The sequence below is a fragment of the Carcharodon carcharias genome, chromosome 17, assembly GCF_017639515.1.
Source record: "Carcharodon carcharias isolate sCarCar2 chromosome 17, sCarCar2.pri, whole genome shotgun sequence".
NCBI lineage: Eukaryota > Metazoa > Chordata > Chondrichthyes > Lamniformes > Lamnidae > Carcharodon > Carcharodon carcharias.
Window position 1 is genome coordinate 25,013,919 of NC_054483.1, and position 141,312 is coordinate 25,155,230.

Sequence of the window (141,312 nt, forward strand, 5' to 3'; positions counted from 1 at the left end):
CTGAAACTCAGCCCGCAGTGCAGTGCAGTGCGAGGGCAGCGCTGAAACTCAGCCTGCTGTGCGAGGGCAGTGCTGAAATTCAGCCCGGAGTGCAAGGAATGTGCAGGAACTCAGCCCACGGTGCGAGGGCAGTGCTGAAACCAATCTGCCATGCAAGAGCATCACAGTGCGAGGTCAGTGCTGAAACCCATCTTCAATGCGGTGCGAGGGCTGTGCTGAATCTCAGCCCGGAGTGCGAGGGCAGTGCTGAACCTCAGCCCGGAGTGCGAGAGCTGTGCTGAACCTCAGCCCGCGGTGCGAAGGCAGTGCTGAAACTCAGCCCCCAGTGCAAGTGCAGTGCTGAAACTCAGTCCGCAGTTTAGAGCAGTGCAAGGGCAGTGCTGAAACTCAGCCCACAGTGCGAGGGCAGTGCTGAAACTCAGCCCACGGAGCAAGGGCAGTGCTGAACTGCAGCACGCAGTGCGAGGACATTGATGAGACTCAGCCCGCAGTGCGAGGGCTGTGCTGAATCTCAGCCCGCGGTGCGAGAGCCATGTTGAACCTCAGCTCGCAGTGCGATGGCAGTGCTGAAACTCTGCCTGGAATGAAAGGAAAGTGCAGGAACTCAGCCCACGGTGTGAGAGCAGTGCTGAAACCAACCTGCCAGGCAACAGCATCACAGTGTGAGGGCAGTGCTGAATCTCAGCCCACGGTGCGAGGGCAGTGATGAGACTCAGCCCGCAGTGCGAGGGCAGTGCAGAAGCTCAGCCCACAGCGCGAGGGCAGTGCTGAAACTCGGCCCATGGTCCGAGGAAAGTGCAGGATCTCAGCCCACGGTGCAAGGTCAGTGCTGAAACTCATTTTCAGAGCAGTGTCAGGGCAGTGCTGAAACTCAGCCGCAGTGCAGTGCAGAGAATTGCTGAATTTCAGCATGCATTGCAGTGCAGCATGATGGCAGTGCAGTGCGAGAGCAGTGTTGAAACTCAGCCCCCAGTGCAAGGGCAGTGTTGAAACTCAGCCCACAGTGTGAGGGCAGTGCTGAAACTCAGCCTGCAGTGCAGTGCAGAGAATTGCTGAATTTCAGCATGCATTGCAGTGCAGCATGACGGCAGTGCAGTGCGAGAGCAGTGTTGAAACTCAGCCCCCAGTGCAAGGGCAGTGTTGAAACTCAGCCCACAGTGTGAGGGCAGTGCTGAAACTCAGCCTGCAGTGCAAGGGCAGTGCTGAACCTCAGCCCCCGGAGCGAGGGCAGTGCTGAATCTCAGCCCGCAGTACAAGGGCAGTGCTGAGACCTAGCACCATGTGCCAGGGCAGTGCTGAAACCCAGCACCCCATGCCAGGGCAGTGCTGCCCCTCAGCCCCCAGTGCCAGGGTATTTCTGACCCTCAGTCCCCAGTGCGAAGGCAGTTTTGAATCTCAGTCCGCAATGCGAGGGCTGTGCTGAAACTCATCCCGCAGAGTGAGGACAGTGTCGAAACTCATCTTCAGTGCAGTGCAAGGGCAGCGCTGAAACTCAGCCTGTGGTGCAGTGCAGAGCGAGGGCAGTGCTGAAACTCAGCCCGAGGTCCGAAGGCAGTGCTCAAACTCAGCCCGCAGTTCAGTGCAATGCAAGGGCAGCGCTGAATCTCAACCCACAGTGCGAGGGCAGTGCTGAATCTCAACCCGCAGTGCGAGGGCAATGCTGAAACTCAGCCCGCAGTATGAGGGCAGTGCTGAAACTCAGCCCGCAGTTTTGTGCAATGCAAGGGCGGTGTTGAAACTCAGCACACGGTGCGAAGGCAGTGCTCAAACTCAGCCAGCATTTTCGTGCAGTGCGAGGGCCATGCTGAATCTCAACCCACAGTGCGAGGGCAGTGCTGAAACTCAGCCCCTAGTGCAAGGGCAGTGCTGAAACTCAGCCCGCAATTCAGAGCAGTGCACGGGCAGTGTTGAAACTCAGCCCACAGTGTGAGGGCAGTGCTGAAACTCAGCCCACGGTGCGAGGGCATTGCTGAAACTCAGCCGACAGTGCGAGGGCATTGCTGAAACTCAGCCCACGGTGCGAGGGATTTGCAGTAACTCAGCCCACGGTGTGAGGGCAGTGTTGAAACTCGTCTTCAGTGCAGTGCGATGGCAGTACTGAAACTCAGCCCACAGTGCAAGGGCATTGCTGAAGCTCCACCCGCGGTGCGAGGGCAGTGCTGAAACTCAGCCCACAGTGCAAGGGCAGTGCTGAAGCTCCGCCCGCAATGCGAGGGCATTGCTGAAACTCAGCCACAGTGCAGTCTAGAAAATTGCTGACTTTCAGCATGCATTGCAGTGCAGCCCAATGGCAGTGCAGTGCGAGGTCAGTGCTGAATCTCAGCCCACGGAGCGAGGGCAGTGCTGAATCTCAACCTGCAGTGCAGTGCAGAGCGAGGGCAGTGGTGCTTTATTGATGTTCTCATTCGTTCAATGTGACATGTTTACCAGGTCCCAATCAACAGCAATTCCTCTTTAACCAACTCCACCAAAACTGGACTCTCATTGCATCACGTGTGGTGCTGAGTATCTCCAGCTCTTTCTGCTTTTCTCCCAGATTTGCTGCGTCCATAGTGTTTTACTTCATCTCCCTGCTGCTTGAGTTGGAGAGTGCAGGTCACCATGGAAACGATTGCAGGATATCATTGTCTAATAAAATACACCTCTCTGTATTTTGTACACCTCTTCTCAATCTTATTCTTGATCGTTTTTCATTTTTATTTTCCCTCTCCCTTTCTCACTGGCCTCTTCCCTCTTGTTCTTTCTTTCCCCCTTGAGCTCTCTCTCTTTCCCTCCAACTCTCTCTCCCTCCCTCTATCTCTCCCCACTTTCCTATCCCTTCTTTCTTCTTTTTTCTTTCTGTGTTTTCAAATGCCATACATTAAGCTGCCACAGTAATTACCGGATACTTGCCTTCATTAACTGAAGCTTAGAATTTAAGAGCAGGGAGGTTATGCTGGAACTGTATAAAATGCTGGTTAGGTTACAGCTGGAGTACTGCGTGCAGTTCTGGTCACCACAATATAGGAAGAATGTGATTACACTGGAGAGGGTGCAGAAGAGATTTACCAGGACGCTGCCTGGGCTAGAGGGTCTGAGCTATGAGGGAAGATTGTTTTCCTTGGAGCAGCGAAGGTTGAGAGGGGACCTGATTGAGGTGTATAAGATTATGAGGGGCATAGATAGGGTGGATAGGAAGGTACTTTTTCCATTAGTAGATGGGTCAGTAGCCAGGGGGCATAGATTTAAGGTCAGGGGTAAAAGACTAAGAGGGGAGTTGAGGAGAATTTCTTTCACCCAGAGGGTGGTGGGAGTCTGGAACTCACTGCCTGAAAAGGTGATTCAGTCAGAACTTCTCATAACCTTTAAGAACTATTTAGATATTCACTTGTGTTGCCATAGCCTCCAGGGCTATGAGCCAAGCGCTGGAAAATGGGGTTAGTGTAGTCAGATATTTGTTGACTGGCACAGACACGATGGGCCAAATGGCCTCCTTCTGTGCTGTAAATGTCTGAGTCTATGAGGGCTGAACAGTCTGGCTGCAGGGATGATGTTTCCTCTGGCTGGGGGGGGTCTAGAACAAGGGGTCACAATCTCAGGATACGGGGTAGACCATTTAGGACTGAGATGAGGAGAAACTTCTTCACTCAGAGGGTGGTGAACCTGTGGAATTCTCTACCACAGAAGCTGTGGAGGCCAAGTGTTGGATCCAGTGTTTGTTGGGGCTAAAGAATCCGGGTTGCACACTTTGTTCTGGGTGACCGAGTTGGGACAGAGACAGAGAACATCCGGAGATAGTTGTTAGAATAAACAAATGGTGTTTATTTACTAACTAACTCTACAACTATACTTATTCGCTCACAACCTAAAACTCTACCTTCACTCATCAGTGACTAACTCGAAACTGTCTTACATAGAGGTAGCCCGTGCTCCTCTGCTATTGGACAATAAGATCATGTGACCTTACATTACAATACTTGTCTTAAAGATAAATCACATCTCAAGTTCCCACACCAAGTCACTGAATATATTTAAGAAGGAAATAGATTTCTCGACTCCAAAGGCTACAAGGAGCATGGAGAGAGAGAACGGGAGTATGGTGTTGAGATAGAGGATCAGCCATGATCATATTGAATGGCAGAGCAGGCTTGAAGGGCCGAATGGCCTCCTCCTGCTCCTATGTTCTATGTTTCTAACCTCACCAGGAAGGTATGAGAATGCGAAAAGCCCAGGTCCTCCTGCACGTCCACAATTGCTTCTGCTGAGCTTGTTAACCTCTTGGAGTTGATCAGAAATTACAAATCCCAGACAAGGCGTTGAATTATAGATGGATTGAGTTACACCCTGTCCTCACCCAGTGCTTCTTTAATCTTGCTGCAAAGCGCAAAGCTTTTGTGAAGGTGCGGAAACCCAGTATTTACTGGCAGGTAAACAGCTGAAGAGTCTGTATCTGGGGATTGATGTCCCTGATTTCTTGTCCATTGTATTTGATTTTGACAAGGCAGCAATACTGCATTTTTATCTATACTGTATACAGTTCTCTTTTCATTGTGAGACCATTGCAGGGACCAGCTCAGCTCCTCTATCTTCTCATTCAAAGTCCTCTCATTTTTACAGATTAACACAAGGATTTAAAAGAATCTTGGGCCAAGGTGGGTCGATTGAGTGAAGATACACATCAGCCATGCCTGTTGGGGAATGGTGGTGGAACAGACTTGAGGGGCTGAATGGCCTCCTTCTGTTCCCATGTTCCTACCCTTGCAAAGGCAGGAAATTGTAAGAGGCTAAGTGGGAGCTTGTTGTAGGGTGTTGGTTATGGTTCAGTAGCTCTGATGAAGTCTTCATAGTCATACGTAGGTTAACTGTAAGTTTTTATTGACGCTTAGAACTATTTACGAATATACAGTGAAGGGTACAAACTAGGAGCTGTCTCCATGCTTGCTGGTACACACGGCTCTGTCCTTGCCTGAATACAGTACCAGTAGACTTACCTAGTGGTACTGTACTCAGTCCCACATTAACCTTATATGTGCCAGACCCTTATCCTACAGGAGCCAAACATACCATAGCCTAAAGAAAGCTCTTCAATCACCTCGAAGGTTGGCTCTGTAGGAAAGAGGAGTGGAAATCTGGAACAATCTCCACCACCCCACCCCCCCAAAAAAAAGCTCTTGAGACTGGGAGGGGGGGTCAATTGAAGATTTCAGAAGTGAGATTATTAGATTTTTTTTGGGTAAGGTGATTCAGGATCACTAAACCAAAGCGGGATGGATGGAGTTAAGACACAAATCAGCCCTGATCTCACTGTATCTCACAACAGGCCTGAAGGGCTGAATGGCCTCCTCCTGTTCCCATTATCCCTTTCTCGGGCAATGGGAGACACGAAACATTTCAGTTCACAAACAGGAAGCGATGAAGCCATTCTTCACATTGAGAACACAGGAACTGAACACATCTTGTCAGCTTTAACCTCAACCACAGAGCAAATTGTTTCTGTGTATTTACCCTATTAAATATATTAAGCAGCTCGATTTGGTCACCCCGCAATGGTTTTTTTCCACTCGGATCTCTCTTTTCCCCCTCCCTCCCTCACCCCTTCTCTCCTACTCCCTCTCCCTCCATCCCCCTCCCTCTACTCTCTAACCTGATCTCCAGCCTTGACCCCTCTCTTCACCCCTCTTTTCACCTCCTTGCCTCTCTCTCTCCACCTCCCTCCCTCTTTCTCTTCCCCTCCCTCCCTCTTTCTCTTCACCTCCCTCCCTCTTCAGATCATGCGTAACCCATTGTGTGTGTTGTGTGTATTAATGTGTCCAAGGTACAAGTATTTCTCTTTAAATTAGAGTTGCAGTGTTGGCAGTTTGACTTTTGAACTGGAGTACCAGGGAGTGCTCACTAGGTGGCAGCAAAACACCACAAACAAAGCATGAAAGACCAACAGAAACTGGCCATCTTTTTACCTGAGGAACAAGGTGAACCTTAAGTATAGGGGGCAGTCCTAAGTCAATTCTCAGGAGTGAAATCGGACACAAATCAAGAAGATTAAAAGGAGAACTGTTAGCAATGTTTGAAATTCTGGCAGGATAAATGGTAAGATAATCCACTCCGAACACTCGCTTATTATTCCAGGAGGTGGGGGAGCTCTCTCTCAAATTGTCTGAGGGGACTTGAAGTGGTTTGGTATTTCTATTGGTCCCAAGAGAGCTTGTGTTGCTCTGAATGCAGAATGACAAGGGAGTCAAAGGTTACCAGGGGTAGTCAGAAATGTGGAGTTGAGGCCACAATCAGGTCAGCCATGATCTTGTTGAATGACGGAGCAGTTTTGAAGGGCCAAATGGCCTACTCCTGCTCCTGATTCATATGTTTGTATGAATAACACCCACCACCCCCCCCTCCACTTCTTAGGAATGGTGCTATGACATCTTTAACAAACATCTGAGATGGTTTAACATCTCACCTGAAAAAGGGCACCTCTGACAGTGCAGCACCACCTCAGTCCTGCACTGGAAATGTCAGCCTGGATTTGGTGCTCAAGTCTCTGGAGTGGGAGTTGAAGGCGCCACCTCCTGACTCAGTGCTGCTGCCGTGCTCCGGGTAACCAGTGTGCTCACGGATGCTGCCAAAGAGAAGATTCAGATGTGAAGTATTGCACCTTCTCCTGGTTTGCCGCTCTCAGTGAATGGATCACAGGGCAAGCTGAGCGAGGCAGAGACGACTTTCATTTCCCCTGGACGGTTATCCCCTCTGCCACACTCTCAGAAACAAGCAGTCCGCATGCATTCAGTCTCACCACAATACCATGTTGATTTGCCACCTCGACCCTGCAATTCCACCTGTAACCAGCAGGGAGAGCACTGGAGCTCGGCTGAGGTGTTCGAGTGGACAGATTCATCATTGGAGGTCAATCTGCAAATGGCCCTTGTGGAATTGCTGCATCTTTTTTATTTATTCGTTCACAGGGGACATGGACATTGCTGGCAAGGCCATGATTTCCTAGTTGCCCCTTGAGAAGGTGGGGGTGAGCTGCCTTCTTGAGCCGCTGCAGTCCATGTGGTGTAGGTACACCCACAGCGCTGTTAGCGAGGGAGTTCCAGGATTTTGACCCAGTGACAGTGAAGCAACAGCCGATATATTTCCAAGTCAGGATGGTGAGTGGCTTGGAAGGAAACTTCCAGGTGGTGGTGTTCCCATGTGGAGTATCATTGGAAATGATTCCAGAGTGTGTTTAATAGAGATTCCAGAGTGTGTTTAATAGAGATTCCAGAGTGTGTTTAATAGAGACTACTGGAGACAAGGCACCCAGGAACTCCCAACCATGTTATTAACCATGTCCAGGGGTAGGTAAGCATGAGGATCCTTCCAGAACCATCTCTCTCTCAGCTCTAGCGACACGTGATCTGACATCACTGATGATGGATATTAGCTATGACCAGAATGTTTTTGTTTTATACCTTGTAACTACTGCCCTTGTCATTCGAGATGATAGTGGTCGTGGGTTTGGAAGGTGCTGTCGAAGGAGCCTTGGTGAATTCCTACAGTGCATCTTGTAGTTGGTGCACACTGCTGCTACTGTGTGTCAGTGGTGGAGGGAGTGAATGTTTGTGGATGGGGTGCCAATCAAGCGGGGCTGCTTTGTCCTGGACAGTGTCAAGCTTCTTGAGTGTTTTGGGAGCTGCACTCATCCAAGCAGGTGGAGAGTGTTCCATCACACTCCTGACTTGTGCCTTGTAGGTGGTGGACAGACTTTGGGCAGTCAGCAGGTGAGTTACCCGTCACAGGATTCCTAGCCTCTGACCTGCTCTTGTAGCCACGGTATTTCTCTGGTTGAACCAGTTCAGTTCCTGGTCAATGGTAAACCCCAGGATGTTGATGGTGGGGGATTCAGTGATGGTAACGCCATTGAATGTCAAGGGGGCGATAGTTAGATTCTCTCTTGTTGAAGATGGTCATTGCCTGGCACTTTTGTGGGTTCTGGTCATTGATATGCTGAGGGTATGTTTGGAAGCATGGCGTATTACAGAGAATATGAAAACATCAGAAAGTGGAGACCATTCAGCCCCTCGAGTCTGCACTACCATTCAGTCTGATCAGAACTGATCTCCAACATCAGCTCTTCTGTGCTGCACTGTCCCCTTATCCTGAAGATATGGATTTGTTTCTCTCTCTCCGGGCAAAGTGGCATTCGTTGTAAATTCCCTTTGTTTCAATCCCCATTTCCCTCATTCCAAGGGGGATTTCCTTCATCCCTGTTCCAAATCTGACCTACCGCAGCCCCACCAACACCCCCTTCCACCACTCCCAGCGTCGCCTCCCCTCCCCCTCCCTCACTCCCAGCGTCGCCTCCCCTCCCCCTCCCTCACTCCCGGCGTCTCTTCCCCCTCCCCCTCCTCCACTCCCAGCGTTGCATCCCCTTCCCCCACTCCCGGCATCGCCTCCCCCACTCCCAGCGTCGTCTCCTCCCCCTTCCCCCTCACCCCTCCCCCCTCCCCCGGCATCTCCTCTCCCTCCCTTGGCGTCACTTCCCCCTCCCCCTCCCCCGGCGTCGCCTACCCCTCCCCCCCCCACCCCTCCCCTGGTGTCACCTCCCCCTCCCCCTCCCCCGGCATCACCTCCCCCTCCCCCTCCCCCGGCGTCACCTCCCCTCCCCCTCCCCCAGCATTGCCTCCCCTTCCCCCGGCATCTCTTCCATTCTTGACTCCCTCCCTCCCAAGCGCAAATGCCCTCTCAGCATCCACCCTGTCATGTCTCCTCAGATATGTTTAACTAAGATCCTTATTCTGATAAGCTGCCGTGGATACAGCCCCACCCCCACCCCCCCCACCTCCCCATCCCCTCACCCCCAACCCCAGGTATTGGTGGGGTCATCTTTCCCAGGGCTGCTTCCAACGCGTTTATTTCCCTTCTTCATTGAGGGCTTCAGCGATCCAACATCATCATGAAGGTCAGCATTCGCTGTTTAATTCCACGTTCCTTCAATTACCCTCCCATTCAGTGCCCTCTTTCTGATCTGTCCATCATGTCATGCCTCCGAAACCTGGCCATGGTCCCAACCAGTTAAACCATTCAGCACACCCAAACCATCCCTCCTTATCGTGAGGAGCTTTTTAATCAAGCACTCCCCTGCTGAATAGAAACAGCTACTTGTTTCTCAGAAATGTGGAGTATTTTATCCTTGAATCATTCTCCCTCAAACAATGTGATCACGTATATTTATGCATCACCAGTGTGCAGTGTGTGGGAGCTGCTGCGTGTACTCAATGTTATAAATAGTTTCTGTTTGTTTGAAACTATGTGACTTTTGCAATTCTTGAGAACCAACTCACTCCACTTTTATAAAAAAAAAAGAGCAAGAGAGAAATTCAACATGTGATGTGTTTCACCCCCGCTAAGAGAGTGAGAATTGGAAACTTGATATATTTCTGTCCGGGTGGAACAACACCCCGGGGTTTATCCGTCTTTCTGGATCTGTCCGTCGGGAGCAGCGGCGCTGGATTTCTCTGCCTGTTTAGCTCACCCGTTTTGGCTGCTCTCCTCACAGGTGTTTGTGCAAACACACCACACACAAGTATGTGCTCACACTCACGCACGCACACACAAACACATCGACACTCATATGCATGCACGTTCAACACATGCAGAGTCAGGCAGACAGGGACGCGATGGAGTTATGGTAACGTCACTGGACCAGCAATCCAGGGGCCCAGGTGAACGCCTTGTGGGTAAAAGCAAAAAACTGCGGATGCTGGAAATCCAAAACAAAAACGAAAATAAAAATACCTGGAAAAACTCAGCAGGTCTGACAGCATCTGCAAAGAGAGGGACACAGTTAACGTTTCGAGTCCTTTTGACTCTTCAATAGAACTAAGGGAAAATAGAAGAGAGGTGAAATATAAGCTGGTTTAAGGGGGGGTGGGGCAGGTAGAGCTGAATAGAGGGCCAGTGGTAGGTGGAGATTGCCAAAAGATGTCACAGACAAAAGGACAAAGGGGTGTTGACGGTGGTGATATTATCTAAGGAATGTGCTAATAGGTGACATTAAGGGTAGAAAGCAGGACGAGCAAGGTACAGACAGCCCTAGTGGGGGTGGGGTAGGGGGGGAAGGGATTGAAATAGGCTAAAAGGTAGAGATAAAACAATGGATGGAAATACATTAAAAAATAATGGATATAGGTGGGAAAAGAAAAATCTATATAAATTATTGAGAAAAAAAGGGGGATCGGAAAGGGGGGGGTGCTGTTGGAGGAGAAAGTTCATGATCTAAAATTGTTGAACTCAATATTCAGTCCAGAAGGCTGTAAAGTGCTGAGTCAGAAGATGAGGTGCTGTTCCTCCAGTTTGCGTTGAGCTTCACTGGAACAATGCAGCAGGCCAAGGACGGACATGTGGGCATGAGAGCAGGGTGGAGTGTTGAAATGTCAAGCGACAGGGAGATCTGGGTTTTAGTAGTCTACTGCATTCGCTGCTCCCAATGCGGTTTCCTCTACATTGGAGAGACCAAACGCAGACTGGGTGACCGCTTTGTGGAACACCTTCGGTCTGTCCGCAAGCATGACCCAGACCTCCCTGTCGCTTGACATTTCAACACTCCACCCTGCTCTCATGCCCACATGTCCATCCTTGGCCTGCTGCATTGTTCCAGTGAAGCTCAACACAAACTAGAGGAACAGCCCCTCATCTTCCGACTAGGCATTTTACAGCCTTCCGGACTGAATATTGAGTTCAACAATTTTAGATCATAAACTCTCTCCTCCATTCCCACCCCCTTTCCGATCCCCCCCTTTTTTCCAATAATTTATATAGATTTTTCTTTTCCCACCTGTTTCCATTATTTTTAAATGTATTTTCATCCATTTTTTTATCTCTATCTTTTAGCCTATTTCGATTCCTTCACCCCACCCCACCCCCACTAGGGCTATCTGTCCCTTGCTCATCCTGCTTTCTACCCTTAATGTCACCATTGGCACATTTCTTAGATAATATCACCACCGTCAACACCTCTTTGTCCTTTTGTCTATGACATCTTTTGGTTATCTCCACCTATCACTGGTCCTCTATCCAGCTCTACCTGTCCCAGCCCCCCCTCTTAAACCAGTTTATATTTCACCTCTGTTCTACTTTTCCTTAGTTCTGTTGAAGAGTCATACGGACTCGAAACGTTAACTGTGTTCCTCTCTGCAGATGCTGTCAGACCTGCTGAGTTTTTCCAGCTATTTTTATTTTCGTTTTTGTTTTGAATGCCCTGTGGGCAGGGGTTCAAATCCCACCTGGTTGGGATTTGAATAAATCTGGAATATAAAGCTAGATACAGTAATAGTGACTATGAAACCGTTGTCAATTGTCATAAAAACCCATCTGGTTCACTGAAGTCCTTTAGGGAAGTAAATCTGCTGTCATTACCTAGTCTGGCTGACATGTGACCCTAGACCCACAGCAATATGGTAGACTCTGGACTACCCTCTGAAATGGCCAAGCGAGGCACTGAGTTCAAGGGCAATTAGGGATGGGCAAGAAATGCTGGCCTTGCCAGCGATGCCCACATTCTGTGAAAGAATATTTTTAAAAATGCTCAGTGTTACGATCCTTGGTCAGACCTCAGGACACGGGGGGAGCGGGAGGGAGATCTGTTTAGGGACCAGATTTGTTTCAAGATTGAGATTTAAGACACCTGCTTTTGGAATAAAGTCACAACGTTCCACTGGCTTTGCACAAGCAAAATCAAAATTTACTGTACAAGATCAGAAAGATGAAACAATTTACCATGTGTATCTTATACTCTAGCATTCAGGCTAACTGAGGTACATGTGAATTAACAGACCAACTGTGGTCGGACACAGCACACTACAGAATAAATGACAGACGCAACCAAGAAGGAGTCCATGGCTTTCTCAAGAACCCACCCAGACATCTTGAAAACACAGTCAAACCATCTTATTGAAACTTTGTTTCACAAGGGGTTCCCATCTTAACCTTTGAAGGTCTCTCCCTGGAATTCTCTCCACAAGTTGCTCCCAATCAAACAGCTTTAACAATGGCCCATCTAACAGCAAGTTTGGACTCTTCTGTCTGAGTGGATCAGGAGGAGCCCCCATCTGCACTGTCTGTGATGGAACACTCCCCACTTGCCTGGATGAATGCAGCTCCAAAAACACTGGAAGCTCAACACCATCCAGGACAAAGCAGCCCGCTTGATTGGCACCACATCCGCAAACATTCACTCCCTCCACCACTGATGCATAGCAGCAGCAGTGTGTACCATCTACAAAATGCACTGCAAGAATTCACCAAGGCTCCTTCGACAGCACCTTCCAAACCCACAACCACTACCATCTAGAAGGACAAGGGCAGCAGATTCATGGGAGCACCACCACCTGGAAGTTATTCACCATCTTGACTTGGAAATATATCGCCGTTCCTTCACTGTCGCTGGGTCAAAATCCTGGAACTCCCTTCCTGACAGCACTGTGGGTGCACCTACACCACATGGACTGCAGCGGTTCAAGAAGGCAGCTCACCCCCACCTTCTCAAGGGGCAACCAGGGATGGGCAGTAAATTGAGGTCTAGCCAGCGACGCCCACATCCTATGAAGGAATAAGTTAAAAGTTAACGAAGCGAATATCATAAGCTTTGCTCTCTTTCCAACGACATGCTCCCTAGCTAGGAAACAGTACAAAGTTGAATTGTGAAAGACAGGAATGACAGACTGGTCTGAAATATTTCTGCCCCTATTCTTTTATATCACAAGGAAAATGGCTTTGAACACAGAGAGAGAGCTTGCATTCCTATCACACCTTTCACAGCCTTAGCACATCCCAAAGCTCTTAAGAGCCAATCGAGTGGTTTCTAAAGACTTGTCACTGTTGTAAGATTGGGAAATGCAGTAGCCAACTTGTGTCGAGCAAGATTCCACAATCAGCAGCAGGATAACCTGCTTTAATGAGGGATCAAGAGTTGACCACGATCGTGAGTAGTACTCTCCTGCTGTTTGTATGGTGCTATGGGATCCTTTACATCCAGACAAGAGGACAGATGGAGCCTCAGTTTAACGTCTGACCCAAAATGCTGGGCCTCTGACGGTGCAGCACTCCTGCAGTCATAAACTATAATTTTAAGTGTTATGTTTGAGATGCGACTCCAGATTCAGGAATCAGACCACCAGTTCTCAAGGTTTTACATTAAACTAAATGAAACATTTTATTAATTTACACAGGTTAAAATATATATACACATGGGTACAAATTCCCAAACTAATCTCCATTATGGCAACAGCAACCCATAGACATCCAGACACCAGGCAAAGCATTTTCACCTTAGGTGTTCAAAATTAGGTTCTTTTTACTTGGGTTCCTGTGGAGACAGTTGGAAGCTTACAGCTGCTGTTGATATCACATTGCCTCTGCCCTATACACACCACAAAAATGCTTTGCCTGGTGTCTGGAAGTTATACCTAGCAAGATCTATTGAATGTAAATTCTCATTGTATCACTAACCTCTGATCTAACCCTTTCTAACAATAAAACCCCTTTCATAGCACCAATTTTATTAGTAATATAAACATATTGCTTGGTATCTGCTAGATAGGTGTCAGTTTTCACCCCACTTATTGAATGTTCTATTCAAAAACTAGTACACATCAAAGCACCCAGACTAGCTGGCTTTAATCCAATTAAGACACACCCACAGACTAAACCTCTATTTTAAAAGAAAAATGTTTTCCGATAATATTATACACATTAATAGCTTCATGACATCCCCCCCTTATCAGAAAATGAACCATTATAATTCTAAAAGACGGCTTCAATTTAATACCCCATCTCACACTATCTCCTATACTCATTACACTATTACATCACCAGATACGTGCATTAACATAACAATATATATATATATATATATACACACACACAAGTCCTTGGTTTCAACCGAAATCACTCCAATTCAGTGTCCATGCTTTTTTTTAAATGTCCTATTTTCTATTAGGCTTCAAACTTTTGGGGCAGGATTTTGCATTCGGAATGCAGGGGTGGGCCTAGCATGCCAGAACGTAAAATGCTGCGTGATGACATCAGTCGTGCCTTGCGATGTCATCGCACAGTCTCGTGATGTTTCGTCTGGTGGACGCACGCTGGAGTCAGCTGCACACCTGCCGATAACTGAAAGGCCTGTCAAGGCCTTTAAATGGGTAATTAACGTGAACGTTATGCTGTCCATCCAACCTAACGGCCAAGTGGCCTTTACGTTCTTTAAGAAACCTCATCCATGAGCGGGATGAGGTTTCCTAAAGCTAATAATGATTATACGAAAACTTTTTCTGAAAAATAAAAACATGCCCCATCTCATGTGACTGTTTCATTAAATTTTTATTGCTTCTAATTATCTTTTTAAAAAGCGCTTCAATCTCCCCCGAGGTATGGAGAGTACTCTTTGGTGCGCGCGCACATGCGCAAAGGAGGGCTGGACCCGAATCTCCCTCCTCCCCACCTCCCCCCCCCCGCCCACCCACCACCACCACCCGCCTGCACAGGTAGTGCTCAGCGCTTGTGTATTGCGCTGGGCAGGCCTTAATTGGCCCGCCCGCCTAAAATGGCGTCGCGGAGCCGATTGCGCGCGGTGGTTATGTTCCCGACTGCTCCCGCCGAATCCACCCGACACAAGAAAAATTCAGGCCTTGATAACACATCTGCAAACAGAGTTTCTCTTCCAGCAGTATGTACAATACATAGATTAAATGGTTGTAATAATAGACTCCACCTGAAGCAGCTTGCACTTTTGTCTTGAAATTTGTCCAAAGCCTCAAGGGACTTTGGTCCTGTATAAACAATTGTTTCTGATGAATTGTTTGCAAAGTAGATTTCAAAATGCTGCAACGCTAACACCAAACTCAAAGTCTCTTTTTCAAAGTTAAATACCTTCTCTGTTTTGCATTCAGCTTCCTTGAAAAATACCCGATAGGTTTTTCAATTCCAGTGTTATCTTCTTGTAATAGTACAGCCCCAATGCTTATATCACTCGCTTCAACAGCCAACTTAAATTCCTTGTCATAATTGGGTCCTGCCAATACTGGTGTCATTGTTAATACAGTTTTCAAACTTTCAAATGACTTCTGACACTCCAGCACCCATTGAAACTTCTAGTTCTTTTTAATAGTTCAGTCAGTGGAGCAACTACTTGGCTAAACTTCAGTACAAAGTTCCAATAAAACCCACTTATGCCCAAAAATCTCAAAACTTCTCTTTTTGTTGTAGGCACTGGGAAATCAACGACAGCCTTGACTTTCGCATCTCTTGGAGCCACCTCACCATGTCCAATGGTATGGCCTAGATATGTAACTTGTGCTCTTGCAAATTCACTTTTAGCCAAGCTCATCACCCAATTAGCTTCCTGGAATCAAGTAAATAATTCTTCCAGGTGCTGTAAACGCTCCTCCCACGTCTGACTGAAAACAATTAGATCATCAGTATAAACCGCACAATTTCTGAGAGCTGTAATTACTTTGTTTGTCAGTCTTTGAAATGTCGCAATGGTATGACTTTAAACTAATATAGTCCACTTGGCATCACAAAAGCCAATATCTCCTTTGCTCTCTCCAATAACAGCACCTGCCAATACCCTTTTAGAAAGTCAATCTTTGTGATAAATTTCAATTGCCCCATTTTCTCAATGCAATCCTCCAAATGTGGTATGGAGTATGAATCCACTTTTGTCACCACATTCACCTTTCAATAGCCCACACACAGTCTTTGTGTTCCATCCGGTTTCGATATCAATATAATAGGCGAACTCCAGTTATTGCAACTAGACTCAATGGCATCATTTTGAAGCATGAAATCAATTTCTTTTTGTACTTGTGATAACTTTACCAGATTTAATCTATAAGGTTGTTGCCTTATTGAAGATGATATTCCTATACATACATCATGTATAGCTAAATTTATCTTTCCCAACTCATTTCCACAAATGGGTTTGTGTGACTGCAATAGCTTTTCCAAATCACTTTGACACTTGTTTGGAAGGTAACTCAACATTTCATTTAAATTTTAAAGCACTCCCTCATTGTCCAATTTGATTAGAGGTAAATCAAGTTCAGAGTCCTGTACTTCTACCTCTTTCTCATCATCCACCATCATTAATACCTCTTTTTGTTCCTCTTCCCTGTCAAAGTACGTTTTAAGCATATTTACATGACACACCCTCTGCTCCTTTCTTCTATCTGGAGTATTTATTAAATAACTGACTTCACTCAATTTCTTTTCAATCCTGTAAGACCACTAAGTCTTGCATTTAATGAATCACCTAATACAGGTAAAACTAATACTTTCCAGAAACAAAACTGTGAACTTTAGCCTTCTTATCTGCTTTCATTACTTGCTGCGATACCTTTAAATGTTCACTAACCAGCTCACATGATCTGTTCAATCTTACCCTGAAATTTGATACATAATCTAGGAGAGTAGTTTCTGAATTTTGACCCACCAATTTCTCATGAATCAATTTCAGTGGTCTCCTTACCTCATGACCATAAACTATTTCAAAAGGACTAAAACAAGTCGATGTATTCAGAACATCTCGAAAAGCAAATAACAAAAATGGAACTCCTGAATCCCAATCCTGTGGATAATCCTGACAGTGTGCTCTCATCATAGTTTTTAAAGTTTGATGCCATCTTTCTAAAGCTCCTTGTGACTCCGAGTGATAAGCTGTTGACTTAAACTGTTTTATCCCCAAACTGTTCATTATTTCCTTAAACAGCTGTGACATGAAATTTGATCCCTGACCTGATTGTATTTCTTTAGGTAAACAATATCTTGTAAAAAAAATGTAATTAACTCCTCCATAATCTTCTTAGTTGTAATATTTCTTAAAGTTATAGCTTCAGGAAACTAGTAGACACATCCATTATTGTCAATAAATATGGATTGCCACTTTTAGTCTTAGGGAGGGGTCCTACACAATCAATCATGACCTTGGTAAAAGGTTCTTCAAATGCTGGTATTGGGATTAACGGCGCCGGCTTAATCACTGCTCATGGTTTTCCTGTCAGTTGACAGAATTTCTACAGAATTTGACTACATCCGTATGCAATTCTGGCCAAAAAAAACCTTTACCTTTTCCTGCTTCTTCCTAATTTCAAATGTCCCCCCATTGGAATTTCATGGGCAATCGTCAGAATCTCATTTCTATACCACAATGGGATAACAATCTGATGCATCTCTCTCCAGCTTTCATTTGCTGAGATGTGGTCCAACCAGCATTTTCTCATCAAAATATCCCCTCAAAGATAACATACTGGAACACATTTTGCTTCGGTTTCTTAATAAGCTTTCTGATATAACTGTTTTAATTGCAATTCATTTTTCTGTAGCTCTGCTAACCTCTTTGAGTTAAACACTTCAACTGAACTATCCTGCATTCCTTCCCCTTGAACAATGTTATCAAATGCAGTAAATTGGATTTCAACACCATCTTCTTGCCTTTGAACTGCCTGCTTATCTTGTTTATTTTGTTCTTCCCGATAAGCCTTTGATCTCATTATGACACAATCAGGAAACAATCCAGGATGTTCCTTCTGTAACACCTCTGTTGAAAGCACTTCTACAGGCTGCTCAGCTACCACAGGCATCACCCACATTTGTGATCCAGCTATATCATTACCCAGAACAAATTGAACCCCTGCAATAGGAAATTTTTCCACCACTCCAACTATAGCTTCATCTGTCTTCCATTTGCTCTTTAAATTTACCTTCCACATCGGAAGAGATTTATCATCTCCATAAACCCCACTTATTATTACCTTCTCCTGCAATACTCCCTTTGAACAACAAATATCACTATCTCACAACATTAAGGATTGACTAGCCCCTGTGTCTCTTAAAATGTTAATATCTTTACCTACTCCACCCTGTACACATGGAAAGACTTTCCCTTCACATGCAAAGTCTTTAAACATTTCTGCAACCTGCTCCTCAGAATTCTCTTGAGTAAATTGTGAACACATTCCCACTTCTTTACCTTTCACTGATTCTCCCTGTTTCGCCTGTACACAAACCATTGGTTTCTCCTGTGCCGGAACTTCAGAAAGCCAGTACTTTTACTTCAAGAGCTTTTCTGTACCCCTACAATTCTTACAGATTTTCCCAGCAATCTCCAACACACTGACTTCGTGTGCCCCACTTTATTACAATGAAAACACCTAAATTTTCAAATATCACTTCAACCTTCAACACCTTCCTTTTTATTCTGAGAAAACGCTTCCTGGGAACTTCCAACTATTCCTTCTCTTCCCTGACTACCTTCCTTCCTTTCAATTTCCCACTGTTTATCCTTTTCCAATTTGAAAGGGTGACAGAAAAAAGGTTTAGCTCTATGAACTAACTCATAATCATCAGCTATCTCTGCTGCTTGTCTTACAGAATCAACCCTCTGTTCCTCCACATGAATTCTCACTACTGAAGGGATTGAATTTTTAAATTCTTCCAAAAGAATTACTTCCCTAAGAGCTGCATGGGTTGTCTCTATTTTTAATGCCTGTATCCACTGGTTAAAATTACTTTGTTTTACTCTTTCAAACTCAATATAAGTTTGCCCAGGCTGTTTTCTCATATTCCTAAATTTCTGCCTGTGTGCCTCAGGAGCCAACTCATATGCATTCAAAATAACCTTTTTTACCACATCATAGTTCACCGACACTTCTGATAGCGAAGCATACGCCTCAAGTGCCCTACCTAACAACTTAGACTGTGATAATAATGTCCAGTTTTCCTGTGGTCATTTCATCTGTTTAGCTAGCTTCTCAAATGAAATAAAGAATGTTTCAATATCTTTTTCCTCAAACTTTGGAAGAGCTTGTGCAAATTTAAACATATCCCCATTGGGTTCTACTCTAGAGATAAAGCCTACCTTACCTACTGACATTTCTTTTCTAACTGCCAACACTTTCAGTTGGAAATCTGTCTCTGTGTTTTTCTCTCTCTCTCTCTCTCTTTCTCTCTTCTCCATCTTTACAATTTCTAATTCCGTTGCTTCTAATTCGAGCTTCTTCATTTGCAACTGAAGTCTCACTACCTCCAGCTGTGACTCACTAGTGTCCGGTTTTACTTCCAACTGTAGATGCTGTGCTATACTTTTAACTATATCTGATTTCCTAGCCCCCACAAGTAACCCCAATTTTAAATTATCTGCCAACTCTGTTAACTTACTTTTGGTTATTTTCTCTGACCCAATCAGAATTATCTCTTCTACTCCCAGACAAGCCTTAGCAATTGCCAAAGTCATCTTGCAGTCTCACCACTTCTAAAATACCTCACCAACTCCTGAGTTCAAAGGCCTATCATACTCGTAAGCTTAAGATTCACCAATTCCAAACCAACCGAGGAATTAGAAATATAATTTATCCAGACACAGCCCCCAATTGTTATGACCGATGCAGTTGGTACAGTGGAGTTATTTAAAATCCCAGAGGGAAACTTGAAACAACTGTCATAAACTATAATTTTAAGTGTTATGTTTGTGATGCGACTCTAAATTCAGGAATCAGACCACCAGTTCTCAAGGTTTTACATTAAACTAAATGAAATATTTTATTAATTTACACAAGTTAAATATATACTCATGGCTACCAATTACTACTATCATAACTTTTAACAAATTCCCAAACTAATCTCCATGAAAGTAACAGTAATCCATAGACTTAACCAGTTGCCAGGCAAAGCATTTTCATCTTACAAATTCAAAATGAGGTTCTTTTCACTTTTGTTCCTGTGGAGACAGTTGGAGGCTTACAGCTGCCTTTTGCTATCACATTGCCTCTGCCCTACACACACCACACTGCTGAAGTTATACCATGCAAAACACATTGAATGTAAATTCTCATTGTATCACCAACTTCTGAACTAAACCTCTCTAACAATAAAGCACCTTTCATAGCACTAATTTTATTAGTGATATAACATATTGCTTGGTATCTGCTAGATAGGTATCAATTTTCACCCCACTTCTTGAAGGCTCTATTCAAAAAATGCAAATACACTCTATCTCTCTTGCATATCAAAACTATTACACACCAAAGCACCCAGACTAGCTGGCTTTAATCCAATTAAGACACACCCACAGACTAAACCTCTATTTTAAAAGAAAAATGTTTTCCAATAATATTATACACATTAATAGTTTCATGACATCCCCATCCTTATCAGAAAATGTACCATTATAATTCTAAAAGACGGCTTCAATTTAATACCCCATCTCACACTATCTCCTATACTCATTACACTATTTCATCACCAGATGTGTGCATTAACCTACTATATATATATATACACAAGTCCTTGGTTTCAACCGAAATCACTCCAATTCAGTGTCCATGCTTTTTTTAAATGTCCTATTTTCTTTTAAAAGGAACATATTTTCCAATATATTATATACATTAATAGCTTCATGAACCATCCTTATCTCAGCGCCCCACTCCCGAGCCCTCGCTCACATTGATCAGGTGACCAGGTTTCTTGAGTTTGCCAGGACAGCCCTGGATTTTAATTACACATTCTGATGTCCCAATAATTTCCTCAAAATGGTTCAAACATCCCAGATCTCAGCTTTCTCAGGAGCGGAACGGATTCCAGTTGAATTTTAATTTGCCCATGCGTGCTAAACCTGCTGTTTTGTCCCACAGTCAGAGTAGTTTGTGTGTCACGTTGTGTCAGTCAGAACAGTCAAGGTATATTCCATTGAAAGGAAAAGGTAGGGCAAACAAATGCAGAGCTCCTTGGATGAAAAAGAAGATATAAATTAAGATAAAGAAGAAAAAGTGTGCTTATGACAGGTGTCAGGTAGAAAATACAATTGAGAACCAAGAGGAATACAGAAGGTTCAGAAGGTAGGTGAAAAAGCATATTAGCGAAGCGAAGAGGGATTATGAGAAAAGATTGGCAGCCAACATAAAGGGGAATCCCAAAGTCTTCTATAGGCATTTAAATAGCAAAAGGGGTGTAAAAGGAGGAATGGGCCGATTAGGGACCTCAAAGAGAATTCACACATGGATGAAGGGGCCATGGCTGCAGTATTAAATGAATATTTTGCATCTGTCTTCACCAGAGGCATACATGCTAACCAGGCCATGGTGACAGATGAGGGAACTCTGTCACTAGAAGGGTTCAAAATTGATAAGGAGGAAGTGTTGAATAGACTGTCGGTACTTAAAGTTGACAAGGCACCAGGACTGGATAAGATGCATCCAAGGATATTGAAGGAAGTGAGAGTAGAAATTGTAGGGGCACTGGCCATAATCTTTCAGTCTTCCCTAGACTCAGGGGTGGTGCCAGAGGACTGCAGAACTGCAAACATTACACCCTTGTTCAAAAAAGAGTGTAAGGATAAGCCCAGCAATTACAAACCATTCAGTTTAACTTCAGTGATGGGCAAAATTCTAGAAACAATTATTGAGGGTAGAATGAGTAGTCACATAAAAAAATATGGGTTGATAATGAAGAGCCAGTTTAGCTTTCTAAAGGGAAAATCATGTTTAACTTACATGCTGGAGTTTTTTTGAAGAGGGAACAGAAAAGGTCGATGAGGGTTATGTTGTTGATGTGGTGTACAGTGCCAAACAACAGGCTTGTGAGAAAAGTTATTACTCATGGAATAAAAGGGACAGTGGCAACGAGGATACAAAATTGGCTGGAAAAATAGGAAGCAGAGAGTCAATGGATATTTTTCGGACTGGAGGAAGGTTTGTAGTGGAGTTCCCCAGGGGTCAGTATTGGGACCCTTGCTATTCCTGATATATATTATTGATCTAGATCTTGGTGGACAGGGGACAATTTCAAAGCTTGCAGATGATACGAAGATTGGGCGTGTTGTGAAATGCAAGGAAGACGGTGTGGAACTTCAAGAAGACATAGACGAGTTGGTGGAGTGGGCAGCTAAGTGGCAGATGAAGTTCAATGTGGAGAAATGTGAGGTGATGCATTTTGGGATGAAGAACATGGACAGCCAATATAAAATAAGGGGTGAAATTTTGAAGCGGGTGCAGGAGAAGAAAGACTTGGGGGTGCAGGAGCAGAAAGACTTGGGTGTATATGTGCATAGGTTATTGAAGGTGGCAGGACAGGTGGACAGAGCAGTTAATAAAGCATGTAGTGTCCTGGGCTTTATTAATAGGGGCATAGAGTACCAGGGCAGGGAGGTTATGCTGAGTTTATATAAAACACTCGTTAGACCTCAGCTGGAGTTTTGTGCACAGTTCGGGGTGCCACACTATAGGAAGGATGTGAATGCATTGGAGAGAGTGCAGAAAACATTTACAAGAATTATAGAGATGAGAAACTTCAGCTAAGACAATAGGTTGGTGAGGTTGGGACTGTTCTCCTTGGAAAGAAGAAGAGTAAGAGGAGATTTTATAGAAATGTTCAAAATCATGAGGGGGCTGGACAAAGTAGATAGGGAGAAGCTGTTCCCGCTCGTAAAAGGATCAAGAACGAGAGGGCAAAGATTTAAAGTGATTTTCAAAGAAGCATGTGTGACGTGAGAAAAAAACTTTCTCACACAACGAGTGGTTCAAGTCTGGAATGCACTGCCTGGAAGTGTGGTGGAGGCAGGTTTAAATGAGGTATCCAAGACAGCATTAGATGATTATTTGAATAGAAACAATGTGCAGGGATATGGGGAAAAGGCAGAAGAATGACACTAGGTTATGATGCTCATTTGGAGAGCGGGTTCAGACACAATGGGCTGAATGGCCTCCTTCTGTGCCGTTAAGAACCTGTGATTCTGAGTTTTGTTTGTCATTTTGTCCCACAGTCAGAGCGGATTGTGTGTCACTTTGTTCCACAGTCGGAACAATGATGTGTGTCACTTTGCCCCACAGTCGGAGCAGATTGTGTGTCACTTTACCCACAGTTGGAACAGTGTGTGTGTCACTTTGCCCCACAGTCCAGAGCAGTTTGTGTGTCACTTTGTCACACTGTTCGGAACAGTTTGTGTGTCACTTTTCCCACAGTCAGGATCAGTTTGTGTGTCACTTTGTCCCATGGTCAAAGCAGTTTGTGTGTCACTTTGTCCCACAGTCGGAACAGTGTGTGTGTCACTTTGTCCCACAGTCCGGAACAGTTTGTGTGTCACTTTGTCCCACAGTCAGAGCAGTTTGTGTGTCACTTTGTCACACAGTCCGGAACAGTTTGTATGTCACTTTGTCCCACAGTCGGAACAGCTTGTGTATCACTTTGTCCCACAGTCCGGATCAGTTTGTGTGTCACTTTGTCCCACAGTCGGAGCAGTTTGTGTGTCACTTTGTCCCACAGTCGGAGCAGTTTGTGCATCACTTTGTCCCACAGTCCAGATCAGTTTGTGTGTCACTTTGTCCCACAGTCAGAACAGTTTGTGTGTCATTTTGTCCCACAGTCCGGAGCAGTTTGTGTGTCACTTTGTCCCACAGTCGGAGCAGTTTGTGTGTCACTTTGTCCCACAATCCGGATCGGTTTGTGTGTCAATTTGTCCCACAGTCCGGAACAGTTTGTATGTCACTTTGTCCCACAGTCGGAGCAGGTTGTGTGTCACTTTGTCCCACAGCCCAGAACAATTTGTGTGTCACTTTTTCCCACAGTCGGAGCAGTTTGTGTTTCACTTTGTCCCACAGTCTGGAACAGTGTGTGTATCACTTTGTCCTACAGTCGAAGCAGTTTGTGTGTCACTTTGTCCCACTGTCCGGAACAGTTTGTGTGTCACTTTGTCCCACAGTCCGGAACAGTGTTTGTGTCACTTTGTCCCACAGTCGAAGCAGTGTGTGTGTCACTTTGTCCCACAGTCAGAACAGTGTGTGTTCACTTTGTCCCACAGTCGAAGCAGTTTGTGTGTCACTTTGTCCCACAGCATGACTTTACATTTCCGGATAAAGCCTGGAAAGAGCTTCTGTGTGAGGCAGGGCAGAAGGCAGGAGGCAGGAGGCTGTGTTCGAGCCTTTTACATCCAAAGGGTGTGGTTTCTGGAACTAGGGGTGACTGTTTAAAAATAAGGGGTCACCCATTTAAAACAGAGACGAGGCGAAACTTTTTCTCTCAGAGTCTTTTAGAACTCTTCCTGAAAAGGCGGTGGAAACAGAGTCTGAATATTTTTAAGCAGGGGTGGATGGATTCTTGGTAAGCAAGGGGGTGATAGGTTATCGGGAGTAGGTGGGATGCAGATTTCAGGTTACTGTCGGATCTTATTAAATGGCGAATGGCAAGTTGGAGGCAGCAAGCTTTGGTCTGATGGAAAGCGGAGAGGAATTCTCTCTCAGTTGCTCGGGATCAATCTGGACAAAGTTAAGAACCTTCAAATCTTTTATTTTATATATTTGTTCTTGGGACGTGGGCATCGCTGGCTAGGCCAGCATTTAGTGCCCATCCCTAATTGCCCTTGTTCAGAGGACATTGAAGAGTCAACCACATTGCTGTGGGTCTGGAGTCACATGTAGACCAGACCGGGCATGGAGGGCAGATTTCCTTCCCTGCAGGGCATTAGTGAACCAGATGGGTTTTTACAACAATCGACAATGGTTTCATGGTCACCATCAGACTTTTAATTCCAGATTTTTAAAGAGTTCAAATTCCACCATTTGCCAGGGTGGGGTTCGAACCCAGGTCCCCGGAGCATTATCCTGGGCTTCTGGATCACTAGTACAGCAACAATATTACTATGCCACTGCCTCCCCAAATCAAATATCTCAACTCCTCCCCCGACAACCCACCCCCACTCCCACAACTCCATCTGACTCTCACTGGGGTCAGAGCAAGTTAAAAGCATTAAAAAGGGGTCACAGTCAGGAAATATAGTTTGGGAAGCATTGCCTTCCAGGTTATCATGCAGGGCACTGGATCAAAATAACAAGTGATCTACTGACCTCTGGGATTGCCAAGCCAGATCTATTCCTCCTGTAATATGAACCAAATAAGATGCTGAGGGGTCTTGACAGGGTGAATGTGGAGAGGATGTTTCCTCTTGTGGGAGAATCTAGAACTAGGGGTCACTGTTTAAAAATAATGGGTCGCCCATTTAAAACAGAGATGAGGAAAATTTACTCTCTTCCTCAAAAGGTGGTGGAAGCAGAGTCTTTGAATATTTCCAAGGCAGAGGTGGATAGCTTCTTGATAAGCAAGAGGGTGGAAGGTTACCAGGGGTAGGCACGAGTGTGGAGTTGAGACTACCATCAGATCAGCCATGAATGGCGGAGCAGGCTCGAGGGGCCGAGTGGCCTACTCCTGCTCCTAGTCCGTATGTTTGTCATGTTGCCTGATTCCATTTGATTATGCCTGACCATTCCCCCACTCCATTCACACGGCGTAAGTCATGGTCTCATAATAACGGCGCTGGAAGAATGTTCTCTCATTGTTTTGAGCAAGCAAGTGTCTAAAGATGTGAATAAAGTCAGCGTAATAAGGCCGGACAATGAGGCAATTTCAATGACTTCTTTCTGTGATGTGACATGGACTGCAGCGAGCAGAAATCTCAGCAAATAAAAGTGAGAGCTAAGGTGAAAAAATGTGGAAGGAGCGGTTAGCAAGAACTCTGTAAAGTCTGCTTTGTTCCCCATGTGTAAAGCTGCATTCTCAGGAAATTTCCCACCTTCGGGGGCCTGTTCCTCTCTGATGGGCAATCAGGCTAGTTTGTGGCAAGCTTTCCACCCACTCGTGCTTTTTAAGATTCAGGATCCGGAGGGGAGTTTCTCAACATGCAGATGGATTTCCTGCCCCGTGAGCTGGAATGTTCTGATTGAAACACTGCCTGCAGCATTACTGAACTGACAATTCTGAAAGGCTTGCACATGATCGGACACAGGTTGCTTTTGAATTCAAGGATTCAAACTTGAGAATATGTTAAGGCATTCCGTACTTTCACCAGGATGGGAGGCAATTAAATGTAGCCCTGATATCCAATGGCAAAACATCAATGTAAACTGGAGATGATAGTTCACTGGGGATCAATGTACTTCTAATCTGTAACTGAGCTGTACCCACTTCTCCATCAACTTAAACTCATCTGAAACTCTGCGGCCCATGTGTAAACTCACACCAAGTCCCGTTCACCCATCACCCCCTGTGTTCGCTGACCTACAATGGCTCCTGATCCAATAGAGCCTCAATATTAAAACTCTCATCCTCTTGTTCAAATCCCCTACAAGGACCTCACTGCTGCCTATCTCTCCAAGTGCCTCCAGCTCTCTGAGATCCCTGGTTCGCTCCAACCCTGGCCTCTTGTGCATCTCCAGTTTCCTTCACCGCAGCATTGGTGGCTATGTTGCCTGCACCTGAATTCCCTCCCTAAACCTCTCCACCTCCCTACCTCTGCTTCCTTCCATCGTGAAGCTCCATAAAACTATCTCGTGGACCAAATCTGACCTAATATCTCCTTATATGGCTCGGTGTAAATTTTCATCCAATTTGCCGGATATAAATACAAGCTGTCAAGTCCAGAGTCAATCACTCTTCCTGACTGCTGTAGGTGAGCTCAGTGTCATCCTGCCATGTTTCTGTCTAACTCCATGGACATGTCACCACGCAGACTTAGACTCGAGGCAAGAACTGTTCTAACATCACTACAAAACTTAAATCCTAAACAAGGGCTTGGTCAGGGAACAAAACTGATAGTTCAGAAGCTGTTTTTCCTTCAATGATAGATGCTGAAATTATAACAGGAAGTTTTCAAGGGGTGTTTACTTCTTGAACAATATTGAGACCATCGGATGTAAACTTGTCCTTTCAACTCAGGAGGAAAGAGTTCCCTGTTGAACTTCCACATTCCAGGTGATCTCACAGTCAATGACAACGAACAAGTCACAGGGCCAGACTGTTGACAAAATTCGTATTTATCTGCCTCTGCCTGTTGTACTCATGGCCAGCTTTATATATGTTTTTCCCCAGGGTGAAAAGTTCTGATTCTGTGGTAGTCTTTGATGAAAGACTAATTAGAATTTAATTTTTTTAAAAATACTGTTGCAATAAAGATGCTAATTTGACCACAAAAGTTCCTGCCCTGTGCAAAGCAGTCACTCAATTGTAAAAGCCTTTCCAACACTTAGTAAGCATGGCCATAGTATAGTATGGCATAAACTCAAGCTGCAACTTAGGACTGATGCTCTAAACATATCAAGGTTTTGTAGAGACTCCACAAAATAAAACTTTCTCTCACTTTCTATCCTCACAACTGTTTATCATCCACTAATAGATGGGTTTCTGCAGAGCAACTTCGAAACCACAGGATGGCCTCTTGGCTCAGAGTTCAGTGGCATCTGTTGTCGAGGGTTGAGACCATGAGATGACGTGAGCCCTGTCCTACAAGTGAAGGACAGTGCTAGGCGTTGTATGTTTTATATGTCGGAGATGAGACTCGTCTCTAAATATGCAACAGGTTTATTTACAGGAATTTTAAAATATCTCTGCAATCACCAAATATCTGCCTCCATGGTTACCCCTGCTCTAGCTTCCAGCTGCTTCTGTGATGTCTGTACTTTGTTCTGAATCAACACCCAGGCTTCAACAATCAAGCACAGTGAGCGTAGATACCGGACTCTCAGAATCAAACTGAGCAATTGAACACGACAAATGGCAGTTGAATGAAGCAAGAATCTGTGAATTCCGGTCAAGGCTTGTTTCCATCCCCAGATGTAATGCTTAGACTTCTCTGGATCTGTTCTTCGAGAAGAATCATGTATGCCAATAATTCATGTCTAAAAGGCCTTGTGAGATCTGGTGAGAAATGTTGGCATTATCGTACAGGAAAACGTCTTCATAATGTACATCCAGGGCACTATCAAGATTGTCTGTTCCCCTGTGCAGTAGTCTTCTTTGTGTCTGCTTGTCACTTTGCCTAGCCCTGTCTTCCCACATTTCTATTTGTCTTCCCCATAACTATCTGTCTCTGTCTTCGTCTCCCAGCTCAGACTCTCTCTCTCTCTCTCTCTTTCTCTCACTGGCACCCAAAGCTTTGAACAACTCACTGCTCTTCTGCAGGTGAAGAATGACCTCCTGAACAGGAATGCACACAGACAATGGTTGCTCAGGATGGTGAAGAAATCTCTATTTTGATTTTTATATCAAGGTTGCTGCGAGAGAAGGAAATCCATCTCTATGGGATTCCTCTGGGATATTGCTGAGAGTCCGCCAGAAAGTGTTGGGACCTGTGTTACTCTGTCATTGGCTGAATTAGCATCAGAGACTAGGATCAAACATTGATTACTCCAGTAAAACATTAATGTACATAAATCAGAAGTTAAGTCACGTCATAGAAGTGGCAACCTCTTGGAATGCAACAGGCTTTTGACGGAGACAGTAGGACTTGTTGGTTATTCGCATGGCTTTGGCATGCAGCCAGCAGGATCATGGGCTAGCCTGAGTTTGACAAAGAGGAAGTTAAAAGGCAGTCCTGAAAAACGGAGCCAGATTATTTTGTTAGATGCCACCTGGGTATTTTTGGTTTCCTCCCTGTGTCTAAAGTTGATTAGTAATTTTCAACATTTCTTGTGAAACAATTCTTGTTTGTTGTGACACTGACATTGTGGTTAAACACTGTTCACGACTTACTTTATGACACTCCTCCTCTTACAAGTTGTAACAACCCACTGCAGTATGAGGAAACAGGAGCAGAGTTAAAGCGCTTGCAGACAAAGCAGTAGAAACACTTTCGGAGGCGGTTTAGACGTTGCTTGCCCTGCTGCCTCGAACACAGGCGAAGCCACCGGGAAGCATGTTTGGCACCCAATGTTTGCTGTGCTTTCTGCTCTTCTGTTCCGTTGTTCCTGAGTTTGGTAAGCTTTTACACCCTCTTACTAAGCTGTGTACCACTCATCAGAATTACTCCAAATAAATTCACTGTGTACTTTTAATGGTGAACATAGATTTTTAACACTCCCTTACCCAAGGGTTTGACTCTGAGGTTTGACTCCATGGGCACTGATTGTCCTCCAGTGATTTACCAAGTAGCCATTTGTCATGTAGTGAGGGCTATTTGGCTGCACAGGCATCACAACCAAGTCTGACCCTGTCTTTAAGTGACTTCCACACTTGCATGCTCACAGCAGGAGTTGACTGTGACTCTCCAATTAACCCTTTGCCAAGATTTCAGTGCCTTTCCTGTTATGGGGCTCCCTGACCTGTCAGATGTTTGATCAGTGGTGCGGAGACTGTTGGCCTATTGCCTGTGTGACCATGTCACCTGCTGCATTGCTCAGTCATCTTATCCAGTGTGTTCTCTGGCCATTTCCTGTGTTCTTACGTTGTTCCTCTGGTTTTGCTGATTGTAGTTCATGATACCTGGTTTTGGGAATTAAAACCGATCATTACAGCTTCTAAGATTCAGATGCAACCTGGAAACTGTCAACGTTGACTGACTGTATTTGCCATGTGAAATCTCGTGCTGTGCTATTCAGTATCGTCATAGCCCTGCTGAGACTTAGCATCATTCTCCTTGGAACAGAGAGCGTTAAGGAGACTATGAGAGGGGTTTAAAATCATGAATGGAGCTGTTGTCATTGGCTGAAAAGTCAGTGACCAGAGATCACAGGCAATTGGCCGAATAACCAGAAGGAAAATAAAGAAAAAGGTTTATACCTAATAAGTGCTTAGGATTCGGAGTGCACTGTCTGATCAGGCAGCAGAAAGAGACTCATTAATACCTTGTGAAAGGGAATTGGAGAAACACTTAAAGCATTAAAAATGTCCAGGATTTGGGAGAAGTGTGTAGGAGTGGGACTAACTGGAATATTCTTCAAAGGAGCCAGTACAGACTTGATGGGCCCAATGACCACCATCTCTGCTGTACTGTAATGATTCTAAGCATTACGTCTTAATGGAAGAGTCTTTGAGGTTTATTATTAGGATTAGTACTGCTAAAACTCTTTGAGGACCCTATTCCAAAATATATCATCAACCTGACTTGCCCTTAAAGCATTGTTCACTAGATTGGTCCCAGGGATGAGAGACAGAGTGAAGTGGGTCTATATTCTCTGGAGTTTGGAAAAGTGAGAGGCAATTTCATTGTAATGTTCAAGATTCTGAAGGGGTTTGACAGGGTAGACACTAAGAGGTTGTTTCCCCTGTCTGGGAACCTAGAACACAGGGGCACAGTCTCAGCGTAAGGAAGATTGGGGAGAAATTTCTTCTCTCAAAGGGTTGTGAACCTTCGGAATTCTCTACCCCAGAGGATGTGGATGTTCAGTCATTGAGTATGCTTAAGGCTGAGGTAGAAAGACCTTTCGATCTCTGAAGTTTAAGGGATTATAGGGAGCAAAATGGAGCAATGCTCAGCCATGTTGAATGGTGGAGCTGGCTCAGGGTCTACTCCTGCTCCTATTTCTGATGTTCTTACGTCCTTTAATCATTCTAAATGATCCCAGGACTCCCGGTCAGTGAGGGGCTGAGTACCCTCCCTCAGCATCAGCTTCACGACAGCCACTACCATGGTTACCATGGAGCTAGGGGGCTGCAGGCTTTGGTGGAGTGATGGCCTGTAGGCCGACTGGCTTCCATGCTGCGAAGTCCAACCAGAGTTGAAACTGCTGCCATTTTCCTCACTCAAACAAACTTTTTTCTCAGGCTTCAGGCATCTTGCGTCAACTTGGATTGGTGTGGGCGGCCAGTGGGTGGGGGTAAGACTGAATTTCACAATGCATCATATCTGGCCTTCACTCTGGAAAAGCTGCTTTTCTACCCACCTGGGGTGGGGTTGCAGAGGGGAGAGGAGAGGGTACCGTTTCCTCTTCTGTAACTCTTTCGAGTACAGACACGTTTCCATCTGTTTTCAGATGAAGTTACATTGTTTCATAGTTTGCCATTGTGAGATTTGATCTCTTGATCTTGGGGTTTATAAACCCAGTACCATAACCACTGGGCTATGGTTAATGTTCAATACATTAAGGCAATGTGCATGGCTGTCTGCTTGACACAGAGAGATGCATCAAAGTCTCACATTAAGTAAAGCAGTGGCCAAAAGCAGCCCAATCTGTATGGGCAAAAACATCTGACCCTCCATTCACCCCCCCACCCCCCCACCCCACCCCCCACCCATCCCACATCAGAGGCACTGAACAAAATCATCAAACTGTACCTGAGTCCAAGTGATGGGATGAAACACAGGCCCAGCCTTACATGCCACAGTGATTACAGGGAACCGAACTCTTTCTTTCCCCCCCAGTGTAGTTTTCAGTTCTGATATCTGGTTGCCCTTGTGTTCCCAATCACAAATTGGTTTTGGGGTACACATTCAGTCAAGCGTCGGATGTCAACAAAATAAATAAAGGCTGCAAGTAGTGGATGGAATGCAGGCCTGTTCTAGAAGAACATTCTTTTATTGGGTATATTTATTGGGTTTATTGGGTATAATTTTTAGGATGTGGGCATCGCTGGTTGGGCCAGCATTTGTTCCCCATTCCTAGTTGGGGCATTTATTAAGAGTCAATCACATTGCTGTGGGTCTGGGGTCACATGTAGACCAGGCTGGATAAGGGTGACAAGTTTCCTTCCCTAAAAGGCACTAGTGAACCAGATGGTTTATTACAACAATCGGTAATGGTTTTGTGGTCATCATCAGACTTTTAATTCCAGATTTATATTGAGTTCAAATTTAACCATCTGACGTGGTGGGATTGGAACCCGGGTCCTCGGAGTGGGATTGGAACCTTGGGGTCTCTGGATTACGAGTCCAGTGTCGATACCACTGCCTCCCCTCAGCTGGCCAATGGGGCCTGACTTATACAGTCATATTGAAATTGAGCATCACAATGTCTGTCCCCGATTCCTGTGCACCCCAGTAAATCGGGTAATTTCCTTGCCAGAGGAGGGAGAAAGACTGGGTCAGCTAAGGATAAAGGACTTGTGAGAAAGGGCTCCCCGGTCCTGCCCAGCCCATCTAATTCAAATGGTCGATCCTCTGTCTTCAACCCTTCACTTGATTCTTGCGCATCTGAAATGGGAGTTTGATGGGTGCCTGTTGTGTGTTTGCAGTGACCTCAGCGTCCAAACTGCCCGATGTGCAGAGCTATCAAGTGGTGAAACCACGGAGATTTCACGCGAAGCAGAAACGAGAGAGTGAGGTACTGTAAAAGACCCAGGAAGAGGGGTTCGCACATCTTCTCAACACAGCAGTGTTGCCAACAAATCAGACCTTCATCAGTATTAACAGGAGATGGGACCTTTATCACAACAAGCAGAATGACATGGGGGGAAATAATGAGAAGGGTTTATCGTGAGACAGGAATACAGGAGGATAAGTGACAGAGGGGTGTAGTGGAAAGGGTTAATGTTAAATATGTAAATAGACAGTTTACATCATCAGTGATGTAAGATCACATGACCAACAGAGGATGCTGAGAGGTAGTTCTATGTGAAGCTTCGTGCTAAGTCTTGTACTGTACATAGTAGAATGTTCCATAAAAGTTAAAGTTAACCAACAGCCTTGTCTCCAGAAGACTCCACCACTCTTAACCAAGGGCAACTTCATCTAAAACCCACAACAACGATAGGAGAGGGGAGGGGGGTTAATAATGAGAGGGGTTTAAAATGAGACAGGTAAACAGGAGGATAGTGACGGAGGAGCGGTTTAGTCGTGAGCGAGGTATATCATGAGATGAACAGAGTATAAGGAAAGTGACCAGCAGCAAGACAGATGCTCTTACATTGTTGGCATTTGGTTCCTGCTGTGAAAGAGAGGAAGTGGGAATGGAGACAAGGAGATTATGTAATCGAAAGAAGCTGAGAATTGATTAAAAAAAACAACAAATTTTAATGGGAGAAATGATCTGAACAAATTCCAAGTTGGTTCTGACATGAGTTTAATTTCCCCTCTATTTGGTGCCAGGGTCTTTATCCACCTGTTGTCCAGTTTGAAGTCACTGTAGAGGGTAAGACACGATTCATCCACCTTGAGAAGAACCAGTAAGTGTTGTCTTCTTTATTTAGTTACTCCAATAATTCCCATTTTGAAGCCTGCATTGCTGGGTAGAAAGTGAATGTTGTCCCTGATCCTTCCCTGTTGTATGTCAATGGAATTCACAAGCCTGCTTGTGAGGAAGACATTGTGTCATGACCAGAGAGAAGCCTTAAGCAACTGCCCTAACCATTCGCTTTAAATGTTCTGTTTGAGATGTGACTCCGAATTCAGGAGTCAGACCACCGAGAGGTTTTATATTAAGCTGAATTAAACATTTTATTAATTTACACAAGTTAAATATATACATATGGCTACAAATTACTACGATCATAACTTTTAACCAATTCCCAAACTAATCTCCATTAAAGCAACAGCAACCCATAGACTAAACCAGACACCAGGCAAAGCATTTTCACATTACGAATTCAAAATGAGGTTCTTTTCACTTTGGTTCCTGTGGAGACAGTTGGAGGCTTACAGCTGCCTTTTGATCTTATGTTGCCTCTGCTCTGCACACCCGAAAGCTGAAGTTATACCTACCACCGCCCATTGAATGTAAATTCTCATTGTATCACCAGTCACTTCTTGAATGCTGCATTAAAAAAAATGCAAATACACCCTTATCTCTCCCACTATTACACGTCAAAGCACCCAGACTAGCTGGCTTTAATCCAATTAAGACACATCCACAGACTAAACCTCTATTTTAAAAGAGATATATTTTCCAATAATATTATACACATTAATAGCTTCAAGACACACACTGAGACTAGGATGTTTTGCTGGAGGCTACTTGTTTGCTAGCCACAGAGTTTACCTCTCCACTTTAACTCTCCCCCACTCCTGCCTTCTCCCCCTCCCCCTCACTTGCCCTCCTCCTCACACCCCTCCCTGTTCTCTCCCCTGTCCCCTCCCCTCCGCCTTCCCCACCCCATCCCCTTCATCTTTCCACCTCCCTACTGCTCCCTTTCTCCCCCTCCCACTGTCCCCACCCTCCCTCCTTCCCCCCATCACCCTCCCTCTCCCCCTCCCCACTCCTCCTCCCTTTCCCCCCACCGCTCCCCCTCAACCTTCACCTCTTCCTCCCCCTCCCCTCCCCAATAACCTGTTTCCCCCTCCCCAGCTCCCCCTCCTCACTACCCCCTCGACCCTCACCACCCGCCCTTCGCCCTCGACTCTCAGTCCCCCTCTCCCTCACTCTCCCTCACACTCCCTCACTCCTCCCCTCATTCCAACCTAACCCACACTCTCCCCTCCACCTTACCCCCATTCTCTGTACCTCCCTTCCCCCTCCACCCCTCCCTCTTTCCTGCCCTCCTCCTCACTCCCCCTTACTCCCTTCCAACACCCTCCCTCTCTCCCCACACCACCCTCTCTCCCCCAACCAGCCTCCCTCCCTCACTCTCAGCCCACCACTATCCCTCCCTCTCCCCCCCACCACCCTCCCTCTCCCCCACCACCCTCACTCCCTCCTCACCCCACCACCCTCCTCTCTACCCCTCCACCACCCTCCCTCTCTACCCCCCCACCACCCTCCCTCTCTACCTCACTCACCCTCTCCCTCTCCACCCTTCCCCTCCCTCTCCACCCTCCCCCCTCCCTCTCTGCCTTCCCCTTCCCTCCCTCCCATCTCTCTCTCCCCCTCTCCACCTTCCCTCCCCTCCTCTCACCTCCTCGTTCCCCTCTACCTCCTCCCCTCTCCCTCCCCCTCCTCCCCCTCCCTCCTCCCCTCACCCTCCTCCCCTCTCCCTCCCCCTCTCCCCTTCCCTCCCTCCCACCTCCCCCCTTCCACCTCTCCCCTCGCCCTCCCCGTCCCTTCCCCCTCCCTCTTCCCCTTCCCTCTTCCACCTTCCCTCTCCCCCTCTTCCCTCTGCCCTTCCCCCTCCCCCATTCCCCCTCTCCTGCCCCCTCTACCTCCCCCCTCCAACCCCGCTCCACCTCCCCCTCCCCCGTCCATCTCCTCTCCCCCTCCCTATTCCCCCTCCCTCCCACATCCCTCCCCCCAAGATCCCTTTCCCCCTCCCACCTCACACCCCTCCCCCTATCCTCCCTTCTTCCCTTCCCCCTTCCCTTCCCTGTTTCCTCTTCCCTTCCCCCCTTCCCTCTCCCCTCTTCCCTTTTCCTTTTCCCTTTCCCTCTCCCCCTCTTCCCTTTTCCCCTTCCCTCTCTCCCTCTCCCCTCTTCTCCTCTCCCTCTCCCCATTCTCCCTCTCCCCTCCCCCTCTCCCTCTCCGCAGTCCCTCTCCCCATCCCCCTCCCCTTCCCTCTCCCCCTCTCCAGCTCCCCCTTCACTCTCCCGCTCACACCTGCAGCCTCCCCTCTCCCTCATCCCCTCTCCCCTTCCCTCCCCCCTTCCCTCCATCCCACCTCCCCCTCCCCCCTTCCACCTCCCCCCTCGCCCTCCCCCGTTCCTTCCCCTCTCCCTCTTCCCCTTCCCTCTTCCCTTCCCCCTTCCTCTTCCCTCCCGCCTTCCCTCTCCCCCCTTCCCTCTCCCCCTTCCCCCTTCCCCTCCCCCTTCCCCCCATATCCCTCTCCACATCACCCTCCCCCGTCCCCTCCCCCTCTCCCCCCTTGACCCCCCTCTCCCCACTCCTCTCCCCGCTCCTCTCCGCCCCCAGTCCTCTCCCCCTCCCCTTTTGCACCCTCCTTTTCCCCCCTCCACCCTTTCCCCCTCCCCTTCCACCCTTTCTCCCTCTCCCCTTCCCCTTCCCCCTTTCCCCCTCTCCCCTTTCCCCCTCCCCCCTTTCCCCCTCCACCTTTCCCCTCCCCTCTTCACTCTTCTGCCCCTCCCTCCTCTCCCCCTCCACCTTTCCCGCTCCCAATTCCCCCTTCCCCCCTTCCTCCTCCCCATCCCCCTCCCTCCCCTTCCCCCTCCCCCTCCCCTTCCCTCCCCCTCCCCTTCCCTCCCCTCCCCCCACTTCCCTCCTCCTTCCCCTCCCCCTTCCCCCTCCCTCTTCCCCCTTCCCCCTCCTCTCCTTCCCCCCTTCTCCCTCCTCCCCTCCCCCTCCCCTTCCCTCCTCCCCCTCTCCCCTTCCCTCCTCCCTTCCCTCCTTCACCTCCTCCCCCTCCTCTTTCCCCCTTCCCTCCTCCCCCTCCTTCCCTCCTCCCCCCTTCCTTCCTCCCCCTCTCTCACCCCCTCTCCCCTCTTCCCTTCCCCCCCTTCCTTCTTCCTTCTTCCCCTCCCCCTCTTCCCTCTTCCCTCTTCACTCTTCCTCCGCCCCCACCCCCACCCCTGGTGCTAGCTGAATCTTCCTTATATCCACATTTGGTATAATTAACTGATCATTACCCAAGACATGTTCACCTTCTTCCCTTTAACTGCTGGGTACTTAACATCCACCAGACAGAACCTCTCCGATGCGAACATCGTAATGTCACTGACACACTGTGCTGTGGAAGGTAACAACACATTTCTGTTAACTTCACAGCACGGCAACCCAGAATATCTTTTGCTCCTTTGTGCATCATTCCTCTCCTCTGAAAGGTGTACCCCTTTACTTGCCTCTCTATTCCACAGGCAGCTAATTGCAAAGAACTACTCGGAGACATACTATTTGGAGAATGGGACTGAAGTGACGAGCACTCCTCTCTATCCAGTGAGTATGGCACACTCACATTAGTTTGTGCTAGATTGAAGGTAAGAGGTGACAGAGTTGCAGAGAGCAATGATTTTCTGTACAATAAGGAGCTCATTCCATTTGTCACATGCCTTTTCCAAAGAGCCTTTCAGAACCTCACCATGTCACGAATTGCTTCACTACGCATGAAACATTTCAGAGTCTAGGCTCTGTTGTACTGTCACTCTGTCTCAACACTGTCTCAAACCTAATCTTTAATCTCTCTCCCCATACAAGATCAAGTCAGATGACTCACCTTAATGATCTGCATCAATCGAATTTGCACTTTGGTTTGTTCCCACAGACTGTGCCATTGGCCAAAACTCTGTCAGAAGTTTCAAGGCAAGGTTATGTTGAACTTTGCAACATGGAAACAAACCAATTGGGCCCAACTGGTCTCTGCTGGTGTTCATGCTGCAGCAACGTCAGCACTGTCAAATTCCCAACTATCTAACCTTTGGCCTTAAATTCATCATGACATCACAGCAATCACTGATTCACTGAATCACACCTTTCCCAGTAATTTTGATGTCCTTGTCCTCACGACCAGTATTTTCCACTCTACTTGTTCCCTCCCTATATCTCTCCACTTGTCTTTCCTCTTTTAAGAACCTCCTTGAAATCTGCCTCCTTGACCAAGCTTTGTTCATCTGCACCAACATCTCTTTTGTGGCTCGGTGTCAAATTGTGTCAGATAACCACCCTGACAAGCATCTTGGCATGTTGTTACCTCACTAAAGGCGCTATGTAAATGCAAGTCGCTGTTGTTTTTTGACAATGATGGTAAGCTTTTCGGGCATAGGTCAGGAAGTAGGTTTTCTGTTTTGTGGTCATGTCTATGGTGAGGCATTATTAAAAGGAGCACTCGCTTCCTGGAGGGGTACAGACAGAGAAGACTGGAGAAAGAAAGATGATCCATTCTTGGGATTGCGGCTGTGAAGTGAGGTGCTCTGAATCGGATACAATCTGCCATTTCCTTCTGGGCTCCTAATATCAGGGAGTGGGAAATCTTCTTGAACTAACAGCCATCAGAAGGGCCACCTTCATAGAGTTAAAAGCATAAAACACTGAAGCAAAAACATTCTTGACATGTTAGTTTCAAACGGTCCCCAGCTTGAAACGGCATATAGTAATCTCTGAGCAGATAGGGATGGCAGATACCCTTCTCGAAAGAGCATGAATGAACAAGTAGCGTTTCTAACCACAATACCACAGTTTCATGACCCTAACTTTCTATTTCCAGATGTTTGGGACCACATTCAAATTATCCTGGTGAGACTTGAAGTCATGCTCTCTGAATTATTAGTCCAAGTTTCTAGTTACAAACCCAGACACATAACCATTATATCTTCATATCCACAACCAAGGGTCCAAAACGAATAGGATAAGTGGCTTCACATTTCCACTTGATTGCCTTTTGAAGGTGCTGACTAACTCTGTTGCTTCTTTCCAGAATCTTCAATCTTTTTATTTCATTTAGCAATTCCAGAGGCAGATGGTTGTCTCTCTGTCTTGGTTCCTGATCTGTGACCGTTAGAATTGCACACTTTACACTTGTCCAAAACTAATGAAAATGTTCTATATGCGACGATCACTTGGAAATGTCAGTGTGTTTCTCCAAACGAGAGGGTCCAAGGCTGTCGTTTCACCTGTGAAAGCCGACACGTACTGAGGGATGTGAGGAAGCTCTAGCCCCAGGTTACTCCCCTGTTAAATCCTTCCAGCCAGCACCCTCACCGCGCAAGGAGAGAATTGGCATCTGTCAGTCTCTTGGTGAGGGTATGGTCTGTGGTATGATGGTCACACAGGGAGGGCGAGATAAGAAGCTCAAAACAAACCCCCCCTGAACTCCATAAATATTTAATTGCTGCTTTTACCCACTGGGAGTGTTAAAGGAGGTGGTACTGAAAACAGAAAATGCTGGAAAAACTCAGCAGGCCAGGCAGCATCTGTGGAGAGAGAAACAGAGTTAGTGCTTCGGGCCCGTGGCTCTGAGGAAGAGGCATATGGACTCGAAACATTAACTCTGTTTTTCTCTCCACTGATGCTGCCAGACCTGCTGAGCTTTTCCGGCATTTTCTGTCTTTATTTCAGATTTCCGGAATCCACGCTATTTTGCTTTTAGTAAAGGAGGTGGTGTTTGACTGAATATTCTGGGTCCTCCTTTTCTCATTACCTCCTCTTCCTCTTCTGCATTTCTATTGTGCCTTTCATCACCACCGAATGTCCCAAAGTGCTTTTCAGCCAATCAAATACTTGCCTTCACTGTTGTAGGTCACTGTGACAATGATGAGAATTGTAAATTTGAGACATTGCTTAACAGAGGAGGTCAGTGATCCCAGAGGGGATGGGTGTATTGCTCTTGCTGTGAGTCAGGACACTGCAGGCAGCAAAGTTTGGGATAGCTTTAAGTTCACAGAGGGTAGAACACAGGAGGTTCCAGATGGAATGCCTGTTGTTGACAGTGAACACAGGTACATTCCAAGACACGTTGCAACAGAGAAACTTGTTTTTAATGAGATAATCCACTCAACAAAAAGCCTTGCTTTATTTGTGGCAATCAACACACAAAAAAAACATAATCCATCATCTCAGAGATTTATAGAGGCTACACCTTGGTGAAATTTCCTGACTAGCTGGCTGATGTGTTCTTTGTCTCACATTAATTCGTACACGTCCCTGCCACAATATTAATCAGATTTTCCTCCATTCCACCCTCATCAGGCTAGCAACAACTTGAATCCCTGTGTACCATTGGGCCCCCTAAGCTATGTTTGGCATTCTTTTTACTGCCACCAGGTGCAAATCACCAGTTCATTCTTGTCCCTGTTTTTCTCACTCTGTCCTTTCTTTCAGTCACCACAATCTGTTGGACAGGTTTAACTGCTCTGATAGAAGTGAGTGCAAAATGGGGAAACTTGGTGTTTTGCATTGGTCTTTTTCCAAACAACATCATTGATAGGGGAAGTAACATGCAAGATATGATGCAACTGATGTACAAGTTCTGTCACAGTGAAATATGTTACTATTGCTTCATACAAAGAAAAAGAAAATAACTTGCATTTGTACAAGGCCTTTCATGACCTCAGAATGTCCAAAAGCACTTTACACCTAATGAAGTAGAGATGCTGTTATACTGTGGGGCACAGGGCAACCAATTTGTGCACAGTAAGCCCCCACAAACAGCAGCAAAATAGCTGAAAAGGTCATGTATTTTAGGTGTTGATTGGGGGATGAATGTTCACCCGGACACTGTCATAATCACCTTGATATTCCTCAGAAGGAAAAACAGTTTGGACCAGGACTCTTCTTTCCCAGTTTTTATTGTTTTTTTTCCTTCTGGGTCTCTGAACAGTACCGTGGGATCCTTTAATGCCACAGAGCAGATGGGGCCTTGGTTGAATGTTGCGTTTGGAAGACAGCACCTCTGACAGTGTAGCAGTCTCCCAGTCCTGCAGTGGAGTGTCAGCCTGAGTTCTGAGTTCAGGTCACCAGAGTGGGACTTGAGCCCATAATCTTCTGACTTAATGTTAACTGAACTGCTCAGGACTTGGCTGAATATGGAGGACACAACATTGGATCCAAGCATGTTGAAAATTGGATGGCATTTGCCTGCAGTGTTCTGACTGGATTGTGGCTGAAAGGCTGAGTTTTCTGAAAGGTTGTATAGATCACATGAATCTCACTGCCAAACAACTTCTGATTGCCAGGTCTTAAATAAAAGCTATCTGGGTGATGTTTATTATTGACAAGCACCTTTTTTCCCCCCCCCCCCACTTTTCACCCTCCCTCATGGGCAGGATCATTGCTACTACCATGGCCACATCGAGGGGGAAGGAGGTTCCTCGGCCAGCTTCAGCACTTGTGATGGATTCAGGTAAGATTAGGGCATCAGGGATGACATTTGCTCAGGAGACCTGAGCCAGTAACTAACACCTCCTTCCAGCTCCTCTGGAGTAATACATGCCTGGTTAACAGAAGGATTGGGTTTGGGGACATAATGGCCATTTCTGGTTTGGGATCTTATTTTTTTTTGCTGCTTGAGGCTCTTGACACAACTTGAGATGCAATATCCTCGTTGACTCTTGTCTCTTTTCCAGTGGCTATCTCCGCACTAATGGCCAAAGGTATCTGATGGAGCCTCTGAAAGATTCAGACAGCGATGAACACGCGCTGTACAAATATGAGGAGCTCAGGCTGCCCCTGAAAACTTGTGGTGTGGTAAACTCTTCGGAGGACAGTCTGGAGCCAAAAGTGGAAGAAACCTTTAGCTCCGATCGTGAGGTATTTAAACCAAGTCAGCTCTTTATCACTGAGTTTTCTGTGTGTTAACCACAAAGGAGAACAAGAGGAAAAGGTGCAGTGGGTAACATATTGACATGGATAGAAGATTGGCTAGCTAACAGGAGGCGGAGAGTAGGCATAAAGGGGTCTTTTTCTGGTTGGCAGGATGTGATGAGTGGCGTGCCACAGGGATCAATGCTGGGTCCTCAACTTTTTACAATTTATATAAATGACATGGATGAGGGGCCCGAAGGAATTGTTGCTTAACTGGTTGATGACGCAAAGATAGGTAGGAGAGTAAATTTTGAAGAGGACATAAGGAAGCTGTAAAGAGACATAGATAGGTTAAGTGAGTGAGCAAAGGTCTGGCAAATGGAGTATAATGTGGGCAAATGTGAAATTGTCCATTTTGGCAGGAAGAATAAAAAAGAAGCTGATTACCTGAATGGTGAGAGATCGCAGGGCTCTGAGACTTGGAAGGATCTGGGTGTCCTAATGCATGAATCGCAAACAGCTAGTATGCAGGTGCAGCATGTAATTAGGAAAGCTAATAGAATTTATTATTTATTGTGAGGGGAATTGAAAAGTAGGGAGGTTACGCTTCAGTTATACAGATCACTGGTGAGACTGCATCTGGAGTACTGTGTACAGTATTGGTCTCCTTATTTAAAGAAAGATGTAAATGCATTAGAAGCAGTTCAGAGAAGGTTTACTAGGCTAATACCAGGAATGGGCGGGTTGTCTTATAAGGAAAGGCTGGACAGGTTAGGCTTGTTTCCACCAGAATTTAGAAGAGTAAGAGGCGACTTTAAGAAACCTTTAAGATCCTCTGGGGTCTTGACAGGATGGATGTGGAGAGGATGTTTCCTCTTGTGAGAGAATCCAGAACTAGGGGTCACTGATTAAAAATAAGGGGTCGCCCATTTAAGACAGAGATGAGGAGAAATTTTTTCTTTGAGGGTTGCCAACCTTTGGAACTCTCTTCCTTAAAAGGCAGTGAAAGCAGAGTCTTTGAATTTTTTTTATATTCTTTCACAGGATGTGGGCATCACTTGCTAGGCCAGCATTTATTGCCCTTCCCTGGTTGCCTTTGAGAAGGTAGTGGTGAGCTGCCTTCTTGAACCGCTGCAGTCCATGTGGTGGAAGGCAGAGGTTGATAGATTTCTGATGAACAAGGAGGTGAAGGGTTATCGGGGTAGAAGGGAATGTTGGGTTGAGTTTACAATCAGATCAGCCATGATCTTATTGAATGGTGGAGCAACTTGAGGGGCCGAGTAGCCTGCTCCTAATTCGTATGTTTGTATGTTCATATGGGACTGTGCACAGTCTTTAACAGTATTTAAGCATGGAGTGATGTCAGGACAATGAAGAAATATTTTTATTCGGATATGACCTGTGAAGGCCTGTTTGCTAGGTAGCTTCACAATTGCCATTTCATAAGGAGAACGTCTGTTGATCCATCTCTTCCTCAGTTCAGACAAATGGAACAACATTGTAGCTAAATATCTATATATAAACCAGCTGAACTTGTCGATTAGATTCCAGTCTGTGACTTACTCCCAGGTATCTGTTATTCTATATATAAACCATCTGAACCCCTCGATTAGATTCCAGACTGTAACTCACTCCCAGGTATCCGTTATTCTAGATATAAGCCATCCGAACCCCTCGATTAGATTCTAGTCTGTATCTCACTCCCAGGTATCTGTTATTCTATATATAAGCCATCCAAACCCCTCGATTAGATTCCAGTCTGCAACTCACTCCCAGCATCCAACATCCTATAAGCAGCTTCTTCAGATTCAGGTTTGATCTTACAGCCACTATTTATTTGCTTGCACCAAGATTTTGTGATGAATTACAGTCAAAGTGATGATGGTGGTGAGAATTGATTGGGTTGTCTCTCATTCACTGTTCCTTTATCTTGCAGAGAAGTGATTTTCTGAAATCAAAGAAATACATTGAAATGTACGTGGTGGCAGATCACTCTGAGGTGAGTTCAGCTTTCACTACACCAGGCGACTGACGCTGCCTGACTCTCAGCTACTGGTCATTCCACTGAGTGGTGCCGGGTGTGGAAGACTGCTGTCAGATCCAGTTTGTCCTTGGCAGACTTGTGTGGGAAGTCTCATGCCAGGTTTATGCATGTCCTGATGAAAATCTTAAGCTAAAATCTGAGAATAATTAGGGCAGTAACCTAACGAGATGTTCGCATTGAGTGTACAGCACTGAAGTAGGCCTTTCAGCCCAACCGGTCCATATTGGTGTCAATACTCTACACAAGCTTCCTCCCACCTTATTGCATTTTAGCCTCTATTCTTTTCTCCCTTGTGTTTTTCCAGCTTTGCCTTAATATGCCTATACTGTTCATCCTGACCACTCCCTGTGATAGCGAGTTCCACATTCTCACCAGTCTCTGGCGACACAAGTTTCTCCTGCGTTTCCTTGGTTTGATTTGTTGGTGGCTATCTTATATTTAGGGCTCCTGGTTTTTGACCTCTCTCCAGAAATGGCAACTTGTTCTCCATACCCAGCCTACCAAACTCTTTGGTTATCTTTAAGACTATTATCAGGCCAACCCTGAACCTGCCCTTCTTTGAGAAAAGAGTCCCAGCCTTTACTGTTAAGTGCATCTGCTCCATCTTTGTGAATCTCCTTTGTGACTTCTCCAGTGCATCAGTCCTTTTTCACCTTGGAGACCAGAACTGAATACAGTACTCTAAGGGTGCTCTGTACAATATTTAGCCTCTATTTCTCAGTTAATCCATTCCTCCAGCCTTTAGGTTATGGTCTTATAAACCCACGTTATCTATCAGATTTATATACCTGTGCTCTTCAATCTCTTTTGCTCCTCAAACACATTCAGACTCTTATTTTCCAAGGCATATGTGCTCTTCCCACCAAAATGTACCGCCTCACACCTAATTAGATTGAAATCCATTTTCCAACTACATTCATGCTCATTCTGCAAGTCTTTTGAAGTCTTTGCAAGTTTTGAAATTGTACTCATGATTTTCAAGTCCAAATCATTGATGCAAGTTGTGAACAACAGTGATTCCAGCATTAGTCCCCCTGGGAAACCACTTTCCACCTTTTGCCAGTCTGAGTAATTATCCTTCAGCCATTCTCCCTGTTTTCTCTTTTGGAGCTAGCTTGCTATCCAGTCTATGACCTAACTATGTGTATGATTCGATGATACTTCCTTCTTTTAAAGAAAGCACATGCATTTCTCTGTCACCTTTCATGATGTCAGGGACCCCCAAAGCACCTCACAACCAATGAAGTGCCCTTGAAGTGTTGTCACTGTTCTCATGTGGGAAACATGCCAAGGATGGGCAATAAATGCTGGCCTTTCAAGTGTTGCTCACACCCTGTCCAGTAAATGAATATCAGACACTGCAAACTTCCTCAGACAGCAGCTGAATTGTGACCAGCTGATGTTTGTCATGACAGTGGCTAAAGGATGAATACTGGCCAGGAAATGAGGAAGAATTCCTTTGCTCTTCTTTAAAAGAGTGCTATGGGATCTTTTACATCTACCTGGGAGGTTAGACTGGGCCTCACTTTAATATCTCGCCTGAAAGACAGCAGCTCTGACAGTGCAGCACTCCCTCAGTGCTGCATTGGATGTTGATCACACTGAGGAAGTGAGATGGAGCACTCGGTGCTCAGTATACTGGACAAAGTACAATGGTTCTGATGGGTTGAAGGCATGTGACTGCATGTTCTGTGTCTAACGGCTCTGTCTTTCTGTTTGGTTTTCAGTTCCAACATCTTGGCTCGCTCGCAGAAGTGAGAAAGAGGGTGTTTGAGGCAGTGAACCACATTAATCTGGTAAGCCATTCTAACACTGTGAAACTGCCCCCACTGCTTTCTGACCGATGGATAGCAACTATTCCCATTCAAGTGGATTTTTAGCCTCCTGTTTGAAAATTCTTTTGTCACTTGTTTTTCATTGCTTTTCGCTCCTGCTTTCTACCATTCCTGGCCAAGGATTGGCCTGGTGACCTTTCTCTGGAGCAGTTGCTTCACCCAAACTCCCACCTTCCATCTGAAGCTGTCGCTGAGCAGCTGATGTTCGCAAGGGCTGGATTTCCCTTCACTTATCAGGAAGCTCCAGGTTTTTGTTTTGGATTTCCAGCATCCGCAGTTTTTTGTTTTTAGCTCCTCAGCACCTGCCTTCAAAGCTTCCACCCAAGACTGGGAGCATTCTCTTGAAGGCATTGTAGCTTCTGATCTGCACCTATCACTCTGCTTAACTCTCTGCTGCATGAGGAATTGTATGTTTTTCCAGAGATTTCTCACTGAAGAGTCGCTCAAGAGTGACCAATGAAGTTTTGATGCTGTTTGCACCATCATGTTCCTAAGCATTTTTCCTATGAAGGTCATTCCTTGGTCTTCATTGTGAGAGGACTTGAGTGCAGGAGCAAGGATGTCTTCCTGCACCTGTACAGGGCCTTGGTAAGACCACACCTGGAGTACTGTCTGCAGTTTTGGTCTCCTTACCTAAGAAAGGATATACTTGCCATAGAGGAAGTGCAGCAAAGGTTCACCAGGCTGATTCCTAGGATGGCGGGATTGTTGTATAAGAAGAGATTGGGCCGACTAAGCCTGTGTTAACTGGAGTTTAGAAGAATGAGAGTAGATCTCATTGAAAGATATAAAATTCTGACAGGGGTGGACAGACTGGATGCAGGGATGAAGTTTCCCCTCGCTTGGGGGGTCTAGAATAAGGGGTCACAATGTCAAGGTACGGGGTAGGCCATTTAGGACTGAGATGAGGAGAAATTTCTTCACTCGGGGGGTAGGGGTGAACCTGTGGAATGCTCTACCACAGAAGCTGTGGAGCCAATTCACTGAATATATTTAAGAAAGAAATAGATAGATTCGTAGACTTTTTTAAAAATTAATTCATGGGATGTGGGCATCGCTGGCTAGGCCAGCATTTATTGCCCATCCATAATTGCCCTTGTTTGGAGGGCATTTAAGAATCAACCACATTGCTGTGGGTCTGGAGTCACATATAGACCAGACCAGTCAGGACAGCAGATTTCCTTCCCTAAAGGACATTAGTGAACCAGATGGGTTTTTACAACAATCAACAATGGTTTCATGGTCATCATTATTCTCCTCATCATTTTCATTCCAGATTTTTATTGAATTCAAATTCCACCATCTGCCAGAGTGGAATTTGAGCCCAGGTCTCCAGATCACTACCCTGGGTCCCTGGATTACTAGTCCAGTGACAATACCATTACACCATCACCTTCCCACTCTAAAGGTGTCAAGGGGTATGGGAAGAGATTGGGAGTATGGCGTTGAGATGGAGGATGAACCATGATCATTTTGAATGGTGCAGCAGGCTTGAAGGTCCAGCTGACCTACCCCTGCTCCTGTTTTTTACGTTTCTGTTTGTATGCCCTTGCCAAACTGCAGTGTTTGTTGATGTTTTGTATCTGACCTCGCGGTACAGGTGGTACTGGCAGGACCATTCCTTGTCTTGAGAAGGTAGTGGTAAGCCATCTTCTTGAACCACTACAGTCCATCTGGTTGAAGGTACACCCACAGTACTGTTTGTTCCAGGACATAAACCCGGTGATGATCCAGCTCCAAATCAGGATGGTATACGGCTTGGGGGGGTCATGGCTTTCCCATTACCTTAGTACAAATGTCCCAACTACCTGTGGCTCCTCTTCACTTCATTGGCTAAGGATTTTCATTTGCCTTTAAATGCAATCTTTTGGCCTTGCCAAGACATCATACAGAGGCATTTACCCTCACACCTGAAGGATTGATCCCTGCTGGACCGAATTAACTCATTTTTCTGATGAAATTCAGCTTGAAATTGAGGTGTTCCTTATGTTTTCTTGGATTTTTACTGAAGTTTTTTGGGCCAGTCATCACAGAGAGGTTCCAGTGAGAAGCTAAATCTCGGATGATACCAATTGGGAATGTGTTGTTGAGGTGTTCCTGTAACCTCACCTGAGGTGCAAAGATCTCTCCCTTAGTTGGGTCTAAATTCGCAGGTCCATCCTGTTCAGTCACTGGAGAGTGCAGTGAGGAATGGAGAATTGTCACAGTGGAGTACAGTTGGGTATGTAACCTTCTGAGACTGTGGCCAGCATTGTCCAGCCCCTCACGCTGGTGGGATTTTTGGATCCAGCTGGTGTGAATGGAGATTTCATTGGCTGGCCAGCCCTGCCGCAGGAGAGTCCTCCGTGTTGGGACTGGGATATTCCGACCTGTGCCTCAGACACATCCTTAGGCCAGAAAGAGAAGGAACCTCATACAGCATCTATCTGTGCTGCAGCCCATGTGGAAACAGTGTGGTACTCAAATCAGGAAAATATTCCTCGACATGAATAGAATGCGCTCCATCATCCCTGTCACATTTGTAAAATCAACCTGCACGTTTCTGCAGCTATTAAGAAAGAAGAGAGAATTTGCATTGCTCTAGCGCCTTTCACAACCTCAAGACATCTCGAAGCACTGGGCAACTAATGAAGTATTTTTTGAAACGCAGTCATTGCTGTAATGTTAGCTGCCTCCAAGTGAGTGTACATGATATGGGGTAACTATTAATCTCTAACTACAGGTATACATGACACTGTTAGAAATGCAGGTCCCTTTAAGAGGAAAGCAGGACAAGCTTCAGAGCGGATTGAGAGCAGGTGATGCGCACTGAAGCCTGTATTTAAGAGTTGGGTATTTTCCCTCAGTTGTTGGGTTTGCTTCTGAACAGGGAGAGGATCCAGAAGGGAAAAGTGGAAACTGGTGTTTTGTACTGAATTGCAGTGAAACAATAAAACAGTTGTGATTCACACAATGTCTTCTGCCTGATTCAGTCAATGGATATCCACCTGGTAAACATGCGGCCGGAAAGTTGTGTTCTAATGCTGGGGAAAGGTTCACCACTCCCCATGTCGCATTGCTGGTCCTCCTTGCCTGCTTGTGACAGTCCTAAGGAAGGCTCTGTTGAGATGGTGTTGGTTACTGTTATGAACAATGCAGTGGGTAAAGTGGAGTTATTTAAAAATCACAGAGGGAAACTTTCAACAACTGTCATAACCTATATTTTTAAGTGTTATGTTTGAGATGTGACTCTAAATTCAGGAATCAGACCATCAGTTCTTGCAGTTTTACATTAAACTAAATGAAACATTTTATCAATTTATACAGGTTAAAATATATTTACACATGGCTACAAATTACTATGATCATAACTTTTAACAAATTCCCAAACTAATCTCCATGAAGGCAACAGCAACCCATTGACTTAACCAGATGCCAGGCAAAGCATTTTTACCTTACGAATTCAAAATGAAGTTCTTTTCACTTTGGTTCCTGTAGAGACAGTTGGAGGCTTGCCTCTGCTTTTTAATCTCACATTGCCTCTGCTCTGCACACCCGAAAACTGATGAAGTTATCCCTACCACCGCCCACTGAATGTAAATTCTCATTGTATCACCAGCCTCTTTGAACTCCACCTTTTACAATAAAACCCCTTTCATAGCACCAATTTTATTAGTAATGTAAACAGATTGCTTGGTATCTGCTAGATAGGTGTCAGTTTTCACCCCACTTATTAAATGGTCTATTCAAAAAATGCAAATGCACTCTATCTCTCTTGCATATCAATACTAGTACACATCAAAGCACCCAGACTAGCTGGTTTTAATCCAGTTAAGACACATCCACAGACTAAACCTCTATTTTAAAAGAAAAATATTTTCCAATAATGTAATATACATTAATAGCTTCATGACAGTTACAGAACCTGTCTGTTAAGGAAGACTTGGTAGTATTCTATATGTTAAAATCAAGTCTTTATTAACTACTTGTAACTATATACAGTAAAAGATACAGACAGGGAGCTACCTCCATCCTAGATCTCTAGCCAACACCACACTGACCCTAGGCCTGGGTCATGTGCCTTCCTCCATCGCTGTGTGGGCGGTACTGTCCTACGTTAACCCTGAATGTGCCAGACCCTCCTACTACAGGCTCTTGCCTATTACATGAACCTGCATTTTCACTTCCAGTTTCTCACTGATCAGTTGTGTTTTGTTCACACTGTCTACTTATAGCTGGGGGCCTCAAGGCTCTGGGCATCACGCTAACTGGCGAGAAACCTTGCTCTCACACGGTGCTGATGGGAAAACCACGAGCGCTGCTGCCAAAGGACAATCGTGCTGGGCAGGGCCCTATCCAAAACATTTCCACCTGCAAAGGTTTTATGCAAACCTTCTTCATGCAAAGATGGAACAAAGAGTTTATCAGTCTGACATGTTCATTGTGTAACAGTCTGGGGGAGTTTACAGGATCATCTCTGGAGCCAGTCAGAATAACCAGTGTTACATTAGCAGCATTCTCCACTTATTGCTATATTGTGGGCCAGGCAGCACTATTAACTCAAAGCATTTTAATCCAATATAGAAAATAATTATGTCTCCCACTTTTCCATAGCTTTACAAACCATTGAGGACACACGTGGCTTTGATTGGCCTGGAGATCTGGTCCAATGGAGATCAAATACTCGTCCAAAAGGAAGCCGACAAAACTCTGACGAGCATATTGAAGTGGCGCAGGACAAAGCTGCTGCCAAGGAAACAACACGACAACATCCAATTTATTACGTAAGTACCGGTGTCACCTTGAGGAACCTAGCTCCCACATGCCTCTGAGGTTTTTTTGTTGTAAAGGGGAACATGAATATTCAGGTGTGCAGTGGCAGTGTTGCTCTTACAGTGAAACGTTCGCCCCACTCAGCCTTTGCCGACCCCTGCATAAACTCATGGTAAATAAAAATAGGTGACTCTTTTTAACAATATGTTAATTATATTGTTCAGCTACACAGGTGAATAACTTTGTTGACTTAAATATTTCGAGCACTTATAAAGAGAGATCACTGGGACAATGGCTTTAGTCTTTATAACAGGCACACATATGTAATGTTGTGTTCTGTAATGAAAGGAATTATCAAGAAAATAATTTGCATCTAATTTCATATTCCACTGTCTGGCTTGGGATCCATTTATCACCTCTTGGCTAGTAGCCTGACAGGATCGATACTGGGAGACTGTTTGGAGAATCTAGAATGATGGAGCATCAGCTCAGGATAAGGGGTCAGTCACAGGGCTGAGAAGAGGAGAAATTTATTCATTCAGAGAGCCATGGATGTTCAGTCATTGAGTATGTCTACGACTGAGATGAATAGATTTTTGGTCATTAAGCGGATCAAGGGAAATGGGGAACAGGTGGAGAAATGGTTTTGAGGCCAAAGATCAGCAATAATTGTATTGAATGCAGAGAAAGGTTCGAGGGGCTCTGGGGTCTACTCCTGCTCCTATTTCTTAAGTTCACTTATTCACGTTGAGAACTGCTGGATTCAGTTTGAAGTCCTGATGTTTGTAGTCATTGCCGATTTTAGGCAGCAGCAGACAGCATCCAGGATAAAATGGCAAATCGTACATAGCCTGGTTGTCTTTGGATATTCTTCCTGTTGTTCCCCTATCTTCAAAATTGCTTTCCACTTCCCACTGATTTAAACAAAAATGCAAAACACCTCAGGATGAGCACAGGTGCCCTGAGAGGATTAAACCAAGGTTTGAATTCTTTCCACACACAGGACAGTATCTCTGTCAGAAAAAGAAAGAAAGGCAGAAAGAACTTGCATTTCTATAGCACCTTTCATGACCACCAGACATCCCAAAGTGCTTCACAGCCAACGAAGTACTGTTTGAAGTGTCGGCACTGTTGTCATACAGGCATTGCATCTAATTTGCACACAGCAAGTTCCCACAAACATCAATGCAAAGATAACTGGAGAATCTGTTTCAGTGATAATTGAGGGATCAAATATTGTCCAGGACACCAGGGATAGTGGGGGATTCAACGAAGGTAATGCCTTGGCATTTAATGGCATGACCTTCACTGAATCCCCCACTATCATGCCCTGGGGGTTACCATTGACCAGAAGCTGAACTGGACTAGCCATATAAATACTGTGGCTGAAGAGCAGGTCAGAGGCTAGGAATCCTGTGATGAGTAACTCACCTCCTAACTGCCCAAAGCCTGTTCACCATCGACAAGGTACAAATCAGAAGTGTGATGGAATACTGCCCACTTGCCTGGATGAGTGCAGCTCCAACAACACTGAAGAAGCTCAACACCATCCAGGACAAAGCAGCCCGCTTTGTTGGCACCTCATCCACCATCTGAAACATTCACTCCCTCCATCACTGACGCACAGCAGCAGCAGTGTGCACCATCTACCAGATGCACTGCAGGAGCTCACCACGGCTCTTTAGACAGCACCATCCAAACCCACAACCACTACCATCTAGAAGGACACGGGCAGCAGATAGCTGGGAATGCCATCACCTGGAAGTTCCCCTCCAAGTCACTCACCATCCTGACTTGGAAATATATCGCTGTTCCTTCACTGTCACTGGGTCAAAATCCTGGAAGTGCTTTCCTAACAGCACTGTGGGTGTACCTATGCCACACGGACTGCAGCAGTTAATGAAGGCTGTTTGCCACCACCTTCTCAAGGGCAATTAGGGATGGGCAATAAATGATGGCCTAACCAGCGATGCCCATGAATGAATAAAAAAACAGCCATGCTGTTCTTTGAAATAATGACCTGGGATCTTGGAATTCTTCCAACTGGGGTGGAGTAAGACAGACCTTAGCTAACATCTCATCTAAAACAACACCTGGGACAATGTAGCATGCCTTCATTACTGCACTGGAGTGTCAGCCTGGACTATGATGCTCAACTCATAGACTATGTCTTGTACACAGAAACTTGTGACTCAGGCGCAAATGTGCTACTGACTGAGGTACGATGACCCTCGGAGCCAATCAGGTCAATAGTGCTGAATTGAGGACAAGGTTAAGACGTATTACTGGAGCAGAGTAGAAAAGGATCACCTTGGGTTTGGTGCTGGATGTATTTGGGCTGAAAATCCTGTACAATGTTCACCACCCCAAACAGAGATGGAAAAGCACTTCATTCTCAGTGTTGTCATCTCTCCTCTTCAGGAAGCCAGACGTATCCAAAGCAAAACATTTTTGAAAAGGTGAATAACTTGTTATCTCTGAGAAAGATACTTATTGTCACAGAGGGAACAAAGAATCAGCATATTTTGTGTTACTTTTTTCTAGTTATCTGGATTTCATTGGAGACACAATTGGCTTGGCCCAAGTGAGTGCGATGTGCACAGGAGGCTCTGGAGCTATCAATCAAGTATGTTGCACACTTCACTCAATTTCTGGTGCAACTGAGTAGACCGGGAGAAACTGTTCCCACTCATGAAAGGATCGAGAACCAGAGGGCACAGGTTATCATTAGTTAAAGGAGCAAAAGTGATAGGAGGGGAAACTTTTTCACACAGCGGGTGGTTGGGGTATGGAATGCATGGCTTGAGAATTTGGTGGAAGCAGGTTCAATCGAAGCATTCAAAAGGGAATTAGGCTGTTAACTGAAAAGGAAGAATGCGCAGGTTTACGGGGAGAAGGTGGGAGAATGGAATTCGGTGAGTTGCTCATTTGGAGGGCCGGTGCAGACACGATGGGCCAAGTGGCTTCCTGCTGCACCATAATGATTCTGTGAACAGGCTCGAGGGGCTGAATGTCCTGATCCAAATCTTATGTCTGGCCCCTGCATTGTTCAAAATGAATGAAAAGTCTTAATGAATTGATTAATTGCAGGCGGTTGTCCACCTCCTATCATGATATTAATGGCTGGTGTCCAGACCTTAAACGTTAGGCTGGGTCAGAAACCAGTACATATATATATTCAGTCATCGACAGGGTGGATATGACGCATTTGGAGAGTGATCTACGAGCAATTTGGTCAACCCAGTGAGATGTTTGTAATCTCATTCTGCATCTCTGCTTCCTTATGTGTTAAGCATTGCAAATGTGCAGGGTATTTCTTAAATGGTAAGAGATTAGAAAGTGTAGATATACAAAGGGACCTGGGAGTCCTCATCAATAAGCCTATTGCTGAAAGCTAACATGCAGGTGCAGCAGGCAATTAGGAAGGCTACTGGAACGTTAGTCTTTATCACAAGAGGATTTGAGTACAGGAGTAGCAAAGTCTTGCTTCAATTGCTTCAAGAAGCTTGGTTAGATCACACCTAGAGTACTGTGTGCAGTGTTGGTCCCCTTACCTCAGAAAGGATATTGTTGCCATAGCGGGAGTGGAATGAAGGTTCACTGGACTTGTTCTGGGGATGACGGGACTGTCTTATGAAGAGAGATTGGAGAAAATGGGCCTGTATTCTCTGGAATTTTGAAGAATGAGCGGTACTCCCAGTGAAACCTACAAAATACTTAAATAGACAGGGTAGATGCAGGTAAGATGTTTCCCCTGGTTGGGGAGTCTAGAGCCAGGGGACACAATTTCGAAATAAGGGGGATGCCATTTAGGATGGTGATGAGGAGAAATTCCTCTCCTCAGAGGGTTGTAAATCTTTGGAATTCTCCACCCAAAGAGATCCATGGAAGCTCAGTCATTGAGTGTGTTTAAAGCAGAGATTGACAGTTTTCTAAATGCTAATGATGTAAAGAGATATGGCGATAGTGTGGGGAAAAAGGCATTGAAGTGGACGATCAGCCCTGATCATATTGAATGGCAGAGCAGGCTCGATGGGCTGAATGACCTACTCCTGCTTCTATTTCCTATGTTGATCAAGATCGTGGGGAGGGGAGTGATGGACACCTGCCAGTGAAGAAAATGGAGACATGCTGCCACTGTGCCAGTTCAGGAGTAGCTTGGCAGGAGCACACTGAATTCTTCAGTGTGAGTTCTGGGTGGTAGAAAGAGGATGAAGAAGACAGTGAGAACAAGTGATCTTTTTTAAAAAGAAGTTCAAAGACAGTACCCCTGATTCATGGACTGCACAATTTTTTTTTAAATGAACCTTGTTTAATAGTTCATTTAAATTGACTGACAGTTTATAACCCACCACTCACTGATAGTAATACTGTCTGACTTGGAAATACGCCAACTCTCCTTGCTGGAACTTGTCACTCACTCAGTGATGTGGAATTTATATCAATTGAACAATCAAATTATTGCAGTGTTCAACAAGAAAGTTACCTTAACATTTGTTGATGCCTCTCAGTCACACCCCAGATAACAAAAAGTTGGTCACAGTGCCTATAGGACCTGTTCACAGAGGACCTCCGCCCCACTGCTGCCCCTGCTCTACCCCTGCCCCCTTCCACCCCCGAACCCTCACCATGCGTTGGGAATTCTAGCACAGTCTGCTGCTTTTGCTCCACACAACAAAAACCTGCATTTGTACAGTACCATTAACATAGTCCACATTCCCATGGTGCTTCGCAAGAGTGTTTCAGATGCAATTTCTCACTGTCACGTGAGAAGCTATTGTGGCAGTAGACCAAAAGCATGGTCAAAGAGGTAGGTTTTAAAGAGGAAGGAGAGGCAGAAAGGAGGGAATTTCGGAGTCTAGGACCCAAACAGCTGAAGACAAGGCCACCAAAGGTGGGGAGTGATGGAAGTGATGTGAGAGGTCAGCATTGGAGTAATGCAGAGGCCTCAGTGGGATATAGGGCCAGAGGATGTTTCAGAGAGAGAGTGAGGCCATGGAGTGTTTTGAAAAAAAGAGATGAGAAATTTAAAATTGAGGCACTGCTGGGCTGTGAGGCAGCCTAGGTCAGTAAGATCAGGTTTGCTTGGTAAATAGGACCTGCATGTCAAGGTACAAGGCAACTGAGTTTGAATGAGCTGACGTTTACCGAAGCTGGAAGGTGGTCGGGCAGCCAGTAGAGGATTGGAATTGTCAAAACAAAAACAGAATTACCTGGAAAAACTCAGCAGGTCTGGCAGCATCGGCAGAAAAGAAAAGAGTTGACGTTTTGAGTCCTCATGACCCTTCCACAGAACTGTGGAAGGGTCATGAGGACTCGAAACACCAACTCTTTTCTTTTCTGCCGATGCTGCCAAACCTGCTGAGTTTTTCCAGGTAATTCTGTTTTTGATTTCCAGCATCCGCAGTTTTTTTGTTTTTATCTTGGAATTGTCAAGTCTGGATTAGGGTGTATGAGGGATTCAGCAGGTGATGAGCTAGGGCAGGGGCAGAAATGTGCCATATAACCTTTGGTGGCACTACATTTGATGAAAAATAGAAGCGCGAGGCAGAATGGCGGGTTTTCTCATGACCCAGGCTGTTCAGTCACTGTTGAATGGCAGCCAGGGTGAGACATTGCTGTCACCTGGCATTCAACTCACTTCTGATCTGTTGCACATGGAGCTGTCTACCTGTCTTAAACGATGAACTTCTTCCTAGGATCACGCAAAAAATGTTCATGGAGTTGCATCAACAATGGCACACGAGATGGGTCACAATCTTGGCATGAATCATGATGATAACACGTGCTCATGTAATTCCAATACCTGCATCATGTCTCCGGTCTTGAGGTATAATTTATTTCCTTGCCTTGAGATAAAAGATTGTTATGTGACAACATGATAAAGGCCCTGGGGGAAATACCTTTGTGCTTACACCTCTCCTACATTTAATGACTGGAGTTATTCTCTTCCACATCCACACTGCCCCGTCAATAGGAGCCTCAGTTCTTCACACACTGGTAAACAAAAGGCCGATGGAGACAATGGTTGACTTAAATGAATGTAGTCTTAATACATAACAGAGGAGCGGAAACAGCTCAGTGAGTTTTTGTTCCAACTCTGTCACAGCCAATTTTGTTTTCTTTGAAACACAACCATCGGATTTGGACAGGAAATAATTTGATCCATTGCAGAACCTGATAAATCATAGAAAAATGTTATCACATGCTGTTTTAAGGAATGTCTCACCCATTCAGTGCAGCCTTATGTCTCCTGTGTATTTGGTGGGTCCTCTGTTGTTAAACTTGAGCGTGTAATTTATTTCCCTTGGGTATCATGTAGCCACCGAGTCCTGACCGCCCAGCCCACAAAGTGCAGCCAGCTCGGCTGGATTTCTTCTTCATTGCTTTACTTTGCTGACATCCTGTTCACCCTGGAGTTCTTGGATGGCTTAAAGCACTGCTGTCTCATTGATGCAAACCAAAGGAGAGCAATGGTATAATCCAGAAAGTGCTGGAAAAAAAACTCAGCAGACCTGGCAGCATCTGTGGAGAGAGAAACAGAGTTAGAATTTCAAGTCCAATGTGACTCTCCTTCGCAAACCCATTCCAAAGCTCAGTTCCAAAGAGTCATATTGGACTGGAAACATGAACTCTGTTTCCCTCTCCACAGATGCTGCCAGATATGCTGAGGTTTTCCAGTCCTTGCTGGTTTTATTTCCAGTTTGCAGCACCTGCAGTATTTTGCTTTTTATTGCAGTGGTGTACCCCAAAGTGAAGGCGGCTAAGGTATGGTTGGCAGTGGCAGATAGGCTGGTCGAGAGATGGAGGAGGAAGCAGGAGGTCTTTCTAATGAACAGGATAATGGTGAAGTAAAAGTTGTGAATTTAAGGGTACAAACTTTATCTCAACTGCAGGACTCAACCAATTGGTGTTTATCCAGAGTGCCTTCTGTGTTAATGGTCTGACAGACCAAGAAAATGTGTTCACTGTCTAAGTTATATGACAGCAATGACAACACTCAACAAATAGTTGATTGGCTGTAAAGTAACTATGGGACATGCTGAGTAAGCTACTTTATAATACAAGTTCTTCCTGTTCTTATTACAGCTCTAAGTTACCAACCGAGTTCAGTTCCTGCAGTCACCAGCATTTTCAAAGCTTTGTGCTCAGCCACACAGCTTCATGTCTACGTGACATTCCCAAACAAGATGAGATTGTGTCAAACCCAATCTGTGGTAATCGGTTCTTAGAAAAAGGAGAAGAGTGTGATTGTGGTAGCCCAATGGCAAGTATTGGCTCATCGCTTCAGTTTCCTGACTGAGGAATAAACCTGCAATTTCTCCCTCGCACACCCACCCTCCCTCGCTGCCCTTCCACTGACTTTTTATTGGAAACAGACCTTCTCTCCTGTCTTGTAGTCAATGTGTATGTTGGCTGGTAGTGATGGTATTTGACCCTAATGCAGTTTTGATATCCACAGGAGTGCCAAAATCAATGCTGTGACGCTCGGACCTGCCGCCGACGAGAAGCAGCACAGTGTGCAGATGGTGCATGCTGCCAGGACTGCAAGGTACTTCCATTCTCTTCGCTTTGCTTTCCTTCTGCTGACCGCCTCCTCTTGAGCTTCCTTCATCCTTCCAAGAATCTAGAATCACGTCATTCACAAAATGGCTCCTTCACAGTTGGGGGGGGTGGGGGGCGGCAGCAAATGCAAAATGAGGTTGAAAGCTCAATGGGCCAATGACCACCTTCTTGGGGAGCTCAAACTAATTTGTCACCAGGTCCATTGTCGCGTTCTACCTCTGAGACCCTTCAGCCCACACTCTGGCTGGAAAGGGTGGTCAAGAGCTGTGTGATTGGCAACTGAATTCAGGGAGTAGCGTCAAGAGTTATGGGTTGAAAATGGTATCTGTGGGAGAAAAGAGCACTGTGCTGATCCATTGTGCATCTTCCCAGATCTCCGGTAAAATTCCTCTTGGGAAAACAATAGGGCAAAGCAGTAAACTATTAGATCCATAAGTTGACCCTTTTTGTTTGATGGTCTCCCATTCAGACTGTAATCTGTTAGCACCATTATGTCCTGGTCCTGTTCATTAGAAAGACTTCTTTTCTCTTGATCAGATGAGAGTCAGCCTCCCTCTCCAGACTGTTGTGATAACAGAACAAAGGAAAGCTTGTTATAAGCTGAATATCAAGGAAGAAAATCTACCTCCCTCCTTAGAAAAACAAGAATATTCCTTTTTCCATCCCTTTCTCCCCACCTCTCTTACTCTGCATCTCCCTTTCTCCCCCATCTCTTTCCCCCCGCCTCCTTCCCTCTCTTCCACCACCACCACCCCCGCCCCCCCCACCCCCGACCTACCTCGCTGCCATCATTTGAATTTGTGCTGATCTCCCTTTTTGGTTTAGGTATGTTCCTAATTCTCACACTGTCTCTCATTCCCAATGTCTCTCATTCACTCTTTATAACATCTTTCTTCCTGACTGCGTGTGATGTTCCTCCTACTGTCACCTCTTTCCTAATCTGAAATTCTCTCTTTCTCTCAACCTATCAACTTTCATTCCTACCCCGATATGTTTCATGAGTGCCCTCACTCTCTCTCTCTTCATCTCTCTCTCTTTCTCTCACTCCCTGTCTGGTCTTGATACCTACAATCTTGTCTTCTAAATTTGTTTGCTATCAGATCCCAGTTCAAATGTTCTGACTTAAACCACTCATCATAAACTAACAGTCTTCTTATAACTCTTTTATAGAAAGAGCTAAGAAATCTGCTTTCTTTCCTCATTCTTAGTTTAAAGCAGCAGGTTCATTGTGCAGGAGGGTGAAGGATGATTGTGACCTCGCAGAGACCTGTGATGGCAAGTCTGGTGATTGCCCAAAAGACATGTTCCTTATGAATGGAACTCCCTGTCAGGGAAATACAGGCATCTGTTACAATGGAAAGTGCCCAAGTCATCAGGAGCAGTGTGTCTCTCTATGGGGAACAGGTAGGTTCAAACCTTGAAAAATTGTCATTCTAACAAAATGTCCGAATACAGCTTGAATGTGGGCTGGTGCTCGCAAGAATACACAATTAGGAGCAGGGGTAGACCATTCAGCCCATAGAGCCTGCTCCACTGTTTGATAAGACCCTGGCTGATTTGATTGTGGCCTCAGATCCACTTTCCTGCCTGCCCCCCAAGAGAACTCATACAATTCAGAGGGACAATCAGCTGGGGTTATCCTTGAGCTGTTTCGAGGGATATTGGCAAGTCTGATGTTAATAGGATCCAACCCGATTAGTGAAGCTGAAAACAAGACACAGAGCTTTTCTTTATTGAGAGAGTTTAGTGTCTTGTTCCGTCTCGCAGCTCTCTTCCCACATAACCCAGTGCCCCAGCCATCCCCTATTTATATCAGCTCAAAGCTATTTAATACCCACCACCTGTTTCTCTTAACTTTAACTAAGTAATTGACATGACATTAACATTTGCTACTAGTTCCACATGATGTGCGCCTTAGATTGTGTGGCACAGAAGGAAGCCATTCAGCCCATCAGATCCTTGCATAATCATAAATGAGTCCCACTCTTCACCACAACTCTGCAAGTCTTTCTTTTTTAAGTATTTATCCAGCTCGCTTTTGAAGATTGTTACTGAAACTGCTTCCATCGTCCTTTCAGGCAGCTCTGGAAGCAGATTGCATCAATTCGATGTGCAAAAAAATTCTGCTCCTCTCCTGGCTCTGGTAAAATGAATTGCAACATTACCATGGAAACTAAGTATTGCAACAAGGACAGAAGTATTGTTAACCAAAGATGGATTAATTGTTTCAAAAGAGTTATGAAATGGGGAGCATCAATTATCAAAATTAAAATGCAAAGGGGGCAGAAAGTAACTCGTGAATAAAGAAGGAAGGGATGACTGACTGAAGTTACTGAATGATTTAGCTGTTGTTCGACATATATTTTATGAATATATTTGTGACAGCAATAAGGCTACTTTTTTACATCCCAATTGAATAATTTGGGTTACATCTTGCACCTAAGAGCCTGAAGTGTTTCATTCCATGTGCTTGAGGAAGGATAAGAGGGAGAATGCGAAGTTTTGTGGAGACACCAGTGCAGCAAAAAATACACCTAGTAAATGGTTGATTGCTATTTCACAGGTTTAGATCCATGTGATATGTCAGATGCTGGATCCGAAAGACTCGCATTTATATAGTGCCAAGGGACATCCTGGAATTGCTTTACAGCCACTGAAGGACTTTTTGACATGAAGCCACTTAAGGTCACTTAAAAAAAATGCAACAGCCAATTTGCACAGAACAAACTCCCACACGCTGCAAGACAATATTGACCAGATAATCGATATTGGTTGATGGGTCATCAGCTGTTATCATCTGGAAAACTTCCTTTTGAAATTGGGATTCTTTTGAAAGTTATTATTGAAACTGCTTCCACCACCTTTTCGGGCATTGCATTCCAGATCATAACGATTGGCTGCACGAAAAATATTCTTCTCATTCCTCCCCCGACCACCCCTCCCCCCCAAACCCCACCCCCCCCACCCCGCCCAACTGGCATTTTGCCAATTATTATGAAAATTCATCCTTTCATTACTGACCCTTGTTCCTCTGGAAACTACTTCTCCCTATCTACTTTGTCAAGTCCCCTGATAATGTTAAGTACTCTATTAAATCCAACCTCTGCAGGACTGCACTGCAAGGCTGAAACAAGTATAATTCACTGCCATGTACAAGAATCATCAGACATGACATCATGAAGCCTGGCATAGTAATGCATCACAAACCACCTGCATGATTAAATAATTTAGCATCTTCTGAATCAGTGCTGACCTGGAGAATGGGAAATTGGTTCCTGTTGAGGGGATTGTTGCATGAGGAATGATTGAGTAGATGTGGACAATATTCCCTGGAGTTTCGGATCTTATGCAGAAATAACATTCTGAAAAAGCTTGACAAGGTAGATCCTGAGAGGATGTTACTATCAGCTGCAGAGCCTACCACTAAGAGTCACAGTCTCAGGAAAAGGATTCAGACCACGAGGACTTTCTTCACAAAAAGGGTTGTGGACCTTTGGAATTCTCTACCCCAGGGAGCTGGGGATGCTCATTCGTTGAGTATTTTCAACAGAGAGGTTGATAGATTTTTGGATGCTAAGGGAATTCAGGGAAATGGGGAGAATGTGGTTAAGTTGTAGATGGTGGTGTAATGGTAATGCCACTGGACTCATAATCCAGAGGTGCAGGCTAGTGCCCAGGGGACACAGGCTCAAATCCCACCAAGACAATAAAATCTAGAATTGAAAGCTAGTCCCAGGAATGGTGACTATGAAACTATCAATTACTGTAAAAGCCCATTTGGTTCACTAGTGTCCTTTAGGGAAGGAAATCTGCCATCCTTACCTGGCTTGGCCTACATGTGACCCCAGACCCAAAACAACGTGGTTGATTCTTAACTGCCCTCTGAAATGGCCTAGCAAGCCACTCAGATCAAAGGCAAATGGGGATGGACAACAAACGCTGGCCTTGACAGTGAATAAAAAAAGGTGGAATTGGGATAGAAAATCAATCATGGTCATGCTGAAGGGTGGAATAGGCTTGAAGGGCCAAATGGCCTGCTCCGGCTCAAATCTCGTGTGATTGAAATCCAGTTGCACTTTCAGTTTCACATGGTTCAGTAAAATTGTTTGCGGCAAGTGCAGATAATTCTAATTTAACTCATTGGGTTTTTTTTTAACCAATAGGTGCTCAGCCAGGGCCTGAATATTGTTTCCGCAGAAATACAGTTGGTGACCAGTACAGTCACTGTCAGAAAACAACAAATGGTTATGAAGCCTGCAAAAGGCAGTAAGTACTGAGCAGCAATTGAATCATCAGGTATTCCTTGTCCAATTTGACTTCACTCTAACTTACTTATGCAGTGCAACTTAAAAACCTGGTCTTCACTCCCTCAGTATCCATGATTTGAGTTTGAATCCGGAGTCAAGTTCTGTAAAGCAAGCTCGCAAATCATGCATTTTGAAACTGGGTAGAAACATTATCAAAACTTACTTATCAGAGTGAGAGAAAAGTACCATAGTTCAGGAATCAATTCTTACTGGCAAAAGAACAGTTCCATCTTTGATGTCGGTTCACGGATGAATAGTGGTCAGGTCCTTGGAGTAACCTCCTCGCTGATGTCAGGAGAGTGGCATGGGACGGTTTTTTTTTTGCACCCTCCTGACCTCACAGTTGAGACTTCAGTTTAAGGTTTCATCTAAAAAGGCAGTGAAGCACTTGCTTAGCACAGCACTGCGTTGAAGTCTAGGTTTGGGGCAGGATTTTCCCCTCCGACGGGCAGGTGGGCCCAGGAGTGGCTGTGAGACAGAATGCCGCTCACGATCGGGCTCTGACCATGAACTGCGAAAACCCTCAGTGCTGCTGGGGTGGGGTGGGGGGGAGTGCGTGAGGAGGGCGAGGGTGCTGAAGTTTGCGCGTGCTCGGGAGGAGTGTGCACGGAAAGCTTCCTGAAGGCACAGAGCTACCTCAGGGAGCTGGTGAATTTTAGATGCAAAAATAAACATTTTGCAAATTATATAAACATGTCCCCACACACGTGACCTAGTCACATGAAGAGGGACATGTAAAAACTGATGTTAAAAGTTTTTTTATTGTGTTTTTTTTTCAGTAACGGTTGGAAACCTCACCACACCCGTGGATGAGGTTTTGTGAAAAATGCAAAGGCCACCTGGCCGATTTGCCCGCCCGCCAGCCAAATGGTTGAGTGGGCAGTGATAAGTACAACTTAATTAATTGCTTAAGGGTCTTAACAGGCCTCTTAATTGTCGGCGGGCACGCTGCCAACTCTCACCCGTGCACCGACCGAAAGATCGCGAGAGAGCAGGATGACGCCGGGATGCTCGCCCGACGTCATCGCGCATGACTTCACTCTCGTTCAGGTCAGGCACGCTTCTGCCCGCGGGATGAAATCCTGCCCGATATTACCTTGTTCACTGATACCTGTTATTGCACGTGGTGTTCAGTGCATCCAAAGAGCTCCAAAGACGCAATTGTGCATCAGGAATGGAGGAACAGGAAGAGGCCATTCAGCCCCTCAAGCTTGTTCTGCCATTCAATTAGGATCATGGCTGATTTGCATCTTAGCTCCATCTACCTTCCCAGTTTTCTTCTTCCTCTATTCCCTTCCCAAACAAAAATCTGTTAATTTCAGTTTTGAAATTTTTAGTTGACCCACAGCCTCAACAGCTTTTTCGGAGGTGCTGGGTGGGCTGGGAGGTGTTGGAGTTTCAGATTTGCACTCCCCTTTCTTACAGAGTCAACATTGTTAGAGAATTAGTCATTTTATAGGACAGAACTTGAGTATTGCTGAAAACAAGAGACATGCTGTCAAAGCAAGAGTGCCACAAGTGAAGGGAACAACAATTTATAATGCATGAGAAGAGAGTGCTGATTAGTTGGCAAGTGGAATCTGATTGGCAGAAGCATTGCCATGGAGATTGCACCAAGGAATAGTTAACTGTCAAGCGCTTGTTTAAGTTCAAACCAGGCATTGCCATGGGGAATGAACTAGGGAATGGCTGGCCCCAGGTTTTTGTTTAGTTGAAAAAGGCACATTGTTCAGACATGCTCCATCTGTGATTACACAATTGGACATCACTTGCTAAACTATCCAGTGTAAGAATTACACTGACAACCAATTTAAGATTATCAGTAAGGCTCGCAGAGTGGCTCACTTACACGTGCTAGAAGCGACATATATTCACTCACAGTGCCCTGTCCTTTGCAGACAGAAGGAATGTGTCCATGCATTGCTCCTTTTTTAACTAAATAAAAGCTTGGGAGACAGCCATTTCCTGATTCGTTCCCCATGGCATTGCCTTGACCAATCAGAGTCTACTTGCCAACCAATCAGCACTCTTTTCTCATGCAGTGTAAATAGTTGCTCCCTTTAAATTTCGTATGCTAGGTATCCGTCCTGATGAGTGCAAGATGAAAAGCTTTGACAACTTGTCTCTTTTTTTCAGCAATTGTTAGATGACTGAGAATAACTAGCTGGGCTGTGGAATGATTGTGTCTCACCTGCAACATTCTCCTGTCTTGGCCTACAGGGATATCATGTGTGGACAATTAAACTGCGTTGGTGGGAATAGACGGCCACCTTACAACAGTGGTAAGCTTACCTTCGGGAACACAAATTGTCAAGTTGTATTATACCAGGATGGGATCAGCAGAGGGTTGGTACAAAGTGGAACCAAGTGCGGAGACAACAAGGTAATAGAATGAATGTGAAATGAGAATGGCATGTGCTTAGTGTATACATGAACTAACTACTTTAACTGAGAGAGAGTGAAATTCACTTGAAACATTCTGAATCCGGACCTTGTCGGCTTCAACAATACGTCTCCAATTGATAGGATCAGTGCATTGCCACCATTTCCCATGTGTGTCTTTACCTCAGGTTGGCACCCCTTTCGGTTTCTTCATCTTATTCATCCAATTATAGAACATGGTGAGGCTGTTCAGCCCATCATGTTGTGCTGGCTCGTGCTGAGTCCCACACCCTGCAGGTTCCTTCACACCTGTCCAACTTCCTACCAAAATGCTCCACGGAATGATCATGGAATGAAGATCAACCAGTTTTCGGTTGAGATTTCCCGATCGTCACAACACACTGAGTCAAAATAAATTTCTCCTCAAGTTCCCCTCTAGATCCTATCCCAATAATTTGAAACCTCTGAGCTCTGGTAACTGACACACTCAGCAGTTAACAGAGAAAACAATTATTTTCCATCAAAACCTCTCATGATCTTGTAAAGTTCTATTCGATCACCTCTTATCCTTTTCTGCTCCAAGGAGAACAGTCCGATCTTGCCAGCCACTCCAGCCTTTATCATTTTGAATCAATGAAACAATGGAAGAGGTGTGGCTCCAAGTGTTCATATGGCCAGAGTCTGAGTACTGTTGCTGAGGGAAGTTCATAGGTTGGCAGGTGCTGGTAAATTACAGGCTCCATAGTAGAACAATATGAAACGACTGCATTCATCACTTGTTATTAAAAATAATGGTGCCTGATTAAATGAGATAGAAAATTTATATAGGACATCCTCATCATCTATAACCCTTTCTCTATTTAACAAGCTCCCAGGAATCTTCTGACCATATTAATGCTCCTTCATAACTGCCATCTTCTCAATAATTCTGCCCTCTCTACAGATATGTGTCAACTCAAAATGTACTGCCATTCAACTCGATGCCAATTGTTCTAACAATTGCCCTGGACATGCGGTAAGATGGCTGTGTCACTGTATCCTTTTGATTAGCCTTTCCACTCCTTGGTTTCTGCCAAGCTCAGCTTGATTCCTCCTGAAAATGAACTCTCAGACCCAGCATCTTCTTCCAGTAAAGTTGTCTTGATTTTCTCCCCCACCCATGGCTCGATTCTGGGATCATGGTGCCATTCCCAGCTGTAAGGTGACTGCATATTCCCCTCCTCGTCCAGTCTTGGACAATTCTTAGCTCCGATTTTTTTAACTGCCTCTCTCTGTCTTCCTCTCTTGGTCCCCTCTCTATGTCTTTCTCTCTCTCACTGTGTCTCTCCCACTGCCTTCCTGCCTCTCTCCCCCTCTCTCTCTCTGTTTCTCCCTCTCTCTCTCTTCATCTCTCCCTCTGTCTGTTTCTCCCTTTCTGCCTCCACCTCTCTCTCTGCCTCTGCTTCCCTGTTTGTCCAACTCTTGCTTCCTGCCTCTGTACTTCTCTGTGTGTATCTCTCTGTCTGTCTGTCTCTGTGTCTCCCTCTCTCTCTCCCTTTCTCTCTCTGTCTTCCTTGCTCTCAGCCTCTGTAGCTGCCAATTAACTTCTCCTTTCAAATAATACCATTGCCAAGTTAACCTATGTCTCCTCACCTTGAGACAGGGTACCTCAATTACTGGGTCCTATGACTCCAGCATATTGCCTCTTTGGCTTGATGTTTGTTTTTGAAGAAGAACTTGGAAAGACATTAAGTGTCTGTCAGTCTGAGAGTGGGAGTCCTTGGCACGCTGAAGCATGCTGGCTGACTGTTTTTCTGCAGGAGTACATCCTTTAGTCCACTGCTCCTTCTGCACACAGTTCCTCTATTTCTGGTTCAGAGAGAAGAGGACAATGCAGGGTAAACCCCATGAAGTGGCAACATGCAGAGGCAACCTGACCCACTTCCCATTCAAGATTGCAATGTGATGTGCCACAGGAATCAGTGCTGGGACTTCAACTGATTACAGTTTGTATAAATGACTTGGATGAAGGGATAGATGGGATGGTTGCCAAATTTGCTGATGACACAAAGATAGGTCGGAAGCTAAGTTGTGAAAATGACATAAGGAGACTACAAACAGATATAATAGATTAAGTGAGTGGGCAAAGATCGGGAAAATGTAAAATTGTCCATGTTGGCAGAAAGAATAAAAGAGAAGCATTTTATCTAAATGGTGAGAGATTGCTGAGCTCTGAGGTGCAGAGGGATTTGGGTGTCCTCATGCATGCATCACAAAAAGCTAGAATGCAGGTGTAAAAAGTAATGAGGAAAGTTAATAGAATATTATCATTTGTTGTGAGGGGAATGGAATACAGAAGTAGGGAGATTATGCTTCAGTTGTTCAAGGCACTAGTGAGACCACATTTGCAGTACTGTGTACAGTATTGGTCACCTTATTTAAGGAAGGATGTAAATGCGTTGGAAGCAGTTTAGAGAAGATTTACCAGACTAATAGCAGGAATAGGTGGGCTGTCTTATGAGGAAAAACTGGACAGGCTAGGCTTGTATCCGCTGGAGTTTAGAAGAGTAAGATGCGATTTGATTGAAACATACAATCCTGAGGGGTCTTGACAGGGTGGATGTGGAGAGGGTATTTCCTCTTGTTGGAGAATCTAGAACTAGGGGCCCCTTTTTAAAAATAAGGGGTTGCCCATTTAAGACAGAGAAAGGGGAGAAATGTTTTCACTCAGAGGGTCATCAGTCCTTGGAACTCTCTTCCTGAAAAGGTGGGGGAAGCAGAGTCTTTGAATATTTTTAAGGCAAAGGTGGATCGATTCTTGCTAAGCAAGTGATAGGTTGTCGGCAGTGGGTGGGATGCAGATTTCAGGTTATAATCGGATCAGCCATGATCTTATCAAATGGCAGAGCAGGCTCGAGGGCCCTGCAGTCGCTGAATTACGGAAGCAGAGTCCAGCAACTCAACGCCCGGATCATTTCCAAAAGTGGCTGCACGGCCAAATGCAGAGTCATGTGCGTGACCCAGCACAAGAGCCCTCAGCTCCTGAAAGTTTACAGGATTAAAACCACAGCTTGAACTCCTGCCCTCTCTCTGTACCTGACAGCAGTATACCTGACTCTCCGCATTCACTGATCTCATCTTTAAAAGATTGCAGTTCTCTGCAACCCATAAACAAGCTCCTCGAGGAGGTTAATGAGTGGCGTTGCCAATCCTCCAGGAATCCAACATTAATCACCAAAACCCTCGGTCCATAAAACAAAAAAATATGTATTGTTTTTATTGAGCCTTTACTTTGATTAGTTCTGAACACATTGGGAATAGGGCAGAAGGCAGTTTGATGAGGTACGACAGATGGAGCCAACAGCTCCCACGGTGAATACTCCATCTGTTTTTTTTCAGATGCAGTTACATTGTTTCAAAGTTTGCCGTTGTAAGATTGGAACTCTTGATCTCGGGTTTATAAACCCAGTACCATAACCACTTGGCTATTCAGGCCAAGCACTAGTATATTTGTAACTCTTTCGAGTACAAACCCGTTTCCATCTGTTTCAGATGAAGTTACATAGTTTTTGCCATTGTGAGATTTGAACTCTTGATAATCTTTTAAATGAAAACCAAATCAACAAAATTGGGATAAATCAGGCACAGCCCCTAATTCAGGTCAGCTGTAAAACCAAGGACAAAGTTTAAAGGAACCTTACAAACTTTAAATCAAAATGTGATTAAAGGGTTCAACAAAACACCCCAGTCCCCGCGGTGCCCACCGAGCACGGAAGGCCTCGAGAGTGTCAGCAGACACCGCGTGCTCCCTCTCCAGGGACATCCGGCAGCGAACGTAGCCGCGGAAGAGGGACAAACAATCGGGTGGGACTCCCCCGTCGATCACCCGCTGCCTGGACCTGTTAATGGCCAACTTGGCCAGGCCCAGGAGCAGGTTCACGAGGAGGTCCTCCTCCTTCCCGACCCCCTTCTGCACCGGGTGCCCATAGATCAGGAGCGTGGGGCTGAAGTGCAAACAAAACATCAATAAAAGGTTTTTCAAGTAACTAAAAAGGGAGTGCAGCCTACAACACCCTATGTATACATGGTCCACGGACTCCACAAGACCGCAAAAAGGGCATGTGTCTTGAGAGTCCGTGAACCTATGCATCCTCTTATTATAGGGGACTGCTGCATGCAACACCCTCCAACCCAGGTCCTACAGTGACATTTCCTAAACGGGAATTAAACCCAGGCCGCGGCAGTGAGAGTGCCAAATCCTAACCACTAGACAAGCTTAAATTTGTAACTCTTTTGAGTACAAACCCATTTCTATCTGTTTCAGATGAAGTTACATTGTTTGCCATTGTGAGATTTGAACTCTTGATCTTGGGGTTACAAACCCAGTACCATAACCACTTGGCTATTTAGGCCAAGCGTGAATATTCCAGGAAGAAGGCAGCTGGCAGCCCTGTTAATGGGACATTAATTGGAGGTGAGCGGGATCCCCGTTCTGCAAACCGCCACCCTCCTCCCCACCGCACCCCCCCCCCCCCCCCCCCCCCCTCCCCACCTCCCCGCTCCCCGGGGCCCTCTCTTTGAGAACTGGAAGGGAGGTGGTACAATCCCAGGGCACGCTTTACAAATTGGTCCCTCACCCGTTGCAGCTGAAGGTCTCGGCCCATGGCCAGGATTTCACAGCCTCTCCCGCCCAACTGGATGGAGATGTAAACGGTTTGCTGCATCCGGCCAGGGGGAGACATGTCACGGATGGGCAGTAAAATCCTGGCCCACGCGTCTAAAAATTAAAAATAAACAACCCCCACCACCCCCCCCTCCTCACCCACAGACAAAACCAGGAGAAAAAGCATTGCAGAATTTTTTATTTTCTATTTAATGTGAACACTTTTGCTTCTTAAGTCATAAACACATCGGAGATGTCAGAAAAACTGTTTGGGTTCAAACCCTCCAGGGCTATGGTGAATCTGAGTTAGCAACCCTGTGTCATGTTGTCCCAGCATTCAGTCAGCACTCGGTCTCTAAGTACACCTTTCTCTTTATTCTCCAGGTCTGCAATCACCTAAGGGAGTGTCAGTTTCAGGCTGGCTTCTCGCCAGAGCTTTCCAGCACATTCCCTTCATACGGTATGAGTTTCACCATGACAATTCATTCCCTCAAAGGGGCAGCGACCAGGCTTGGTTTTCTGATCGGATTTGTGAAAACAGTGGTCTCCCACTCTCCTGGATGCTGGGGTTTGGCTACGCGCAGTGGGGGGAGGGGGTGGTGGGGGGGGTGGGTGGTGGGGTGCGGGCGTCCTCTCTAAACGTCTCATCCCAGACACTGAGCATAGATCAGCTGTCTGGCTGTGGGAGGCATCACGTCCCGGAGCCCTGTCCTGACCGAATGCGGCTGCACGGACTGACTCCTTCCGGAAGCCATTTGAACGCAGATGGATGTGGGAATCTTGGCTTAAGACATCCCTACCGTCATTTCACGGGCGCACCCTGAGAACTTGTGATTGTCTCGCATCTCAGTGTGTCCTTGGGATGTCACAGGGTGCTTTATGACTAGTGGTCAGACCTGTTACTTCCAATCTCTTGGCTCTCTAAGCTGATATTGTGTGATATTCACGTCTTAGTAGTCCATCAAGTTTTAAAACATGAGATCTCGTGTTTGGGTAGCTTTCTCATCCCTCGGCTTTTAACCTCAAAGTGTTGGTACCCTAAAGTCCCAGGACAGCACAGTGCAGAGTAACAGTCCTTCTAGTTCACAGAGTCTGAAACCTCTCACTCCTGACATGACAAGCTCTCTTGAGTTTGGTGTTTGGGACGGTTTTAAGCTACTGCCTCATCCTCATGAGTCAAAACTCATTGTTTCAAAACTCATTGAGCTGTGGGAGTGGACACCCTTCCTGGTAACATGGGCAGTATGAGAGCCCAAGCCAGAGGGTACCAACCCAAAGTTAGTGTGCCAACCAACCCTGATATTATTCTTCACTTCATGGTTAACTTTCCACCTGCTATGCGTCACCATGGTAATATATTTTTATTTTTATTTCCCTTGCAGCTATAATTATTATAGTTCTGATTGTGGTATTACTCATTGGAACTAGTGGAATAGCAACTTTTGTGTATATGAAACGCAGAGGGAAAACCACAGCCATTCCAAGGTAAATGGTGTTCTCTTGACATTCGGAGATGTCCAGTTGAAGGCTTGTGAGTTTGGAAAACCTTCAATCACAGTAGCATGTACCGCCAGCTCATCAAAATTGGAATCTGGAGTCTCAGCCCCGGCTCAGCGTCTCACCTCTGAGATGGAAAGTCTTCCTTCAGGGCCTGTGCTGACAGTTCATTGCCAGTGCTGACGGAGTGCTGCACAGTCAGCAGTGACCCAAGGTCCCACCTGCCCTCTCAGGTGGACAGAAAAGTGCCCATTGTCATGAATCAGAGAAGCGCTCTCCCTCGTGCCCTGCCAATCACTGGAACAGGTTGCCTGATCATTGTCACATTGCTGCTTGTAGGATCTTGCAAATTGGCTGCCGTGTTCCCTACATTACAGCAGTGACTACGCTTCGAAAAGCATTTCATTGTCCTCAAACCCCCTGAACATTTTACAGGACTTGTGTAACAAGTCACTGGATTTATCCTGCTCCTGATCTCAAACTGGAATGGCACTGATTTCAGGAAGCCACTCTCCTGGTTCCACAGGTTGGACTGCTTCTGGATTTGCAATGTCGTGCTTGTCGTGATCCAGTTCCAGGCCAGTAAACTTTTTGTTTAAAGTCAACAAAGTTTGAAATCCCAGTTACCAACTCAGAGAATAAAGCCACAAGCTTCTACACTTTTAAACAAACACAATAAACTTTGCTACACAAAGTCAGGAATGTAAACAATTTACAATATTTATCTGATACTCTAACATTCAGAATTACTATGAGGTCAATATGAATTAACAGGCAAACTGTGGCCGAACGCACCACACTGCACATTAAATGGCAGATGTGACCAAAGCAGATCCCGCGGATTTCTCACCAAGAAGTCAGTGAGCACTCTGAGTGATAATATCCAATCAAAATTCTGTCTCCCTCATGAGGGACTTCAATTCTTCACTTGCAAAGATTTAGCCTCTGAATTCCCTCAAATGCCACTCTACCTCTGATTGCTCACCTCCCGTTGGTGAACTCTCTCCTTCTGAGACAGCCTCCCACAGGATTCACTAAGCTGCACTTCCGCCTCTCATTACTGGCATACTGCCAACTCTTTTGCAAACCGCGAGCCTCACTAAGCTGGCGCTGCCCCTAGGTTTCTCCAAACTCCAGTTTCCTGGCTGCTACAAGCTATTAATGGCTCCGAGGGCTTCTCCTAAGCCCTAACTGCCTCGCCCAAAACCAGTGACCTCTTGCAACCTTCTCAGCTCCCTAGGGGTTCTGAGTCCTCACTGCCTGGAGCCTGCAAACAGCTCCCAGGGCTTCTCTGTGAGCTGCAAACCACAGGAGGTCCAAACTGCAACTAACCCCCTCTACCAGCAAACACACACATAAATTGGAACCAGAGAACCTTTATAAGCTCCACCCATCTTCATATGACATAGCCTATCAGGGTTCACTGAATGCTTTTAAGCTAATTTAGCTCCAACTTCCAAAACAAAAGATCTCTCTGGACTGCACTTCTTTGTAAGCAGTGTAGACGTCACATCTCGAGTTCCCCGACTAAGTAAGCCTACCTGCTGTTTAATGGCTCTATCTCTTCTATTCTGACTCTATTGAGGGAAGGTGATGGTGCAGTGGTATCATTGCTGGGCTAATAATCCAGAGACTGAGGGTAATTCTGTGGGGAACTGGGTTCAAATCCCACCATGATGGAATTTGAATTCAATAAAAATCTGGAAATAACAGTCTGATGATGACCATAAAACCATTGCAGGTTGTTGTTAAAAACCCATCTGGTTCACTAATGTCATTTAGGGAAGGAAATCTGTCATCCTTACCTGGTCTGGCCTGGCAAACATGTGACTCCAGACCCACAGCAATGTGGTTGACTTGTAAATGCTCTCTAAACAAGGGAAATTAGGGATGGGTGATAAAAACTGGCCTAGCCAGTGACACCCACATCCCATGAACAACTTAAAACAAAATTAAACAAACCTTCTGAACTGCCTTTTTTTTAGGTATTCTGGAAATCGCTAAAGCCTAGCATTTTAATTACCTTGTCTTCACAACAATAAGCTTCCCAGAAAATATTAACATGAACCATGAACCATGTTTTTGTCACAACCTGTACTGATTGTAAATCTGCAATTGAAACACACTCCAAAACAGTCAAACCTCGGGGGGGGGGGGTGGGGGGGAGCAGAGCAAATCATAATCCCGATTCAGACAGAACCACAGGAACCAGTGACATTCTTGCCAGTGAACGTGGAAGGAGTGAAGAACGCCATTAGCTTGGCACAGGAATGCATCATTCCACAACAAGCACAGCAAGGTCCTCATTGTGATGTTCCTGGTTCCATTCTCTGAGAGGGCACAAGGATTTGTATTGTGCTGTTAACCACACCCCCAAGCTACGAGAATGGCGTATTTGTGAGCACCTGCTTCCTTCTGTATAGATTACCAACCTTTCTTCATCCAGCCCTTTCCCAGTGCAGTTTCACTATGGAATGCCGGAATTCCTGTTGTCAATTTGTTTTGTGGGGCATTGTGGTCCTGTCTTAAGATTCTCCAGAAAATCTGATAGGAAAGATAATCTCAGACATCATGTCCATTGCCATGTTGAGTTGCCTCAGTGACTCCAGGCTTCCAGGCTGGAAGGTCTTGGTGTGGGCATCTGAACCATGAAGTGTTGTTGTTGCATTTTTGGCTTCTGCCTGTGATCTTCTGACTCTGCCTTTAGGACCCTGCAGCCTTCAACGTCTGGGCTCTCGAATCCAGTCTTCACCGACAGTGCACCAGCCACACCTCTGGTATCAAGACTCAACATCCCTCAGGCAAGTCCTTCACCTGTTCTGCAGTAGCAGGGCATGGCAGCGCAGCAGTTATCTTGCTGGATTTGTAATCCAGAGAAAGTGAGTTCAAACCCTGATATGGCAGTTGGAGAATTTGAATTCTGTATTTTAAGGAATAAATAAATAGAATGAATCTTGAAACGAGAAGCCGGTACTGGGGGCTGAAAATAGCCACAATGTTGTCATATATTAGAAAAATCCAACTGCTTACTAATTCCTTTTGGGAAGCAATTGTGCCATCCTTACTTACTCATACTCATTATGGCACAGAAGGAGGCTACCCTGCTATTGAGTCATGCCAGGTCTCTGAAGAGCAATGCAGTCAACCTGACACAAGTGCCTCCAGTCACAAACAACAGCCCTTACAATTCGGTGGCCACTTAACAGTGTCTATCTTTCAACAAGTCAGCCACCACCACCACCTCTGAGCACTGGGGAGTGGGGTGGGGGGGTGGGGGGGGTGGGGGGGGTTGCGGTAGGTCATAAATGTCGGCCCTGGCCAGTGAAGTCATACATCCTGAGAATGAATCCTGCTTTGCTGATCCCATTTCTCATCTTTACTCATTCTCACATCATGTTTCAGGGTCCAGTGATGGTTGCTGCACCCCCTCCAGCATCCTCTGTGGCAGCTTCTGCACCCTATCCTCCTCGCCAGGTAGGTTTTCCATCAGTGGGATGTATCTACTCTCTCACACAAGGAGACTCTGGATGCATTGGCAACCTCACATATGACAGCTCTGTTCTAAAGTACCAACAGGCCCCTAATTCCATTGTTCTTGTTCTTGCAGGCACATCCTCCTCAAATGCCACCAAGTAAACCAGTGGTACCATCAGGCAAGGTATGTTAACCCTGAGATTAATTTGCACTAAGATAGATGGGCGAAGTTGTGACTGTTTTCCTGGGTGAAGAGAAGCTCGAGAGGAGGTTTGATGGAGGTATTCAAAATCATGAGGGGCCTAGAAAGGGTAGAAAGGGAGAAACTGTTCCCATTGGTGGGAGAATCGAGAGCCAGAGGACACAGGTTTAAGGTAATTGGCAAAAGAAGCAATGGTGATATAAGGAGAAACTTTTTTTTGCACAGCAAGTGGTTAGGATCTGCAATGCACTGCCTAAGAGTGTGAGAGAGAGGCAGATTCAGTCATGCCTATCAAAAGAGATTGGATCATTATGAGACAAGGAAGAGTTTGCAAAGTGACAGGGAGAAGCTAGGGGAGTGGGATCAGGTGCGTTGTTCTTGTAGACAGCCAGTGCACTCATGGTAGGCCAAATGGCCTCCTTCTGTGCTGACCCCATTCTATGATTCTATTCTGAAAGAATGGCTGATACGAAGCAACAAGGTGCAGGATGGGTAGGCAGGTGGCAGATGAAATTTAATCCTCAGTTTTGAATGAAATAATGAGCCAGAATTTGCTGGAGTGAGACTTCTCATGGAGCGTTGTTATTTAGATGTTTTGCCTTTCGACTTGAAAGGATTTACCCTGTAACTTGCCCTGTAACAGTGTCAGCTGATATTGCGGGCAATGGGGCATCTGAGATGCTAGGCGGAATCTTTTTGTTGCATCAGGGGACCTCACCTGCCCCTGGAGAGCTGGCGAGAGACCGGCACTGCCTCTTTGCAGGAAGGCCCACCGCACCACAGGCCAATGTGGCAGAGGCAAGGCCAGCGGTGGGCCTTCCCCTGGGTAACTCGCCAACCAGAGCAGCCGGCCAAACTGAGGCTGTCAGCTCTTAGGCTCAGCAGCGCCACTGAGGAGATGAGGGCTGCTGCCAGAAGGACAGGCACTGGAGTGCCAGGATCACGGAGCATCCCAGGCCACGGATAAATAATGTGGTGGAAGGGTGGGGTGAGGCGAGAGGGGGGAAGGGTTTTACAGAGTAGGGGTCACAGGGAGGGGAGCAGGGGACTTGGAAGTAAGAGCAGGGGTACCTCTGGCAAAGGGGAGAATGTGGTGGAGTTCTGGGACACCAACACCGTGCCTAATTTCATGCCCTTCCTGCCTTCAAGCTTGCCACCAAAGAGGGAGAGCAGAAGATGCTGCCTCTTGTGAATAACAGGATCAAGAGTCTATAACCTTAACCAATGAGATTTAAGAATGGAGAAAGAAGGATGGGCAACGGAGAAGGAAATTGGCTGAATTAGAATCAAATCGGGTTCAGAAAGAGAAAGGGAGAGAGGGAAAGAGTGCTTTGATGAAAAGAGAGAGAAGAAAAATAGACAAAGTAAGAAAAGATATTTCCATTTTAACAATTTTGAAGTTCTGTAGAAAGAATTTACTATTTGTAGGAATGAGATTCCACAATTTCAGTTGATGCTTTTCTGGGTTGAGTAGTATTACAGGAACATGAATGTCCTCGGTAAAAGGATCCTTACATTGCTAAAGACCAGCTGCACTTTGCACAGTGAGTTTAATGGGCAGTGTGATGGCCCATCTGTTGTTAGGGAGAAAAACCTTATCTCTCTTACATTGGGTTGATGGTCCCTTTAAGAACTTGGTTTCCCTGGGACATGATTTCTGATAAAGCACCTGGCTTTGAGTAACTGGTCATGTGACCATGTTGCCTTGGAGCTATCAATAAAGGATCAACAATAAGTTATTTATCGGGGGTGAGTAGATAGTGGGTGTGGCTCTGGTCTCAAGCAGGTTTTTTTTTGAGTTCAGAACAATGGCTACAGAGTAGTGAACATCTCTTTTCAACCGAATTCAGTTGAAATTCTGGGTGCTGGCTAAAAGAGTTTAAATTTTTTATTAACTGAATGATTCTACTAACAGTGGTTTGGACTTCTGGGATAGCCAAACTGAGAAGAGAGAGAGTTTTAGATGCAGAACTCCAAAGCTGAAGAGATTTAAAACCTGCAGAGTTCTAAGCCAAACCGGTTACGCTTACCAGTTATGCCAGCTTCACCTGTGTTGAAGGGGGAGTTTACAGCCATGGGATGGGTGGAGGAGATTTGAAGGCAAAGCCTTGCTGGAAGTAAGGGAAGGGCACTAGAAATCACAGCCCTGATACAAATCTTTGAAGCCATACTCTGACCAAGTGCTTCATCTTCCAAATTCCGATGAATATCTGGCTTAATTTATTGGGAGGCCAAATAGGTGTGGAAGGGTAATGGAGTTAAAAAGTTTGATTTCGAGAATACATAAACATGTTCGTTTTCCTTTCAATATCTCCATCTGACCAGTTAAGATAGTGTTGTTATGAGTCTGCATATTCTTTGAATTTTTGTGTAGCAAAATTCTTTTGTCTAAACTGTGACCTTGTGGCTTCATTCTGTTCATGAAAAGCTGGGTTTTCAGACTTCCAAAAAAGAAAAGTCTAAACGTTCCTGCACTGCACCGAGGACATAACAGTGAAGGTGAAAATGCAGCCAGTACTCCAAACTCACAGGGGAGTGGAGGGTCAGCTGGCAATTGCACCAGCCCTGATGATGCAAATCATCCACTGGTTTGTGTGGTGACTCCCAACTGATGGGGTTATCTCTCCCTCACTGCATGTTGCTGGATGACTTACAGTGAGTGCCGCCGAACTCCAAAATCAACCCTGGGCCAGTGCCTGACATGAGTACAATGAGAACTGAGCCGGATTTCACCAGGTTTGCATTTTGCTGGGAGGGAGTGGAAAGGATAAAGCTAGCCTTTGTTCAGTGGTCAGGTGGCAGATGCATTTGGGTGACTGGATGTAGAAAATAGGTCTGTTGATCAGGTACAGGATGCAAAGCTTGGGGTTTGGTCAGGTTTCAGGCATTTCTGGCATGTGGAGTGTAAGAGGGGTGAGGAGAAACAATGCCTCGGGGTATAAAAGATTTGGGGATAAAATGGGCGACTGACCCCATCCCATCAGTTAGCTATTGGACAGATCAGATCGAAAGAAGGTACGATTCCAATTTCCCAATCTCGACAACCTGTTTTCAACCAAGCAAGGCTTCATCAGACTTACAGTAGTGATTTGAGTGGAACTTCTGAGCTGTGTTTTTTTTCCCCCACTTGTTCCATTCATGTCTCATTAACTCTTTCTTGTGTGTTCTTGCAGCCGGCCGCACTGAGAGCACCCCTGCACCCACCAGGATTCAAACCCCCGCACCCAGCAGGATTCAAACCCCTGCACCCACCAGGATTCAAACCCCCGCAGCCACCAGGATTCAAACCCCTGCAGCCACCTGCAGTCAAACCCCCACACACACCTGTTCCCAAGGTAAGGCCACTTGTACTTTATCTTCATGTGGGCATCGCTGGCTGGGCCAGCGTTTGTCACCCACCCTATAATGCCCTTGAGAAGGTGGTGGTGAGCCGCCGCCTTGGGCCGCTGCTCTCCACCTGGTTCGACTTTTCTGAAGCGGGGTCGGTACAATTGAGTGACAAACTGTGCCATTTCGGAGGGCAGTGAACAGTCAACCTACTTGGCACAGGTCACAGAAAGAACCTTCCGGTAACAAGCCAGCAGATACCATACCCACCTCACCAATTCATCCCTTCCCTTCATCCAGTGGATATTACACTTGCCCCTGAGTCAGAAGGTTGTCCTTCTCCAGAGACTTGAGCACAAAATTCCAGGCTGACGCTCCCAGTGCTGCACTGCCAGAGGCACCAGCTTTCAGAGATGCTCAACTGAGGTCCCACCTGCCCTCTTGGGTGGATGCAAACGCCAAGCTCCATTTGCAGTTCCAGCAGCAACAACAAAGAACACACGTTTGTGTGTGTGTGTGTGTGTGTACGACACACGTGTGCTGTGTGTGTATGTGTCCCACCTTCTGAAAGGCCAGTGTGTTAACCACCTCTCCTCCGCTTGGCAGACCAAGTCATGGGGAAGGAGTAAGCCCCCACACAAAGCCCTCGAGACCCCTCTGCTGAATCGGGACAGCAAAGTTGAGCACTCCTTTCTCACTGAAAAATACCTTTTTCCTCTGGCAGGCAGTGTGTGGGGGTGGGATGGAGTGACAAAATAAAATAACTCGGCAACTTGGTGGAGATAAAATCGGTAGAAATTGAGAAATCTCGTACAGGCACTGCGTCTGAAACCTGGCTGTCCAAAAACTAAATAATTGTTTATTTTTAAGCTGCCATGCATGAAATTTAATTATTATTGATGAGTGAAGCAAGTAACTGACTTGTTGTGCAAGGTGTTGCATTGGAGCAGTGGCACGCCAACTCGATATCAGCTTGGCGCACTGTCTCTTTCCGCACTCCGATTGGTCTAAGCGACCCTTGACCCAGCCTGAAAACGGGCAAGATCCAGAATCTAGTGTCCAGGTTACTGGTTTTGGGACACTGTACCTGAACGCCGTAACCCGCTCTGGTCCACAATGCTGACGACTTGCGGATTTCGGAATCTTCTGGAATATAGAATGACATTACACTGCCCAAGAGCAAGTGGAAAACAGCGTCGCTATAAATATTTACCCAAAACATAAAATAGTGAAGAAACATTTATATAAAGCAGAAATTAAAAATAGTTGTTACCAGCTACAGTTTTTGCTCCCAATGTACAGTACTAAAACGAATTTGGGAATTTCTTTGGTCTGCTCATGAAGTGATTGTGGGTGTCAGGTGCCTGGACTGGAGGGGTTGCCATGTCGGGGATATCCCCAGCCCCACACACAGTGAGACCGAGGATATACTGACAGGACTGAGATTCCACTGGCAAGAGCATAAGAATAGCTGATGGGGTAAAGAGGGCACCGGTGGAAAGTGGCACTTGTGTGTAAGAGTATCCTGAACATCTGTAATTTTTTGGGTTTTAGGTGTTGATGCCTCCGACCAAACCAAGAAACTGACGAATATCAGGGAGGAAGATTGATAGCAGAAGTCCTCAAAGACTCATCTTTTTATGTCATGCCCTTGGAAATGCTCAAAGGAATTGATATATACATATACATATATATAGATATAGATATATATATATAAAATACAACTATAAAATGAATCTTCAGTTTCCAAAGGATCACAATTTATTCTGGTGAACTGTAAATAGAAGCAGGGAACAGGCCAGGACTGATCAGACTGACTTCTGAGAAGGGAAGACAGGAGAGTGTTTGGGATGCAAGGTGCATGGAATTCTGCGCAGTCTGGAATTTTGACAGCTCGCCAGACCTTCGGGAACTTGTACTTGTACATTTTGAAATGCCATTTATTCTTGAATCAAAAGAAAGCAACAGAAGCTCAGTCTGACAGTTTCCGATGTTCATCCGCCTGTGAGATGACACAGTTGTAGATGTTACCACACTTGGTTCCTGAACAAGGGTTATCGCTAATCCCGCCTGCCTGCTTCCCTCAGCCTGAAGCACAAGGTTTGATCCTGGGGAGATTTACCAGAGCAGAATTTTCTGAAATATCATCACCAACCGTCCCAGGGTGTGGAAAGCAACCCCGTCGAAATGGTAGTATGAAGGATTAATGGATGGAGTATGCTAAAGCAGGATGTAGATGATCATACATCACTGACATCAGTCAGTCATTGTGAGACAGTTGAGAGAGAGAAGGGGGTGGGGGGAGGTTGGAATCATGCCAAGGAGCTATGTGCCTGTTCCACTACTTAACTGGATCATGGCTGACCTCCTACCTCAAGGCCATCTTCCCGCACTATCCCGTTGATATCCCTGGTTTATTAACCGAGTCCCATCCCAAGAATCCAAGATGGAAGACTACATCGCGGAACAGAAACATTCAATCATTTATTGACAATGTCCAGGGATGGATAAGCATGAGGATCCTTCCAGAACCATCTCTCTCTCTCTGAGTTCTAGAGACATGTGATCTGACATCAGTGATGATGTATATCAGCTGTCAGCATCATAGCTTTTAGCCCTTTATACCACACTTTCAGCAGCAATTTTTGTAAATGTATTTTCCTCAGGTAGAGAGAGTTGTGTAAAGCGGTGTGGTCGTTATGTACTAATGTGGATATATCCAGAGAATTGGAGTTTAAATCCCAACAAATCAGTTTTGAGACTCTGAATATTTGGAAATAACACCCAGTAAGAGTTGTTAACATGGCAAACATCCTGTAAAAACCAATTGCTAGTTAAACAGGTGATGGGCATTGATGACCCCATCTAAATAGAATAAAAAGATACAGCTGGAACTCTTTGTGTGGAAGCGACTTGGAAGTCAGTAGCACTGAGGAGTTGTCTTGAAAACAAAGCAGCTCGAACCAAAAGATCAGTTTGGATTAATTCTTCCACCACAACCTCTTATTGTGAGCTACAAGAGTGATCCTGAATCTGTGAGATGGCTGTCATGTGTCCCTTTAGCTGCCTTTGCCCAGCTTGGGCCTAGAAGTGTCTCCAGCCTCACTTGACTGCCCATCAAATGGGCTCTGGTTTTCTCAGACAGCTGTGAAGAATTCAATGATTCAGGAAGAAAACCCATTGCATCTTCTCAGGGCAGCACCAAACGCCAGTCCCCACATCCCCAAGAATGAATTACCAAAAAGGAGGTGTCCTCCGCCTGCCAGTGGAAACTTTATTTCCTTAATTACCCTGTTTCGAAACTCCCTACTGCAGAGGGGTTTTTTCAGTGACCACATTTCTGTGAATGACTTGAGTTTGTATCCATGCATCAGCACCGATGATTTGACCACAGCTTTGGTCAGCACAGGAAGTGCTGAGTCATGCAGAAGGAAGCTTCAATCTACATCACCCTGTCAGAGGAACTGCAATGTAACTAACATCTGTCATGAGGATGGTGGCTGACCGGAATAGTGCGGGGGCTTCTCTGAAAGCATGCCAAGCAGCAGGGCGGCAGGACTCTGCAGTGCAGTTATTGGCTTTCCGACTGGCAATGCCACCTTTGAGAGGATCTGGGAAGAAATCAGGCTAACAGCAGAGAAACAGGCCATTCGGCCCATGCTGCTGTTTATGTCCCCCATGAGCATCCTCCCACCTCACCACCTCAGCCTACCCCTCGAGGCCTTATCTAGCTTTCTCTCAAATACATCTCTGCTATTCATCCCGGATCTGGCACATACAGGGTCAATGTGCGGCTGAGTACAGTACCGCCCACGCAGTGATGTAAGAGCACATGACCCACACCCAGGGACAGCCTAGTGTTGGACAGAGCCCTGTGCCAAAGCGAACATGGAGACAGCTGCCAGCTTGTACATTTGCAGTCATGAAGAAATATTTACTCTTGAAATAGTTAAGATTACGCATACCTTAATAAGACCTATTGAACCAACACCTTAGAACAGCGTCAACCACTCCCTGTGATAGAGCGTTCTACATTCTCAGCACCCTCTGGGAAAGACGTTCCTCCTGAATTCCCTGTTGGATTTCTTTGCGACGATTTGAATTGATGACCCCCTAGGTCTGGTTTTCGCCACAGTGGGAAACATCATCTCCACATCCACCTTCTCGAACCTCTGTATTTTTACCCTGTCAGTGCACAGCTAAGTCTCGTTTGTGGGGACAAGAGTCTTTAAGGTGGTGAGTCTCTCCCTCTGTCCTGTCCCCTACATTCACGCACTCCACAACAAAGAAATAGATAAAAACAATTTGAAGAAAATAAAAAAGTGGTCTGAAAAGTTATTAAATTCTTCAATTTATCCATGTGCCCAAAATTTTCCTTCAGGACCAAATCAATCCGAACTGCTCAAACACCTCATGGCCAGCGCACCTGGGTGAAGAAATATGAAGGAAGGGTGAGCGTTATAACAATATGAACGAGGTTTACTTTTTCAAGACTGGTGTTGGGGAATAGCTGAAAACATAAGAACCACGGGAACTCAAAGACACAGACTCATTCAAACTTTGCCTTTTATTCCTGTTGAACGTTGGGCCTGTAAGATGATAACATAAGAAATAAGAGCTGGAGTAGGCCATTCAGCCCCTCGAGCCTGCTCCGCCATTCAGTTATGGCTGATCTAATTGTGACCTTAATTCCACTTGCCCAACTAACCCCTGTAACGAAATCCGATATTTATCTTGGTCTTGCGTTGGCAGGTGCAGTTCAGGCTTGTTTTTACATAACTTGGGCCTTTCACACATACATCAGCCGGGAAATGGCCGCACGTGGGCAGTGTATTATTTTTAATACTTTTCAGGCTGGGAACCAGCCCTGCTCACTCTCACAGGAGGAAAGGAAAGGAAGTAGAGCAGTGAAACGGCGCAAAACGAGAGGAGAGGTGACCGGGACTGGAGTGCGCCATTCCGGAGAAGGTGTCCCAGGGAGCAGGACACGGGGAAGAGGGACAGGGAGAAGGTCCCAAACCAGGGAGTGAGACAGGAAGAGGCCCCAGAAGTAATGTCCCAGGTAAGGGTCAAGGAAAGAGATCGGAAACAGATCTTGGCAAGTGAATTTGAGACAAAGGAGCAGAGAAAAAGACTGAGAGTTAAACAGAAGGCTGCTGGGAAGGGGACTTAAAAGCAAAGCGGGCTTGAGACAAGCCCAGAAGATCCAAGAGGGCAGCCGAAGGTTGGTGGCTCCTGTCATGTCCTGTATGTCTTATTTAGCTTGCCGTGCTCTGCAAGCCAGGGCGTAATGGGATCTCAGAATCCATCTTGTTCATTCAGTTGCTGAAGCAAAATAAACCAAAGCACAATGTTCAACCACCTCCGCACCTATGTGGGTATTGATTGATCTTTAAATTGTTATCGGCAGCACCTGGACTAAAACGTACCCTTCTGGAGCAGCGGTGTTCTGCTTGGCACGGCTGAAGATCTGAAATTGTGCTTGGAAGGTGACGCTTGAGTGTCTTTAGATATCCAGGGGAAGGGCATCTTGCAAGGCAAGATTGAAACCCTAGAGGTGGACCTTTGTTGAGTGGGAATAACATCTGGAGAGAATCTCAAGGTAAATTCTCCAAATATGGAGATTGGAATCACTCGTGGAAAAGACAGAATTTCAGTGAGACCGATTGGCCCATGAGGTGACAAAGGTCTGGGTGGGTTGTTGTTGAATCCATGGAATCTGTTTTGGTCACATCTGTCATTTGCTTTGGAGGCTGGTGTGTCTACCCACAGTTCGCCTGTTAATTCACACGTACCGCATACTTACCCTGGATATTAGAGTATAAGATAGATCTGGTAAATTGTTTTATCTATCCAAACTTATATGTGTCTGTAAAGATATAGCCATGGTGAAGGAATAGTGAATATTTAAATCATTTTCTTGTGTTTCAATTGACATCCTTCCAATCTTTTTGTCTTGTGTAATATGGTTCATTTTTCTTGTTCAATAAATATCTTATTCTTCGCATTAAAGGTTTATCAGCAGACTCCTGTGAATTTGTTCAGTAACTTCTCTTGTGGTTTAAAAAAAAAGTTAGGGTCTATCGAGCCAGGTTGCAGTCTGGGATCTGACTTGTCCAGCATTAACATCAGCTGGAACTGTAACATCCCCATAACCCTCAGCTCCTTTGTTTACCAAAAGTCTGTTTAACTTGAGTATATTCAATGACCCAGCCTCCACTCTCCTCTGTGCAAGAGAATTCCAAAGTGTCAACACCTCTTAGAGATGAAATTCCTACTCATCTCCATCTTAAAAGGCAGACTCCCTTATTTTTAAACCGCCCCTCACTAGTTCTCGATTCCCCCATGAGGGGAAACATCCTCTCAGCATCAACACTGTCAAACCCTCTCAGACTTGGTCTGTTTCAAGAAGATCACCTCGAATTCCTCTAAACTCCAATGAATACAGGCCCAACCTCTCAACCTGTCCTCTGAAGACAACCCCATGATCCCAGGAATCAGGCAAGTGAACCTTCTCCGAACTGTTTCCAATGTAAGTATATCCCTCCCTAAGATTGGAAACCAAAACTGTGCACAATATTCTAGATGTGGTTTACCACCTGTGACCTGAATAGTTGTAGCAAGGCTTTTAAATACAATTCCCCTTGCAATAAAGGCCAACATTCCACTTGCCTTCCTAATTACTTGCTATACCTGCACACTAACTTTTTGTGATTCATGTACTGCTGACACCCTACATCATATCAACAATTTCCAGTTCCCTGGCCCCAACCACCTCCTCTTCACTATGGACGTCCAATCCCTATACACCTCCATCCCCCACTGGGATGGTCTGAGGGCTCTCAGCTTCTTCCTCGAACAGAGGCCCAAACAATCCCCATCCACCACTACTCTCCTCCGTCTGGCTGAACTTGTTCTCACACTGAACAATTTCTCCTTAAACTCCTCTCACTTCCTCCAAATAAAAGGTGTAGCTATGGGTACCCGCACGGGCCCCAGTTATGCCTGTCTCTTTATGGGGTATGTGGAACATTCCTTGTTCCAGTCCTACTCCGGCTCCCTCCCACAACTCTTTCTCCGGTACATCGATGATCGCTTCGGTACTGTTTCATGCTCTCGTTGGGACCTGGAAAAATGTATTAATTTTGTTTCCAATTTCCACCCTTCCATCATTTTCACATGGTTCATCTCTGACACTTCCCTTCCCTTCCTTGACCTTTCTGTCTCAATCTCTGGTGATAGACCGTCCACCAATATCCATTACAAGCCTACCGACTCCCACAGATACCTCGACTACAGCTCCTCACACCCCGCTTCCTGTAAGGACTCCATCCCATTCTCTCAGTTCCTTCACCTCCGTCGCATCTGTTCTGATGATGCTACCTTCAAAAACAGTTCCTCTGACATGTCCTCCTTCTTCCTTAACCGAGGTTTTCCACCCACGGTCGTTGACAGGGCCCTCAACCGTGTCCGGCCCATCTCCCACGCATCCACCCTCACACCTTCCTCTCCCTCCCAGAACCATGATAGGGTCCCCCTTGTCCTCACTTATCACCCCACCAGCCTCCACATTCAAATGATCATCCTCTGCCATTTCTGCCAACTCCAGCATGATGCCACCACCAAACTCATCTTCCCTTCACCGCCCCCCTGCCCCCCCCCCCCCCCCCGCCCCACCACCACCGGCAGCATTCCACAGGGATTGTTCCCTCCAGGACACGCTGGTTCACTCCTCCATCACCCCCTATACCTCAGTCCCCTCCCATGACACCTTCCCATGCAACCACAGAAGGTGCAACACCTGCCCCTTTACTCCCCCCCTCCTCATCGTCCAAGGGCCCAAACACTCCTTTCAAGTGAAGCAGCATTTCACTTGCACTTCCCTCAATTTAGTCTACTGCATTCGCTGCTCCCAATGCAGTTTCCTCTACATTGGAGGGACCAAAAGTAGACAGGGTAACCTCAAGCATGACCCAGACCTCCCTGTTGCTTGCCATTTCAACACTCCACCCTGCTCTCATGCCTACATGTCCATCTTTGGCCTGCTGCAATGTTCCAGTAAAGCTCAACGCAAACTGGAGGAACAGCACCTCATCTTCCTACTAGGCACTTTACAGCCTTCTGGACTGAATATTGAGTTCAACAATTTTAGATCATGAACTCTTTCCTCCATCCCACCCCTTTCCGATCCCCCTTTTTCCAATAATTTATATATATTTTTCTTTTCCCACCTATTTCCATTATTTTTAAATATATTTCCATCCATTGTTTTACCTCTACCTTTTAGCCTATTTCAATACCTTCCCCCTACCTCACCCCCACTAGGGCTATCTGTACCTTGCTCGTCCTGCTTTCTACCCTTAATGTCCCTATTAGTACATTTCTTAGCTAATATCACCACCATCAGCACCTCTTTGTCCTTTTGTCTGTGACATCTTTGGCAATCTCCACCTATCACTGGCCCTCTATCCAGCTCTACTTGTCCCAATCCCCCTTAAACCAGCTTATATATTTCACTTCTCTTCTATTTTTCCTTAGTTCTGATGAAGAGTCATACGGACTCGAAACGTTAACTGTGTTCCTCTCTGCAGATGCTGTTATGTTAGGCCTGCTGAGTTTTTCCAGGTACTTTTGTTTTTGTCCCAGGTCCCTCTGTACTGCAGCATTCTGCAGTCGTATCCGTTTAAATAATATTCTATTTTTCAATTCCTTCCTGCTGAAGTGGCCAAATTCACATTTTCCGACATTAAACTCCACCTGCCAAATTTTTGCCTGCTCACTTCACCTATAACTATCACACTTTGCAGTCTCTTTGTATCCCCACCCCCCAACCGCACCCCGCCCCCCCCCACCCCCACCGCCCCCACAACACGCTTTCCTCCCTATATCGTATCAGCAGAAAATTTGGCTACAATACAGTCGGTCCCTTCGTCCAAGTTATTGATGTAGATGGCAAATCGCTGAGGCCCCAGCATTGATCCCTGTGGCACTCTGCCCATTACAGCTTGCCAACCTGAAAATGACCCATTTATCTTGCTTGGTTTCCTGTGAGTGAGCCAATCCTCTTCCCATGCTTATCAATCACTCCCAACAACATGAGTTCTTATCTTGTGTCGTAACCTCTTTATGTGGCACCTCATCAAATGCCTTTTGGAAATCCAAACACGCTACATCTACATTTGTATCCAGCCTGCTTGTTACGTTCTCAAAGAACTCGAATAAGTTTGTCAAATGCTATTTCCCAGATTTCCCTTTCACAAAACCATATTGACTCTGCCTGATTGCATTCTGATTTTCTAAGTGGCCGACTATTTGCTTCTGCCTTCTTAATAATGGATTCCAGCATTTTCCCAATCACAGATGCTAGACTAACCGGCCATTTCAATTCAGTGAAGCATTTAAATTTCAAGACAGGATGCATTGTAAAGGACCTGATATTTTGGGTGAGTAATGTGAATTTGCGGGTAGCTGAGACTCAGCTTACACATCATACAATGTAGTGGGTCTTTAGAATGAAACTGTACAAATCAGAACCCACTCAGCTATCACATCAGTACTAGCACAAACTGTTAAATTGCAGAAGTCTCCTCCAATCTTAACTGTCGGCATTCTTTTATACTCTAAAGTTTACACTTCCCCTTTCTAATGTGACAATCTACTTCTCGTTGGTCACAGGGTTATACACTCAGGCTTCTGCTAATCACCTCCATATTAGGCTAATTTATCTTGTTTTCCTGCTGTTAATCCTCAGTCTGTTTAATCCCTGTTTTACTTGCCTGTTTTGCAGTCTTTCACTACTTAGAAGCCACCGGTCAGATTAGGGTTCAGTTTGTCGACTAAATCAAGTCTCAATTTTCCTGCCTTACCTCAGAAGTGTAACTCTTCATTTCCAATCTTCATTCCACCCTTTCCAATATCCTTCCTCTAATGCTGCATATTTCTTCAGGTACCAGTGTCTTTTCCAAATTCAACATGACTTCCTTGGTTTTCTATTCCAAGCCCCTCTATATGAAACCCATAATCCAATTTACCTTCTTGCAATCTCAGTCTCAAAATTTGCAGCCATTGACCCTTTTGCTCTGTCGTGATCAGAATGTTTCAAGAACATTTATTTTCATTGCAATGTTACCCTCCCATCTCTCCCCATTATTTTCAGTGTGATGTTATCCAAGATGTACATCCTCCCATCTCTCCCCATTAATCTGCATCTGCCTCTTCTTTGCCAACATGCGTATGGTCTTCCTGCAATCCTCTGCTATACTCCTTCACTTGGTTTGAAGGATGAAAGAAAGAACGTTTCTTCAAATTCATTCTCGGGGTGTGGGCATCGCTGGCTAGGCTAGCGTTTGTTGCCCATCCCTAACTGCCCTTGAGAAGGAGGTGGTGAGCTGCCTCCTTCAATTGCTGCACTCCACGTGGTACAGTGCTGTTAGGGAGGGGGTTCCAGGATTTTGACCCTGCAGTGATGAAGAAACCCCGCCATCTATGTCCAAATCAGTTTGTGTACGTGGATTTGAGGTTTAGGAAGTATTGTAGAGGAAGCCTGTAGATACTGCAGCCACTGTACGCGATCAGTGGAAGAGGGGGATGTTTAAGCCAATGGATGGAGTGCCAGTCATATCTCAATATATTTATTTTGAACTTGCATTTACATAGCACCTGTCACAACCTCAGGGGTGTCGTGAAGGGTTTCTCAGCCAATGCAGTAACTTTTGAGATGTTGGTGTGTGTCGCTTTGAAGGTAAAAGCAGTCAAATTGTGCATAGCAAGACCCCAGCAATCAGACTGCTAGGTGACCAACTGGTCTGTTTCATGCTGTTGACCTTTTTGTGCTGACAATGTGATGCAGGTAAGCTCGGGGGAATCTCAGCAGCCCTTTCAAGACCCTCAGAACAAACCAAATTGGCCCTGAGTCGGCGAGTACGCTGATGTGAGTCGGGTTTGGTGAAACTTTGGACTGGGCTTAACATAATGATTGGGAAGCCTGATATTAGAACTGAGAGCAGACCATACGTGTGCTAAAGAGAAACCTGAATCTCATAACACATTCTGAGTGGGGGAGAATCATTCTAACAGACCCCTGCGACAGAGTTAAACAAGGGGGTGAAATGGCATGAAGAGATATAGGGTCCTCACATTGATCAAAGGTCCTGAACTTCCTTCAACTTCTGAGCAGCCAAAATGCCAGTTCAATTCAGAAGCAGCGTTTTAAGTTGGTGAGTTCAGGAATCAGGGCCAAGTGAAGGGAATAATTGTTCAAGGAAGGTGGTCAGTGTGTGTAGGTGTGACAGGAATGACAGGTGGTTTTGATATTTGCCATCTTCCATTGATTCCCAAACTTCATACTTGCTTTCTCATACAGGAAGATTTCAGCAATGGTTCAGCCAAATGAAGGGACAACTCTTAGTATCTTAATATTGGTGTTAATATCTTTTCAATGATGTTGTTAAGGCTTGTTAATGTCAAATTCGTTTAGATAATATCACCAACTTTAACTTTAACACCTATGTGTTCTATTGTACTATTGTCGTTGACATCTTTTGATGATCTGCTTCTATCACTGCTTGTTTGTCCCTACAACCACACCCACCCCCCCCCTCCACCTCTTTGTCTCTCTATCTCTCTGCCCCCCCCCACACACACACCTTAAACCAGCTTATATTTCAGCTCTTTCCTGGACTCGAACTCAAGTTCTGTCGAAGGGTCATGAGGACTCGAAACGTCAACTCTTTTCTTCTCCGCCGATGCTGCCAGGCCTGCTGAGTTTTTCCAAGTAATTCTGTTTTTGTTTTTAATGTCAATTACACTGTTACGGTTAAGAGAAACAGGTGATGAGGATTAATTGCCTTTAAGCAAGTACAAATAGGGATATGCACAACAACCTGCCCCTCTTCCACAGTTATGTTCACATCTTGGTGTCCCTGGAGACGGAGCACGAGCTGTCCACTGGTGCACTTGAGATTTTCTGTGACCAGTGACCACCACAGGGGCTGGAGTGCATCATCAGCCCCAGGAACACCAGCTTCATTTGATAAGCTTCTTACAGAAGTTTTGTTTTTTGTTGCAGTGTCCCTTTAAGGGACTGTCAGTTGAATTTGTTTATTTGTTTATTTTGTTTTATCAGTTTCAACAAGAGCATATAAATAGGAGATAGCTGGGACACTGGGTTGTGTGGGAGAAGAGTGAGACTGAACAGGCCCACTCAATAAAGAAAAGCTCTGTGTCCTGGTTTCTGATTCACCATCCAGCTTGGATCCTGCTAATACCCAGTGAATTAGTTTATCCTCTCCCTCCCCAGATACTCTGCATTCTTGGAAAGCATCAGGGCATCAAACTGGGCTTTGGGTTCCAAGTTATTGGTCAAACAAGAGGAAAATCAGAAGCTGATATTTAACTGTTAACTATTCATTGCAAAGCAATACTGGGGTATCCTTCAATCTGAAAATATTGAACAGCCAGGAGTTCCTGATAACCTGATGGAGGTCCTTAAGATGATGAAAAGGTTTGATGTGAAGGGTAAATGTAGAGATGGTGTCACTTTGAGGCAAGGCCAGAACTAAGATAATATAACAAATATAAGAGAGTACAATCAAGAATTCAGGATAAACTTCATTACCCAGAGAGTGGTGAGAATGTGGAACTCGGGACCGCACTGAGTCTTTTTATTCATTCACGGGATGTGGGCCTCGCTGGCTGGGCCAACATTATCCCTAGTTGCCCTTGAGAAGGTGGTGGTGAGCTGGAGTGGCTCAGCTGAAAAGAATAAAAGCATTTAAGGATTTTTTTTTGACTGTGACCAGGTTACTCCCTTGAGTTTTTGGGTAACTGAATAAAACTTCAATATCTTTGCATAGACTCAGGTTTGGAAGATGTTTAGAATGTGCTCGAAATAAACTGCCTCCTTTTTGTACTTGGTTATTCAGGGAGAGGAGAAAGGAGGGAGGAAGGTAGAGAAGTCCATGGAAAGTAAATACCCTCTCATCCCAGTCTCACCATTCAGGTCCAGCAGTAAAGCACTTTGGGTGTCCTGAAGTTGTGCAAGATGCTATACAAATGCAGGTTCTGACTTCCTTTCTCCACCTCTGCTTTTGGGTGATGGGCTGCAGCCCACAGTGACAGCAAGAGATACCGGAAACCTTAGTAAACAACTTCAAACCGATCAGAAAATTGAAAACCACAATAGAAATAACCAATGTGAACTAACGAAATGCTGAGCAGCTCAGGCAGGTCTGAAACTGCGGCACAGGAGACTTGAGGTCAGAGTTCAAAGTTTCACCATTTCCAAGTAAATTCCCATCTACAAACCAAACACTGCTGAGGCTAACTTCAGCTCTTGCTCATTTGGATGAGTAATGCTTTGAATATTACAACGTGAGCAAGTGAGATTCCCCTCTGAGATGATGCAATAGTATCGCACAATGAGCGATAGATCCCTTTACAGAAAACATTTCGACCCCTCAGCACAGTTCAGCGAAGCCTTTTTTGTGGGTGACTTGGGTGATTTGACCCTCCCTATGTAAGACATCGCACCGATGAATGAAAGAAGGGGTTGCATTCAGGGTTAGCGAAACATCCGAAGGTATTCCAGCAGAACGTGTACAGACGGAGATTTGAGTTTGATTCTTTCAGTGAGATACTGGGACAGAAATCTTGGTCAAAGAGGTAGGTCTCAGGCAACCTCTTCAAAGAGGAAAGAGACGCGGGGAGGTGGAGAGGTTTGGAGGGGGAGTTCCAGAGTTTAGGGGTGAGGCAGCTGAAGGCACGGCCACCAATGGTGGAACGATTAAAATTGGGAACGCCCAAGAGGCCAGAATTGGAGGAGCACAGATACCTCGGAGGGCTGTGGATCTGGAGGAGATCACAGTGATAGGGAGGGGAGAGGCCATGGAGCGATTTGAAATCAATCAAAGGATCCTGTACGTTAAGGGTTAGCCCGGGCCTGAGCACGATACTGCCCACCAGATATTAAACAGGATGAGAGTTCTGACAGCTGTAAGAAGGCTCCTGACCTAGAGCTTAGGTCAACAGTGCACAGCCAGAGAGTCCTCGCCACACCCATACCCTCCCCTGTATATGTGTACCTAGTTCAGGAAGGTTTATAAAGACTGTTTCATGGTGCCAAAGCAGCACACACCACAGCTAGTGACAACCCAAAGGAGCAGGATGAGACAAAAACAGAAAATGCTGTAAAAGCTCAGCAGGTCTGGCAGCATCTGTGGAGAGAGAAACAGGGTTAACGTTTTGAGTCCGTACGGGTCATACAGACTCGAAACGTTAACTCTGTTTCTCTCTCCACATAAGCTGCCAGACCTGCTGAGCTTTCCCAGCATTTTCTGTTTTTGTTACAGATTTCCAGCACCTGCGGCATTTTGCTTTGATACTAAAACAGAATGAGAGTTCTGACAGCTGAGAGATTGAAGCTCCCACACAATCGCCTCGCTTCAAAACTGTCATGAAGCAGCATGAATTAATCAGTGAAGTAGAAAAGTATAAAGAGGGAATTATTCTAGAGTTGCCGTTAATTTTATTCCTTTGTGACTAAATGCGTATCACCGCTCTGGCAGCCAGCTTTGAAAAAGGTTTGGGATTTTGTTAACAGCGTTGTCACTCCCGAGGCTGTTTGAAACTGACCTCTTTGAACAGCAAGTGGGCACCATTTCTGCCCCATTGCTTTTTGCTGCTTCCCACATGATTATAATTGAGAGTTGAAGTGCTGGCAGTGCCCAGCAGAGACATGTGCAGTCAAACTGCCAGGGGAGCTTCTCTTTACTGAGACCCACTGTCAGCTGTCAATGCTGCTGTTTCAATGCCTCCTCGATGTTGCTGCCCGGGTGTCTGTGAGGTTTCACTAATACCGCGCGGTCTAGTCTTACCTAACCCTGAAGAGGCTTTGCTTCCCTTTGACAGATCTGGGATAGTCGGGATGGTTTAACTTCAAGCCTCTTTAATGAAGAAATATTTGCAAAGATCTCAGGGTAAGCACGTGATTTTCAGGACACAGACTGTTCTGATCCTCACTCTGTTGGAGCCTCAATATCATCTATGGGCATGAGACCAACATCATCATGGTCTCAGGAACATTGGTGAGAATGGATGTTTTTTTAAATGTTTTGGGGAAGATTGTGTTACTCCATAAAAAGGCTGGTTGTCTATGTGTATGTTTGTGATTTAATTGAAGCTGGGAGAGAGGTTGCTAGGTGTCAGGGTGTTTGGAAACATGAAAAGGTTAAAGCTATTAAGTTTGAGGTACCAGTAAATAGGTTAGAGCTAATCTGAATTTCAAAGGGGAATCAGAGGAATCAAGGAAAATGTTTGCATCTTGCAGGAGTCCATAGGTAAATTGTCGTGGGGATATGGTATTTTTATTGACCCAAAAGCAAAGTCAAGATGGAAGCAAGGAAGATCTTGTATTTGGAAGGGTTTGTGTTTCAAGGGGGTGTGGAAACAATGTGACTGAGATGAAAGGGGAAAAGATATATTAGAGTTACTGTGGATAGCTGTTGAGATAGAGAGAGCTAGATAAAGATATTGAGCTGGTTAGCTGTTTAGTTGAAAAACTAGAGCTGGGGAGGTAGCTGGAGCTGTTCGAGCTGTTGAGAAGTCTTGGGCTGCAGCAAACAGTTTGATTCTGAAGTGAATTCCATTGCAAAGAGGAAGAAGGTACAGGTCATGTGGTTCACTGTTATTGAAGCTGCCGCAGTCTGCCTTGTGTGATATCACTGGATCCCATATTTAAATATCTGTAAGGGAGTGTTTCCTGGAAAGTGGGTTTGGCCAACGAGAGAGTTTTGGGGGAATGTTTTGTAAGACTAAGCTTAATTTTGTAACTGTAATCTTGTGTGCTTAAGTTTTCTTTTTTTTTTGGTTAATAAAACTTTTAATTTTGAAAAACCCAAAAGTGTTACTGGACCTCTTCCTGCTGAGATCGGTACAACATCTCCTTGTTATTAGCCTGGGTGTGGTGGAGAAAGGTTGGGTTGCATAAGCCTGGGATTTGGTTATGCAGCAGTTAACACTGACTGTGATCATAACAACAGATTGATGAAGCCATTACTCTACAGCAACAGCTATGGGTGGGCTATGACAGGGCCTCCTGGACAAACAGGAAGCTCATCATCATATCCAAATATTCCTGCCCAACTCCACTGCCATTAACATGAGACTCGTGAGCTCAAAAGGGGCACAGCTATTTCCCAAACTCAAATTTCACTTGTAAGGATTTCACTTTGCTCTGGTTTCAGTTTATTTATGTGTGTATCATGGTTATTTGTTGAGACTGGCTTAGTCAGAGAGCTAAACAGGCACGCCTCCTGACTGGCACACATTGATGGTGATAAGGGAGTTCAGGGCATTTCTTTATTGGGGAAGGATCAATGTTGTGTTTTTTTTTATTCACTCTTTATTGAATGTTCATGTTAGTGTCCAGTGTTGTACTCGGCCCTCTGTGGGACACGGCTGAATGTATAGGATCAGCTGGCCCTCCCTGCTCTGCGTTGTAAAGGACATTGTCCGAGGTCACTCTCAGCCTGGGTCACTGAAATGTTGGAGATGAACTCACAGCGCTGTGCGGACTCTGCCAGCCAACACCCTGAGACAGACACACATTTGGTCAGCAATGACCCTTCGGGCCCCTCTTTTTCTCACCTTGACTGACTGACCCCAGCACCTCCCCACCACACCCAGGCTGCCAGGCCCTTTCCCCTTCCACTCCTCCATGACCCGACCCCACACCACACCAACCCCTCCCCCCACCCACCCCGGCGCCCCTGACTCAGCCTTGCCCATCCCGAGTCTCCATGCAAGACGCCATCCTCCTGCTCTCCCCTCCCCTCCCTCCAGCCCCCTCCTGCGCTCCTGACATCGTCTTGAAGTTAGGAGGTGATTTGAATAAGTATTACACTCGATGAGTAGCCACAACCTGTCAATGTATGAGCGGTGGGAACGCGCCAGGCTTGACAAGCCTCTGACTTTATCTCTGCATCTTCCAACCTCCACCGGTAAATGGAGGTTTTACATCCTGCCTAATTCTGTCACCCCACACACCACGTTTCCCACTCTTGCACACCCAACAAAACACAGCCCCTCCCCCACCTCGACCCTGACCATTTGATGTGTTTTACACTGAGGCAAATTGGTCTCTCTGTGCAGGAAATTGGCCAGGTTGTGGTGCCCTCTGACACCTGGTGGACACAATGTGAACTACGCACCAACAACAATTGAGATTAATGAAGCGCCTTAAAGACAGGAAAACCTTCCAATGCATTTCACAGGGTGCAGTTATTATAAGATTTGAGACTGAGCCATGTAAAGCGATATTAGGACATACGAAAAAAAGCTCAGGCTAAAGAAGAAGGTTTTAATAAGTACATTAAAGGGCGGGCTAAAGAAGAAGGTTTTAATAAGTACATTAAAGGGTGGGGGAGAGAGAGGCAGAGAGGTCTAGGGAGGGAGTTCCAGAGCTGAGGGCCCCAGCTGGCTGTAGGCATGGCAGCCAATGGTGAAGCGATTTGAATCAGGGATACACAGGAAGTCAGAATTGAAGGAGGTAGATATGTCAGAGGGCTGGAGGAGATGGCAGAAATAGGGAGGAATGAGGTATAGGGATTTTTAAAATGGAGGCATTGCTGGATTGGGAGCCTGTGTCAGTCAGCGAGCTTAGGGAGCGATGGGAGAACGGGATTTGGTGTGAGTTAGGACATAGGCAGCAGAGTTTAGGATGATCTCAGGATTATGTAGGGTGGAAGATGGGAGACTAGCTAGGGGGATATTCCCAGTGATTCCTTTCAGAGGTGATCAGCACTTTATTCCCTTCAGTGAATCTAACTGGCCTGTGCTAATGCTTGTCCTGCATATGAGCCTCTTTCCACTCGAATTACCTCTTTCCACCTCACTCTTATGTGCCCCAATTCCCTTCTCCCTCCCATAATAAAGAAGTCCGTTGTGTTGTAGATACCTGCTTCAACTCCACTCCATGGAGCAGCGAGATCAACCAGTCAACAAACTCCCCTCATATGCTCCTTGCTTTGAATTCCTGTTCGTTTCCCTACCCTCAGGTCTTCCATTGCCGAACAATTAGTAGGCCTGTGTCCTGCTCGACCTGTCCTTAATCAGTTGTTTCTGAGGTAAACTGGACGCTCAAGTTGTGCACAGCAAGATCCCAGAATCAGAGGCAGATAAGTGACCAGGTAATCTGCTTCAGTGGTGTTGATTTAAGGGAGAAGTATTGCCCCGGGACACCAGGGAACAGATTTCCTGATCTTCTTCAAAATAGTGTACATGGCGTCTGAAAGACAGCACCTTCAATAATGCAGCACTCCCCCAGGACTACACTTCGAACATGGGCCTCCGTTATGTGCTCACATCTCCGGAGTGGGACAGATGCATGACCAGCTCATGAAGAGGTGAGAGCTCTAACCATTGAGTTAGAGCTTCCAGGTCTGACACAACGACGGTGAGCAGAACTGGCTGGAATCGTTCCACATTCTGGGAATGGATGAAAAAATCTGGCAAGGGCTCCCATTATTGCAGGTCCACCTCGGGATTCAGTAGCTTTGCACTTTGGAAGAAAGAGATCTTGCTGGAGGTGATGGTCTTTTGTTCAAAAACGTTTATGGGCATGCTTTAGCTATTCACAAAGGTGAAGTAAGATCAGGACGGAGCTGGGGCAACTCTCGGAGAAACTTGACACTGCCCTTCCCTCGGTCAGTGACATCACTGGGACACCCGCTCCTTCCACATGAGTTCAGGAGCTAGCATTCAAGTTAACCCTTTACTGCAGGTGGGTTTGGAGTGGTGCGTGACAGGTAAGGGTCATCTCAATCAGAGAGTGAGAAAGGTGAACAGAGACACTTCTGCAGAGCAGACAGGGAGCAGGCAGACTGGAGAGGAGGGAGAATTGGCTGAAGGTTCAGGAGCTCTATAGCAGGGTTATCTGAATGTTCTTGTAGTGTTCAACCTCCGACCCCCCCCCGACAAGTTTGCCCTCGCCTGCGAATCCCCCACGGTGACTTGGATTTCACCCCGACATCAGGCTCACCTTCACCAAGAGCAACGACAGCATTGTTCCCCCTGGCTGCTGGGTCTAGAACCAGGGGACACAGTCTCGGTACAAGGGGCAGGCCATTTAGGACTGAGATGAGGAGGAATTTCTTCACTCGGAGGATGGTGAATCTTTGGCGTTCTCTGGCCCCTGAGGGCTGTGGAGGTTCAGCCACTGAGTATGTTCAAGACTGAGATTTATAGATTTCTGGAGACATAAGACATCGAGGGAAATGGAGACAAAGTCATAGGGTCATAGAGGTCGACAGCACAGAAAAAGGCCCTTCGGCCCATCGAGTCTGTGCCGGCCAAACAAGTACCTAACTGCATCGGAAAGAGATGTGGTGCGAGATGATCAGCCATGATCTAACTGAATGGTGGAGCAGGCTTGATGGGCCGAATGGACTACTTCTGCCCCTCTGTTCCTTTGTCCCATATTCTTTTCAATCTGTCACTGTGTGCTGATGGTGTGTTCTGAGACTGAGAGAAGTTAAATCTGGCCTCACATCGCAGTGATACAGGTTCAGCATCAGATGGAGACATAGGATAAAGTCTGGATAAATTCTCTGTCAAAATATGGAGAGAGAGTGGGGGGAGAAACAGATGGATTCAGAACTGGAGGAGGCCATTCAGCCCCTCCACTCTCTTTCACCATTGTATGAGATCATGGTCGATCTATGTCTGAACTCCATTTGCCAGCCTTGGGCTCACAATCCCTGGCAAGTCACCCCCCCCAGTAAAAAGCTATCAGTCTCAAGCTGAGAAACTCCAATTGTTCCCCCATGTGTAAACGTGCCGTGGGTGCCCTTTTGTTCTGGATTCCCCCCCACCACCCCCCCTCTCCAGTGGAGTTCCCTTCTCTCCATCCACCCTCTCCGTCTCTCTCAATCAATCTTTGCACCTCGATTGAATCACTCCCCAGTCTTCGACACTGGAGGGGGTATAAGACTCGTCTGTGTGAGCTGTCCTCATTAGTTAACCCTCGAAACCACAGCAAACCAGCCCTGTGGATGTAACAGCAGCGAGCGTCGTGTTTGTGCAGGATGTGTATCTGATTCTTTAGCTTCTGTCAACAATAGGTTTCAGACTGGGGGAGTGCTTCCTCTCTCTCTCTCTCTCTCTCTCTCTTCAGTTGGGATTGTGGGTGATGTGCCCCCTTTCTGTGCATGTGTGTGTGTGTGTGTGTGTGTGTGTGTGTGTGTGTGTGTGTGTGTGTGTGTGTGTGTGTGTGTGTGTGTGTGTGTGTGAAGGGGGTGCAGTGAGAAGCAGTGAGTTGGCGATTTTCGGGCGGAAGGTGATCTCCAGTCTGAACACAGTGTTTGTGAGGCTGAGCCAGACCCTCACTCTCAATTGGCTGGTTCACTTTGTCCTGTGTTGTTGATGTTTTCCTTTCCTGTTTCCATGCCGACTGCTCCTCTTTCAGCTCCTTAACACACTCTCTCCATCTCAGTGGAATCGTTCCATATCTTCAATTTACAATGCGATTGCCTCAGCTTCAGGCATTTCATCCATTCAACTATCTTCAGTTCTGAGATGTGAGAGAGGGTGTGTGTGTGTGTGTGTGTGTGTGTGTGTGTGTGTGTGTGTGTGTGTGTGTGTGTGTGTGTGTGTGTTTGTGTGTGTGTGGGTGTGTGTGTATGTGTGTGTGAGAACGAGTGTGTGTGTGAGCTTGTGTGTCAGCACGTGTGTGTGAGCAGCGTGTGTGTGAGCATGTGTGTGAGTGAGTGTGTGTGCCTGTGTGTGTTTGTGTGTGTGTGGGTGTGTGTGTATGTGTGTGTGTGAACGCGTGTGTGTGTGAGCATGTGTGTGAGCACATGTGTGTGTGTGCCTGTGTGTGTTTGTGTGTGTGTGAGTGAGTGTGTGTGCCTGTGTGTGTTTGTGTGTGTGTGGGTGTGTGTGTGAGCATGTGTGTGAGTGAGTATGTGTGTCTGTGTGTGTTTGTGTGGGAGCGTGTGTGTTTGTGTGTATGTGTGAGCACGTGTGTGTGTGAGCACGTGTGTGTGTGAGTGTGTGACCGTGTGTGAGCATGCCTATACACAGTCAGTTCCTTTTCAGGCAATGTTTTAGTGCTTGGATGTTTTGAATTGCACTGTTTTTAGAGTTCAGATATTGAGTGGGGTATCAATAACAGAAGGATGTTATTGTGACAACAAATGAGCCATGAGTCCTCCTGAGAATTAAATAATGCAACCAGAAACCCCCTCGGGACAACATCTTCCTGCTATTATTGGAAATATTTCATGCTGTTATCAACCATTTCCTGCCCATGACAGATACTTTCAGGACAGTTAAAACCAGTTTGTGCTCCTAAGTGAGGGGGTCCCAGTTTGTTGAGGTAGGCTTTTAGACAGGGGGTCTCCTGGGTGAGCAATACAAGCTGCACAATGGGAGGCTTCATCCAACACATGATGATTTGTGAAGAAAGCTATGTCCCCTGGGTATATCTCTATTTAATTCACTCTGGTGATGTGGGTGTCACTGGCTAGGCCAGCATTTATTGCCCATCCCTAATTGCCCTTGAGAAGGTGGGGGTGAGCTGCCTTCTTGAACCGCTGCAGTCCATGTGGTGTAGGTACACCCACAGTGCTGTTAGGGAGGGAGTTCCAAGATTTTGACCCAGCGACGGTGAAGGAACGGCCGATATATTTCCAAGTCAGGATGGTGAGGGGCTTGGAGGGGAATTTCCAGATGGTGGTGTCCCCATGTGTCTGCTGCCCTTGTCCTTCCAGAGGGTAGAGGTCACGGGTTTGGAAGGGGTAATGAAGATGTCCTATTCACAGCTACCAGCTAGCTCTGTTTCCAGCACCTGGACAAGACAGACAGAAGGAAAGAACGTGCATTTATGTAACGCCAGTGTGGTAACTGGACGTATCTTCACTCCCTCCTGTCAATCACAGGTCATGTGATGTACTGTGGGGCTCTGATCAGTTAGCATGGGCAATCCCAGGGGCCAGAGCTTGTCCAGTTGGAGATCTGGTTGAAGGATCAAGCATTAAAAATGTCTCCGCAATAAGGCTTAACCATTTCTTGGCCAAAGCGGTCTAGTCCATAGAGCCATGGCAGCCAGTCACACCCCCCGAGCACTTCTCAGCCAATGAAGTAGAATAGAAGTCCAGCCACTGCTGTAATACAGGAAATGTGGCAGCCAATTTGTGCACAGCAAGCTCCCAGAAATATCATTTGTGATACTGACCGGCCAGTCCATTTTAGTGACAACGGTTTGAGGATAAATGTTGGGCAGAATTCTGGGGAGAACTTGAATACGAAAGCAAAATACCGCAGACACTGGAAATCTGCAATAAATTGAACGGGTCTGGCAGCATCTGTGGAGAGAGAAGCCAAGTTAACGCTTCGGATCCGGGGTCTGATGAATATCCTTGGCCTGAAACCTTCACTCTGTTTCTGTTTTCACACCTGCTGCCCAATCTGCTGAGTGTTTCCGACATTTTCCGTTTCCATATCAAGGAGAATTCCCCTGCTCTTCCTCGAGCGTTGGCTGCAGGGTCTTGCGCATGCTCCACCTGAGAGAGCAAACGAGGCCTCAGTTTAACACCTCATCTGAAAGACAGCGCCTCCGACCATGCAGCACTCCCTGGCTCCTGCAGCCTGGATAGTGGCCTCGAGTCTCTGGAGTGGGACATGAACACCAACACCCACCCCCTGCCCTCCCCCACACCCCCCCCCCCCACACCACAACCTTCCAATCAGGAGGGAGGAGCGCTGTGCTGCTGAGTGACAGCTGACAGGAGAGTGACAATCTGGCAGGGCGAAAGCTGTAATGGACTCGCCTGCACCCCATCGAACCAGCACCAGGGAACAGGGTGGGTAGCTGAGCTTGAGTTGCATCGAGTGTCCATGTCCACAAGAGGGTGGTGTTGTCCCAGTGAGCAACACCTCGGAGTGGATTCTGCCTGTTCTCAGCACGTTTACCGAAAATTAGCCCTTTTATTTGTCGATTATTCCAAAAGTAGAACGGATTTCAGAAGGAGGATGGCACTGACGCCACCAACACCTCCCCCTCCACCCACCGCCCACTCAACACTATCCAGCCATCTTTCAGGGCTGGTCCCAAAGTTACTGCAATATCACACTGATCTCTCTCTCTCTCTCTCTCTCTGCCAATCCCACATTGTGTTTTCTGGGGTAAAGCCCATAAGACATAGGAGCAGAAATTAGGCCATTCAGCCCATTGAGCCTGCTCCGCCATTCAATCATGGCTGAAGTCTATCCAGTTGACAAATTGTTTCAAGATGATGAAAGTTGTTGAGAGGGGAGAGATAGAGGGAAGCTGCTTCCTTTGGCTGGAGGGAATAGAGTGCATGCATGATGTCAGGAAACACTTATTCACATAAAGGCTCAATGAAAATCTGGAACTCTCCCCCCAACAAAAAGCTGTTGAGGCTGGGAGGTGGTTGGGGGGAGGGGGGGGAGGTGAGGGGAGGGGTGAAGCCAGGGGAGGGGGTGGGGTGGGTGTCAATTGAAAAATTCAAAACTGGGAGCAGGTTTTTATTTTGCTGGGCGAGGGTGTTAGGGGTGGAAGGGCAGGTGGGTAAACGGAGCGACGATACAGCTCAGCAGCGATCTCGCTGAAGGGCGGAACAGCTTCGAGGGGCCGAAAGGCCTCGCTCTGACGGAGCCCTCCGAGGGGCTGAACGTTCGGTTCCGGCACCAATAGCCCAGACGATTGGAACACGGGCGGACTTGGGAACACGCAAGGTCTGACCCCTCACCGGGAGAGGGCTGCGTGTTCAACCCCGGCAACACCGGAGCCAATCCAAGTGCCCCTTTCACTGAGCCACATGCATTGTGGTCAAGGTTACTCCGAGGACTCTTAGTGAATGAGCTGCCGGTGATTCGAAACTTGGATTGATAGGATTGGCAATCGGGGGGAGTCAGGGCTGTTTACCAATAGGGTAGACAATATAGACATTACCTTTCAGCTCAGCCCTGAGGACCAGTGAGCTGAAACATGATCGGTGGATGAAGATACTGAGCAGATTTGATAGATTCTGCCCATTAGCAGTGGAATTTCTGAGCCCTGAAGTCACGTGTGTGAGTCAGAAGCTGCTGATAAAAACCCCGCCCCTCCAAAGCTCACCACCATCCCGTCATGTCCCTCCCTCACCCCCACCCCCTTCTCTTCCCCTCAACCACCCCCTGTCATCTGGTCCACATCTAATCATAAGATCAGAAGAAATAGGAGCAGGAGGAGGCCATTCAGCCCTTCAAGCCTGTTACAGCATTCAATACGATCATGGCTGATATGGCTGTGGCCTTAACTCCGCTTTCCTATCCCCCCCCCCACCCCACCCACCGCCCCCAAGAGCTATGGACTCCGTGTCGATCAAAAATCTGTCTAATCCATCATATTCATACCAGCCTCCACTGCTCTCTCTCGCTCTTTCTGAGTCCATGCCATGGATGTGAATGTGTGAATGTGTCCGCGCTGTGAGTGAGTGTGTGTGTGTCAGTGTTGTGAGTGAGTGAGTGTGTCTCTGTGCTGTGAGTGAGTGTGACTGTATGTCTGTGCTGTGAGTGTGAGTGAGTGTGTGTCCGGGTTGTGAGTGTGTGTGCCTGTGCTGTGAGTGTGTGTCTGTGCTGTTAGTGAGTGTGAGTGTGTGTCTGTGCTGTGAGTGTGTGTCTGTGCTGTGAGTGAGTGTGAGTATGTGTCTGTGCTGTTAGTGAGTGAGTGTCTGTGCTATGATTTTGAGTGTGGGTGTGTCTGTGCTGTAAGTGAATGTGTGTGTCTGTGCTGTGAATGAGTGTGAGGGTGTCTGTGCTGTGAGTGAGTGTGTCTGTGCTGTGAGAGAGTGTGTGTGTCTGTGCTGTGAGTGTGAGTGTGTCTGTGCTGTGAGTGAAGGTGTGTGTCTGTGCTGTGATTGTATGAGTGTGTCTGTGCTGTGAGTGTGAGTGTGCCTGTGCTGTGATTGTGAGTGTCTATGCTGTGAGTGTGAATGTGTTTGTGCTGTGAGTGAGCGTGTGTGTGTCTGCGCTGTGATTGTGAGTGAGTGTGTGTGTCTGTACTGTGATTGTGAGTGTGAGTGTCTCTGTGCTGTGAATGAGTATGAGTGTGTCTGTGCTGTGAGTGAGTGAGTGTGTGTCTGTGCTGTGAGTGTGAGTGAGTGTGTGTTCGCACTGTGAGTGTGCGCGAGTGTGTCTGTGATGTGAGTGAGTGTGTCTGTGCTGGGAGTGTGTCTGTGCTGTGAGAAAGTGTGCACCTGTGCTGTGAGTGTGAATGTGTCTGTACTGTGAGTGTGTGTGTCTGTGCTGTGAGTGATTGTGTGTGTCTGTGCTGTGATTGTGTCTGCTGTGAGTGAGAGTGTGTATGTCTATGCTGTGAGTGTGGGTGTGTCTGTGCTGTGAGTGTGTGTGAGTGTGTGTCTGTGCTGTGAGTGGGAGTCAGTGTGTGTCTATGCTGTAAGTGCATGTATGACTGTGCTGTGAGAGAGTGTGTGTCTGTGCTGTGAATGTGAGTGTGTCTGTGCTGTGAATGTGAGTGTGTCTGCGCTGTGAGTGAAAGTGTGTCGGCGTTGTGATTGTGAGTGTATCTGCACTGTGAGTGTGTGTCTGTCTGCACTGTGAATGTGTGTGGCTGTGCTGTGAGTGTGTATGTGCTGTGAATGTGAGTGTATCTGCTCTGTGAGTGAGTGTGTGTGTGTCTGTGCTGTGAGTGAGTGTGAGTTTGTAATCGCACTGTGAGTGTGCATGCCTGTGTATCCATGCCGTGAGTGTCTGTGTGAGCGTGTCTGTGCTGTGAGTGTTAGTATCCGCACTGTGAATGAGTGTGTGTGTGTGTTCGTCTGTGCTGTGAGAGTGAGTGTGTCTGTGCTGTGAGTGAGTGTGTGTCTTGTGCTGTGATTCTGAGTGTGTGTGTCTGTGCTGTGTGTGTGAGTGTGCCTGTGCTGTAATTGTGAGTGTGAGTCTGTGTGTCTGTGCTGTGAGGGTGTATAAGTTTGTGCTGTGAATGAGTGTGAGCATGTCTGTGCTGTGAGTGAGTGTGTGTCTGTGCTGTGAGTGTGTGTGTGTATCCACGCTCAGAGTCCCTGTGTGTGTAACCGCACTGCGAGTATGTGTGTCCGCGCTGTGAGTGAGTCTGTTTCCGTGCTCTGAGTGTGTGTATCCACTCAGAATCACAGCACAAGACGCACACTTACTCACAGCACAGACACACTCACTCTCACAGCACAGACAAACACACACACTCATTCACAGTGCGGATACTAACACTCACAGCACAGACACACTCACACAGACACTCACGGCATGGATACACACGCATGCAAACTCACAGTGCGGTTACAAACTCTCACTGTGTGTGTGTCTGTGCTGTGAGTGTGTATCCGTGCTGTGAGGGAGTGTGAGTGTATATGTGCTGTGAGTGTGTGTGTATCAGCGCTGAGTGTGTGTGTATCCACGCTGAGTGAGTGTGTGTGTGTCTGTGCTGTGAGTGTGTATCCATGCTGTGAGCAAGTGTGTGTGTATCTACGCTGAATGTGTGTGTGTGTATCCACGCTGTGAGTGTGTGTATATCCGTGCTGTGAGTGATTGTGAGTTTGTCTGTGCTGTGAGTATGAGTGTGTCCACTCTGTGAGTATGAGTGTATCTGCAGTGTGAGTGTGAGTGTATCTGCACTGAGTGAATGTGAGTGTATCCGTGCTGTGAGTGAGTGTGTGTGTCTGTGCTGTGAGTGAGCATGTGTGTATCCACGTTGTGAGTGAGTGTGTGTATCCACGCTGTAAGTGAGTGTGTGTGTGTGTGTGTGTCTATGCTGTGAGAGTGAGTGTGTCTGTGCTGTGAGTGTGTGTGTGTCTGTACTGTGATTGTGAGTGTGAGTGTGTCCGTGCTGTGACTGAGTGTGTCTGTCTGTGCTGTGAATGAGTGTGCGTGTCTGTGCTGTGAGTGTGTGTGAGTGTATCTGCGCTGTTAGTGAGAGTGTGTCTATGCTGTGAGTGTGGCTGCACTGTGAGAGTGTGTGTGTCTGTGCTATGAGTGTGTGTGAGTGTGTGCCTGTGCTGTGAGTGTATCCGCTCTGTGAGTGTGTGTGTATCCACACTGTGTGTGTGTGTATCCACGCTGTGAGATTGTGAGTGTATCTGTGCTGTGATTGTGTGTGAGTGAGTGTATCTGTGCTGTGATTGTGAGTGTGAGTGTGAGTGTATTTGTGCTGTGATTGTGAGTGTGAATGTGTCTGTGCTGTGAGTGTGTCTGTGCTGTGAGTGTGAGTGTGTGTGTGTCTATGCTGTGAGTGTGAGTGTGTCTGTGCTGTGATTGTGTGTGAGTGTGTGTCAGTGCTGTGAGTGGGAGTCAGTGTGTCTATGCTGTAAGTGCATTTCTGTCTGCACTGTGAGTGTGTCTGCACTGTGAGTGTGTGTGTGTCTGTGCTATGAGTGAGTGTGAGTGTGCCTGCGCTGTGAGTGAGTGTGTGTCTGTGCTGTGTGTGTGTCTGTGCTGTGACTGAGTGTGTGTGTCTGAACTGTGAGTGTGAGTGTATCTGCTCTGTGAGTGAGTGTGAGTGTGTCTGTGTTGTGAGTGAGTGTGAGTGTGTATCCATGCTGTGAGTGTGTGTGTATCCATGCTGTGGGTGAATATGAGTGTGCGTGTTGTGAGTGAGTCTGTAACCGCACTGTGAGTGTGTGTGAGTGTGTCTATGCTGTGAGTGTGTGTGTGAGTGTGTCTGTGCTGTGAGTGTGAGTTTGTATCCGCACTGTAAGTGAGTGTGTGTGTGTGTCTGTGCTGTGAGTGAGTGTGAGTGTGTCTGTGCTGTGATTGTGTGAGTGTGTGTGTCTGTGCTGTGAGTGTGTGAGTGTGTATGTGTCTGTGCTGTGAATGAGTGTGAGTGTGTCTGTGCTGTGAGTGTGAGCATGTCCGCACTGTGAGTGTGTCTGTGCTGTGAGTTTGTGTGAGTGTGCATCTGTGCTGTGACTGAGTGTATCCATGCTGTGAGTCAGTGTGTGTCTGTGCTGTGAGTGAGTGTGAGTGTGAGTGTGTATCTGTGCTGTGGGTGAGTGTGTGTCCGCGCTGTGGGTGAGTGTGTGTCTGCGCTGTGAGTGAGTGCAAGTGTGTCTGCGCTGTGAGTGTGAGTGTGTGTCTGCGCTGTGAGTGTGAGTGTGTGTCTGCGCTGTGAGTGAGTGTGAGTGTGTGTCTGTGCTGTGAGTGAGTGTGTCTATGCTGTGAGTGTGTATCCGTGCTGTGAGTGAGAGAGAGTGTGTGTCTGTGCTGTGAGTGAGTGTGTCTATGCTGTGAGTGAGTGAGTGTGTCTGTGCTGTGATTGTGAGTGTGAGTGTGTCTGTGCTGTGAGAGTGAGTGTGTCTGTGCTGTGAGTGAGTGTGTGTGTCTGTGTTGTGATTGTGAATGTGATTGTGAGTGCGTCTGTGCTGTGATTGTGAGTGTGTGTGTGTCTGTGCTGTGAGTGAGTGTGTGTGTCTGTGCTGTGATTGAGTGTGTGTGTATCCACACTGTGAGTGAGTGTGTGTATCCGCGCTGAGTGTGTGTGTGTATCCGCATTGAGTGAGTGTGAATGTGTCTGTGCTGTGAGTGTGTATCCATGTTGTGAGTGAGTGTGTGTGTATCTGCGCTGAATGTTTGTATGTGTATCCGCACTGTGAGCGAGTGTGAGTGTATCCGTGCAATGAGTGTGTGAGTTGGTATGTGCTGTGATTGTGTATGAGTGTGTCTGTGCTGTCAGTAAGCATGTGTGTATATCCATGCTGTGAGTAAGTGTGTGTATCCGCGCTATGTGTGAGTGTGTGTCTGTGCTGTGAGAGTGAGTGTGTTTGTGCTGTGGGTGAGTGTGTGTCTGTGCTGTGATTGTGAGTGTGAGTGTGTCCATGCTGTGAGTGAGTGTGTGCCTGTGCTGTGAGTGAGTGTGTGTGTATATGTGCTATGAGTGAGTGTGTGTGTCTGTGCTGTGAATGAGTGTGAGTGTGTCTATGCTGTGAGCATGTGTGAGTGTGCATCTGTGCTGTGACTGTGAGTGTATCCGCACTGTGGGTAGTGTGTGTCTGTGCTCTGAGTGAATGTGTGTCTGTGTTGTGAGTGAGTGTGAGTGTGTGTCTGTACTGTGAGTGAGTGTGTGTCTGGGCTGTGAGTGAGTGTGTGCCTGCGCTGTGAGTGATTGTGTGTGTGTATCTACAGTGGTGAGTGTGTGTCTGTGCTGTGAGTGAGTGTGTGCCTGCGCTGCGAGTGATTGTGTGTGCGCTGAGTGTGTGTCTGCGTTGTGAATGTGCGTGTGTCTGCTCTGTGAATGTGTTTATGTCTGTGCTGTGAGTGTGCGTGAGTGTGTGCCTGTGTTGTGAGTGTGAGTGTATCTGCTCTGGAAGTGAGTGTGAGTTCATCTCTGCTATAAGTGAGTGTGAGTGTGTATCCACACTGTATGTATGTATCCATGCTGTGAGTGAGTGTGAGTGTGTCTGTGCTGTGAGTGAGTGTGAGTGTGTATCCGCATTGTGAGTGTGCGTGTGTATATCTGCACTGAGTGTGAGCGTGAATGTATCCGCACTGAGTGTGTGTGTCCACACTGGGAGTGAGTGTGTGTGTATCGACGATGTGAGTGAGTATATGTATCTGCGCTGTGAGTGAGTGTGTGTGTCTGTGCTGTTCGTGAGTGTGTGTGTTTGAGCTGTGAGCGTGAGCGTGGCGGCGCTGTGAGTGTGTCTGTGCTGTGAGTGTATGTGTGTGCATCTGTGCTGTGACTGTAAGTGTATCCGTGCTGTGTGAGTGTGTGCCTGTGCCATGAGTGAGTGCGTGTCTGTGCTGCGAGAGTGAGTGTATCTGCTCTATGAGTGAGTGTGAGTGTGTGTCTGCACTGTGAGTGTGTGTGTGCCTGCGCTGTGAGTGAGTGTGTGTCTGTGCTGTGAGTGTGTGTGTGTCTGTACTGTGAGTGAGTGTGTCTGTACTGTGAGTGAGTGTGTGTGTCTGTACTGTGAATGAGTGTGTGTCTGTACTGTGAGTGAGTGTGTGTGTGTCTGTACTGTGAGTGAATGTGTGCCTGCGCTGTGAGTGAGTGTGTGCGCTGAGTGAGTGTGCCTGCGCTCTGAGTGTGAGTGTGTCTGTTCAGGGAATGTATTTATGTCTGTGCTGTGCATGTGTGTGAGTGTGTGCCTGTGTTGTGAGTGTGAGTGTATCTGCTCTGTGAGTGCGTGTGCCTGTGTTGTGAGTGTGAGTGTATCTGCTCTGTGAGTGAGTGTGAGTGTGTTTCTGCTGTGTGTGAGTGTGTCTGTGCTGTGAGTGTGTGTGTGTATCCGTGCTGTGAGTGAATGTGTGTGTTGGTGCTGTGAGTGAGTGTGAGTTTGTATCCGCACTGTCAGTGTGTGTGTGTGTGTGTGTGTGTATCCGCACTGTGAGTGAGCATGAATGTATCCGCACTAAGTGAGTGTGTGTGTGTCCACGCTGTGAGTGATTGTGAGTGTGTGTCTGTGCTGTGAGATTGGGGGTGTCTGTGTTGTGAGTGAGTTTGTGCCTGTGCTGTGATTGTTAGTGTCAGTGTGTCGGTGCAGTGATTGTGAATGTGAATGTGAGTGTGCATGTGCTGTGATTGTGAGTCTGAGTGTGTCTGTGCTGTGAGTGTGTGTGAGTGTGTGTCTGTGCTGTGAGCATGAGTGTATCTGCTCTGTGAGTGAGTGTGAGAGTGTATCCACGCTCTGTGTGTGTCTGTGTATCCGCACTGTAAATGAGTGTGAGTTTATCCATGTTGTGTGTGTGTGTAGGTATCTGTGAATGTGAGTGTGTCTGTACTGTGTGTGAGTGTGTGTTTGCATCCGCACTGTTAATGTGTGTGTGTATATGCGCTGAGTGTGTGTCTGTGTCCGTGCTGAGTGTGTGAGTGTGTATCCGAGCTGTGAGTGAGTGTGTGCGTATCCGTGCTGTGAGTGAGTGTTTGTGTATCCGCGCTGTGAGTGAGTGTGAGTGTATCCGTGCTGTGAGCGTGTGTGTCTGTATCCATGCTGTGAGTGTGTGTGTGAATCCGTGCAATGAGTGAGTGTGAGTTGGTATGTGCTGTGATTATGTATGAGTGTGTCTGTGCTGTCAGTAAGCATGTGTGTATATGCATGCTGTGAGTGAGTGTGTGTATCCGTGCTATGCGTGAGTGTGTGTGTCTGTGCTGTGAGAGTGAGTGTGTTTGTGCTGTGAGTGAGTGTGTGTCTGTGCTGTGATTGTGTGTGAATGTGTCCATGCTGTGAGTGAGTGTGTGTGCCTGTGCTGTGAGTGAGTGTGTGTGTATGTGCTATGAGTGAGTGTGTGTGTCTGTGCTGTGAATGAGTGTGAGTGTGTCTATGCTGTGCGTATGTGTGAGTGTGCATCTGTGCTGTGACTGTGAGTGTATCCGCACTGTGGGTAGTGTGTGTCTGTGCTCTGAGTGAATGTGTGTCTGTGTTGTGAGTGAGTGTGAGTGTGTGTCTGTACTGTGAGTGAGTGTGTGTCTGTACTGTGAGTGAGTGTGTGTCTGGGCTGTGAGTGAGTGTGTGCCTGTGCTGTGAGTGATTGTGTGTGTGTATCTACAGTGTTGAGTGTGTGTCTGGGCTGTGAGTGAGTGTGAGCCTGCGCTGCAAGTGATTGTGTGTGCGCTGAGTGTGTGTGTCTGCGCTGTGAATGTGCGTGTGTCTGCTCTGTGAATATGTTTATGTCTGTGCTGTGAGTGTGCATGAGTGTGTGCCTGTGTTGTGAGTGTGAGTGTATCTGCTCTGGAAGTGAGTGTGAGTTCATCTCTGCTGTGAGTGAGTGTGAGTGTGTATCCGCATTGTGAGTGTGTGTATGTATATCTGCACTGAGTGTGAGCGTGAATGTATCCACGCTGAGTGTGTGTGTCCACACTGGGAGTGAGTGTGTGTGTATCGACGATGTGAGTGAGTGTATGTATCTGCGCTGTGTGTGAGTGTGTGTGTCTGTGCTGTGCGTGAGTGTGTGTGTTTGAGCTGTGAGTGTGAGCGTGGCGGCGCTGTGAGTGTGTCTGTGCTGTGAGTGTATGTGTGTGCATCTGTGCTGTGACTGTAAGTGTATCCGTGCTGTGAGTGAGTGTGTGCCTGTGCCATGAGTGGGTGTGAGTGTGTGTCTGTGCTGCGAGAGTGAGTGTATCTGCTCTATGAGTGAGTGTGAGTGTGTGTCTGCACTGTGAGTGTGTGTGTGCCTGCGCTGTGAGTGAGTGTGTGTCTGTGCTGTGAGTGAGTGTTTGTGTGTCTGTACTGTGAGTGAGTGTGTGTCTGTACTGTGAGTGAGTGTGTGTGTCTGTACTGTGAATGAGTGTGTGTCTACTGTGAGTGAGTGTGTGTGTGTCTGTACTGTGAGTGAATGTGTGCCTGCGCTGTGAGTGAGTGTGTGTGCGCTGAGTGAGTGTGTCTGCACTCTGAGTGTGAGTGTGTCTGCTCAGGGAATGTGTTTATGTCTGTGCCGTGCATGTGTGTGAGTGTGTGCCTGTGTTGTGAGTGTGAGTGTATCTGCTCTGTGAGTGCGTGTGCCTGTGTTGTGAGTGTGAGTGTATCTGCTCTGTGAGTGAGTGTGTGTGTTTCTGCTGTGAGTGAGTGTGAGTGTGTCTGTGCTGTGAGTGTGTGTGTGTATCCATGCTGTGAGTGAATGTGTGTGTCGGTGCTGTGAGTGAGTGTGAGTTTGTATCCGCACTGTCAGTGTGTGTGTGTGTATCCGCACTGTGAGTGAGCATGAATGTATCCGCACTAAGTGAGTGTGTGTGTGTCCACGCTGTGAGTGAGTGTGAGTGTGTCTGTGCTGTGAGAGTGGGTGTGTCTGTGTTGTGAGTGAGTTTGTGCCTGTGCTGTGATTGTTAGTGTCAGTGTGTCGGTGCAGTGATTGTGAATGTGAGTGTGAGTGTGCATGTGCTGTGATTGTGAGTCTGAGTGTGTCTGTGCTGTGAGTGTGTGTGAGTGTGTGTCTGTGCTGTGAGCATGAGTGTATCTGCTCTGTGAGTGAGTGTGAGAGTGTATTCACGCTCTGTGTGTGTCTGTGTATCCGCACTGTAAATGAGTGTGAGTTTATCCATGTTGTGTGTGTGTGTGTATGTATCTGTGAATGTGAGTGTGTCTGCGCTGCGTGTGAGTGTGTGTTTGTATCTGCACTGTTAATGTGTGTGTGTATATGCGCTGAGTGTGTGTCTGTGTCCGCGCTGAGTGTGTGAGTGTGTATCTGAGCTGTGAGTGAGTGTGTGTGTATCCACGCTGTGAGTGAGTGTGAGTGTATCCGTGCTGTGAGCGTGTGTGTCTGTATCCATGCTGTGAGTGAGTGTGTGTGAATCCGTGCTGTGAGTGAGTGTATGTGTCTGTGCTGTGAATGAGTGTGAGTGTGTCTGTGCTGTGAGTGTGAGCATGTCCGTCCTGTGAGTGTGTCTGTGCTGTGAGTGTGTGTGAGTGTGCCTCTGTGCTGTGACTGTGAGTGTATCTGTGCCGTGAGCAGTGTGTGTCTGTGCTCTGAATGAGTGTGTGTCTGTGCTGTGAGTGAGTGTGAGTGTGTGTCTGTACTGTGAGTGAGTGTGTGTCTGCGTTGTGAGTGAGTGTGAGCCTGTGCTGTGAGTGAGTTGTGTGTCTGTAGTGTGAGTGAGTGTGTGCCTGTACTGTGAATGAGTATGTGTGTGTCTGTACTGTGAGTGAGTGTGTGTGTCTGTACTGTGAGTGAGTGTGCGCCTGTGCTGTGAGTGTGAGTGTGTCTGCTCTGGGAATGTGTTTATGTCAGTACTGTAAATGTGTGTGAGTGTGTGCCTGTGTTGTGAGTGTGAGTGTATCTGCTCTGTGAGTAAGTGTGAGTGCGTTTCTGCTGTGAGTGAGTGTGAGTGTGTATCCACACTGTGTGTGCATATATCCATGCTGTGAGTGTGAGTGTGTCTCTGCTGTGAGTGAGTGTGAGTGTGTATCAATGCTGTGAGTGTGTGTGTGTATCCGTGCTGTGAGTGAATGTGTGTGTCGGTGCAGTGAGTGAGTGTGAGTTTGTATCCACACTGTGAGTGTGTGTGTGTATCTGCACTGTGAGTGAGCATGAATGTATCCGCACTGAGTGAGTGTGTGTATCCACGCTGTGAGTGAGTGTGAGTGTGTGTCTGTACCTGCGCTGAGTGTGTGAGTGTGTATTCGAGCTGTGAGTGTGTGTCTGTATCTGTGCTGTGAGTGAGTGTTTGTGTATCCGTGCTGTGAGTGAGTGTGAGTGTATCTGTGCTGTGAGTGTATGTGTCTGTATCCATGCTGTGAGTGAGTGTGTGTGAATCCGTGCTATGAGGGAGTGTATGTGTATGTGCTGTGAATGAGTGTGTGTGTCTGGGCTGTGAGTGTGAGCATGTTCGCGCTGTAAGTGTGTCTGTGCTGTGAGTGTGTGTGAGTGTGCGTCTGTGCTGTGACTGTGAGTGTATCTGTGCTGTGAGTAGTGTGTGTCTGTGCTCTGAATAAGTGTGTGTCTGTGCTGTGAGTGAGTGTGTGCCTGCACTGTGAGTGTGTGTCTGTGCTGTGAACGAGTATGAGTGTGTCTGTGCTGTGAGTGTGAGCATGTCCGCTCTGTGAGTGAGTGTGTGTCTATGCTGTGAGTGAGTGTGAGTGTGTGTCTTACTGTGAGTGAGTGTGTGTCTGTGCTGTGAGTGAGTGTGTGTGTGTCTGTACTGTGAGTGAGTGTGTGTCTGCGCTGTGAGAGTGTGCCTGTGCTGTGAGTGAGTGTGTGTGTCTGTACTGTGAGTGAGTGTGTGTGTGTCTGTAATGTGAGTGAGTGTATGTGTGTCTGTACTGTGAGTGAGTGTGTGTGTCTGCGTTGTGAGTGTGAGTGTGTCTGCTCTAGGAATGTGTTTATGTCTGTGCTGCGAGTGTGTGTGACTGTGTGTCTGTAATGTGAGTGAGTGTATGTGTGTCTGTACTGTGAGTGAGTGTGTGTGTCTGCGCTGTGAATGTGAGTGTGTCTGCTCTAGGAATGTGTTTATGTCTGTGCTGCGAATGTGTGTGAGTGTGTGCCTGTGTTGTGAGTGGAGTGTATCTGCTCTGTGAGTGAGTGTGTGCCTGTGTTGTGAGTGTGAGTGTATCTGCTCTGTGAGTAAGTGTGAGTGCATTTCTGCTGTGAGTGAGTGAGTGTGTATCAATGCTGTGAGTGTGTGTGTGCGTCTGTGCTGTGAGGGAGTGTGAGTTTGTATCCACACTGTGAGTGTGCGTGTGTGTATCTGCACTGTGAGTGATCATGAATGTATCCGTGCTGAATGAGTGTGTGTGTGTCCACGCTGTGAGTGAGTGTGTGTGTATCCGTGCTGTGATTCAGTGTATGTGTATCCATGCTGTGAGTGAGTATGAGTTTATCCATGCTGTGAGAGTGAGTGTGTCTGTGTTGTGAGTGAGTTTGTGCCTGTGCTGTGATTGTGAGTCTGAGTGTGCCTGTGCTGTGAGTGAGTGTGTGTGTCTGTAGTGTGAGTGAGTGTGTGCCTGTACTGTGAGTGAGTGTGTGTGTGTGTCTGTACTGTGAGTGAGTGTGTGTGTCTGTACTGTGAGTGAGTGTGTGCCTGTACTGTGAGTGAGTGTGTGTGTGTCTGTACTGTGAGTGAGAGTGTGCCTGCGCTGAGTGAGTGTGTCTGCGCGGTGAGTGTGAGTGTGTCTGCTCTAGGAATGTGTTTATGTCTGTACTGTAAGTGTGTGTGAGTGTGTGCCTGTGTTGTGAGTGTGAGTGTATCTGCTCTGTGAGTAAGTGTGAGTGCGTTTCTGCTTTGAGTGAGTGAGTGTGTATCCACACTGTGTGTGTACGTATCCATGCTGTGAGTGTGAGTGTGTCTGTGCTGTGAGTGTGAGTGTGTATCAATGCTGTGAGTGTGTGTGTGTATCCGTGCTGTGAGTGAATGTGTGTATCCGTGCTGTGAGTGACTGTGAGTTTGTATTCACACTGTGAGTGTGTGTGTATCCGCACTGTGAGTGAGCATGAATGTATCCGCGCTGAGTGAGTGTGTGTATCCACGCTGTGAGTGAGTGTGAGTGTGTGTCTGTATCTGCGCTGAGTGTGTGTGTGTATCCGAGCTGTGAGTGTGTGTGTCTGTATCCATGCTGTGAGTGAGTGTGTGTGAATCCGTGCTGTGAGTGTATGTGTCTGTGCTGTGAATGAGTGTGAGTGTGCCTGTGCTGTGAGTGTGAGCATGTCTGTGCTGTGTGTGTGTCTGTGCTGTGACTGTGAGTGTATCTGTGCTGTGAGTAGAGTGTGTCTGTGCTGTGAATGAGTGTGTGTCTGTACTGTGAGTGTGTCTGTACTGTGAGTGAGTGTGTGTGTCTGTACTGTGAGTGAGTGTGTGCCTGCGCTGTGAGTGAGTGTGTGTCTGTGCTGTGAGTGAGTGTGTGTATCTGTACTGAGAGTGAGTGTGTATCTGTACTGATTGAGTGTGTGTGTCTGCGCTGTGAGTGTGAGTGTGTCTGCTCTAGGAATGTGTTTCTGTCTGTGCTGTGAGTGTGTGTGAGTGTGTGCCTGTGGTGTGAGTGAGTGTGTGTCTGTGCTGTGAGTGAGTGTGTGTATCTGTACTGAGAGTGAGTGTGTATCTGTACTGATTGAGTGTGTGTGTCTGCGCTGTGAGTGTGAGTGTGTCTGCTCTAGGAATGTGTTTATGTCTGTGCTGTGAGTGTGTGTGAGTGTGTGCCTGTGTTGTGAGTGTGAGTGTGTCTGTGCTGTGTGAGTATGTCCGCGCTGTGAGTGTGTCTGTGCTGTGAGTGTGTGTGAGTGTGCGTCTGTGCTGTGACTGTGAGTGTATCCGCGCTGTGAGTGAGTGTGTGTCTATGCTGTGAGTGAGTGTGAGTGTGTGTCTGTACTGTGAGTGAGTGTGTGTGTGTCTGTAGTGTGAGTGAGTGTGTACCTGCGCTGTGAGTGAGTGTGTGCCTGTGCTGTGAGTGAGTGTGTGTGTCTGTACTGTGAGTGAGTGTGTGTGCGTCTGTACTGTGAGTGAGTGTGTGTGCGTCTGTACTGTGAGTGTGTGTGTGTGCGTCTGTACTGTGAGTGTGTGTGTCTGCGCTGTGAGTGTGAGTGTGTCTGCTCTGGGAATGTGTTTATGTGAGTGTGTGTGAGTGTGTGCCTGCTTTGTGAGTGTCAGTGTAACTGCTCTGTGAGTGAGTGTGTGCCTGTGTTGTGAGTGTGAGTGTATCTGCTCTGTGAGTAAGTGTGAGTGCGTTTTTGCTGTGAGTAAGTGTGAGTGTATATCAATGCTGTGTTGTGAGTGAGTGTGAGATTGTATCCACACTGTGAGTGTGCGTGTCTGTATCCGCACTGTGAGTGACCATGAATGTATCCGCGCTGAATGAGTGTGTGTGTGTCCACGCTGTGAGTGAGTGTGTGTGTATCCACGCTGTGATTCAGTGTATGTGTATCCATGCTGTGAGTGAGTATGAGTGTATCCACGCTGTGAGTGAGTGTGAGTGTGTGTCTGTGCTGTGAGAGTGAGTGTGTCTGTGTTGTGAGTGAGTTTGTGCCTGTGCCGTGATTGTTAGTGTCAGTGTGTCGGTGCTGTGATTGTGAGTGTGAGTGTGCATGTGCTGTGATTGTGAGTCTGAGTGTATCTGTGCTGTGAGTGTGTGTGAGTGTGTGTCCGTGCTGTGAGCATGAGTGTATGTGCTCTGTGAGTGAGTGTGAGAGCGTATCCACGCTCTGTGTGTGTCTGTGTATCCGCACTGTAAATGAGTGTGAGTTTATCCATGTTGTGTGTGAGTGTGTATGTATCTGTGCTGTGAGTTAATGTGAGTGCGTCTGTGCTGCATGTGAGTGTGTGTTTATATCCGCACTGTTAATGTGTGTGTATCTGCGCTGAGTGTGTGAGTGTGTATCCGAGCTGTGTATGAGTGTGGGTGTACCCTTGCTGTGAGTGAGTGTTTGTGTATCCGCACTGTGAGTGAGTGTGAGTGTATCCGTGCTGTGAGTGTGTGTGTCTGTATCCATGCTGTAAGTGAGTGTGTGTGAATCTGTGCTGTGAGTGAGTGTATGTCTGTGCTGTGAATGAGTGTGAGTGTGTCTGTGCTGTGAGTGTGTGTGAGTGTGTGTCTGCGCTGTGAGTGAGTGTGTGCCTGTGCTGTGAGTGAGTGTTTGTCGGTGCTGTGAGTGTGAGTGTATCTGCTCTGTGAATAAGTGTGAGTGCGTTTTTGCTGTGAGTAAGTGTGAGTGTATATCAATGCTGTGAGTGTGTGTGTGTCTGTGTTGTGAGTGAGTGTGAGATTGTATCCACACTGTGAGTGTGCGTGTCTGTATCCGCACTGTGAGTGACCATGAATGTATCCGCGCTGAATGAGTGTGTGTGTGTGTGTATCCAAGCTGTGATTGAGTGTTTGTGTATCCATGCTGTGAGTGAGTATGAGTGTATCCACGCTGTGAGTGAGTGTGAGTGTGTGTCTGTGCTGTGAGAGTTAGTGTGTCTGTGTTGTGAGTGAGTTTGTGCCTATGCTGTGATTGTTAGTGTCAGTGTGTCGGTGCAGTGATTGTGAATGTGAGTGTGCATGTGCTGTGATTGTGAGTCTGAGTGTATCTGTGCTGTGAGTGTGTGTGAGTGTGTGTCTGTGCTGTGAGCATGAGTGTATGTGCTCTGTGAGTGAGTGTGAGAGTGTATTCACGCTCTGTGTGTGTCTGTGTATCCGCACTGTAAATGAGTGTGAGTTTATCCATGTTGTGTGTGAGTGTGTATGTATCTGTGCTGTGAGTTAGTGTGAGTGTGTCTGTGCTGCATGTGAGTGTGTGTTTATATCCGCACTGTTAATGTGTGTGTATCTGCGCTGAGTGTGTGAGTGTGTATCCGAGCTGTGAATGAGTGTGTGTGTACCCTTGCTGTGAGTGAGTGTTTGTGTATCCGCGCTGTGAGTGAGTGTGAGTGTATCCGTGCTGTGAGTGTGTGTGTCTGTATCCATGCTGTAAGTGAGTGTGTGTGAATCCGTGCTGTGAGTGAGTGTATGTGTCTGTGCTGTGAATGAGTGTGAGTGTGTCTGTGCTGTGAGTGTGTGTGAGTGTGTGTCTGCGCTGTGAGTGAGTGTGTGCCTGCGCTGTGAGTGAGTGTTTGTCGGTGCTGTGAGTGAGTGAGTGTGTGTCTGTACTGTGAGTGAGCATGTGTGTGTCTGTACTGTGAGTGAGTGTGTGCCTGCGCTGTGAGTGAGTGTGTGTGCGCTGTGAGTGTGTGTGTCTGTGAGTATGTGTGAGTGTGCACATGTGCTGTGATTGAGTGTGTGTCTGTGCTGTGAGTGAGTGTGTATGCCTGCACTGTGAGTGAGTCTGTGTCTGTGCTGTGACTGAGTGTGTGTGCGCCTGCGCTGTGTGTGAGTGTGTCTGTGCTGTGAGTGTGTGTGTGTCTGTGCTGTGAGTGTGTATGAGTGTGTCTGTGCTGTTAGTGTGTGTGAGTGTGTCCATGCTGTGAGTGTGTGTGTGTGTCTGTGCTGTGAGTGTGTGTGAGTATGTCTGTGCTGTGAGTGTATGTGAGTATGTCCGTGCTGTGACTGTGTGTGTGTGTGTCTGTGCTGTGAGTGTGTGTGTGTCTGTGCTGTGAGTGTGTGTGTGTCTGTGCTGTGACTGAGTGTGTGTCTGTGCTGTGAGTGTGTGTGTGTGTGTGTGTGTCTGTGCTGTGAGTGAGTGTGTGTCTGTGCTGTGAGTGTGTGTGTGTCTGTGCTGTGAGTGTGTGTGAGTGTGTCTGTGCTGTGAGTGTGTGAGTGTGTGTCTGTGCTGTGAGTGTGTGTGTGTGTGTGTCTGTGCTGTGAGTGAGTGTGTGTCTGTGCTGTGAGTGTGTGTGTGTGTGTCTGTGCTGTGAGTGTGTGTGTGTCTGTGCTGTGAGTATGTGTGTGTGTGTGTCTGTGATGTGTGTGTGTGAGTGTGTCTGTGCTGTGAGTGTGTGAGTGTGTGTCTGTGCTGTGAGTGTGTGTGTGTGTGTGTCTGTGCTGTGAGTGAGTGTGTGTCTGTGCTGTGAGTGTGTGTGTGTGTGTGTGTCTGTGCTGTGAGTGAGTGTGTGTCTGTGCTGTGAGTGTGTGTGTGTGTGTCTGTGCTGTGAGTGTGTGTGTGTGTCAGTGCTGAGTGAGTGTGTGTCTGTGCTGTGAGTGTGAGTGTGTGTGTGTCTGTGCTGTGAGTGAGTGTGTGTCTGTGCTGTGAGTGTGTGTGTGTGTGTGTCTGTGCTGTGAGTGTGTGTGAGTGTGTCTATGCTGTGAGTGTGTGTGTGTGTGTGTCTGTGCTGTGAGTGTGTGTGTGTCTGTGCTGTGAGTGTGTGTGTGTGTGTGTCTATGCTGTGAGTGAGTGTGTGTCTGTGCTGTGAGTGTGTGTGTGTGTCTGTGCTGTGAGTGAGTGTGTGTCTGTGCTGTGAGTGTGTGTGTGTGTGTGTCTGTGCTGTGAGTGAGTGTGTGTCTGTGCTGTGAGCGTGTGAGTGTGTCTGTGCTGTGAGTGTGTGAGTGTGTCTGTGCTGTGAGTGTGTGAGTGTGTCTGTGCTGTGAGTGTGTATGAGTGTGTCTGTGCTGTTAGTGTGTGTGAGTGTGTCCATGCTGTGAGTGTGTGTGTGTGTCTGTGCTGTGAGTGTGTGTGAGTATGTCTGTGCTGTGAGTGTGTGTGAGTATGTCCGTGCTGTGACTGTGTGTGTGTGTGTCTGTGCTGTGAGTGTGTGTGTGTCTGTGCTGTGAGTGTGTGTGTGTGTGTGTGTCTGTGCTGTGAGTGAGTGTGTGTCTGTGCTGTGAGTGTGTGTGTGTGTGTGTCTGTGCTGTGAGTGAGTGTGTGTCTGTGCTGTGAGTGTGTGTGTGTCTGTGCTGTGAGTGTGTGTGAGTGTGTCTGTGCTGTGAGTGTGTGAGTGTGTGTCTGTGCTGTGAGTGTGTGTGTGTGTGTCTGTGCTGTGAGTGAGTGTGTGTCTGTGCTGTGAGTGTGTGTGTGTGTGCCTGTGCTGTGAGTGTGTGTGTGTCTGTGCTGTGAGTGTGTGTGTGAGTGTGTCTGTGCTGTGAGTGTGTGAGTGTGTGTCTGTGCTGTGAGTGTGTGTGTGTGTGTGTGTCTGTGCTGTGAGTGAGTGTGTGTCTGTGCTGTGAGTGTGTGAGTGTGTCTGTGCTGTGAGTGTGTGTGTGTGTCTGTGCTGTGAGTGTGTGTGAGTGTGTCTGTGTTGTGAGTGAGTGTGTGTGTGTCTGTGCTGTGAGTGTGTATGAGTGTGTCTGTGCTGTTAGTGTGTGTGAGTGTGTCCATGCTGTGAGTGTGTGTGTGTGTCTGTGCTGTGAGTGTGTGTGAGTATGTCTGTGCTGTGAGTGTATGTGAGTATGTCCGTGCTGTGACTGTGTGAGTGTGTGTCTGCGCTGTGAGTGAGTGTGTGCCTGCGCTGTGAGTGAGTGTTTGTCGGTGCTGTGAGTGAGTGAGTGTGTGTCTGTACTGTGAGTGAGCATGTGTGTGTCTGTACTGTGAGTGAGGGTGTGCCTGCGCTGTGAGTGAGTGTGTGTGCGCTGTGAGTGTGTGTGTCTGTGAGTATGTGTGAGTGTGCACATGTGCTGTGATTGAGTGTGTGTCTGTGCTGTGAGTGAGTGTGTATGCCTGCACTGTGAGTGAGTCTGTGTCTGTGATGTGACTGAGTGTGTGTGTGCCTGCGCTGTGTGTGAGTGTGTCTGTGCTGTGAGTGTGTGTGTGTCTGTGCTGTGAGTGTGTATGAGTGTGTCTGTGCTGTTAGTGTGTGTGAGTGTGTCCATGCTGTGAGTGTGTGTGTGTGTCTGTGCTGTGAGTGTGTGTGAGTATGTCTGTGCTGTGAGTGTATGTGAGTATGTCCGAGCTGTGACTGTGTGTGTGTGTGTCTGTGCTGTGAGTGTGTGTGTGTCTGTGCTGTGAGTGTGTGTGTGTGTGTGTCTGTGCTGTGAGTGAGTGTGTGTCTGTGCTGTGAGTGTGTGTGTGTGTGTGTCTGTGCTTTGAGTGAGTGTGTGTCTGTGCTGTGAGTGTGTGTGTGTCTGTGCTGTGAGTGTGTGTGAGTGTGTCTGTGCTGTGAGTGTGTGAGTGTGTGTCTGTGCTGTGAGTGTGTGTGTGTGTGTCTGTGCTGTGAGTGAGTGTGTGTCTGTGCTGTGAGTGTGTGTGTGTGTGTCTGTGCTGTGAGTGTGTGTGTGTCTGTGCTGTGAGTGTGTGTGTGTGTCTGTGCTATGAGTGAGTGTGTGTCTGTGCTGTGAGTGTGTGTGAGTGTGTCTGTGCTGTGAGTGTGTGAGTGTGTGTCTGTGCTGTGAGTGTGTGTGTGTCTGTGCTGTGAGTGAGTGTGTGTCTGTGCTGTGAGTGTGTGTGAGTGTGTCTGTGCTGTGAGTGTGTGAGTGTGTGTCTGTGCTGTGAGTGTGTGTGTGTGTGTGTCTGTGCTGTGAGTGAGTGTGTTTCTGTGCTGAGAGTGTGTGTGTGTGTGTCTGTGCTGTGAGTGTGTGTGTGTGTCAGTGCTGAGTGAGTGTGTGTCTGTGCTGTGAGTGTGTGTGTGTGTGTCTGTGCTGTGAGTGAGTGTGTGTCTGTGCTGTGAGTGTGTGTGTGTGTGTGTGTCTGTGCTGTGAGTGAGTGTGTGTCTGTGCTGTGAGTGTGTGAGTGTGTCTGTGCTGTGAGTGTGTGTGTGTGTCTGTGCTGTGAGTGTGTGTGAGTGTGTCTGTGTTGTGAGTGAGTGTGTGTGTGTCTGTGCTGTGAGTGTGTATGAGTGTGTCTGTGCTGTTAGTGTGTGTGAGTGTGTCCATGCTGTGAGTGTGTGTGTGTGTCTGTGCTGTGAGTGTGTGTGAGTATTTCTGTGCTGTGAGTGTATGTGAGTATGTCCTGTGCTGTGAGCTGTGTGAGTGTGTGTCTGCGCTGTGAGTGAGTGTGTGCCTGCGCTGTGAGTGAGTGTTTGTCGGTGCTGTGAGTGAGTGAGTGTGTGTCTGTACTGTGAGTGAGCATGTGTGTGTCTGTACTGTGAGTGAGGGTGTGCCTGCGCTGTGAGTGAGTGTGTGTGCGCTGTGAGTGTGTGTGTCTGTGAGTATGTGTGAGTGTGCACATGTGCTGTGATTGAGTGTGTGTCTGTGCTGTGAGTGAGTGTGTATGCCTGCACTGTGAGTGAGTCTGTGTCTGTGCTGTGACTGAGTGTGTGTGTGCCTGCGCTGTGTGTGAGTGTGTCTGTGCTGTGAGAGTGTGTGTGTCTGTGCTGTGAGTGTGTATGAGTGTGTCTGTGCTGTTAGTGTGTGTGAGTGTGTCCATGCTGTGAGTGTGTGTGTGTGTCTGTGCTGTGAGTGTGTGTGAGTATGTCTGTGCTGTGAGTGTATGTGAGTATGTCCGAGCTGTGACTGTGTGTGTGTGTGTCTGTGCTGTGAGTGTGTGTGTGTCTGTGCTGTGAGTGTGTGTGTGTGTGTGTCTGTGCTGTGAGTGAGTGTGTGTCTGTGCTGTGAGTGTGTGTGTGTGTGTGTCTGTGCTTTGAGTGAGTGTGTGTCTGTGCTGTGAGTGTGTGTGTGTCTGTGCTGTGAGTGTGTGTGAGTGTGTCTGTGCTGTGAGTGTGTGAGTGTGTGTCTGTGCTGTGAGTGTGTGTGTGTGTGTCTGTGCTGTGAGTGTGTGTGTGTCTGTGCTGTGAGTGTGTGTGTGTGTGTCTGTGCTGTGAGTGTGTGTGTGTCTGTGCTGTGAGTGTGTGTGAGTGTGTCTGTGCTGTGAGTGTGTGAGTGTGTGTCTGTGCTGTGAGTGTGTGTGTGTCTGTGCTGTGAGTGAGTGTGTGTCTGTGCTGTGAGTGTGTGAGTGTGTCTGTGCTGTGAGTGTGTGTGTGTCTGTGCTGTGAGTGTGTGTGTGTGTGTGTCTGTGCTGTGAGTGAGTGTGTTTCTGTGCTGAGAGTGTGTGTGTGTGTGTCTGTGCTGTGAGTGTGTGTGTGTGTCAGTGCTGAGTGAGTGTGTGTCTGTGCTGTGAGTGTGTGTGTGTGTGTGTCTGTGCTGTGAGTGAGTGTGTGTCTGTGCTGTGAGTGTGTGTGTGTGTGTCTGTGCTGTGAGTGTGTGTCAGTGTGTCTATGCTGTGAGTGTGTGTGTGTGTGTCTATGCTGTGAGTGAGTGTGTGTCTGTGCTGTGAGTGTGTGTGTGTCTGTGCTGTGAGTGTGTGTGTGTGTGTGTCTATGCTGTGAGTAAGTGTGTGTCTGTGCTGTGAGTGTGTGTGTGTCTGTGCTGTGAGTGTGTGTGTGTGTGTGTCTGTGCTGTGAGTGAGTGTGTGTCTGTGCTGTGAGTGTGTGTGTGTCTGTGCTGTGAGTGTGTGTGAGTGTGTCTGTGCTTTGAGTGTGTGAGTGTGTGTCTGTGCTGTGAGTGTGTGTGTGTGTGTCTGTGCTGTGAGTGTGTGTGAGTGTGTCTGTGCTGTGAGTGTGTGAGTGTGTGTCTGTGCTGTGAGTGTGTGTGTGTGTGTGTCTGTGCTGTGAGTGAGTGTGTTTCTGTGCTGAGAGTGTGTGTGTGTGTGTCTGTGCTGTGAGTGTGTGTGTGTGTGTCAGTGCTGAGTGAGTGTGTGTCTGTGCTGTGTGTGTGTGTGTGTCTGTGCTGTGAGTGAGTGTGTGTCTGTGCTGTGAGTGTGTGTGTGTGTGTCTGTGCTGTGAGTGTGTGTGAGTGTGTCTATGCTGTGAGTGTGTGTGTGTGTGTCTATGCTGTGAGTGAGTGTGTGTCTGTGCTGTGAGTGTGTGTGTGTCTGTGCTGTGTGTGTGTGTGTGTGTGTGTCTGTGCTGTGAGTGAGTGTGTGTCTGTGCTGTGAGTGTGTGTGTGTGTCTGTGCTGTGAGTGTGTGAGTGTGTGTCTGTGCTGTGAGTGTGTGTGTGTGTGTGTCTGTGCTGTGAGTGAGTGTGTTTCTGTGCTGTGAGTGTGTGTGTGTGTGTCTGTGCTGTGAGTGTGTGTGTGTGTCAGTGCTGAGTGAGTGTGTGTCTGTGCTGTGAGTGTGTGTGTGTGTGTGTGTCTGTGCTGTGAGTGAGTGTGTGTCTGTGCTGTGAGTGTGTGTGTGTGTGTCTGTGCTGTGAGTGTGTGTGAGTGTGTCTTTGCTGTGAGTGTGTGTGTGTGTGTCTATGCTGTGAGTGAGTGTGTGTCTGTGCTGTGAGTGTGTGTGTGTCTGTGCTGTGAGTGTGTGTGTGTGTGTGTCTATGCTGTGAGTAAGTGTGTGTCTGTGCTGTGAGTGTGTGTGAGTGTGTCTGTGCTGTGAGTGAGTGTGTGTCTGTGCTGTGAGTGTGTGTGTGTGTGTGTCTGTGCCGTGAGTGAGTGTGTGTCTGTGCTGTGAGCGTGTGAGTGTGTCTGTGCTGTGAGTGTGTGAGTGTGTCTGTGCTGTGAGTGTGTGAGTGTGTCTGTGCTGTGAGTGTGTATGAGTGTGTCTGTGCTGTTAGTGTGTGTGAGTGTGTCCATGCTGTGAGTGTGTGTGTGTGTCTGTGCTGTGAGTGTGTGTGATTATGTCTGTGCTGTGAGTGTATGTGAGTATGTCCGGGCTGTGACTGTGTGTGTGTGTGTCTGTGCTGTGAGTGTGTGTGTGTCAGTGCTGTGAGTGTGTGTGTGTGTCTGTGCTGTGAGTGAGTGTGTGTCTGTGCTGTGAGTGTGTGTGTGTGTGTGTGTCTGTGCTGTGAGTGAGTGTGTGTCTGTGTCTGTGAGTGTGTGTGTGTCTGTGCTGTGAGTGTGTGTGAGTGTGTCTGTGCTGTGAGTGTGTGAGTGTGTGTCTGTTCTGTGAGTGTGTGTGTGTGTGTCTGTGCTGTGAGTGAGTGTGTGTGTGTGCTGTGAGTGAGTGTGTGTCTGTGCTGTGAGTGTGTGTGAGTGTCTGTGCTGTGAGTGAGAGTGTGTCTGTGCTGTGAGTGTGTGTGAGTGTGTGTCTGTGCTGTGAGTGAGTGTGTGTCTGTGCTGTGTGTGTGAGTGTCTGTGTTGTAAGTGTGTGAGTGTGTCTGTGCTGTGAGTGTGTGAGTGTGTGTCTGTTCTGTGAGTGTGTGTGTGTGTGTCTGTGCTGTGAGTGAGTGTGTGTGTGTGCTGTGAGTGAGTGTGTGTCTGTGCTGTGAGTGTGTGTGAGTGTCTGTGCTGTGAGTGAGAGTGTGTCTGTGCTGTGAGTGTGTGTGAGTGTGTGTCTGTGCTGTGAGTGAGTGTGTGTCTGTGCTGTGTGTGTGAGTGTGTCTGTGTTGTAAGTGTGTGAGTGTGTCTGTGCTGTGAGTGTGTGTGAGTGTGTCTGTGCTGTGAGTGTGTGAGTGTGTCTGTGCTGTGAGTGTGAGTGTGTCTGTGCTGTGAGTGTGTGAGTGTGTCCATGCTGTGTGTGTGAGTGTGTCTATGCTGTGAGTGTGTGAGTGTGTCCATGCTGTGAGTGTGTGAGTGTGCCTGTGCTGTGAGTGTGTGTGTGTCTGTGCTGTGTGTGTGTGTCTGTGCTGTGAGTGTGTGTGAGTGTGTCTGTGCTGTGAGTGTGTGAGGGTGTCTGTGCTGTGAGTGAGTGTGTGTCTGTGCTGTGAGTGAGTGTGTGTCTGTGCTGTGAGTGTGTGAGTGTGTCTGTGCTGTGAGTGTGTGTGTGTCTGTGCTGTGACTGTGTCTGTGTCTGTGCTGTGACTGTGAGTGTGTCTGTGCTGTGAGTGTGTGTGTGTCTGTGCTGTGACTGTGAGTGTGTCTGTGCTGTGAGTGTGTGAGTGTGTCTGTGCTGTGAGTGTGTATGAGTGTGTCTGTGCTGTTAGTGTGTGTGAGTGTGTCCATGCTGTGACTGTGAGTGTGTCTGTGCTGTGAGTGTGTGTGTGTCTGTGCTGTGACTGTGAGTGTGTCTGTGCTGTGAGTGTGTGAGTGTGTCTGTGCTGTGAGTGTGTATGAGTGTGTCTGTGCTGTTAGTGTGTGTGAGTGTGTCCATGCTGTGAGTGTGTGTGTGTGTCTGTGCTGTGAGTGTGTGTGTGTCTGTGCTGTGAGTGTGTGTGTGTGTGTGTCTATGCTGTGAGTAAGTGTGTGTCTGTGCTGTGAGTGTGTGTGTGTGTCTGTGCTGTGAGTGAGTGTGTTTCTGTGCTGTGAGCGTGTGAGTGTGTCTGTGCTGTGAGTGTGTGAGTGTGTCTGTGCTGTGAGTGTGTGAGTGTGTCTGTGCTGTGAGTGTGTATGAGTGTGTCTGTGCTGTTAGTGTGTGTTAGTGTGTCCATGCTGTGAGTGTGTGTGTGTCTGTGCTGTGAGTGTGTGTGAGTACGTCTGTGCTGTGAGTGTGTGTGAGTATGTCCGTGCTGTGACTGTGTGTGTGTGTGTCTGTGCTGTGAGTGTGTGTGTGTCTGTGCTGTGAGTGTGTGTGTGTGTGTGTCTGTGCTGTGAGTGAGTGTGTGTCTGTGCTGTGAGTGTGTGTGTGTGTGTGTCTGTGCTGTGAGTGAGTGTGTGTCTGTGCTGTGAGTGTGTGTGTGTCTGTGCTGTGAGTGTGTGTGAGTGTGTCTGTGCTGTGAGTGTGTGAGTGTGTGTCTGTGCTGTGAGTGTGTGTGTGTGTGTGTCTGTGCTGTGAGTGAGTGTGTGTCTGTGCTGTGAGTGTGTGTGTGTGTGCCTGTGCTGTGAGTGTGTGTGTGTCTGTGCTGTGAGTGTGTGTGTGTGTGTGTCTGTGCTGTGAGTGAGTGTGTGTCTGTGCTGTGAGTGTGTGTGAGTGTGTCTGTGCTGTGAGTGTGTGAGTGTGTGTCTGTGCTGTGAGCATGAGTGTATGTGCTCTGTGAGTGAGTGTGAGAGCGTATCCACGCTCTGTGTGTGTCTGTGTATCCGCACTGTAAATGAGTGTGAGTTTATCCATGTTGTGTGTGAGTGTGTATGTATCTGTGCTGTGAGTTAATGTGAGTGCGTCTGTGCTGCATGTGAGTGTGTGTTTATATCCGCACTGTTAATGTGTGTGTATCTGCGCTGAGTGTGTGAGTGTGTATCCGAGCTGTGAATGAGTGTGGGTGTACCCTTGCTGTGAGTGAGTGTTTGTGTATCCGCACTGTGAGTGAGTGTGAGTGTATCCGTGCTGTGAGTGTGTGTGTCTGTATCCATGCTGTAAGTGAGTGTGTGTGAATCCGTGCTGTGAGTGAGTGTATGTCTGTGCTGTGAATGAGTGTGAGTGTCTGTGCTGTGAGTGTGTGTGAGTGTGTGTCTGCGCTGTGAGTGAGTGTGTGCCTGTGCTGTGAGTGAGTGTTTGTCGGTGCTGTGAGTGTGAGTGTATCTGCTCTGTGAGTAAGTGTGAGTGCGTTTTTGCTGTGAGTAAGTGTGAGTGTATATCAATGCAGTGAGTGTGTGTGTGTCTGTGTTGTGAGTGAGTGTGAGATTGTATCCACACTGTGAGTGTGCGTGTCTGTATCCGCACTGTGAGTGACCATGAATGTATCCGCGCTGAATGAGTGTGTGTGTGTGTGTATCCACGCTGTGATTCAGTGTATGTGTATCCATGCTGTGAATGAGTATGAGAGTATCCACGCTGTGAGTGAGTGTGAGTGTGTGTCTGTGCTGTGAGAGTTAGTGTGTCTGTGTTGTGAGTGAGTTTGTGCCTATGCTGTGATTGTTAGTGTCAGTGTGTCGGTGCAGTGATTGTGAATGTGAGTGTGCATGTGCTGTGATTGTGAGTCTGAGTGTATCTGTGCTGTGAGTGTGTGTGAGTGTGTGTCTGTGCTGTGAGCATGAGTGTATGTGCTCTGTGAGTGAGTGTGAGAGTGTATTCACGCTCTGTGTGTGTCTGTGTATCCGCACTGTAAATGAGTGTGAGTTTAACCATGTTGTGTGTGAGTGTGTATGTATCTGTGCTGTGAGTTAGTGTGAGTGTGTCTGTGCTGCATGTGAGTGTGTGTTTATATCTGCACTGTTAATGTGTGTGTATCTGCGCTGAGTGTGTGAGTGTGTATCCGAGCTGTGAATGAGTGTGTGTGTACCCTTGCTGTGAGTGAGTGTTTGTGTATCCGCGCTGTGAGTGAGTGTGAGTGTATCCGTGCTGTGAGTGTATGTGTCTGTATCCATGCTGTAAGTGAGTGTGTGTGAATCCGTGCTGTGAGTGAGTGTATGTGTCTGTGCTGTGAATGAGTGTGAGTGTGTCTGTGCTGTGAGTGTGTGTGAGTGTGTGTCTGCGCTGTGAGTGAGTGTGTGCCTGCGCTGTGAGTGAGTCTTTGTCGGCGCTGTGAGTGAGTGAGTGTGTGTCTGTACTGTGAGTGAGCATGTGTGTGTCTGTACTGTGAGTGAGTGTGTGCCTGCGCTGTGAGTGAGTGTGTGTGCGCTGTGAGTGTGTGTGTCTGTGAGTATGTGTGAGTGTGCACATGTGCTGTGATTGAGTGTGTGTCTGTGCTGTGAGTGAGTGTGTATGCCTGCACTGTGAGTGAGTCTGTGTCTGTGCTGTGACTGAGTGTGTGTGCGCCTGCGCTGTGTGTGAGTGTGTCTGTGCTGTGAGTGTGTGTGTGTCTGTGCTGTGAGTGTGTATGAGTGTGTCTGTGCTGTTAGTGTGTGTGAGTGTGTCCATGCTGTGAGTGTGTGTGTGTGTCTGTGCTGTGAGTGTGTGTGAGTATGTCTGTGCTGTGAGTGTATGTGAGTATGTCCGTGCTGTGACTGTGTGTGTGTGTGTCTGTGCTGTGTGTGTGTGTGTGTCTGTGCTGTGAGTGTGTGTGTGTTTGTATCTGTGCTGTGAGTGAGTGTGTGTCTGTGCTGTGAGTGTGTGTGTGTGTGTGTCTGTGCTGTGAGTGAGTGTGTGTCTGTGCTGTGAGTGTGTGTGTGTCTGTGCTGTGAGTGAGTGTGTGTCTGTGCTGTGAGTGTTTGTGAGTGTGTCTGTGCTGTGAGTGTGTGAGTGTGTGTCTGTGCTGTGAGTGTGTGTGTGTGTGTGTCTGTGCTGTGAGTGAGTGTGTGTCTGTGCTGTGAGTGTGTGTGTGTGTGTCTGTGCTGTGAGTGTGTGTGTGTCTGTGCTGTGAGTATGTGTGTGTGTGTGTCTGTGCTGTGAGTGTGTGTGAGTGTGTCTGTGCTGTGAGTGTGTGAGTGTGTGTCTGTGCTGTGAGTGTGTGTGTGTGTGTGTCTGTGCTGTGAGTGAGTGTGTGTCTGTGCTGTGAGTGTGTGTGTGTGTGTGTGTCTGTGCTGTGAGTGAGTGTGTGTCTGTGCTGTGAGTGTGTGTGTGTGTGTCTGTGCTGTGAGTGTGTGTGTGTGTCAGTGCTGAGTGAGTGTGTGTCTGTGCTGTGAGTGTGAGTGTGTGTGTGTCTGTGCTGTGAGTGAGTGTGTGTCTGTGCTGTGAGTGTGTGTGTGTGTGTGTCTGTGAGTGTGAGTGTGTATCAATGCTGTGAGTGTGTGTGTGTATCCGTGCTGTGTGTGAATGTGTGTATCCGTGCTGTGAGTGACTGTGAGTTTGTATTCACACTGTGAGTGTGTGTGTATCCGCACTGTGAGTGAGCATGAATGTATCCGCGCTGAGTGAGTGTGTGTATCCACGCTGTGAGTGAGTGTGAGTGTGTGTCTGTATCTGCGCTGAGTGTGTGTGTGTATCCGAGCTGTGAGTGTGTGTCTGTATCCATGCTGTAGGTGAGTGTGTGTGAATCCGTGCTGTGAGTGTATGTGTCTGTGCTGTGAATGAGTGTGAGTGTGCCTGTGCTGTGAGTGTGAGCATGTCTGTGCTGTGTGTGTGTCTGTGCTGTGACTGTGAGTGTATCTGTGCTGTGAGTAGAGTGTGTCTGTGCTGTGAATGAGTGTGTGTCTGTACTGTGAGTGTGTCTGTACTGTGAGTGAGTGTGTGTGTCTGTACTGTGAGTGAGTGTGTGCCTGCGCTGTGAGTGAGTGTGTGTCTGTGCTGTGAGTGAGTGTGTGTATCTGTACTGAGAGTGAGTGTGTATCTGTACTGATTGAGTGTGTGTGTCTGCGCTGTGAGTGTGAGTGTGTCTGCTCTAGGAATGTGTTTCTGTCTGTGCTGTGAGTGTGTGTGAGTGTGTGCCTGTGTTGTGAGTGAGTGTGTGTCTGTGCTGTGAGTGAGTGTGTGTATCTGTACTGAGAGTGAGTGTGTATCTGTACTGATTGAGTGTGTGTGTCTGCGCTGTGAGTGTGAGTGTGTCTGCTCTAGGAATGTGTTTATGTCTGTGCTGTGAGTGTGTGTGAGTGTGTGCCTGTGTTGTGAGTGTGAGTGTGTCTGTGCTGTGTGAGTATGTCCGCGCTGTGAGTGTGTCTGTGCTGTGAGTGTGTGTGAGTGTGCGTCTGTGCTGTGACTGTGAGTGTATCCGCGCTGTGAGTGAGTGTGTGTCTATGCTGTGAGTGAGTGTGAGTGTGTGTCTGTACTGTGAGTGAGTGTGTGTGTGTCTGTAGTGTGAGTGAGTGTGTACCTGCGCTGTGAGTGAGTGTGTGCCTGTGCTGTGAGTGAGTGTGTGTGTCTGTACTGTGAGTGAGTGTGTGTGCGTCTGTACTGTGAGTGGGTGTGTGTGCGTCTGTACTGTGAGTGTGTGTGTGTGCGTCTGTACTGTGAGTGTGTGTGTCTGCGCTGTGAGTGTGAGTGTGTCTGCTCTGGGAATATGTTTATGTGAGTGTGTGTGAGTGTGTGCCTGCTTTGTGAGTGTCAGTGTAACTGCTCTGTGAGTGAGTGTGTGCCTGTGTTGTGAGTGTGAGTGTATCTGCTCTGTGAGTAAGTGTGAGTGCGTTTTTGCTGTGAGTAAGTGTGAGTGTATATCAATGCTGTGAGTGTGTGTGTGTCTGTGTTGTGAGTGAGTGTGAGATTGTATCCACACTGTGAGTGTGCGTGTCTGTATCCGCACTGTGAGTGACCATGAATGTATCCGCGCTGAATGAGTGTGTGTGTGTCCACGCTGTGAGTGAGTGTGTGTGTATCCACGCTGTGATTCAGTGTATGTGTATCCATGCTGTGAGTGAGTATGAGTGTATCCACGCTGTGAGTGAGTGTGAGTGTGTGTCTGTGCTGTGAGAGTGAGTGTGTCTGTGTTGTGAGTGAGTTTGTGCCTGTGCCGTGATTGTTAGTGTCAGTGTGTCGGTGCTGTGATTGTGAGTGTGAGTGTGCATGTGCTGTTATTGTGAGTCTGAGTGTATCTGTGCTGTGAGTGTGTGTGAGTGTGTGTCCGTGCTGTGAGCATGAGTGTATGTGCTCTGTGAGTGAGTGTGAGAGCGTATCCACGCTCTGTGTGTGTCTGTGTATCCGCACTGTAAATGAGAGTGAGTTTATCCATGTTGTGTGTGAGTGTGTATGTATCTGTGCTGTGAGTTAATGTGAGTGCGTCTGTGCTGCATGTGAGTGTGTGTTTATATCCGCACTGTTAATGTGTGTGTATCTGCGCTGAGTGTGTGAGTGTGTATCCGAGCTGTGAATGAGTGTGGGTGTACCCTTGCTGTGAGTGAGTGTTTGTGTATCCGCACTGTGAGTGAGTGTGAGTGTATCCGTGCTGTGAGTGTGTGTGTCTGTATCCATGCTGTAAGTGAGTGTGTGTGAATCCGTGCTGTGAGTGAGTGTATGTCTGTGCTGTGAATGAGTGTGAGTGTGTCTGTGCTGTGAGTGTGTGTGAGTGTGTGTCTGCGCTGTGAGTGAGTGTGTGCCTGTGCTGTGAGTGAGTGTTTGTCGGTGCTGTGAGTGTGAGTGTATCTGCTCTGTGAATAAGTGTGAGTGCGTTTTTGCTGTGAGTAAGTGTGAGTGTATATCAATGCTGTGAGTGTGTGTGTGTCTGTGTTGTGAGTGAGTGTGAGATTGTATCCACACTGTGAGTGTGCGTGTCTGTATCCGCACTGTGAGTGACCATGAATGTATCCGCGCTGAATGAGTGTGTGTGTGTGTGTATCCACGCTGTGATTCAGTGTATGTGTATCCATGCTGTGAGTGAGTATGAGTGTATCCACGCTGTGAGTGAGTGTGAGTGTGTGTCTGTGCTGTGAGAGTTAGTGTGTCTGTGTTGTGAGTGAGTTTGTGCCTATGCTGTGATTGTTAGTGTCAGTGTGTCGGTGCAGTGATTGTGAATGTGAGTGTGCATGTGCTGTGATTGTGAGTCTGAGTGTATCTGTGCTGTGAGTGTGTGTGAGTGTGTGTCTGTGCTGTGAGCATGAGTGTATGTGCTCTGTGAGTGAGTGTGAGAGTGTATTCACGCTCTGTGTGTGTCTGTGTATCCGCACTGTAAATGAGTGTGAGTTTATCCATGTTGTGTGTGAGTGTGTATGTATCTGTGCTGTGAGTTAGTGTGAGTGTGTCTGTGCTGCATGTGAGTGTGTGTTTATATCCGCACTGTTAATGTGTGTGTATCTGCGCTGAGTGTGTGAGTGTGTATCCGAGCTGTGAATGAGTGTGTGTGTACCCTTGCTGTGAGTGAGTGTTTGTGTATCCGCGCTGTGAGTGAGTGTGAGTGTATCCGTGCTGTGAGTGTGTGTGTCTGTATCCATGCTGTAAGTGAGTGTGTGTGAATCCGTGCTGTGAGTGAGTGTATGTGTCTGTGCTGTGAATGAGTGTGAGTGTGTCTGTGCTGTGAGTGTGTGTGAGTGTGTGTCTGCGCTGTGAGTGAGTGTGTGCCTGCGCTGTGAGTGAGTGTTTGTCGGCGCTGTGAGTGAGTGAGTGTGTGTCTGTACTGTGAGTGAGCATGTGTGTGTCTGTACTGTGAGTGAGTGTGTGCCTGCGCTGTGAGTGAGTGTGTGTGCGCTGTGAGTGTGTGTGTCTGTGAGTATGTGTGAGTGTGCACATGTGCTGTGATTGAGTGTGTGTCTGTGCTGTGAGTGAGTGTGTATGCCTGCACTGTGAGTGAGTCTGTGTCTGTGCTGTGACTGAGTGTGTGTGCGCCTGCGCTGTGTGTGAGTGTGTCTGTGCTGTGAGTGTGTGTGTGTCTGTGCTGTGAGTGTGTATGAGTGTGTCTGTGCTGTTAGTGTGTGTGAGTGTGTCCATGCTGTGAGTGTGTGTGTGTGTCTGTGCTGTGAGTGTGTGTGAGTATGTCTGTGCTGTGAGTGTATGTGAGTATGTCCGTGCTGTGACTGCGTGTGTGTGTGTCTGTGCTGTGAGTGTGTGTGTGTCTGTGCTGTGAGTGTGTGTGTGTTTGTATCTGTGCTGTGAGTGAGTGTGTGTCTGTGCTGTGAGTGTGTGTGTGTGTGTGTGTCTGTGCTGTGAGTGAGTGTGTGTCTGTGCTGTGAGTGTGTGTGTGTCTGTGCTGTGAGTGTGTGTGAGTGTGTCTGTGCTGTGAGTGTGTGAGTGTGTGTCTGTGCTGTGAGTGTGTGTGTGTGTGTGTGTCTGTGCTGTGAGTGAGTGTGTGTCTGTGCTGTGAGTGTGTGTGTGTGTGTCTGTGCTGTGAGTGTGTGTGTGTCTGTGCTGTGAGTATGTGTGTGTGTGTGTCTGTGCTGTGAGTGTGTGTGAGTGTGTCTGTGCTGTGAGTGTGTGAGTGTGTGTCTGTGCTGTGAGTGTGTGTGTGTGTGTGTCTGTGCTGTGAGTGAGTGTGTGTCTGTGCTGTGAGTGTGTGTGTGTGTGTGTCTGTGCTTTGAGTGAGTGTGTGTCTGTGCTGTGAGTGTGTGTGTGTGTCTGTGCTGTGAGTGTGTGTGTGTGTCAGTGCTGAGTGAGTGTGTGTCTGTGCTGTGAGTGTGAGTGTGTGTGTGTCTGTGCTGTGAGTGAGTGTGTGTCTGTGCTGTGAGTGTGTGTGTGTGTGTGGCTATGCTGTGAGTGTGTGTGAGTGTGTCTATGCTGTGAGTGTGTGTGTGTGTGTGTCTGTGCTGTGAGTGTGTGTGTGTCTGTGCTGTGAGTGTGTGTGTGTGTGTGTCTATGCTGTGAGTGAGTGTGTGTCTGTGCTGTGAGTGTGTGTGTGTGTCTGTGCTGTGAGTGAGTGTGTGTCTGTGCTGTGAGTGTGTGTGTGTGTGTGTCTGTGCTGTGAGTGAGTGTGTGTCGGTGCTGTGAGCGTGTGAGTGTGTCTGTGCTGTGAGTGTGTGAGTGTGTCTGTGCTGTGAGTGTGTGAGTGTGTCTGTGCTGTGAGTGTGTATGAGTGTGTCTGTGCTGTTAGTGTGTGTTAGTGTGTCCATGCTGTGAGTGTGTGTGTGTGTCTGTGCTGTGAGTGTGTGTGAGTACGTCTGTGCTGTGAGTGTGTGTGAGTATGTCCGTGCTGTGACTGTGTGTGTGTGTGTCTGTGCTGTGAGTGTGTGTGTGTCTGTGCTGTGAGTGTGTGTGTGTGTGTGTCTGTGCTGTGAGTGAGTGTGTGTCTGTGCTGTGAGTGTGTGTGTGTGTGTGTGTCTGTGCTGTGAGTGAGTGTGTGTCTGTGCTGTGAGTGTGTGTGTGTCTGTGCTGTGAGTGTGTGTGAGTGTGTCTGTGCTGTGAGTGTGTGAGTGTGTGTCTGTGCTGTGAGTGTGTGTGTGTGTGTGTCTGTGCTGTGAGTGAGTGTGTGTCTGTGCTGTGAGTGTGTGTGTGTGTGCCTGTGCTGTGAGTGTGTGTGTGTCTGTGCTGTGAGTGTGTGTGTGTGTGTGTCTGTGCTGTGAGTGAGTGTGTGTCTGTGCTGTGAGTGTGTGTGAGTGTGTCTGTGCTGTGAGTGTGTGAGTGTGTGTCTGTGCTGTGAGCATGAGTGTATGTGCTCTGTGAGTGAGTGTGAGAGCGTATCCACGCTCTGTGTGTGTCTGTGTATCCGCACTTTAAATGAGTGTGAGTTTATCCATGTTGTGTGTGAGTGTGTATGTATCTGTGCTGTGAGTTAATGTGAGTGCGTCTGTGCTGCATGTGAGTGTGTGTTTATATCCGCACTGTTAATGTGTGTGTATCTGCGCTGAGTGTGTGAGTGTGTATCCGAGCTGTGAATGAGTGTGGGTGTACCCTTGCTGTGAGTGAGTGTTTGTGTATCCGCACTGTGAGTGAGTGTGAGTGTATCCGTGCTGTGAGTGTGTGTGTCTGTATCCATGCTGTAAGTGAGTGTGTGTGAATCCGTGCTGTGAGTGAGTGTATGTCTGTGCTGTGAATGAGTGTGAGTGTCTGTGCTGTGAGTGTGTGTGAGTGTGTGTCTGCGCTGTGAGTGAGTGTGTGCCTGTGCTGTGAGTGAGTGTTTGTCGGTGCTGTGAGTGTGAGTGTATCTGCTCTGTGAATAAGTGTGAGTGCGTTTTTGCTGTGAGTAAGTGTGAGTGTATATCAATGCAGTGAGTGTGTGTGTGTCTGTGTTGTGAGTGAGTGTGAGATTGTATCCACACTGTGAGTGTGCGTGTCTGTATCCGCACTGTGAGTGACCATGAATGTATCCGCGCTGAATGAGTGTGTGTGTGTGTATCCACGCTGTGATTCAGTGTATGTGTATCCATGCTGTGAGTGAGTATGAGAGTATCCACGCTGTGAGTGAGTGTGAGTGTGTGTCTGTGCTGTGAGAGTTAGTGTGTCTGTGTTGTGAGTGAGTTTGTGCCTATGCTGTGATTGTTAGTGTCAGTGTGTCGGTGCAGTGATTGTGAATGTGAGTGTGCATGTGCTGTGATTGTGAGTCTGAGTGTATCTGTGCTGTGAGTGTGTGTGAGTGTGTGTCTGTGCTGTGAGCATGAGTGTATGTGCTCTGTGAGTGAGTGTGAGAGTGTATTCACGCTCTGTGTGTGTCTGTGTATCCGCACTGTAAATGAGTGTGAGTTTAACCATGTTGTGTGTGAGTGTGTATGTATCTGTGCTGTGAGTTAGTGTGAGTGTGTCTGTGCTGCATGTGAGTGTGTGTTTATATCCGCACTGTTAATGTGTGTGTATCTGCGCTGAGTGTGTGAGTGTGTATCCGAGCTGTGAATGAGTGTGTGTGTACCCTTGCTGTGAGTGAGTGTTTGTGTATCCGCGCTGTGAGTGAGTGTGAGTGTATCCGTGCTGTGAGTGTATGTGTCTGTATCCATGCTGTAAGTGAGTGTGTGTGAATCCGTGCTGTGAGTGAGTGTATGTGTCTGTGCTGTGAATGAGTGTGAGTGTGTCTGTGCTGTGAGTGTGTGTGAGTGTGTGTCTGCGCTGTGAGTGAGTGTGTGCCTGCGCTGTGAGTGAGTGTTTGTCGGCGCTGTGAGTGAGTGAGTGTGTGTCTGTACTGTGAGTGAGCATGTGTGTGTCTGTACTGTGAGTGAGTGTGTGCCTGCGCTGTGAGTGAGTGTGTGTGCGCTGTGAGTGTGTGTGTCTGTGAGTATGTGTGAGTGTGCACATGTGCTGTGATTGAGTGTGTGTCTGTGCTGTGAGTGAGTGTGTATGCCTGCACTGTGAGTGAGTCTGTGTCTGTGCTGTGACTGAGTGTGTGTGCGCCTGCGCTGTGTGTGAGTGTGTCTGTGCTGTGAGTGTGTGTGTGTCTGTGCTGTGAGTGTGTATGAGTGTGTCTGTGCTGTTAGTGTGTGTGAGTGTGTCCATGCTGTGAGTGTGTGTGTGTGTCTGTGCTGTGAGTGTGTGTGAGTATGTCTGTGCTGTGAGTGTATGTGAGTATGTCCGTGCTGTGACTGTGTGTGTGTGTGTCTGTGCTGTGAGTGTGTGTGTGTCTGTGCTGTGAGTGTGTGTGTGTTTGTATCTGTGCTGTGAGTGTGTGTGTGTCTGTGCTGTGAGTGTGTGTGTGTGTGTGTCTGTGCTGTGAGTGAGTGTGTGTCTGTGCTGTGAGTGTGTGTGTGTCTGTGCTGTGAGTGAGTGTGTGTCTGTGCTGTGAGTGTTTGTGAGTGTGTCTGTGCTGTGAGTGTGTGAGTGTGTGTCTGTGCTGTGAGTGTGTGTGTGTGTGTGTCTGTGCTGTGAGTGAGTGTGTGTCTGTGCTGTGAGTGTGTGTGTGTGTGTCTGTGCTGTGAGTGTGTGTGTGTCTGTGCTGTGAGTATGTGTGTGTGTGTGTCTGTGCTGTGAGTGTGTGTGAGTGTGTCTGTGCTGTGAGTGTGTGAGTGTGTGTCTGTGCTGTGAGTGTGTGTGTGTGTGTGTCTGTGCTGTGAGTGAGTGTGTGTCTGTGCTGTGAGTGTGTGTGTGTGTGTGTGTCTGTGCTGTGAGTGAGTGTGTGTCTGTGCTGTGAGTGTGTGTGTGTGTGTCTGTGCTGTGAGTGTGTGTGTGTGTCAGTGCTGAGTGAGTGTGTGTCTGTGCTGTGAGTGTGAGTGTGTGTGTGTCTGTGCTGTGAGTGAGTGTGTGTCTGTGCTGTGAGTGTGTGTGTGTGTGTGTCTGTGAGTGTGAGTGTGTATCAATGCTGTGAGTGTGTGTGTGTATCCGTGCTGTGAGTGAATGTGTGTATCCGTGCTGTGAGTGACTGTGAGTTTGTATTCACACTGTGAGTGTGTGTGTATCCGCACTGTGAGTGAGCATGAATGTATCCGCGCTGAGTGAGTGTGTGTATCCACGCTGTGAGTGAGTGTGAGTGTGTGTCTGTATCTGCGCTGAGTGTGTGTGTGTATCCGAGCTGTGAGTGTGTGTCTGTATCCATGCTGTGAGTGAGTGTGTGTGAATCCGTGCTGTGAGTGTATGTGTCTGTGCTGTGAATGAGTGTGAGTGTGCCTGTGCTGTGAGTGTGAGCATGTCTGTGCTGTGTGTGTGTCTGTGCTGTGACTGTGAGTGTATCTGTGCTGTGAGTAGAGTGTGTCTGTGCTGTGAATGAGTGTGTGTCTGTACTGTGAGTGTGTCTGTACTGTGAGTGAGTGTGTGTGTCTGTACTGTGAGTGAGTGTGTGCCTGCGCTGTGAGTGAGTGTGTGTCTGTGCTGTGAGTGTGTGTATCTGTACTGAGAGTGAGTGTGTATCTGTACTGATTGAGTGTGTGTGTCTGCGCTGTGAGTGTGAGTGTGTCTGCTCTAGGAATGTGTTTCTGTCTGTGCTGTGAGTGTGTGTGAGTGTGTGCCTGTGTTGTGAGTGAGTGTGTGTCTGTGCTGTGAGTGAGTGTGTGTATCTGTACTGAGAGTGAGTGTGTATCTGTACTGATTGAGTGTGTGTGTCTGCGCTGTGAGTGTGAGTGTGTCTGCTCTAGGAATGTGTTTATGTCTGTGCTGTGAGTGTGTGTGAGTGTGTGCCTGTGTTGTGAGTGTGAGTGTGTCTGTGCTGTGTGAGTATGTCCGCGCTGTGAGTGTGTCTGTGCTGTGAGTGTGTGTGAGTGTGCGTCTGTGCTGTGACTGTGAGTGTATCCGCGCTGTGAGTGAGTGTGTGTCTATGCTGTGAGTGAGTGTGAGTGTGTGTCTGTACTGTGAGTGAGTGTGTGTGTGTCTGTAGTGTGAGTGAGTGTGTACCTGCGCTGTGAGTGAGTGTGTGCCTGTGCTGTGAGTGAGTGTGTGTGTCTGTACTGTGAGTGAGTGTGTGTGCGTCTGTACTGTGAGTGAGTGTGTGTGCGTCTGTACTGTGAGTGTGTGTGTGTGCGTCTGTACTGTGAGTGTGTGTGTCTGCGCTGTGAGTGTGAGTGTGTCTGCTCTGGGAATGTGTTTATGTGAGTGTGTGTGAGTGTGTGCCTGCTTTGTGAGTGTCAGTGTAACTGCTCTGTGAGTGAGTGTGTGTCTGTGCTGTGAGTGTGTGTGTGTCTGTGCTGTGAGTGTGTGTGAGTGTGTCTGTGCTGTGAGTGTGTGAGTGTGTGTCTGTGCTGTGAGTGTGTGTGTGTGTGTGTCTGTGCTGTGAGTGAGTGTGTGTCTGTGCTGTGAGTGTGTGTGTGTGTGCCTGTGCTGTGAGTGTGTGTGTGTCTGTGCTGTGAGTGTGTGTGTGTGTGTGTCTGTGCTGTGAGTGAGTGTGTGTCTGTGCTGTGAGTGTGTGTGAGTGTGTCTGTGCTGTGAGTGTGTGAGTGTGTGTCTGTGCTGTGAGCATGAGTGTATGTGCTCTGTGAGTGAGTGTGAGAGCGTATCCACGCTCTGTGTGTGTCTGTGTATCCGCACTGTAAATGAGTGTGAGTTTATCCATGTTGTGTGTGAGTGTGTATGTATCTGTGCTGTGAGTTAATGTGAGTGCGTCTGTGCTGCATGTGAGTGTGTGTTTATATCCGCACTGTTAATGTGTGTGTATCTGCGCTGAGTGTGTGAGTGTGTATCCGAGCTGTGAATGAGTGTGGGTGTACCCTTGCTGTGAGTGAGTGTTTGTGTATCCGCACTGTGAGTGAGTGTGAGTGTATCCGTGCTGTGAGTGTGTGTGTCTGTATCCATGCTGTAAGTGAGTGTGTGTGAATCCGTGCTGTGAGTGAGTGTATGTCTGTGCTGTGAATGAGTGTGAGTGTCTGTGCTGTGAGTGTGTGTGAGTGTGTGTCTGCGCTGTGAGTGAGTGTGTGCCTGTGCTGTGAGTGAGTGTTTGTCGGTGCTGTGAGTGTGAGTGTATCTGCTCTGTGAGTAAGTGTGAGTGCGTTTTTGCTGTGAGTAAGTGTGAGTGTATATCAATGCAGTGAGTGTGTGTGTGTCTGTGTTGTGAGTGAGTGTGAGATTGTATCCACACTGTGAGTGTGCGTGTCTGTATCCGCACTGTGAGTGACCATGAATGTATCCGCGCTGAATGAGTGTGTGTGTGTGTATCCACGCTGTGATTCAGTGTATGTGTATCCATGCTGTGAGTGAGTATGAGAGTATCCACGCTGTGAGTGAGTGTGAGTGTGTGTCTGTGCTGTGAGAGTTAGTGTGTCTGTGTTGTGAGTGAGTTTGTGCCTATGCTGTGATTGTTAGTGTCAGTGTGTCGGTGCAGTGATTGTGAATGTGAGTGTGCATGTGCTGTGATTGTGAGTCTGAGTGTATCTGTGCTGTGAGTGTGTGTGAGTGTGTGTCTGTGCTGTGAGCATGAGTGTATGTGCTCTGTGAGTGAGTGTGAGAGTGTATTCACGCTCTGTGTGTGTCTGTGTATCCGCACTGTAAATGAGTGTGAGTTTAACCATGTTGTGTGTGAGTGTGTATGTATCTGTGCTGTGAGTTAGTGTGAGTGTGTCTGTGCTGCATGTGAGTGTGTGTTTATATCCGCACTGTTAATGTGTGTGTATCTGCGCTGAGTGTGTGAGTGTGTATCCGAGCTGTGAATGAGTGTGTGTGTACCCTTGCTGTGAGTGAGTGTTTGTGTATCCGCGCTGTGAGTGAGTGTGAGTGTATCCGTGCTGTGAGTGTATGTGTCTGTATCCATGCTGTAAGTGAGTGTGTGTGAATCCGTGCTGTGAGTGAGTGTATGTGTCTGTGCTGTGAATGAGTGTGAGTGTGTCTGTGCTGTGAGTGTGTGTGAGTGTGTGTCTGCGCTGTGAGTGAGTGTGTGCCTGCGCTGTGAGTGAGTGTTTGTCGGCGCTGTGAGTGAGTGAGTGTGTGTCTGTACTGTGAGTGAGCATGTGTGTGTCTGTACTGTGAGTGAGTGTGTGCCTGCGCTGTGAGTGAGTGTGTGTGCGCTGTGAGTGTGTGTGTCTGTGAGTATGTGTGAGTGTGCACATGTGCTGTGATTGAGTGTGTGTCTGTGCTGTGAGTGAGTGTGTATGCCTGCACTGTGAGTGAGTCTGTGTCTGTGCTGTGACTGAGTGTGTGTGCGCCTGCGCTGTGTGTGAGTGTGTCTGTGCTGTGAGTGTGTGTGTGTCTGTGCTGTGAGTGTGTATGAGTGTGTCTGTGCTGTTAGTGTGTGTGAGTGTGTCCATGCTGTGAGTGTGTGTGTGTGTCTGTGCTGTGAGTGTGTGTGAGTATGTCTGTGCTGTGAGTGTATGTGAGTATGTCCGTGCTGTGACTGTGTGTGTGTGTGTCTGTGCTGTGAGTGTGTGTGTGTCTGTGCTGTGAGTGTGTGTGTGTTTGTATCTGTGCTGTGAGTGAGTGTGTGTCTGTGCTGTGAGTGTGTGTGTGTGTGTGTCTGTGCTGTGAGTGAGTGTGTGTCTGTGCTGTGAGTGTGTGTGTGTCTGTGCTGTGAGTGAGTGTGTGTCTGTGCTGTGAGTGTTTGTGAGTGTGTCTGTGCTGTGAGTGTGTGAGTGTGTGTCTGTGCTGTGAGTGTGTGTGTGTGTGTGTCTGTGCTGTGAGTGAGTGTGTGTCTGTGCTGTGAGTGTGTGTGTGTGTGTCTGTGCTGTGAGTGTGTGTGTGTCTGTGCTGTGAGTATGTGTGTGTGTGTGTCTGTGCTGTGAGTGTGTGTGAGTGTGTCTGTGCTGTGAGTGTGTGAGTGTGTGTCTGTGCTGTGAGTGTGTGTGTGTGTGTGTCTGTGCTGTGAGTGAGTGTGTGTCTGTGCTGTGAGTGTGTGTGTGTGTGTGTGTCTGTGCTGTGAGTGAGTGTGTGTCTGTGCTGTGAGTGTGTGTGTGTGTGTCTGTGCTGTGAGTGTGTGTGTGTGTCAGTGCTGAGTGAGTGTGTGTCTGTGCTGTGAGTGTGAGTGTGTGTGTGTCTGTGCTGTGAGTGAGTGTGTGTCTGTGCTGTGAGTGTGTGTGTGTGTGTGTCTGTGAGTGTGAGTGTGTATCAATGCTGTGAGTGTGTGTGTGTATCCGTGCTGTGAGTGAATGTGTGTATCCGTGCTGTGAGTGACTGTGAGTTTGTATTCACACTGTGAGTGTGTGTGTATCCGCACTGTGAGTGAGCATGAATGTATCCGCGCTGAGTGAGTGTGTGTATCCACGCTGTGAGTGAGTGTGAGTGTGTGTCTGTATCTGCGCTGAGTGTGTGTGTGTATCCGAGCTGTGAGTGTGTGTCTGTATCCATGCTGTGAGTGAGTGTGTGTGAATCCGTGCTGTGAGTGTATGTGTCTGTGCTGTGAATGAGTGTGAGTGTGCCTGTGCTGTGAGTGTGAGCATGTCTGTGCTGTGTGTGTGTCTGTGCTGTGACTGTGAGTGTATCTGTGCTGTGAGTAGAGTGTGTCTGTGCTGTGAATGAGTGTGTGTCTGTACTGTGAGTGTGTCTGTACTGTGAGTGAGTGTGTGTGTCTGTACTGTGAGTGAGTGTGTGCCTGCGCTGTGAGTGAGTGTGTGTCTGTGCTGTGAGTGAGTGTGTGTATCTGTACTGAGAGTGAGTGTGTATCTGTACTGATTGAGTGTGTGTGTCTGCGCTGTGAGTGTGAGTGTGTCTGCTCTAGGAATGTGTTTCTGTCTGTGCTGTGAGTGTGTGTGAGTGTGTGCCTGTGTTGTGAGTGAGTGTGTGTCTGTGCTGTGAGTGAGTGTGTGTATCTGTACTGAGAGTGAGTGTGTATCTGTACTGATTGAGTGTGTGTGTCTGCGCTGTGAGTGTGAGTGTGTCTGCTCTAGGAATGTGTTTATGTCTGTGCTGTGAGTGTGTGTGAGTGTGTGCCTGTGTTGTGAGTGTGAGTGTGTCTGTGCTGTGTGAGTATGTCCGCGCTGTGAGTGTGTCTGTGCTGTGAGTGTGTGTGAGTGTGCGTCTGTGCTGTGACTGTGAGTGTATCCGCGCTGTGAGTGAGTGTGTGTCTATGCTGTGAGTGAGTGTGAGTGTGTGTCTGTACTGTGAGTGAGTGTGTGTGTGTCTGTAGTGTGAGTGAGTGTGTACCTGCGCTGTGAGTGAGTGTGTGCCTGTGCTGTGAGTGAGTGTGTGTGTCTGTACTGTGAGTGAGTGTGTGTGCGTCTGTACTGTGAGTGAGTGTGTGTGCGTCTGTACTGTGAGTGTGTGTGTGTGCGTCTGTACTGTGAGTGTGTGTGTCTGCGCTGTGAGTGTGAGTGTGTCTGCTCTGGGAATGTGTTTATGTGAGTGTGTGTGAGTGTGTGCCTGCTTTGTGAGTGTCAGTGTAACTGCTCTGTGAGTGAGTGTGTGTCTGTGCTGTGAGTGTGTGTGTGTCTGTGCTGTGAGTGTGTGTGAGTGTGTCTGTGCTGTGAGTGTGTGAGTGTGTGTCTGTGCTGTGAGTGTGTGTGTGTGTGTGTCTGTGCTGTGAGTGAGTGTGTGTCTGTGCTGTGAGTGTGTGTGTGTGTGCCTGTGCTGTGAGTGTGTGTGTGTCTGTGCTGTGAGTGTGTGTGTGTGTGTGTCTGTGCTGTGAGTGAGTGTGTGTCTGTGCTGTGAGTGTGTGTGAGTGTGTCTGTGCTGTGAGTGTGTGAGTGTGTGTCTGTGCTGTGAGCATGAGTGTATGTGCTCTGTGAGTGAGTGTGAGAGCGTATCCACGCTCTGTGTGTGTCTGTGTATCCGCACTGTAAATGAGTGTGAGTTTATCCATGTTGTGTGTGAGTGTGTATGTATCTGTGCTGTGAGTTAATGTGAGTGCGTCTGTGCTGCATGTGAGTGTGTGTTTATATCCGCACTGTTAATGTGTGTGTATCTGCGCTGAGTGTGTGAGTGTGTATCCGAGCTGTGAATGAGTGTGGGTGTACCCTTGCTGTGAGTGAGTGTTTGTGTATCCGCACTGTGAGTGAGTGTGAGTGTATCCGTGCTGTGAGTGTGTGTGTCTGTATCCATGCTGTAAGTGAGTGTGTGTGAATCCGTGCTGTGAGTGAGTGTATGTCTGTGCTGTGAATGAGTGTGAGTGTCTGTGCTGTGAGTGTGTGTGAGTGTGTGTCTGCGCTGTGAGTGAGTGTGTGCCTGTGCTGTGAGTGAGTGTTTGTCGGTGCTGTGAGTGTGAGTGTATCTGCTCTGTGAGTAAGTGTGAGTGCGTTTTTGCTGTGAGTAAGTGTGAGTGTATATCAATGCAGTGAGTGTGTGTGTGTCTGTGTTGTGAGTGAGTGTGAGATTGTATCCACACTGTGAGTGTGCGTGTCTGTATCCGCACTGTGAGTGACCATGAATGTATCCGCGCTGAATGAGTGTGTGTGTGTGTGTATCCACGCTGTGATTCAGTGTATGTGTATCCATGCTGTGAGTGAGTATGAGAGTATCCACGCTGTGAGTGAGTGTGAGTGTGTGTCTGTGCTGTGAGAGTTAGTGTGTCTGTGTTGTGAGTGAGTTTGTGCCTATGCTGTGATTGTTAGTGTCAGTGTGTCGGTGCAGTGATTGTGAATGTGAGTGTGCA

The 141,312-nt window shown here is 47.1% G+C and overlaps 1 protein-coding gene and 1 long non-coding RNA gene across 3 annotated transcripts; one reads left to right on the forward strand and one right to left on the reverse strand.

The window, feature by feature from the left end:
- The first annotated feature begins 28,553 nt into the window (after positions 1–28,553).
- LOC121289949 (zinc metalloproteinase-disintegrin-like batroxstatin-2) lies at positions 28,554–82,801 on the forward strand. 2 transcript variants are annotated; one of them, XM_041209961.1, is made up of 24 exons: positions 28,554–28,745; positions 31,939–32,027; positions 32,792–32,868; positions 36,380–36,458; positions 40,280–40,356; positions 40,580–40,763; positions 42,694–42,756; positions 44,529–44,597; positions 49,230–49,399; positions 51,933–52,014; positions 55,088–55,218; positions 56,478–56,655; positions 56,851–56,940; positions 58,163–58,358; positions 61,118–61,220; positions 63,482–63,644; positions 64,587–64,658; positions 68,670–68,745; positions 69,668–69,770; positions 72,490–72,583; positions 73,185–73,256; positions 73,390–73,440; positions 76,632–76,793; positions 78,340–82,801. In XM_041209961.1, exons 1-24 carry the CDS (start codon positions 28,685–28,687, stop codon positions 78,370–78,372), a joined length of 2,475 nt encoding a protein of 824 aa, XP_041065895.1. In that variant the 5' UTR covers positions 28,554–28,684; the 3' UTR covers positions 78,373–82,801. The 2 variants fall into 2 exon arrangements, with proteins under 2 accessions (XP_041065895.1, XP_041065896.1); XM_041209962.1 differs by lacking the exon at positions 64,587–64,658.
- LOC121289950 lies at positions 32,697–61,758 on the reverse strand. Its single transcript, XR_005945678.1, has 2 exons — positions 61,425–61,758; positions 32,697–32,990 (listed from the first exon to the last, which is right to left on the reverse strand). It is a non-coding gene; the product is annotated as an uncharacterized LOC121289950 (long non-coding RNA).
- Positions 82,802–141,312: the final 58,511 nt, after the last annotated feature.

What these genes read in the sequence shown, in the direction of transcription:
- LOC121289949 (XM_041209961.1), top strand. Translation starts at nt 28,685, where the DNA reads ATGTTTGGCACCCAATGTTTGCTGTGCTTTCTGCTCTTCTGTTCCGTT. An exon ending in TATGAAGCCTGCAAAAGGCA is followed by an intron (nt 61,221 to 63,481) that starts GTAAGTACTGAG and finishes CTTGGCCTACAG; the next exon opens with GGATATCATGTGTGGACAAT. An exon ending in CAGCACATTCCCTTCATACG is followed by an intron (nt 68,746 to 69,667) that starts GTATGAGTTTCA and finishes TTTCCCTTGCAG; the next exon opens with CTATAATTATTATAGTTCTG.